This window comes from Rattus norvegicus, chromosome 13 (genome assembly GCF_021556685.1).
Source record: "Rattus norvegicus strain SHRSP/BbbUtx chromosome 13, alternate assembly SHRSP_T2T, whole genome shotgun sequence".
Taxonomy (NCBI): domain Eukaryota; kingdom Metazoa; phylum Chordata; class Mammalia; order Rodentia; family Muridae; genus Rattus; species Rattus norvegicus.
The window spans coordinates 45,650,057-45,794,235 of NC_141546.1; the positions used below are offsets into that span (position 1 = coordinate 45,650,057).

The window sequence follows — 144,179 nt, forward strand, 5'->3', positions numbered from 1 at the left end:
TCAAAATGAGCTTTAATATTTGGGGAGTAGCTGTTAGACTACTCCAGAAAAGAATGTTTGAAGCTAATTTTAAGCTTCTAAGGATATGTTAATTGGCTAAGTACCTCACCCTACCAGAGGACTTAGGTCTTTGTTATGCACATTGGAGATAAAGCTTCAGCTGTGTTAATACAGCATTGTAGACTAGAGTCATGGAAGTATTTTAAAAAGAAACCTGGTGAAACATATCTTATTCCAAACAACAGTTAATTGGATATTACAAAATACTGATATTTGGCCTATTACATATACAAGTTTTTCAGGCAAAATTGATAATTTTACTCTTTGCATGCTTTTGTACTTCCTGTATATTTGTGCATACAACCCATAGGAAATGCGCTTAGTGTATTTATAGGTGGTTCATCTAATGAGAAGGCTACATATATGATTGGATCACTTGTTTATTCTCTTGAGTTTCTATTGCTTCAACACAGATTATTAAATTCCGTAGTTTAGCCACTGTTTTTAAATCAAGCTTTCAACTCACATACTGATAGCCAATGTGTGGCTTGTGGTTTACAATTGATTTCAATTACTTAATGCTTTATTAGAGACAGGTTTTCTACTTAAAATCAATGAGTGATTTCAGTGTAAATGTCTGACAACTCACTGTCCTTTCAGTGCTCTGGCTCAGACAACTAAACAAAACCATAGACCCAGCTCTTTGAAAATGGTAATGGATAACACACCCTCATGAAAAGAGGAAGACTCCATTTGCTTACTTTCAACTCCCAGCCTCACCCTGCCAGCTCAGGGATTTCTAGTAAGACTGAATCTGGACAATATTTACAAGATTTGACATTTCTAATTAATGCTTATGTTTAGGTAAATAAAGTTTGTGAGGTGCTAGAGAAATGGCTTAGTGGTTAAGAGCACTAAGTACTGTTCCTTTATAGGACATTTAAGAACTCAAACTGGATTGCCTGGGCTCTTTAGCAAGGGAGGACAATGATACCAGACAGATTATAGGCCTTACATAGGAACAATTAGTCAAAAAATCTCATTCTTTATATATCCAAAACAATAATGCTGGAGACAATAATTTAGTATACAAGTCAATTTATAAATACAAGTGCTCAGTGTCCTCAATTTAATCCTCGAGGACTTACCTTAATAAATAATATCCTTACTATATCTTAATAAATAAATAGGGGGAGTTATCCCTGTATGCTAAATAATGCTCCTTTTATTTCAATTTTAAAATTTGGATGCCAAAGTTTATGGCACCCTACAACTAGGCATACTTCTGCCTAGGTAAAATAGAAAGATCCACATATTGACATGATCCTGTCCAGATATTTTATATGGGGAAGAGGGAATGTTTGTGTTTTTTCTACAGGATGCTACAAGAGTGTGCCAGCTACCTGAGTGGTTGCTGAGACTTGCTGATCCTGGTTGCATGAAGATTCAGCTTTAGTGGTTCAGGTCCCTGGAGTCATTCCTCTGCCCTGAGAGGAAGATGAAAGATTCCCCTTCATCCTTTGTCATCACAGAGATTTCGCCGTTGCTGCAGTCAGTGTTACCGCTGCATGTGTCCCGTCCCACTATGGCCCGCTCTCTGACCCTCTGTGCACTGCTGCTTTCTGGAGAAGACTGGACTCCAGCCATTGCTGCCCCCCTCATTCCCTGGTGACTCTTGCTGCCTTAACTGGTCATTTTACAGACTGTAGCTTCACAGGAATGCCACCTGCTAAAGCTGCTGTGGACTGGGGAACTCTGCCCTGGTTGTACAGATCTCAGAAATGGTTCCATTGCCTGCTGGTTGTTCCAGAGATCCTGAACTGTCCTGGAAAAGACCTTGACACTTTCACTGCTATTGTAGCAGCCATTACTGCTGCAGACATTGTGTCTGCAGTGTCTGGAGTTATCCTCCCCCAATCTATTGTTAGACAAACACAGTGGGTGAACTTTCTGGAGTAGTTGCTAACAATGGGAAATTCTAAATTCTATTATAGGAGCGGCTTGACTACGGCCCTTGGTGGTAACAGCTGAGGTGAACCAGATGAGGTGCCCGCTACTTATTGGGAGTGGCTCTGTTTGGTGCAGCCCTATGCTGTGGATTACTGTTCATGCTATGGTTGGTTTGCAAACTCAGATCTCAACAGAAATGTGACAAGGCCGTTTTCACTCAAGCACTTGTGGCCATTGTACAAGTGGCCTCCCCTGGAATTTGGTTATCTATGCTCAGGAATTAGTCGGTATCTGAGTTCTCTGCTCTTGCACCCCATGGATCTGTGGATCCATTGCACTGGGATGAGAGAGACTCTCTCTCGGTATCTGAGTTCTCTGCTCTTGCACCCCATGGATCTGTGGATCCATTGCACCGGGATGAGAGAGACTCAATGATCCTTTGATCAGCCCTTCCACATCACTGAGGTTTCCTCATTGCACGCGATAGGGTGATCATGATTTGTTATAAAATAAATGATTTGTGATAAAATATAAATAAATAGGGGGAGATGTAAAGGGCCGCTTTAACATTCGCCACCACAAGATGGCGCTGGCTTCCACTGCGCCCCACGTGGAAGGCCAGGATAGCCTCCGCCATTACAAGATGGCGCTGGCCTCCGCTGCGTCAGCCGACTTCCTTTCAGGAAGTTAACTGTGTGCGCATGTGCAAGAGTGCCTTCGTGCCAGGTCTTTGCCCACTCCGGGGCGTGCCTAATGAGATCATGGGTAAGCGACCAATCAGGTGTGGATGTGCCGCACTAGGGTGTATATAAGCCGCGCCATGCGGGCACGCGGGACTCTCTCTTTAAGATTTAATAAAAGTTTGGCTGCCGCAAGGATTCGTATGTCCCCGCGTGCTTTCTTGCTGGCGAGGTCGCGCATGGGACACCCACCCATTAATAACTCTCATGACTAGACACAGCATAGAGAACTTTAGAGACAGGAGAAAAACTGGCTGCCTTACTACTGAAACAGGTATGGTGGTGTCAGTCAGAAAGAGGGGAGACTGGGCGTCGTCTCTGGAGAAGTTCCTATAGATGAGGGAATGTGTTAAGTCAGATGGGTGAGCACAGCAGGAGTGTGTAGAGTGATACAGCTGAGGCGCCTGTTGTCCCTTGGCGTGTGCTGCCCATGGCCTGAACGGTTCATAGCCTATGCTGCCCATGGCCTATGCCATCCATGGCCTATGTTTCCCATGATCTGGGACATCCTCGCCTGCACATGTCTGAGGCCTCTACTTTGGGAAACACTGCCTTAAGTTAATGACTCCCAGACTCAGGTACTGAGTCGATGGGAATCTTCAGAAATCTCTGGAAGGACCAATGGGAAGACATCCAGCCAGTGATCTTCCTAGGCTTGCTGTGTGGAGGAATAGAATCTTAAGTGTCTCCTTTTCCCCACTTTCCCTTGGCTGAAATAGAGCGGGCCACCAAGAGGTCTGAATGCTGACAGCTGGGTCTCTGCTTCCCACACCTTTGTTGCAGACTCTCATTATTCCAGTTGAGGGAGGTGGCATGGCCAGTGCCCAGGGCCAGGCAGAACAGGGCTGGGGACAGGTACTCCTGTGTGCTGGTCCTGGGGAAGAGTGTAAATTTGCTTCTTGCCACCTGCGCCTGTCATTGGCTCTTTGGAGAAGTGGGGCCAGAACAAAACTCAATGGTAGAGAACACTTCAGCCTTTTAAGTCTTTGACTCCCAAAGATTTAAAACTTCCCCCAAACCCTGAGGTTAGAGGGAGTTGGGGGTTCTGTGATACACTGTCCTACTGTCTAGGGGACCCTGTAGCTCAGTGACTGACTTCAACACACACCTCCACCTCTGTCTTCTTCTTTTTTTTTTTTTTTTGGTTCTTTTTTTCGGAGCTGGGGACCAAACCCAGGGCCTTGCGCTTCCTAGGCAAGCACTCTACCACTGAGCTAAATCCCCAACCCCCCACCTCTGTCTTCTGCTTGGTCTATCCTGCCTTCTGCCTGCCTTCAGTGGGGCGTAGAAACCCGTCTACTCCTTGGGTTTAACTGCCACACTTTTCAGCTCGTGGAGATCAGCTCCACTCTATTCTTAACCCTAAAGTCTACATTCAACCCAGCACCCACAGCAGTTATGTAAAATGCTAAGTCAGGGATCTGTTCAAAACTCTCCAAAGTTACCCTCAATAGTCAAAACCCATGTGTGATGTCTTCCACAGGCTGCAAGAAAACCCCTTGCTTTTCTTAGACCATGCCAAGTCCACCTAGCTCCTCCTACCCGAATCACACCGCTCACTATCCGTGGTCCCACATTCAGTCCCTTTAAGTCAAGAGTCAGTGAGGTCCTCTATGGCCACCCCATACAAAATACCCAACAACTCCCGCAAAGCTTTCTTTTCTTTTCTAAAAAAGATTTATTTATTTATTATGTATAAGTACACTGTAGCTGTCTTCAGACACACCAGAAGAGGGCATCAGATCTCATTACAGATGGTTGTGAGGCACCATGTGGTTGCTGGGATTTGAACTCAGGACCTCTGGAAGAGCAGTCAGTGCTCTTAACCACTGAGCCATCTCTACACACACACACACACACACACACACACACACACACACACACACACACACCCCCGGCTTTCTTTATCTGAGGTATGCCAACATTTGGCCTTCAGGGTATTCTCTATGATGGTAATGCTTTTTAGGTTTACTGCTACATTCTAACAGCCAAGAAAATAAAGACAGTTAATACAAGTTTTGAATGAAGGAATGTGGGAGTTAACCAACTGCAAGGGGTGCCTCGTGGGAGCTGAGACCACTCGTGACTGATGACATAAGCCCACCTCTCACTACCGACACCTGCCCCTCTCTCGGAGGCTCTGTAGGTCCCTCAGTAAAAGACACTTCCCTTGCTCCTGCACCCCACACACCTCTCCAGACACCAGTCATCTTATCCAGTAAATCTGTTGGGCAGATATTCAGGGTAGTGAGCCATTCACAGATCACAGACCTGGGTGGCTTGTGAACGAATCCCCATGTGCTATCAGTTCTTGGCCAGGCAAAATAGTTGGGCTCTGAGTAATATGATTCCCCCCAACTTTCACACACACACACACACACACACACACACACACACACACACACACACCTCAGCTCTTGCCTCAGGGGAGCAAGAATAGGAGACATTTATTTATGAGAGACTTAGTAGATGCCATTCATACTCATTGCCTCATTTAGTCCTCACAAATAAACATGGGATAGGAAAAGAACCACCCCCATTTATAGTAAACAAACCAGTTTTCAGGGATTTAAAGTACTCATGGTCATAGCCACAGTGTATTTGTGTCTCTCTCTGACTCTGACTCGAGTTCAACTATGAGATGTTCTGGCCATTCACTCCCAAATACTACCATCCTCACTAAGGGCAGCCAGAAGGCCACACAATGAGAATACAGGTGAGAGGCACCGTGAAGAAGCTTGACAGGGTCAGGGCCTCTGAAGGCTGTGGGGCAGCTAGCCACAGGCAGCAGGTGAATATGCCCATGATCAAGAGAAGGAGAAAATTATTCATTACTGTGAAAAAGCTGGATGAAGACACCTAACCACCCCCATTTTAGCTATTGTCTGCTTCTAGATTCTCAGAGTCAGACGTAATCATGCGACCTTTGACTGCACCGAAACTCATCGAAACTCATAGCCTGAGAAAAGAACTGAAGCAAGGATTTAAGTCCATTTTTTAATTTTTTTTAAATTTAATTTTTTAAAGCTTGCTTCCCCTTGCACTTAGGCCTTTCATGTTTCTTCCCCCAGAAAATAGGACTGTATGATCCCACTCTTCGTATAGATAGCACCCATCTGTCCTGGTATAGATATGAAATGCTCCCCTCAAGGCTCACACTCTGAAGAAGTAGCCCCCGGATAGTGGTGTTATAATAAGATAATTGGATCATGAGAACCCTGACCTTATCAATGGTGTAATCCTCCCATGAGTTCATAGCTGAATAGGCTTAGTTAGAGGAAGTAGGTCACTGGGAGCATGACTTTAAGGGGTATATATCTTGCTCCAGACATCTCCCAATCTCCCATCTCCTCTAGCTCCCCCCTCATTCTCTCTCTCTCTCTCTCTCTCTCTCTCTCTCTCTCTCTCTCTCTCTCTCTCCTTCCTAAACACTCTGAGGTAAGTAGTTTTCTTCATGATGTTTCTACCTTGTTGTGGCCTAAAAGTAATGGAACCAACCAACCACTGATTTAACCTTCTGAGACAAAATAATCCCTCCTTCCTCTAAGTGGTTCTCTTCAGGAATTTTGTCACCGTGACCAAAACTGAACTAACATCCCCAGGGAGAAGGCTCTTCAGCAAAGACAGCTGCAGGCATATTAGATCATAAGGTAATACAGGTTGTGGGTCCAAGCTTCAGAGATCACAGCGTCTTGGGGGCACCGAAGCCAGGTGAAATCAAAGGTCTCAAGGTGTACCTCGGGAGAACCCCACCAGAGCTCCAGGGGTCCTTTCAGAGGATGTACAAACTCAAAGCATTCCCATATGAGTACCATGATACCTGCTACCTTCTCAGAGTTCTTCCAAACACACAGTCGAGTTTTCAAAGGCTCCATTGGGGGTGGGGGTTTCACAGGATACTGAATGCAGGAGCAGATCTGAAAACCCAGTGCTTTTCTACAAAGTTGGGAATCAATAGTAACATTTCCAAGAACAGCAAAGAAGACATCTTACCAAAAGCTTCATCTTTTGGGAAATATAATTATTTTTCATAGAGCATGCTGTTGGAACTTTTCTAATGCTTTGATTCAATTGGGAATCTGCTTATCCAAATGCTAAAGGTCCTCGTCTCCAGTTGGTTTTTGATTGATCGATAAAGATGCCAATGGCTATTGGCCAGGCATGGGGTGGGACCCTTAGAGTTGCAAGGGTAAGGATGCAGAGAGGAACAAGAGAGAATTACCATGACTCAGGGAAGAAGGATGGGACTCAGGAACAGCAGGAAATAAAACCAACCAACCATGTGAGACTTCCGGTTAGTGGCCACTGTCCACTTCCCTGATTGGGCTTGGGGTAGCAGGGGAATGTTTAGGAGTGCCTAGCCTTTGAGGTAGCCGAGGCATTTTAAAAATAAGCTAGTGTGTGTGTGTGTGTGTGTGTGTGTGTGTGTGTGTGGTTGTGTGTGTGTGTGTGGTTGTGTGTGTGGTTGTGTGTGTGTATGTGTGTGTGTTTGTGTGTGTGTGTTTGTGTGTGTGTGGTTGTGTGGTTGTGTGTGTGGTTGTGTGTGTGGTTGTGTGTTTGTGTGTGTGTATGTGTGTGTGTGGTTGTGTGTGTGTGTGTGTGTGTGTGTGTGTGTGGTTGTGTGTGTCTTTCACTTGAGGACTCAAAGATAGCTCCTGGGCAGGCACATGCGTGCGATTCCCCGGGAGCACAAAGCGATGTAGCAAACTCAGCATGCTGTGATGTAATCTTTTTAATGCTATTCATAAAATAGAGCAAATACTTAAATCTCTGTCTTTATTTTGAATACACTCAATATAAGTAGATACAACCTACAAAACCATAGTTCTTTAGGTTTCCTGATGGCTTTAAAGAGTGTACAGGGCTCCAGAGACAAAGTTGGTGAACTGCTGACTTAAGGATTCATGCCATCTCTTTGTTTTGCCGACTGTGAGGTCCTTTGAAGAATACCAGGCAGAAACAAAAGGAAATAGGGGAGGCTCCTCTGACAGCACTTCGTGTCCAGGGTAGTCATCTCCTGGAAGCGAGCACTCTGACAGGGTGCTTGCCTGGCAGTGCAACAGCAATACACACAGGCTCTACCATGGGGAGGGAGGATGCAGTACAGAGGGGTAATAAGGGCCTGAGGTGGAGGAGCCTAAGTCATTTGCTGGCCCATGCTGCTCACAACTGTCTCCTTGGACTGAGGGACGGGGCTCCAGAAATTCTTCCTGCCTAGCTGCTGAAAGACCGATGGGAATGTTTGACCCCTGTGACTATTAATCTTGATTGTCAACTTGATTAGCCTGAGAGCACCTAGGGGCCTGGTAAAGCGTACCTCAGAGTATGTCTGTGAGAGCATTTTCGGAGAAGACTGAGTGGGGAGGACACACTAAAGGGCAACAGCATTTGAAAGCTGGATTAAATGTCTACAGCAGGGATAAAAAGCAAGCAAACCAAAAAAAAAAAAATGCTCAAAACTGGACCATGAGAACCAAGTGGAGGGGGGACTGCACCTTTGAGGGCTGCCTGCAACCAACCAAGTAGATTAACAAATTAATTCTAAAATCAAAGAAAATATCCAATTCAACAAAATTTGTTTTAGTGTACACTGTGTCTCTAGCAGCGTGAAACAGACTGTGTGACTAAGAGAAAGTGGCCATGATACCAATAGCTGTCCTACAGCCACTCTTTCCCCAGTCTGCTGGGGCGACCGTGTGGGGGGACATCTCTATTGGCCTTAGTAGATATGGAAAAAGATTAAAAGTTAATGTTGAAAGGTTGTGCTGTGTGAGAAGTTATTTCTGTGTCTGTAAAATGAGCCAATTCATCCAGTTTAACATATGTTATTTTATATATTATACACACACACACACTCACACACATACACTCACACACACACTTACACACACACATACACATACACAATCACACACATTCACACACTCACATATACTCACACATGCACTCACACACACATACCACATACACACACTCACACACACATACCACACACACACATATACTCACACTCACACATACACTCACACACACATACCACATACACACACACTCACACACACATACCACACACACACTTGCACACACACTCACACACATACCACACACACTTGCACACACACACACTCACACACACATACCACACACACACTTGCACACACACACATACACACTCACACACATTCACACACTTGCATACACACTCACACATATACTCACACTCACACACACATACCACATACACACACACTCACACACACATACCACGGGGGGGGGGGAGAGAGAGAGAGAGAGAGAGAGAGAGAGAGAGAGAGAGAGAGAGAGAGAGAGGTTTTTTGGGAAGCTGCTTTTGGGTGAGCTAGTTCACTGGTCTTAAGGAAGGAGGCCAGGGAATTCACCATGGGAAGGGAGGGGGGAGGGAAAAGAGAAAGAAAGCCATGTGCAGAGAGAAGTGAGGAAAAGAGAAAGAAAACAAAATGTCTGGATTATATAGCAAAGAGCCTGTGGGGGAAGGGCAGCCCAGCCTCTGGGCTGAAAAGTTTTGGTTTTTTTTTTTATTTTTTATTTATTTATTTTTTTATTAACTTGAGTATTTCTTATATACATTCGAGTGTTATTCCCTTTCCCGGTTTCCGGGCAAACATCCCCCTCCCCCCTCCCCTTCCTTATGGGTGTTCCCCTCCCCACCCTCCCCCCATTGCCGCCCTCCCTGAAAAGTTTAAGGTTGGGGTAGGGTGTGCCAGGTAGGGTTTGAGGGATGCTGGGAGAACAGTGGTGGCCAGGTCTGCTTTGATATGTAAAATGCACTCCTTTCTGTTCCTGGGTAAGAAACCAAGCATTGTAAAGGAGGGACTATTGGATCGGAGAGGAGAAATGAGCCACCATTTCTTCTCTTCTCAAACAGGGTTCTATACAAAGCCCAGGCTGGCCTTGAACTGACAATCCTCCTCCTTCTGTCTTCCAAAGAGTGGAGCTGTTGTTTCCAACCGGGACAACATGAGGAGGTACTTGCCTTTGTGCTGATGTGGTCGCCCTTGGCCTGTTCCAGGTAAGAGGGTTCCAGGCACACAGCCATGCTAACAAGACACAGTCCTTTCTCCTTCAGTGAGCATCTGAAATCACTGTCACCTAGGATAAGAAAAAAAGGGACAGAGCCTGGGAAGAGCTAGGGTGACCAGAACAAGTCCCAAAGTAGATTTCAAGGGTGGCCTGAGATCTTGTCCAGCCTGACTTATCTCTTCAGTACCTAGTCAGTGCCTGGGATGTAGTGGGTCCTTCATAAATGCTGGATGAGTGAGTGAAGGGGGGCACTGTCACCTGCGACACTGTCACCTTTCTTTCCTCAGGTTGGCTGCAGAGCTGCTGCTACAGGATTCAGAGCAGGGCAGAGGTGTTCAGTTAGGCCTTCTCAGCTCTGTGAGACGAAACACCTCAACGTTTCTGGGGCTTGAACATCTTTCTGGTAGTTACCCAAAAATTTCACTTCTCCAAATACATCTGTGTCTCTTGAGGTTTATCACGGAGCCCATTTATTGACCGAAGCTGCCTTAAACATGGCTTTGACATGTTCAATTCTCATGGTAGCTCATTTGCAAACAGCCAGGCTGACATCCTTGTGGACTCCTGCATAAGTCCACAGTGACCATGTGAAACTGGCACCTGGTCACAGCTGGCTCAAAACAAAACAAAACAAAACAATCTTGTATTTATGTAAATAATGTCCTCTACTGACTCTGCCCATCCTTTATTTGATTATTTATTGTTTAAGGAGACAAGGTCTCATGTACCCCAGGCTAGCCTCAAGCCAGTATGTAGCTGAGGCTGGCCCCGAATTCCTGATATGTCTGTATCCACCACTCACATGGGGGAACTGGAGACATGTACCACCAAGCCTAGTTTCCTTTAGTTGACTTTAAAGTCTGTTTCCTGTTTGTCTCAGAGAGCAGGCGCACTTCCTCTAAGTGCCAAAAACCTGTATGGCCACTACACAGGTCGTTTGTTCCTCAGAACTGCAGATGCCCTGTGTGACTCCAGAAGCGGTTAGAAGGATCAGGCGTGGCTATCTCCATTTGCAGCTGAGGTGGCCAAGAGATAAGAGTTGCTTAAGGCCATAGTTAGCAAACAACAAAACGGGTTTCCACACAGAGATCGGTCTCTGAGCCTGACCATCCACTTACTGCAGGAGAACGAAATTCTTGACATTTTGGTTTATCTGGTAGCTTCAAAGGTAAGCGGTTTATAATCTTACTACAAACTTCTCTGGTAATTGACAATTTGATGGTTTAGTTAACAAAAACTCCGTGTGTTGTGATAATTTTCTGACAGGTAAAAACGGACATTTTCTAAGAAGGCTGCCATTCGCTTGTTTTGCAATTGAAGCAGAGTGAGTTTGCTACAGCAGAGGGACTTTGCATTGGATTTTGAAGTTTGTTGCGTTTCTGAAACACGGTCTTACTGTGTAGGTCAAGCTAGCCTTGAACTCCCTTCAGGTCTCTCACCTAGTTCTGGGATTGCAGGCCTAGACCACCATGCCCTCCACTCTTCATTTAAATGGTTTTTAAAATCCCCTACTATTGTTTGTGCACTGATGGAATTTGAGGTTTTGTAATAGAAGTCGTGTTGTCCGAGCGGCGCCTTCCAGTTCCCGGTTTAACTGTGTGTGATTTTATTATGTCACGTCTCCCTGTCACCAGTGGTCGTGTGGTCCACATCTGCATGTTATTTCTAAGTTAGAGTGCACTGTGTGTGAACTGTTAACTGTGTCACAGCGGTTAATAATGCATTGCTAAAGGAAATTTCTTCAGGACAAAAATAGCTGCTGGTCCAGGTGTGAAGTTACACAGCTTTGAGTCCAGCACTTGGGAGGCAGAGGCAGATGGATCTCTGTGAGTTCAAAACCAGCCTGGTCTACATAGTGAGTTCCAGGCTAATCAGAACACACAGTGAGGCACTATCTAAAAAAAAAAAAAAACATACTGGCAAAATTTCATAGCTTATTACCCATTTCTATTATAAACTCCAGAGGGCACTGGAGGGATGGTTCTATGGTAAACATTGGCCGCTCTTGTAGAGAACCTGAGTTTAATTCCCACCATCCACATGGCAGCTCAAATTACCTGTATCTCAAGCTCCAGGGGATCCCAGACCCTCTGCTAGCCTCCCTGACACCAGGCACATGCATAGTACACAGACACACATGCAGGCAAGACACCAATGCACATAAAAACAAAATCATTTTTTAAATTAAAAATAAATAAATTATAATATAAACTATTATAATTATATACATGTATTATATATTATATGCACATATATTATATAATTTGTATATAATATAATGTGTTCTATTTCTTTACATATAATATATTTTATATTAATTGTGTGGTAAATAATATATTATATTTTATATTATATTTATATATTTTATATACTATATACATTAGGTTAACATGTTGTTTCTTTCAAGACATTTAAAAGGAAAAAATGTTAAACTCAAAATAGAAAATGAAAAATCTGTCTGGAGAAAAATGTGAAATAAAATTACTTGAATTACTGATTCAACGAAGGGACCGAGAAAGACTGCAGAGTAAATATGGCATCTGGAAGCTGCTGACGTGGGTGTGTCCTAGAAACAGGAGCAGAAAGTGAATTCACCTCTGGGTTTCATTCTCGACAGTCACTGAGACTTTCAACAAAAGCTAGACTGTGCTCAGTCACTTTGTAGAAATACCCGTCATGCGCGTGCCCTTGGTGAGACGTTCCCTCAAGGAAGAAGTTTTTGCTCTATGAATAATACAGGTTAAAAGTCTTGGGAAACAGAATAAGCAAACAATTTTTCCAGACAGTATGGTAACAAATCACATAGAAACTGTTTCTTATGAGTCTTCAAAGAAGCCTACACTCTTACCGTCTCCTCGACAACAACAATGTAAAATTAATCAGCTGAGAACTAGAAAGAATGCAAAGATAAAGAGAATTTAGCATCTGTTTTTCCCCCCAGTAAACAAGAAGAAAATAAAATAAAACGTCAATGGTTTCAAATTTCAGATGTGACTTTGAAATACCTATTCCCTAATAACCACATTCTACATGATAAGGAAAATTGGCATGTTGCCGTTATACACACAGACATAAATCTCTTGGTGGACAAGACAATATCTGTCGTCCCAAAGAGTATCTCAGAAAGTCTGGAGCCAGGCTTGCTGGCACAAGCCTGTAGTTCCAGCCGTGAAGGAACCTGAGGTAGGAGGATGTGAAGTCCAAGGCAGACCCAGGTTATAGAATGAGTTGAGGGTCCATTAGAGCAACTTTGCAGAGGCCCTGTCTCAAAATGAGTTAAGTTTGGTTGAGAACGCCAGTAAGAGATTATTTCTCAATGGAATCTGGTGGAGAGTAAAGGAGCAGGACACATAGTCTTCAAATATGTGCTTGCATGAAGGTGCACAAACCCCACACACACCCAAATAAGTAATTAAATGAGTGAATAAAGGGGAGGCTGTGGAGAAAGACAACCAATGCCAACCTCCAGTCTGTACGCACAAACATACCAGCATGTGCACACATACACATGCACGGGCGCACTCATGTACGCATGCACCCACACAGAACTAAGGACTGTCAGTCATTTCTGCCTGCAGAACAGCATGCTGGGTACGGCTCTATCGCTATTGTTGCCGCCAGCATGTACTGACCTGGGTAGTATCAGTCAGCAGTGGGAAATGCACTTCTGACATCTGAAATCCAAAAGCTGCCTATCTGTGTTGACAGCAGGGGTTTCCATAGAAATAAGATGTTGGAAAAAGCAAACATCGAAACTGCCTTGGGACATTTTCCTTTCCCGTGGCAATGATTTGATGGCTAAAGTTGGCTCACAACAAATGGCTATATCCAGAGATAGACATTTTCTGTTATTTCGGAGTTTGAGGGTCTCGTCTATGCTTCACCTGGAACCGACCCGCATTTACTATGCTTCTCGTTGCACCAACACGAGGCAGGATGCAAATGTGCGCCACTGAGCTTTCATTCGGGCGTGTCCCCAAGTGTTCCTTCTCTCCTCCCATAGAGACACCTTCCATGTGGCGACGTGGAGTGGGGAGGGGATAAAAACGAATGATTGGCTGTGGGTGGTGATTTGCACGGTCTTCTTTATTTTTCTACTGTACTTTTGCTTTGACTAAGACAGAGCCCCACTAGGGAACTCAGGCTAACCCCAAGCTTCCTGTTCTCCCGCCATAGCGTCCAGAGCGCTAGGGTTATAAGCACCCACCATCTCACCCAGAACATCTTTTTTGGCGGGGGTGGAGGGGCAGGGAATCTCTGTAATGAATATATCTTGAACTAGAAGAGAAACAGAAGAGAAACAGGAAGAGTAAGAAGGCAGGAAGCCATAGAGGGAGTTCCTGCCACACCCCCAGGGTTGCTGGGCCTCTCAGAGGCTAAGGATGAGGGGGATCTGCTCTGGAACAGAAACGGACTGAGGAGGACAGGGCCACGGGCCTGAGCTGAGAACTCTGAGAGAGCTGAAGCTGTGCCTCGTAAAGGATTCTTCTGACAATAAAATACAGCCATTAAATTCCTTTCCGCCTTGAGAATACCTCCCCTTTGTGGCTACAAAATTCACTTATCTTACAGCTCTGACCTTTTCTAGTAACGTCTGCTGTCTTGTAGATTGCTAAAGTGGCTTTGCAAAACAAAAAAAAAAAAAAAAAACAAAAAACAAAAAAAAAAAAAACTACTCTGATACGTGGTGAGCAGGGGTTAGACCATCTCTACTTTCCCAGAATTCTATTTATACAATGCCACTTTCATCCAGATCACGCAGCAACTGAGGCTCCTCAGAGTCACTTTGCCCTTAGCTCCCTTTGAAATTTAAATCTAAAAGCACTGTGCGTTTTGTGTAAGAGGGAAAGACATCTTTGGTGGCTTGGGGAGGATCTGCCACTAAAAGCGACTTCAAGTCCTAGGTCCTCCAGTGCTCCTCCACCCAAAGTCTGACCTACCTTCTCCATTTTTCTTTATCATTTCCTACTGGTGTCAACCTTTATGAAGAGACCAGTGGATCACTTAGAGAAGGCTGGGCCAGGATCTATGCTCCACTGCCCACCCAAGCCTCCTGCACTTCCTGCACGGCAGTGAAACTGAGCCTGCTCCTGCAACTGTCTACTCCCTGACCTACACTTTCAGCTCCCACTGTCTTCATCGCAGATACGACAGCCAGGGCATCCTTGTCATCCTGCTCCTCGAGGGTCTCAGTCAGGCGCCGCGTTGCCTGTAGGAGAGGACCTCTAAATGTGTTCATTCTTCTGACTACAGGACAGTGGGAGGGGGCGGAACCTTTCTCCTGTGCTGTCAGGAAGGCAGCTGGCAGCTTCGGGAGCCACCAAGAAGCCCCTAGGGAAGTACAAGTCAGCAAAGGCCGACTTGGCACATCAGCATTTATTAAGTGCTTACTGTATGCACCCTGCTTTGAAAGACTCTAGTTTGAGATGGTGATTCACATAAACTTCTCTTGGCAATTTCCAAAAAGGCTGGTGCTCCCGGGACTCTCTTGACATCCAGATTGCGGACATTTTTGTCCTTGTTTACCCAGGCATGTGTTTCTATGACTCACAGTGTCTGGGAAGTTGGAAGCTACCCAAAATAAGCATGAGCAAAATAAAAACACCTTTGATTTTGTCATATTGACCCAAACTGTTACCTTTGAGGTTATATTTTTTAATTGAGATTTATTTATTTTAGAGAGAGGGAGAGTTATGTATATGTATGCATGTGTATATATGTGTATGTATGTACTCCACATGTGTGCCCGGTGCCTGTGAAGGTCAGAAGGGGGTACTGATCCCCTGGGACTGGAGTTACAGGCAGTTGGCCGATGTAGGTGCTGAGGACTGAGCCTGTGTCCTCTGAGCTCTCAGCTGCTTTGTCCTCATAAAACAATTCCCTCTTATTTTCGGCTGTACAGTGCTAGTCAAGGCTCTAGACCACCTTTGGAGAAGCAGCAACAGCAGGTAGGCACCGGCTACTAAAAGAAACACTAAGAGACAGGTTTTCAGGGGTTGGGGATTTAGCTCAGTGGTAGAGCGCTTGCCTAGCAAGCGCAAGGCCCTGGGTTCGGTCCCCAGCTCCGGAAAAAAAGACAAAGAGAGAGAGAGAGAGAGAGAGAGAGAGAGAGAGAGAGAGGTTTTCAGAGCTCTGTAAACAGTGATTCTGTCCCTTTTCCCACCCCACCTCAGAATCCCAGAACCAAAGGTCAAAGGGAGAAACAGACAAGATGTGTTCCCTGGCCTGCTTTAATGTTCATTACTTAATTTCTTTTTATTTGTTCATTTACTGATTTTTGAAACATGATTTCTCAACATAGCCCTGGCTGTCCCAGAATTCACATGTAGACCAGGTACATTAAACAAACAAACAAACAAACAACAACAAGAAGAAACCTTCAAGCCCAAAAGATTAGTAGTGACTGAATCTGTAGCTTGGCCTAATTGAGCAAAATCATCTTTATTTGAAATAAAACTCATTGAGAAGAAATAATGACTTTGGAGTATTTAATTTCCAGAGAGCTGGAACAAGAAATTGTAATGCATTTGGAAAATGTATCTGTATGGACCTTCTTATAGTCACCAGCAGATACTTAAATATGAGTATGGCTGGCAGTCAGGAGTATGGTAATCTGCCTTTGAGTCAGCTGCGCCCTAGAAATCCCCCACTGGACTTGGTGCACTCTGAAACAGGCTATCAGAGCCATGAAGAAGGCCCCGAGGACCACCCAACATGGTTGTCCCTTTAATGAAGCAGCTTCCCGGCAGGTTCAGTAAGCAGGCTGACCCTGTACCAGGCTTCCCAGCAGATACCTGGGCTCTCGAGTAGTTCGACTTGTCAAGTTGTCAAAAAAACAGATCACCCCAGCAAGAATCCATCTGGAAGCCACCTCTCGGGTGAACAGCTATCAGAAATATCCCCTAATCCTTGAAAATGAACTTGAGGTTTTCTGCCCGCCATGTAACACAGACCATGCTGTCTAGAATGTAGTGCCAAGTACATTCTAGAAAACTAGGGACATGAAGAAACAGCAGTTTTCAGGCTTGGGTTTCTGGTTTTCTTTCTGGGTGCTGGGGATTGAACCTAGGGCGTTGGGCACGCTTAGTAAGCACTCAACCACTGAGCTGTAGGCCTAACCCCCTTTCCCACTTTTCATTTGGATACATAGTCTAATTAGCTCACTGATCTTTCTATATTCCTGTCATGGCCTCTCAAGTAGGGACTATCAGCTTGCAACACCAGGTTGTTGCTATTTATAACATGTATTTATTGTGTGCATGCGTGCATGTGTATGTGGGGGGGGGGTTGTAGTACACACCCATGCCGCAGCGCTTATGTGGAAGTCAGAGGGTAATTTGAGGGAATCCGTTCCCTCCTGGGTCCTGGGAACTGAACTCGGGTCCTCAGGCCAGGCAGCAATAACTTTCTCCCTCACAGGCCCTACCACATTGCTTTTTGCTGCTGTTTAACAAATTCTTATTGAGGAAAAACTTCCTCTAATTCTAGTGGTAAAGAATTAGGGACCAAACTCCCAAGATAACCAAATGTGACTGCCCTTCCAGCAGTAGGGCCACAAATTGTAAAGGTTTTCTTGGTCTTTCAGAGGTGGGATGCAGGTCTAGAAGGTGAGCCAGTGCTCTCAGACCCCAACTGGCTGCTTCCCACACTATCTCAAAGTCTGAGACACTTTGAGGATCTCCTTCCCATTCCAGATGCAGGCACAGCAGGATGTACCAAAGGGGGAGGGGCAGTGCAGACTCAAAAAAAAAAAAAAAAAAAAAAAAAAAGAAAAAGAAAAAGAAAAAAGAAAGAAAAATAAAAAGGAAATGGAGCCATATGTTTGTGTTTGGGCCCTCTACCTCTAACAGTGGAGTGGCTATTGGAGTTTTCTGAACCTCAGTTTCTTCATGTGGAAAAGTAGAGGAAACAATGCCTTGGAAATATATTGATCTTAGCATTGCACAGGCACATCTGGTAGCCCAGATGTCCTATCAAAGATACCCACCCCCAAGTCCTGGAATTACAGGGGCTGGCAAGGTGGCTCAGCACTTAAAGGGAATTGCTGCCAAGTCTGATCGATGACTTGTGTTTGATTATTGGTACCCAGATAATGGAAGGAGAAACTCCCTCAAGCTGTCAGACCTCTACAAGCATGCTAAGGCATATATGCACACACACACACGCGCACACACACACACACACACACACACACAAATGAATGAATGAATGAATGAATGAATGACTGGATGGATGGATGAGTTTTAAAGAAAATACCAGTGAGCCATCTAGGTGAGCAAGTGAGTACTCCAGGTTACTGTTAGAGCCTTCCTTTATGGGGTGAAGGAGGAGGAGTCTGGTTACTAAGGAGTGTGCCATAGATAATTTTGATTGACAGCTTCCATTACATAAAGCCTTCGAGCATTGTGCACGTCTGCTAAGGCGTGGAGGCTTTTCCACAAGGGAGTTTGTTGAATCTAATCAGATGCATGTCTCGGCATCTTGGAACAGACATCATTTTAATTGCTCTTTTGACTGTGATTTCCTCCTATAGACGGCCCTCCCTCCCTGTTTGAGACAGGGTCTCGCTATGTAACTCTGGCTGGCCTGGAACTTGCTATGTAGACCAGACTAGCCTCCTCTTCACAGGTCCTCATGTCTCTGCTTGTCTCATGCTGTGCCCCTCCATGTCCTGCACACACTTCCTCTTTTATAGCTGAAGAATCTGAAACTCAAAAAAAAAATATCGACGGTATCACGAACCATTTGGTAGGACTCAAACCCTGCTTTGTGTGCATTCAAGCGCATAAGTCACTATGCAAGAAGCAGGGCACGCATATGCGTGCTGGAGAGTGGAGCAGCATCTGGGCAGGAAACCTCCACGGTGCCTGCGCCCTCTGCTGGCGACGCCGCTCAATTTCTGGTGTAAAAACCGACTTCCCGGAATACAATTGGTGGCAGTTGTAGAAATAACTCAAACTGACTGAGTTCTGGGGAGGCCAGAGTCTTCTGATTCCCAGTTGCATGAAAATGGGAGTCTTTAAAGAAAAAAAAAACCAAAGGAACAAAGGCGTGTCAAGTGCCAAGTTCTCTGTTTCTGCATTAGACAGATGAAGGAACAGACATTTTATTTTTTCTTAATTCAGTCAGAGAGGTGTGCAGGTGTCATTTTTGCACCCTACAAGAGGTACGGTAGTGAATCTTCCTGAGCGGCTGATCGAAGGCAAGGCAGAAAATAGCTTTTAAGACATATAACAAAGAGGTACACAGTGAGTAACCTTGGGTAATGGTGAAACCACGTCTCAAAGAACAGCACATTTTTTTTAAAATATAAATTCGAACATTTGTTACCACATCAGGCCCCTACACACACCTTTTATTCCAAGCCTACAAATCGTCTGTTGTGGCAGAGATGAATCTCCCCCTCTTTCTTTAGCTTCCCTATCTTCCTCTTTCAGAAGGAGGTTCTAGAACGTAAGACCCCCTAGAAGAGTGGTTCTCAACCTCCCTAATGCTGTGACCCCTTAAAATAGTTCCTCATGTTGCGGTGACCTCCGACCACAAAATTCTTTTTATTGTTGCTTTGTAATTGTAATTTTCTACTATTAGGAATCATAATGTGCTATAGATTGTAATATAAATATAGACATGCAGGATCCCTTGTAAATAGCTCCTAAAGGGGTCTCAATAGACGCACAGGTTGAGAATCCCTACTACGACCCCTTCAGTACAGTGCCATGGTTAGGAGCATCAGCTTTAAAGTTGGGCAGACCTGGGTTTGGGTTCGAGTTACAGCCCTGCATAGGAATCACCCTGTGTCTCCGCCACCTCATATGTGAAATGGCTTTAAATGTCCTCGAAGGACTGGTGCAAGACCTCATCTTCAGTCCTTCAGCATAGCGTCTAAGGCACAGCTATGCCCTCCCCACTGTTTCTCGTTCTCGTCATTCAACGCAACCTCTTCAGTTTAGACATGAGGTTCTGAGAGAAATGACTTTATGGCCAGGCGGTCAGTTAAGGCAAAACCAAGGGGATCCTTGGCCAGTCTCCCTCTGCCTTGCCACTTGTGGCACAGTGGATTTTCCTTTATCCCTTGGCTTTGAGCAGAAAGAGGTTGAGACATTTTCTAAATTCCTTGTCAGGGTCATTTTGAGCTGATGCCATTGCCAGAGACAGACGGAATCTCCTGGTATAGCTCCCTGGGATCAGGAGCTGGCTGGCATCCAGAGTATCCTTAGACCAGCTGACTCCCACGTAGCACTGCGCAGCTGTCCCCTGTCATTACTTTATCCTCTGCAATCTGAAACCTTAAAAACGAGAAGCTAATTAGGTATTGTCACCACCAACAGCTTCCCCACGTTCTGGGAACTGTCAAACCCCTGCATGCAGCCAGCCTGGAGAACCCTCTTCTCGGGGTTCCTTTGCCCGTGCTGAGAGACGGGATGGCTGCCTACATAGTGTCCTCTGCCCCATGCCAACGTCTAATGTTCTCTCTGATTTTCCCAGAGGTCACACACACATAACCACCCATAAGTCTAGGGCTCACACTCTCCATAACAATGGTCCACAGTAGTTTTCCATTTCAGACTGGGAGGATCCACTGAGCCAGGTGAGGGGCTGTTCCTGTTTCCAGAAAGGACAGAGCCCATCAGCTCTGACGAAAGTCCCCACAGTTCTGCTCTCAATCTTTCTCAGACTTTCCCAAACTCAGCAGACCCTATTAACAGACAGGCAAACTTCCTCAGGGTCAAGTAACTCATAGTTACCCAGAACTCATTTAAACATGATCCAACCTAACCTATACATTTGCTAAACAGATGGGGAGAGGTCCGAGATAGAGAAAGAGAAGGCTCAGGTATGCTGGCATCAATAGCTCGGTCTAGCAATTAAGGGACTTGGGTCTCCCTAACTCAGCCCTAATGACCTGTGCCATTGGTGATCACTTAATCTCTCTCCGATCGGGTTCCCATCCGCTGTGCAAGTGGGTTGGTCTTGAGGACCTAGAAGAAATCTTCCAGCACAAGGTTTCCTCAGTGACAATGCCCCTGGGATGTGTTAAAGTGTTTTCAGTATATCCACACTCCTTCTTTTGTGCACTTAACCTTCCTAAAAACCCAGACGTTGTTGCTGAGATGTCTGATCAGGCAACTGTGGGCAATCACGACAGAGCTTGGTTCTGGACGAGTGACCGGAACTCCCGGCCCCGCTGCAGCATGCTGCTCTTCCGGAGCAGGCAGACCCCTCACCCTGTGGGCAGTCAGAGGATGGGCTCCCAGGAAACGTAAACGCTAGGGAGGTATGGTGACTTTGAGGACAAGGGAAAGCTGGCTTTGTGTTTTCCTCCACTTTTGGGTGTCTCTACAATATTTTGGATCTCACGAAGGGTTTGGCCTGGCTTCAGACTGAATTTTGCCTTCTCCTAGGCATCAGAGATAAAAATGCAAGGTGCTGGCAGTTTGCCATAACACTAGCTGGCATGGACAGAGGTAACCGGAACCCAGGTACCTCATTATTTTATAAGCAGCGCTCCCTGGGGGTACTGGCCTTTCAGACCCAGCTCAGAGGCCATTGACTGGAGTCCAGTTAAACTTTTCCCTCTGTCACCCTCTACCTCTCTTAAGTCAGGAACGTTGAGGAAAGGACACCCACAGGATGGGGTTGATGGTAAGAAAACTTGACTTCCCAATCTCCAGGATCATGAGAAAATAAATATTGCTTAAGCCACTGACTTGTGGCACGTTGTTCTGGTGGCCCTGGTATACCAGCACAGGCTCGCTCCAGACCTGGTCCTCCTTTATGCCTCTTCACTCCCTTCTGTACGAACCCCAGAGCCAGACTCAATATGTCTGGAATCAAGAACACTTGCCCCACCAATCTGTAGCCAGACTGTCCCATTTCAGGACCTTTGGGGAGCACTGACTTGCTCTGAGTAGGACAAATTTGCTTTGGGAGCCTCTGGAGGAATGAAGGGAGGATAAGCAATATGGGGACAAAAGCCTGGCTAAGGCTTTGAGCTATAATCCTGCTAAGCATATGTCATTTTACTTCTGCCCTTCTGGAATCTTCAACTTGAACCTTCATAGTGGTGGTTCAACAGGGTGGGACCCTCGTCCACTTTTGCTCCTTTAGACAATAAACATGGGGTTTCTTAAAACCAATGTTGCATATCTGAAGACCTAGGGAGAGCCAGTAACTGCAACACCCCTCATTTTCAGAGAGCACACACACACACACACACACACACACACACACACACACACACACAAGTTTGCCCTTAGCTCCCCAAGCACAAGAAAGGGACACAGGGGCAGACAAGGGACGTCCTATTACACATAGTGTTTACTCTGGGCATGGCTATTGACTCCAGACCTTATCATTGGGTCCTCAGACTGGGCAGGGCAGGTCTGGGCACCAGGAAGAGCTGGTGCTCCTGCCCTGTGCACAAGAAGAAAGAAAGGTGGAAGGGAGATCGAAGCAGAGTGAGAGAGAAGCTGCCACTCACACCACAATGAAACCTCTCTTCGTGCTGCTGCTGCTGCTGCTGCTCCTGGACCTGGCACAGGCCCAAGGGGTGCTGCACAGGTAAGGCCCTGTCTCCAGCACTGAGTTCAAATGAGGCATCCCCGAACCCCAGCTCAGGGCTGCCCGGGGGAGGAAAGCTAATGAGGAAACGAAAGGAAGAAACTGGGATTTCATGGGAATTCCTAGAGAAGATTCCCCAGGCCTCTGTTGTTCAAAGGTGTGTTTCCATAGCTGGGACTTTTAACTCCAAGCTTTTAAATACATTCCCGACGGAGCCTGAGCACTGTAATCAACAGGGTCCTTCCATCCTTTTAGTTCAGCCCTATATGGGGTCAGATCAAACTACAGACTGTGTCCTACCTCTTATTCCCTAGAAAATCTCAAAGGACCAATGCCCAGGAGGGAGAGCCTTTCCTACTCAAATTCTGAGTCTGCAGGACAGAGCCATTTGCAACTTCAGGCCACACCTGGTCTCGAAGGTCCCCTCCTGGGCCTTGCTGTAGTCAGGCTCTTAACTAATGCACAGGTACAGAGGCAGTGGGAGAAGAGATGCCCCTTTACATCCTGATTTTTCTCCAGGGTGCCCCTCAGAAGACATCAGTCCCTCCGGAAGAAACTACGGGCCCAAGGCCAGCTCTCAGACTTCTGGAGATCTCATAACTTGGACATGATCGAATTCAGCGAGTCCTGTAATGTGGATAAGGGTATCAATGAGCCCCTCATCAACTACCTGGATGTAAGATTTCTTGGGTTGAAGCCTGGGGACACTGGGTGTAGGGAGGAAGGCTGGGGCCTTCAGCGGGAACCAGTGGTGCATTGGTGACATCATGATCGGGCATGTATTTCTTTGCGTGGAGGGTTCAGATAGACAATCCCCCAGTCTATGTCTACTCTGTAAATCAGGCTTCAACATGACCCAGTGTGCAGGACTTTCTTCAAGAGGAAAGAGATAAACATAACATGCGTTCCAAAAACAAAGGCCCTTACCATGTGCCCAGTTGGGCATTTTACGAATGGGCAAAGGCATGCTTGATTTGTCACATCCCCAGGTCCCAGGTGGCATTATGAGAATCAGGATAACGAGAGAAGAATGGAACCAAGTTTCCCAGGCTATCTTGTTTCCTTCCTGGTGGTCCTTGCTCTGTTCCTTCCGTCATTTGTCCCCAGGCTTGCCTCTTCTAGGCTCTGTAGATTGGAGCCTGTGGTACTCCATGTTCTAGTGCCCTTCTCCTCCGTTCCGCCCACACTCTCTCTCCCCTCCCTACAGATGGAATACTTTGGCACCATCTCCATCGGCTCCCCATCGCAGAACTTCACCGTCATCTTTGACACGGGCTCATCCAACCTCTGGGTCCCTTCTGTGTACTGCACCAGCCCAGCATGCAGTAAGTGGGCTGGCAATGGCGAGAGCCACTTCATGGAGGCTAAGATCGTTCCTTGTGTCGCGGAGAGACTCGGGTTCCCTCCACTTGTCCTCCCTGCCGTACCGGCTCCCCCTTCCTATCTCTGTTTGGTGTGCCTGGGCCAGGGACAGACATGAAAGGCAACTACCAATCAAGATAACAACCTTTGTGCTCGTCAGAACTGATGGAGAGAAAATTACCCATTAGGAAGAGAAGTCTTTGACTTGGTGACTCACTTCCTTTGGAGCACCCAAAGGAACATGGGGGAAAGTTCCTTAGGCCTGTACCTGAACAGATAGGTAGATTGAATTCTAAGGAAAACTGTGCACCTGCTTCAGGGAGGCCCTGATGCACTGGCTGGCTCCCCTGGAGGTGTGGCTGGGGGACACAGTGTCGTGGGTGTGTCCATTCAGCCAGAGATAATGTAGGGGCTACATAGAGGTTAGAAACAGAAGCCCTAAACAGAGAAAGCTTGTTCTGTGTGGGACACATCTCAAGGACAGAAGCTCTTTGAAAGTCTGACACTAGACATTGTTAAGGTCAGGCGAGGAGTAGGAGTGATTTTCTAGAGTAGTAATTGAAACTCAGTGTGGCTCGAGCCCACACTGATGGCTGAGGCTGCCGCTGGCGCCTGGTGGACGGTGCTTATCTTGTGTCTATGAAGTCACCATGAATAACCAAGTTTGCCCAGGGACAAATATTTGGTCCCTGGTTGGGACACACCTGTGGCTAGGGAACACAGCAGCTCAGTAGTAAAAGGCCATGATATGCCTGTCCAGGAAGTCCGGTCTTCCACCTCATTGGGGAGCCGAGGGGGGTCACTCCATCTCTCTGGGACAGAGGTGGAAGACTGGAGCAGCATTCTTTCTTTCCAGAGGCACACCCGGTGTTCCACCCATCGCAGTCCAGCACCTACATGGAGGTAGGGAATCACTTCTCCATCCAGTATGGTACTGGGAGCCTGACAGGAATCATTGGAGCTGACCAAGTCTCTGTGAGTACAGTCCCCACATCTTGCCCCAGAACTAAGCACAGGGGTAGCAGGATGTGAACCAGAGGCCTCAGGGGCACCATTTCAGCTTTGCCTTGGGAAGAGGTAGACAAGGCCATTTCTAGGGCAAAGGATAAATCCTACCTGAGATGGCACAGTGGCCAGTGTATGCTGAACCCTAGAGAGCAGTGTGGGACTTCCTTCATGAACCAAGGGTCGGTCAGGGCATAACGCCTGGTGTTAGGGCTGGATCAGCAAACCCTGGGCACTGAGGGGATAAGAGCAGGCTGCCATCTTGAAAGCAAAAAAGAAGTGCAAGCCAGGAGACAGGCTGGGGCTCCATTAGTGAAGTGGGAAGGCAGGAGGCAGGAATCCAACACAGGGAAGAAGCCAGGTGTCAATACCCCAAGGTCTAGGCAAGCTCCTTGAACTTCTCATGACCAGAGGTCTTGAAGGTCCCTGATTTGTAGGAATCAGAGATCCAGGGGAGTCCTGGTCCTGCCTGGATACTTTATGCAAGTGTATAGGGAGAAATAGAGACTGGCCCAGCGGGATATGCGTTATTTTACTTCTAGCATGCTCGGAAGGCCAGTAGAGCTCAGTCTCCATCAACATCCCTTCAAAACTTTGAACATGGGATACATTACTAACTGGAAAAGGGCCGCTAACAGAAAACCTCTTTTCCTCTCTGTCCCCCTCCTCCCATTAAACCTGGTGCAAGTCTTTCTGTGTCCTTATGAAATGTGTGGGATCTGAGGACTGCAGTGAGCTGGTCGTCAAATAATATAGAGCAAGGAGGACATATTAATGGCCTTAATTAGTCTCTTTAGCATAATAGGTCTCCTTAAAATACATTTAAGTGGGCTACATAGATGGCTCCATGCTTAAGAGCACAGACTGCTCTTCCAGAAGATCTCAGTTCAGTTCTCAGTACCCACTGACAGCTCACAAATGTCTGTAACTCCAGATCCAGGGGACCCAACACTCTCACCCAGACACACATGCAGGCAAAACACCAATATCCATACAAGAAAAATAAATCACTGAAACCAATTCTTTTTTAAAATTTAAGTAAAGCCAGATATGGTGGCTTGAAAGACAGCTGCGGATGAATCCCTGAGTTCAAGGCCAGCCTGGCCTACATAGAGAGTTTCAGGCCAGCTAAGGGCTACACAGTGAGATCCTGTCTCAAAATTAAAAAAGAAAAAACTTCAGTAACATCTTCTTATCAGAGAAATGCTTTTTATGTAAAATTATATAAAACAGAGCTTTCTGTTGAAATTATACATGCATATGTAAATATATTATATGTATATGTTACAGTATAAATAACCACTTGGAAGGCTGCATTTCAAACTGACACTTGTAGTGAGTCTGGAAAGCAGGGAAGGGGCTGAGATCCACAGGAGGTGGGCTATGGCACGCAGCTTGTTGCCTCTCTGCTAGCTCCCTTGAGTGGAGCAGGGAGCAGCCAAGCCCATAGCAACTACAGCTACAGCGGCCTCTCTTTCGGGACTTCTGGCTCTGGGTCCAGGTGTCCATCTGCCTCTGTGGCAGGATCAGCTTCTGCTGTAACACATGCCTTCTCTGAGTATAGAGGCTTGGGCAGTGAGAGGACAGAGAGGTGCCAGGCCATCTCCTCAGGTTGCAGTCGGTATCTTTCCCACTTGGCACGTATCTTCCCTCTGCTGCCTCATCTGTAGGCATCAGGCTGCAACCCTAGGTTAGAAACCGCATCCTAAGTGCACTCCCAACTGGCATCTGCAACTGTAAAAGGCCAAATACCATATATATATATAAAACATGTAAGTACACAGATTAATGTAGTTAATGCAGCCTGGAATGGAGATATCAGAAAAACCAGGGATCAAAGCCACTGTTCTGAGTGGCAAACACTAAGAAACAAGCCACTAATAAACAGGCACAAACCAAACCCAAAGGGAAGGGAGGGAAAGAAATAATGAGAAGGACAGGACATCAGTATAATATGAAATCCACACTATAAACAAAATCAACAATGGCACAAATTAACTGTTTGCAAAGAGCGACCAAATTGGTAACCCGCTGGCATGACTAATCCAGAAAAAACACAACAACCTTGTCAACCTCAAAACAAGATTCCAAAAACTGCTTTATATTGATATGCTTGCAATCATTTTAAACTGATGAATATCAAAACTGATATAATAAAATAGAAACCATTAATAATCTAGTATCTATTTTAAATGGTGATTCTGCTATTAAAACAAAACAAAACAAAAAAACCCTTCCCACACGGAAAACCCTAGACCCATCTTTCAGAGAATCGATAGAGTTCCTTCATAACTCATCTAATGAAACTAGAACAACTTTAATAATAAAATGTTAAAAGACTCTTATAAGCACTGGGATTTGCCAGACACAGAGGCACAGGCCTTTAATCCCTGCACTCAAGAGGCAGAGGCAGGAGGATCTCGGTGAGTGTCAGGCCAATCTGGTCAACATAGAGTATTAGGACAGCCAAGATTGAGACAGTGAGACCTGTCTCCATCAATCCGTCAACCAGCACAGTGAGCAGAGTATTTGCCTAACATACACAAAGCCCAGCATTGGATTCCCAGAGCCACAGAAACTGGACAAGGTGACACACATGTATAATCCCAGCACCCAGGAGGCAGAGGCAAGAGGATCAGAAGTTTAAGACTTCCTCCATTAGGGGAAGCCCTTGGTCCTGCTAAGACTGAACCCCCAGTGAACTAGACTGTTGGGGGGAGGGCGGCAATGGGGGGGTGGGGAGGGGAACACCCATAAGGAAGGGGAGGGGGGAGGGGGATGTTTGCCCGGAAACCGGGAAAGGGAATAACACTCGAAATGTATATAAGAAATACTCAAGTTAATAAAAAAAAAAAAAAGACTTCCTCCATTGCATAGTAAGCTCTGGGCTACAGTAGATTCTATGGAAATATATACATGTGCCAAAATTCCATTATTGATAATCAAACATTAGAAACAAACCAGCTATCCACCCACAGTATAAGGCAGTGTTTCTCAGCCTGTGGGTAGCAACCCTTTTGGGTCAAGTTGTAACAATGAAAATATAACCTATATATAATCTGTATTTACATTACAACCCATAACAGTAGCAAAATTAGTTACAAAGTAGCAATGAAAATGCTGTCACGGCTGGGGGTCACCACAACATGAGAAACTGTATTAAAGGGTGGTCCTGGCATTAGGAAGGTTGAGAACCACTGACATAGACAAAACCAATGTGGCTTGAGAGATGAGTCACTCTTGAGGAGAGATACAAAGACCGGCGGGGTATATGAAAGGACTGCTGGGGCTTTGGAATGTCCTGTCTTATTTCAGGAGGGTTACATGGAAATGTGGATTGTTATTAAAAATAGACACTGGTGCTTTCTGCGCTACATTATATTTCCATTTTTAAAGTCACATGAAGAAATTCCGTGAGTGGGATTACAGTCAAAATCTGTTGCCTATTTCCCAAAGAAACTGAGAAAGGAAGAATTGGCTTCCTCCAGAATGGAGACCCCCAGCAATCTGAGACCCTCGTTCTATTAACCTTTGTGCAATTCTCTCTCCAGGTGGAAGGGTTGACTGTGGAAGGCCAGCAATTTGGAGAAAGTGTCAAGGAGCCTGGTCAGACCTTTGTGAATGCGGAGTTTGACGGGATTCTGGGCCTGGGATACCCCTCATTGGCTGTTGGAGGAGTGACCCCAGTGTTTGATAACATGATGGCCCAGAACCTTGTGGCTCTGCCTATGTTTTCTGTCTACTTGAGCAGGTGAGGCCAGTCAAGTCAGTCCCCTAGGTCTGATCAGTGAATGAGTGCACTGTGTTTCCAGTGGCCCTTTCTTGACAACTTGCCTTTCTGTCTGTGTAGTGACCCACAAGGTGGCTCAGGCAGTGAACTGACTTTCGGAGGCTATGACCCCTCTCATTTCTCTGGGAGCCTCAATTGGATCCCAGTCACCAAGCAAGGCTACTGGCAGATTGCCCTGGATGGGTGAGTATCCTCTATGTAGTAGCTACGGTTGAATGGAAGAACAGTCACAACTCGAATTGGATTAACTGGGTGATACTGCAGGACACTAGAGCTGCAGATGCTGGGACCTCACATCTGGACTGGAGATGGGGAGGACACAAGGAGAGCCTTCCTTCTGTGTACATTTAGCCGGCCTCCCTCTTACTCACAACCAGCTACCCTGTGTTCACACAGCCTTAAGTAATTGCACAAGGCAAGGGCTGAGTGACACAGAAAAGGTACGGGTGATTTGGACTCAAAGCCTGTGTGGAAGATGAGGTGTGGTCCCAAATCACCACCACACAAAGTGGATGTGGTCAGTGTTCCGAAAGCCACCAGTGTGGCCAGCCAAACAGAGCAAGATTTCTCTGTCTGGAGACTGCTCGCAAGTTTGTTGAGGAATTGGCTCTGAAACTGAGCCTTGACGTGCATGCGAGGGTGTGGGGCAGATGGGGAAGTAGAATTGTGCACCTGATAGATATATGGCCAGCCCTGAGCTAGGTACGGTGGGAGCTTAGGGAGAACAATCTAGTTTCTGTTCCTAAGATGTTCTGGATAAAAAGTGAAACAGCTCCAGCTCTCAGTGGCTCCTTATTCTTTTCAGACGGGAAATTTACCTATTTATGCTCATGACATCGCTTTAAGGAATCTCAGTTCGTTTGCTTGGTTTTATGAGGTAGGACCTTTCCATGTAGCCCCAGCTGACCTAGAATGCTCAGGATCCTGTCAGCCTCCTGCATGCAGAGGTTACAGGTGTCCTAGGCCATGCCCAGCAGACATCTGCATTTCTGAATGAAAACAGAGTACATGTGCATACACACGCACACACACACACATGCATGCATGCATGAACACATACACACATGCATGCATGAATGCACACACATGCATGCACACGTGCATGCACGAACACATACATACACATGCACATGTGCGCACACGCACACATGTATGTACTTATGTCTAGTCAAGAAGTAAATGTTTTCCTACCATATATCTCAGTCAAAAAGCAAGTTAGGTCAGGTATAATGGCTCAGCCTTTAATTCTAGCACCCATGAGGATTGTTATGGATTTGAGATAGTCTAGACTAGATGAAACTGTCTTAAAAAGAAGCAAGTTGGCTAGGCCTGGTGGTGCACGCCTTTAATCCCAGGACCTGGGAGATAAAGGCAGGTGGATCTCTTTGAATTCAGGGCCAGTCTACATAGTGAGTTCCAGGACCACCAAGGCTTTGCAGAGAGGCCCTATCTCAAACAAACAAACAAACGAACAGATATGCTAGTTGAAATATGCTACCACTCCAAAGAGGATAGCATTACGGTGTCCTAATATGAAGGTCCCATAGAAAGCAGGAATGGCCAAGGATTGTGCTAACCGTGGGACCATGGGTTCTTTGTCCTCAGAATCCAGGTGGGAGACACTGTGATGTTCTGCTCTGAGGGCTGCCAGGCCATAGTGGACACAGGGACCTCCCTCATCACTGGCCCCCCCAAGAAGATCAAACAGCTTCAAGAGGCCATTGGGGCCACACCCATGGATGGAGAAGTGAGTGTCCACCTAGGGCGGGGGATGGCAGAGGAGCAGCAGAGTCTGTCCTTGTCTGGGGAGAGAGCCGGGTCTGAGGTGATCCTTCTCTGTTTTAGTACGCGGTGGATTGTGCCACTCTCAACATGATGCCAAACGTCACCTTCCTCATCAACGGGGTTTCATACACCCTCAGCCCAACTGCCTACATCCTGCCGGTAAGGGCTGTTTCCTTATTCTGTGAGTCCCAGTACCCTCGCCACGCACCTGCCACTTCCCCCTTCAAAGTCATCTACATGGAGATGGCTACCACTCCTCCAAGCCCCCTCCCAGCTAGTCCAGAGGATGCCAATGTAGTGTTCTCTCTGACAGAGATGGAGCTGCCTGTGGTAGAAACTCTTGGACTTCTAGTTTCCAGTTCTGCCACGAAGCAGCACCTACTCTGATACAAGACACTTAAGGGGATTTCTGATATTGCCACAAGGAATTTATCAACAAACACATTAATCCTCCCCATTACCAGTGTGCAGCTGGAGATCTTATTATCCTATTATACATAGGAGGATGCTAAGATCCTCAGAGTTAAATAAATGATTCAGATCTGACTGCGGGGGTGGGGGTGGGGGTTGGAGAGAGAGCTCAGCAGTTAAGAGCGCTTGGCTGCTCTTCCAGGGGAACCACAGTTGAGTTTGTGAGCCGCGTGTGTGGCTCACAAACCACATGTAACTCCAGCTCCAGGAAATCAAATGTCCTCTTCTGACCTCTGTGGGACACACTCGTGCATGGGCACAGATACACACTGCACACATATACATAAAAGTTTTTAAAGAGGGACTCTAAAAAGATAATGAGCTGCTTGGAGGAGGGGCCATCATTCAAATTAACTTTCCTCCTCAGGGTGAAACTTGTCTTTTATTGCAATAATTCCCAAGTTGAGGCAGAGACAGAAGTCTGGACATTTTGGGAACCTCAGGTCACTTCACATCCCCTGGGGCCTAGGTTTTGATGTTGTGCTCCTTTGACAGCACACTTTAATGTGTTGATCTTTAAGTAGAGTCCCCATAACATCAGGAACTGTGTCAGTGTCAAGATCCCAAGGAAGAGGGAGACTTTCACCTTATCCTCCCAAAGTCACCAGATATAAACAGACATCCAAACAAACAAGCATTTGCATAGCTTCATGGTAAACCACATAAGCTCTTGAGATACTCTGGAACAGCCTCTGTAGACACCATCCGGAGAACACACCACATGTTGAAACTGAGCCCTGCTCTCCAGTCTCAGTCCCCTTGCCATGAGACTAAGGGTTTCTTTGGACCCTGGGACTAAAATCACTAAGTCATAGTAGATAGAATGCATTTCTATGGCAGTGACTTTCCAGGACTTGACATCATCTACCAGCTGGGCCTCCTCTGGATGCTGAGGGATGCCTAGCTCCTATACTCTCCTACTTCTATCCAACAACAGGCTCCGTTTGTAACCTTCCCCACCTGCCAGATTTCAATCAGGGCATCTCAGCACGTAAAGGATGCTGGAATACCTTTGGATTTTATCCCAGCCCTCTCACAAGGCTGTGATTTTTCCCACTCAGCAACTTTGAGTGTCAGGTGGTTGCTGGGAAGACCACACCTGCTTCATAGAACTCAAATCTTTGCTAAACCGAGAAATACGATGGGGAGACAGGAGTGAGGGTGCATGTCTACAGTCCCAGCACAGCAGAGGCAGGAGAGAGTTCTAGACAACGGAGGTTACATAATGTCTCAAAAAAATGGGGGAGTTTAGAACCCCTTCATAGAGCAATGGATGTGTGCTTGCCTTGTGTCTCAGAGAGCCCACTCAAATGCTTCTTCCCCAGAAGAAGGAAGAGGTAATAGCTAGCCATTGACAGAGCAGATATCAAGTTGAGTTCTGCTCGAAACTAAGCCAGATTGAGTTTAAACCAATGCACTGTTAATGCCAAGCCTCCTGCAATAAGGTTCTGTTTCCACGTTTCCAGTTCTAAACTGATGGTAGAGTGTGGTTGTAAAAAAATACAGTTCTCAAATGGTAGAACACAGCAATGAAGGGAGCAAACACACCCTGCACTGAGCAAGTTGGAATATGGACAGGAAATGAGAGAAAGAGCCACCAAGCACAACGCTGGCACTCACCAACCATCCAAGACCATTGCAGTCAGCGCCACCATTCAGCAAAGCCCCCAGGACAAATCCATCATTCCCTGTCTGCTACTAAGTGCTTCTTTTGGCCCCTAGGACTTGGTGGATGGAATGCAGTTCTGCGGCAGTGGCTTTCAAGGACTTGACATTCAACCTCCGGCTGGACCCCTCTGGATCCTGGGGGATGTCTTCATCCGAAAGTTTTACTCAGTCTTTGATCGTGGAAATAACCAAGTGGGATTGGCCCCCGCAGTCCCTTAAAGAGGGCTGTATGCCTTCATGTGGATATCTGATTTAACCTTTGTAACTATCAAAACTGTCATTTCCCATGGGATGTAGCTATTCCAAACAGAGTAATCAGACCAAACAAAGCATGAGAGCCCACCCAGCCTCCCAGTCGCTGTACATGGACACACGCACCACCTCTACCATCACCATGATGAAAGTTCTGTCTATAGTCTTCATTGCTTATTGTTGACTTCCTGTTATGAAAATCTCTAAACATAGACACTAGACATAATGGTGTGATAAATAGCCACGCAGCTATGCCTCACGTCACAACCCATCCATGTGTGGCTCAGCCCCTCTATTTTCCATCCCTCTGGTTTTATGCCTCTAGATTTGTAAGCAAATTCTAAGTACCATGCCGTTCTATCTAATGTCTAATAGTCTTAAAAATCAGAATTTAAATATGTCTCACTCTCTCATAAATGTGGACCTGTTTTTACAGTTGGTTTATCTGTATCAGGATTCAAACCAGATCTATAACTGGACAAAAAAAAATCATAAACTGAATTGATTTGAAATGTCTCTTAAGTCTCTTTTCTCCTATAGAATGTCCCGTATTCAGAAATTTGTTATTCCTCATATTCACAGTCTTGCTAATTGGAACAAGGCATGGTGGTACTTCTTCAACCCATAATCTCAGCCCATAATCAAGGCCTGCAATCTCAGCACTCAGGAAGCTGAGGCAGGAGGACCACTTTAAGTTCAAGGCTTCACAGCAAGCTCCAGGCTAGCCAGGACCATACGGCAAGATTTGATCTCATAAAAAGAACAAGAAAGAATTTGAGTGGGGAGTAGAAATTGGGAGGTACCACTTGACATGGAGGTCAGCATCCATCCTTCCTTGGAAACGCTGGTTAGATCTGGGGGCCTTGATTCATGAGATTTAGAGAATCTCGATGGCATTGGTTACTTCTGTTGTATCCCATTAGGAGACGGATACTGCTGGGTATCTCTCCCCGGGTCATGTTAAGCTGGATGGGTGAGTTTAAGGCTGTCAGCCTTCACCATCTAATATAAAAGTCTCTGTCAGCAGCCACTGTGGCCACACTGAACCCCTATTGATAGTGAGGGTTTCCCAGTTCTGGAGGGTTTTTTTTCCCATAAGAATAACCTGCCTTCATCCTCCTTCGGTTCCATGTGAAATATACCTCATATACAAAACGGATGTCTACCTGAGGGCTTCCCTCCCACTTCCCTCACCAGGCGTCAGAAGTAATGAGCAGGTACCATGGAAAGGGGATGATGTAAACCTCTGCTCTGACAGTACAGTTGCTTTCGATGCTCGGTTTTCAACGACCCTTTAAGTTATTTCCTGTGAATTTTTCCATCCCATCTTATACACTTCCACCCTGCTAGGTAACCTCAGCCATTGTCCCAAAGAGTTCTCTGTGGCATGCCTATACCTTTCACTATAGATGAAAATACTTGGTAGACTACCAGGCGTGGAGAGGGATGGGGAGCTGCCCACAGTCTGTCCTGGGGGTTCCCATGGAGAAGCTGGGCTAGAGCCCAGCTTCACTCCTCAGGTAGCACTTGCTTTCCTCTTCCTCCCTTTCCTCTTCGATTCTTTTTTTTTTTTTTTTTGGTTCTTTTTTTCGGAGCTGGGGACCGAACCCAGGGCCTTGTGCTTCCTAGGTAAGAGCTCTACCACTGAGCTAAATCCCCAGCCCCCTCTTCGATTCTTTTAAGATAGAATCTACACTATTTTTTTAAAGATTTTTATTTATTTATTTATATTATGTATATGACTACACTGTCGCTGCTTCAGACACACCAGAAGAGGGCATCAGATCCTATTACAGATGGTTGTGAGCCATCATGTGGTTGCTGGGAATTGAACTCAGGACCTCTGGAAGAGCAGTCAGTGCTCTTAACCACTGAGCCATCTCTCCAGCCCCCAGAATCTACACTTTTGTTCTTATAAAATATAGAATTATTATGGAATTAACTCAAAGTAGTTGATAAGATCTGGTTTGTTTGTTTGTTTTTTTTTTTAACTAAAAAGAGGGCCAGTAGGATGACTCAATGACTAAAGACACTCGTTCCCAAGCCTGAGGACCTGAGTTCAATTCCTGGAACCCACATGGTAGAAGGAGAGAACTTCTCCTTCTCCTTCAAGTTGTCCTCTAATATTCATATTGTTTTTCTGTGACTGCACACACACACACACACACACACACACACACACACAATTACATAGTTATTGGCATGCGATGTTTTTATTTCTACATACAAGCAATCATGGTCTACATATTCTCTAAATTGCTGATTTCCTTTGGAAATATGGAAGCTGAAGCAGGAAGTTAGTGAGTTCAAGGCCAGCATGCACTGCACATCAAGACAAGATGCTGTCTAAACAGACAAAGTGGAGGAAATCCTGGGGAGTTCTTCACACTACAAATAGTTCTGTCTTCCAACACCTCTCTGCTGTCCATATACCCCATCTTCTCGAGAGTTCATTTCATTCTTTGAGATTTTGTTCAATCTAAATCAAATAAGTATTTGGTTTATGCCAGCTACTATGTGAGTCTCTAAGGCCTGCAAGGTCTCTAGTACTGACCACTCTGTCACTTACAGGCAGGAGAAATGGAGGACACACCCAAGGCTGAGGTAGATAGTTAACCTGAGTGCACACTTGGATTCCGCTCTTTGTTACAGGCATGACATCCCTTTTTTGTTTTGTCCTCTTAGATTTTGTTCATCTGCCTTATCAACTCATTGCCTTTGTGGTTTACTCGGAACAGCTTGCTGTTCTAAACAGACTACACAAGCATGGGAGTAGACAGGTTAATAATGTGAGTTGTGAGCTGGACAAGCTGAGACTAGATTCCCACTATCAGCACCACGCCTGTTTGCTGGTGAGATGGGCATGGTAATAGGAAGTGCTTCATGAGGTCACGTGAGGACTACATGCCTGGCTATTTTGAAGGAGAATGACTCCCATAGGCTCAAATATTTGAGTACTTGGTCCCCAGTTGGTGCAACTGTTTGGGAAGGATTGAGAGGTGTGGCTTTGTTGGAAGAGGTGTGTCAACAGGGGTGGATTTTGAGGTTTCTTTTTTTTTTTTTTTTTCAGAGCCGGGAACTGAACCCAGGGCCTTGCGCTTGCTAGGCAAACGCTCTACCACTGAGCTAAATCCCCAACCCCTGATTTTGAGGTTTCAAGTGCCCATGCTCTCTTCCTAGTCCTAGTTAGTGCTCTCTCTCTCTCTCTCTCTCTCTCTCTCTCTCTCTCTCTCTCTCTCTCTCTCTCTCTCTGCTCTCAGTGACTACTCCTCCACCACACCTGCCTACTGGCCATGTTCCCCACCATGACGGTCATGGATTCTAACACTCTGAAACTCTAAGCTCCCAGTAAACTCTCTCTTCCATTAAGTTCCTTAGTCACAGTGCTTTGTCACAACAATAGAAGAGTAACTAAGACAGTGTCCACTCAGCATGTAGAAGCAGTTAGCTGGCTTGTAGGCCCTCATACATCAAGTAAAACATAGAGGCCCTTGAGACTAAAGGCTTTATAAAGTACCCCAGGAACCAAGTTGGGGGGGTCAGTTTGGGAACAGCATCCCTGTCAGGTCCTCTCCTTGGGGTTATTTCTAGGCAAGAGTTCTCTGGAGTATGCTGACCTTGGGCTGCATGTTCAGCCACCTGAGAAGAGAGGAAGTCCGAGGATAGATACAATGCATGAGCCACACCACTGTAGCAAATCAAAAATGGCGACTCTGTCTTCACACCGGTCCCACTAGCTCTGTCACAAAAGTGTTGCTACCACCTGGCCCTTTGTCCGTTTTCCCCAGGGTGTTTTCAAGAACATCCTAACTGATGTTCTGATCCCACCACTGCCCCAGCACACACATCACACCAGTGCCTGACTGAGAAATGTTTCTGAAGTCACTAAAAACTCACCCTTCCCTAGTTCCCACTTCCTTATAGTTCCTCCCTGAAGACCAAAAAGACATTCGAGCTGGGATGGTTTTCATGATCACTGGGACCTTACGTCAGTTTAAACTCCTCCCCTTCATGCACGTGAGTCACCCGAACCTGTTGAACCCTCCCCATACCCTCCCTTGCACACTCTGTTCTCAGAAATCCTTCCACCCTTTCCACCAGAGGACTGGGTCGCTCCCCAGAGTGGCCTCATCTTGATGGGCCACAGGGGAAGTGATGTCCCACACCTGCAATCCCAAGATTCGGAAGGTAGGGAGGCAGGTGGTTCAAGACCAGCCTGAGTTACATAGAAGCACACCACTACCACTCCCCCTCTCTAAACAAACAAAACCTGGTTGGAACTTTACAAAGCAGAGCATGCACAGCCAAGGCATCATCTGCCTGAACTGAGTGCTTCTCCGGTGTCAGCTCTCTTCTGTGATCGGAGGTGCAGAGAGTAACAGCCCTGCCTACTCCTGGGTCATTTCTGGTTAACCAAACCTGTATGTTTCCTCCATTCATCCAACACACATGCAGCCCCCCAGACCTTTGAACTCCAGTTCAAATTCCTTCTTCTTCCCCTTTGAACCCCATCCCTAAGAACACCATCTTCTTCCTCTGAATCCCTTATGTCTTTACTTAGTCAACACTAGGATTCGTTAGCTTCACAAACCCCCAAGAGTCTGACTATTCAGACAACCGAATGAATGCAGTAGGTGGGTCAGGCCATTCTGTGGCTGTTCATCCAGCGCGGCATGATGGAAGAAGGAAAGGGAAGCTGCTGACTTCTGACTCACGTGGGCGGAGGAAGCGGGGGCTGGAGTCTGATAGCTAGTGTCTTAGTTTCCCCAAGAAACACTGGAAACAGTTCTGCAAACACTACCTAAAAGAGCAAGTTTCAGTGCCCTGTTCAGATGCTATAAAAACCAGCAGCAGACGGGGCACTTCCCATACCCCAAGGGTCCTCATCATCAGCAGGCCTTGTGACAATCTTCTACAAGTCCACGTGCCATCACATGTCTATCGTATATGCCCAGCCATCACCTCACAGTTGAGAGGTCATTTCCTCTGAGATAAAACCTTCCATCTTGGAGAGATACTAAGGGGGCGAGACAGTCCATTCTGCTCTTTTTAAGCTCAGGAAGTAAATAACTCAAAGGTATCAGAAAGTTCCTGAAACTGACCAGGTATACATGACACCCCACCCCACCCCACCCTAGACTGCTTAGAAGGGGCAGAGACCAGCCAAGCTTCCCGGAAGAGTCTCTCTCCAACATGTTGTACAGTGTGCTCCAGGCTCCCAACGTTTGCGAGCCGTCTCCTGTGCTGGAGTAGGCTTGGATGGTGCAGGTGTCTTGGGGTCATTTCCGCTCCTGTGGTAAGTATCCCCTCACTTATATACCTGTAAGTAACCCCAGTAAGACTCACCGGGTTACCATGTTGGACTTGGCTGATCTCCTCACTTTGCTCCCTAGCGGAGTAGACATGTGCTCACATCTCTCCAGTAACGGTCACACAACACACAGACACACAACTACACAGGCAAGTTCATTTAAAAGCCCATCTCAGGGGGAAAAGGTCAAATAATATGGGAGAAGCTTTTCCCAAACCGGGTCAGCTCTGCTTAGCTTATGAGATTGGGAGCATTCAGGGTGGCATAGGCTGGAGGGAGCTTCTAAAGGGCAATAGTCCAGGAACCAAGTAGCTTCTATAAGCCAGGAATTATCAGCACACTGCCTTGGCTTCCTGAGCAACCAAAATACCTCACTTGGGTAAATAGGCTCTAGAATTCCTCAGCTTTTCTATGTAGAATTCAGTGTGGAAATCATTAAGTGCCTTCTTCCAAAAGTGTTTGCTAGTTGGTAGAAGGAAATAAGGTTCGATTTCTGTTCCACCCAAAACCCTTTGGTAGGGCCAATGCCAGCAGCACAACTGGCCAAGTGTGGGATCCAAGGCTACCCTCTCTGCTTTCCAAATGCAGGGCTCTATGGCTGGTTTAGATACATGGTGGCTTGAACGTCCCATCAGAGGGAGCTGCTGGAGCCAGGAAGAACTTTCTGACAGGACAATAATCAAACAAAGGAATGTGTCTACTAGGAGACAAAGTCCTAACTTGTGAGAATGTGGAGTGCACTAGATACACCTCAAGGGTCCCCCCTGAGATCTGGGGAATCGTGTCTAAACTCACTCCATCTGCCTTACATCTGCCAATTACACCCAAAGCGTGTTCTGCAACAGTGAAACGATATGCCCAAACTAACTGTGTGCTAACAGCATCTTAAATTACCATAGCCTTCTAAGTGTTTCAGGTTGGGGCAACAACCTAACCAGAGGCACCCACGGTGAGATTGTGGGGTGCCAGGATATATGCCTTCCCTCTTACAAGCCTGATACGGTATGGTGTGTGTACGTGGTAGGGTGTGGTGTGCGTAGGTTTTGTGGTGTGAATGTGTGCTGTGTATATCCTATGTGACTGGAATGGAGTGTGTGTGTGTGTGTGTGTGTGTGTGTGTGTGTGTGTGTGTGTGGTAGGATGTGGTGTATGTATGTGGTGTGGTGTGGTATATGCATATGCTGTGTGGCGTGCATATTCTATGTGAGTGGAGTGTGTGTGTGTGTGTGTGTGTGTTAGGATGTGGTGTGTGTATGTAGTGTGGTATGGTGTGGTATATGCATGTGCTGTGTGGCATGCATATGCTATGTGAGTGGAGTCGAGGGTTTGGGTGGTACAGAATGGGCGTGCTGAGGGAATGGGGCATTTTAGTGTATGTATAAGAGTGTGGCACAAGGGATGTAGGAGTGTGCGTACAAAGTATAAGTGTGTTGTGCACGTAGAGTGTGGCAGGGTGTAGGATGTAAATTTATGTGTATTTTCTCTGTGTGAGAAGGAGGGTGAGGGCAAGGCCTAAACTAGAACGTCTTCCAGCTTCGCCGGTTTACTGGTGGCTGGAGCAGATCTGCTCCACAGCTGTTTGGGAAACAACAAAGGGCTCCTTTACTGGGACCCCCCAGGGACAGAGGCAGATGTCCCTTCAAGCCCATAAATTAGACGTGACACCTCTCAGGCCCTGTGTCCAAAAGTTCTCCACCTCAAACCTGCCATTCCCCTTCTCCCGGGATCAGAGTCCTTAAGAATTGAATATTCCTGGAGCCTTGAATCCAAACAGCTCTGAAACCTCGCTTTCCCAGTGCACTCCGCCCCCTCCACCCACACAGCTGAGGTCACCCTGGCCCAGCCTCTTTTGCAACTTTCCCAAGTCTGTGCACAGAAACAGAGGAGGAAAACTCAGAGGGAAGTGGCCTCTCACCAAAACCGTTTACGTTCTCAATACTGGCCAGATTGAAACTGCCACTCAGGGAAGAGAGGCCCAGACCCAGAACTCCCACCTGTGTGAGGTGAGTGCCGTACAGCCAGTGGCTGTGAGGGGCCAGGCAGCCTATCTGTCCTTGCATGTGCCCATCTGTGCCGGAACTGTTTGTGTGTGGTGAAGAGAGGTCGAAATAGGGTGCAGAAACGAGGCTAAGAATCTGGCAGGTGCAGGGTTTTAACCCAGTACAAAGACCCTTGCACTGCAGAAAGTTCCTGGGTGTGGTAGAGAAAAGACTTCCCTGTCAATCACAGGGAGCTGGGGCCCAGCTTGGGAACCTGCAAGGGCAGCAAAACCAGACAAGACAGGCAGCTCAAAGGAGTCTGGCTGTCATTATGCCTCTAGACCTGCAGGGCCTGAAAGAAACCAGAGTCTTCCAAGAGGGCTAGGTCCTATGTATGGCATCTGGCAGCTCCTTGGCACATGGTGCCCTCTGGGATGAAGATTTGGGAGCTATCATCAGAGAAAGATGAGCTCCCAAAACGGGAAAATAGCCCTCTTGTTCTAATCCATGAGAATTTCTCCCAGTGAAGAGCAGTCGGAGATGAACTAGGATACTAACCTAGTTTGTTGTTGCTCAGTGTGTGTGTGTGTGTGTGTGTGTGTGTGTGTGTGTGTGTGTGTGTGTATGTGTGTGTGTGTCTGTGTGTGTGTCTGTGTCTGGTCTGTGTGTGTGTGTCTGGGTGTGTGTGTGTCTCTGTGTCTGTGTGTCTGGGTGTGTGTCTGGGTGTGTGTGTGTGTGTGTGTGTGTGTGTGTCTGGGTGTGTGTGTGTCTGTGTGTGTGTGTGTGTGCCTCTGTGTCTGTGTGTTTGGGTATGTGTGTGTGTGTGTGTGTGTGTGTGTGTGTGCCTCTGTGTCTGTGTGTTTGGGTATGTGTCTGGGTGTGTCTGTGTGTCTGTGTGTGTGTATGTTTGTGTGTGTGTCTGTGTCTGTGTGTGTTTGTCTATGTGTGTGTGTCTGGGTGTGTGTGTGTCTGAGTGTGTGTCTGTGTCTGTGTGTGTTTGTCTGTGTGTGTGTGTGTCTGGGTGTGTGTGTGTGTCTGAGTGTGTGTCTGTGTCTGTGTGTGTGTGTCTATGTCTGTGTATGTGACTGTGTCTGTGTGTGTGTGTCTGTGTGTGTGTGTGTCTGTGTGTGTGTGTGTGTGTTGTGTTATGTTTTCTGTGAATGAAAGGCATGCATACTTACCACGGCATATTTGTGGAGATCGGAGGATAGCTCCGTTGAGTTGATTTTCTCCTTCTACCCTTACATGGGTTCTGGCAAGTACCTTTCCTTGCTGAGCCATCTCGCTGGCCTACCAAGTAGTTTCGACTGCAGAATCTCTGGACTTATAATGGCATTTTATAAAATGCAAGCATTCTATAATTGGTAGGCATTGCTTATTGATAAAAAGAATTGTTCTGGGCTTATCGATCAGTCCCCCACTACAAAGATCTTATGCAGATAGTAGTTTGTGAGTATCCTTAGACATACTGTGCTTCTGCATAGCAGGTGTGCACTACATGGGTGTCTAGATACCTGGATGGGCGAATGAATGGATACATGCATAGAGAGGACACATGGATGGATATGTCACTCTTCAGAAAAGCTTCTGTATCTGCAGCATCAGTCACCATGCTTTGGGGACAGGTGTACAGAGAGATAAGAGGTGCTGTCTAGGGTACGGGTAGTCTACTTGGGGAAGCAGGAAAAACATCTCCCCAAAGAGCTTAAAGAATGAGAACCGGGAGCTCTGAGAGCAGCGTTGTGGGTGTGCTTTGTGGAGGAAGCAGGTTTAGACCTGCAAGGATGGCTGGGTGATGCAGACTGTCACGTGACAACTGGCAGGCAACAAAGCCTCCTGTGCCCCGAGAACACATCAAACAGAAAGCCTTATGCTCAGCCTGTGAGTTCACTGTTAGAATGAATAAAGTTCGGGGTGCAAAGGGGAGACGAGAAACCGTGGAGCAAGACTAGAAGCAGAGGAAAGACCGGACAGAGAAACTGGGACTGCTGCAAAACTCTCAGCTGCCCCTGTTCACTGGTCTCCCTGGCAACTTGCGTAGGACCTCATCCAGGACAAGTAAGGCAAGAGACTATGCTGGGTCTTGGCTGGAGCCAGTGGAATAGGGACGTGGGAAGGTAAAAGCTGAGATCCTCAAGGGTTCTTGTAGACTCGCCACAGGTCCAGGAGCTCTGCAGCAACACAGTCCTCCTTGCTTTGTAGAGAAGCAACGGGTGGGTCCCAGCTCTGGCTTGGAAGCGCTGTGGGGGTGGAGCTAGAGAAGAGGTGGTCCTGCCTGGAGTCCTGCTCTGTGTGGGCTGGGCTGGCTGGGCAGGTCCAGCATTCCGAGCCTGCTACTCACTGTTAAGTAACAGTGAAGATGACTCAGCCTTGTGGATAGGAAGATGCCTTGCTTCCCTCTTTGAAGCTCTGAGTCAGCCAGTGAAAAGAGGCCAAAAAGGACGTTGTAGCTACACCCAGCCAGGGGTGGAGGACATGGGAGGGAACCTCAGCTACTATCTGAAACCCTGGAGTAGGAGTCAAGAGAGCCCAGCTGTTGTCTGCTCCCAAACCAACTCCTCTGAACCAGACACTGGGCCAGCTCAGGTCACTCCCCGAATGGGAGATCAAGGCTATGTTTAGGTGTCAGATTCATCAAATGTTTGTCCTTTTTGGGTTCAGGGTATGGAAGTCTTTGGTGACTGCACATTTCCAAGGCACATCTGGAAAAGGCATCAGGACAGTGGAAGGGGTAGAGAAGTTATTAGGATCAGAAGAGGCAAGTAAAATCCAAGGGAAAGACCTCAGCCCCACCCCTAACACTCCCTCCCCTAGCATCTGGTGTTGCAGAGGAATTGAGCATTTGGGGGGGGGTGGCCCCTAGGAGAAACCTGACCCCAGGTGAGAGGAGCAAGCATTGAGGACATATCTGGCAAGTCCAGAGCTTGGATTGAGTGATACTGAGGTCCTGCAAGCACTATGCACCCTCGACATTGGTAGCTTAACAGCAGCCCTAGTGGATATGCTTACATCATCAAAAAGGGCAAGCACGTGCTTACATCATCAAAAAGGGCAGGCACTGCAAATCAGATCCCCGAGATCTGTTATCTGGATCTTTCCCAACGTCAAGATCTTATTATGCTATCATAAATATGACACATATGTCCCCTGTGCAGAGGAAGCCACAGCCCTAGGTGATGTCCATTTTATCCAGGAGGGAACAGAGACTTCAAAAATAGTAATACTCACAGCTCAAGGTCACAGATGGGTAGATTAGGGAAGAGAGAGGGTTCTGACCCCACCAGTCACAGTCATTGTCTGGCATGAGGCAGCCTCTCTCTCCCCAAAGTCACGGTGATTCATCCAAATAGGAAATCACACTCAGATGACTCTGGGAAAGCCATGAGGTCACATATGCTTTGCAAAGAGAGGTTAAGTCAGGGTAACACTGGGGGGAAAAAGAGGGGAGAGGTAGGTCTATTCTTTGATATTTTTAAATTACAGAAACTAAGATTGCAGAATTAATTTTTGAAATATATACCCTTAAGATGCAATGGAAACTCTCAGCCTCTCTTTTGCCTTTCCTCATCTCTTCCTAGATGGCATGTTTCTATCTGTGTTTCTGTCTGTCTGTCTCCAGGATACACATATGTAGGATTAGGCTCAGAGACGCACTCGACTCACTGATGCTTGGGATCAATCACATCCTGTCAAATGCTTAGATTCGGGGGCAGGGTCTAACTTAAATGATCAGCGTGTGTTTGTATGTCCTCACCTGACCCTTTTTAAAATGGCCTTGTGTTTCAGAATATCTATGGATTGATTGGCATGTGTGTAGAACGTCTGGCATTAAAAGAGGCTATGAATTTGAGAGGGGGTATGGCAAGGTCGGAACATGGGAAGGGTTGGAGGGGAGATACAGGGGTAGGGGAAATGGTATAAATATAGTACACATATTTGAAAGTTTTAACTAATTTAATTTTCAAAAAGAAAGTGTGCTATTGGTGGAGATTCAGGGAGAGCAAATATGTGCTCTGAGGGGGCCTCAAAGGGTCAAGCTATGTTAGTTTCATTAATCTTTACTTGATAGGCATAGTCTCTCAGCACAGTGGCACACTTTTATGGTCCTAGATACTTGGGCATCTGAGGCATGGAATTGCTGATTTGAAGTCAGCCTGGGCAATGACATGAGACTACACCTCAAAAAGGTGTGAAAGTGCGGCTCTGTGACAGAGTGTTTGCCTAGCAGGCTCCAGGCTTCAATCACCTTTCTAATATAAAACAAACTGCCAGGTTGGAGAGATGGCTCAGTGGTTAAGAGCACTGACTGCTCTTCCAGAGGTCCTGAGTTCAATCCCCAGCAACCACATGGTGGCTCACAACCATCTCTAATGAGAGCTGATGCCCTCTTCTGGTGTGTCTGAATACAGCAACACTATACTCAGACCAAAAAAATAAGTAAATCTTTTTTAAAAAACTGCTTAGTGTATTAGTACCTCATTTGCGCTTGTTACATGTCTCATGGTTATGACAACATGCCTGACTAACACATTTAAGGAAATGGGGGCTTATTTAGACTCCCCTTTTGAGAAAGCAAACCATCGTGACTGGGAAAAGCATGGTAGCAGGAGCACGGGGCCGCTCCTTGCACTGCGTCTGCAGCCAGGAAGCAGAGAGGAGCACTGGTGCTCAGTTTGCAATTCAGCCTGGGATCCTAGGCCATGGAACGGTGTGTCCATGCTTAGGGTGTATTTTCCTGCCTCAGTTACCTCAGTCAGAAACTCACTCCCAGATGTGCACAGAGGTTTGTCTCCCAGGTGATGCTGGATCCTGTCAAACAGGAGATCAGTATCAGCCATCAATGCAGTCTATAGAACTAGGCCTGGATCTAAATCTCAGCTCCAACCCATGCTCTCCCACTACAGGTTGTGTGTTGTTAGGGATCCCTAAATTAGCTCCTGGAAACCTCTAGTTCTTAGTAAAACAGAGATAATAATAGTGCCAACCTCATAAATATTTTGTGTGCACTAAAATAACTAACACTCTAAAACCTTAACGCTCATAAGAAACCTCAATTTGTGCCAGTAAATATATCAAAACAATGCATCAAGCACAATAGCACACTAATTCGATTAACGCACGCATGTGCTATTAATTTGCATGTCTTCAAAACTCTCAGCAGAGTATCTGACCAATAAATGTCGGCATAGTCCATTTCCTCCACCTCCACATTAGATGTGTCCACTAAGTGCAAGTCCTCACACACAGCAACCCCAGGTCCCTCGCTCTAATAGAACCTCTTCATCCCTCTGGCTGCCTTTTCCCAATCCACCTAAGGCTTTGTTGAACACACCAATCTGGTACACAGACACCAGGACTCCAAACTCTGGTGATCAGAAGGCACCAGGACACAGAGGAGCTTTCAGTGGCCTCCATCCTAGCTCATACGTTTACTATAGCGTGGTGTTGCGTGAGTTATGAGTGGCTCTCCCGACCCCCAACACACACACACACACACACACACACACACACACACACACACACTCACACACACACCTTGTGTCGGTAAGGACGGAGGCCTTGTTCAAGTTAGGCCAGCACTGCAGTAGGACTGAGCGATCACCCATTGGGATAACTGTTCTCTGAGCCCTGTTTGCACTCACCTCAGAGCTATGGTGAGAGCAGTGTGCTGCACATAGTGTGGTGCAACCCACACAGGCGCTCAACTGCTGCTGTCTCATCTTCTGCCTCCATTTGGAAACTCTAAGGCCTTCTAAGACGTTGTGGGGGGTCTTTTAAGTTAAATTGACACACTGTACCAAAGTGTTTGGAAACAGTGTTTTGTTGCTCTGGGGTTGGGGGAGGCTTCCAAAGAGATAACTGACGCCCCTTTCAGAGACTTCTCAGCCACTTCTTGATTGCTTGCCTTTGTGAGCAGCAACATTGTTGCAGTATATCAGCCCAGGTTAGTATCTTTAGTTCCCGGCCTCCACATCCCTGGGAGATGGAGAATTTTTGCTAAGTACCTAGAATAATGGATGGATGGATGGATGGACGGAATGTAATAGTCATAGTCGACCTCAATCTCGCTTCCTCTCCTGAAGCAAATCAATCACCCTTTGCATTCTCTCTCCCCAGAATTTTATTTCATTCTCTCCTAGGAAATATCACCACACCACATGCCTCACTTCTTCAGGCCCGCCATGTTGTCAGCATCATTTTCTAGTGTTACTCAGTCCCTGTTCCTTTTTTCCTGGTGTTTCCTAGGGAAAGTCCTTTGCTTTTCATCTTAGATGATCTCAGTGCCAAGTCCAGGGCTTTCTCATATTCTATTCACAGGAAATGGGTGCATTTGTTTATGTTCAGCAGTACATACATTAATTAATTGGATTTAGCTATTTTACAATGTATACATTTTTTATTTCATGGGATCTGTACATATGGTGCCCGGCCAGCAATCACAAAGCCCCCAACGTTGAAAAATAATAGTGCAATTGTGATATTAGTTGATGCTTAGATGATCTTGCACATGTAATTTAGCAACAACTTTTCACTCAGATCATAGAGCATGAACATTTCCCCCCCACATATAATAAAATGCCCAAATACTCTGCTCCATTGACTAGTAAGAGATTCATCATCCATCGTGTGTCCTCGCCTAAGTACCTCATCACTGCTGGGTATTAATAAGCAATACTGGAATGACAGTCTTAAAAATAAAAGTCTTTGCTCTGCACAACAGTGCAGGTATGAGGAAACCATGGTGAGGTCCTGGCTCTGGCTGCCACCAAGGGGCATGTCTGGGTCCATGGCCCTGCTGCAGCTGGAGTCTGTGTTGATGTCTGTGGCCCAAGTTGCCATCAAAGTCCAAGGGGTGTCGATGGTCTGGGCTGTCACAAGAGACCATCTTTGGGCCATGCTGTTGTGGGGAGGGGCATGCTAATCTGAGTCACATGCACTGCCACCTGAGGCCATGGGACATCTGGGGCCAGGCCTCTGGCAGGTGCCATGTCTCAGTCCATGGTCCTACAGTAGCCAGGCTCTGTGTTGATGTCCCATGCCATGCAGATGTCTCTGGTCTAGACTACTGCCTGAGGCACCATGCTGAGCTGGCCTCGCTCCTCACCTAGGCAGCACAGCAGAGCTGATCCTGACATCAGGGGAGCTGGTTACCAACCTCAAAGTCATGAGAGTGGAAGAGCTGGGTCCACGCCTGGCTTCAGTACTCAGGAGAGCAGGCCTTGCACCTTACTTGAGCAGTACTGTAGCGCTGACTCTGGTCAAAGGTGTGCAGGTGAGCTACACCAAGAGCATGAGCATGGGAAAGCTGACCCTGCCCCACAGTGACTCTGGTATTGGGTGAACTAGTTGGAACAGGACTGGAAAGCTTGTCCTAGTGGTTCTGGCACAGAAGAGTTGGCAGGCTGACCAACTTAGCTACCTTTCAGGTCCAGATCAAGGGCTTTGAGTTTGGCCAACCCCAAAATCTGCCCCATGATCTGCTGGAGCATGTGAGAGGGCCAGTCCTGCAGATCCAAAGCTGCAGGATCTCCATGAGACAGGGCAACTACAGGATATCCGAGAGGAGTCCATGTGAGGATCAAATATAGACAGCACAGCAGAAACCAGAGGCCTCGGAATAGACCAAGGACTCACTGCAATGAATATTTGCAAGTAAAAATGTGTGGACAAATGGGTATACCGTGGGACACACAGTAACATACCGCATCTTCCTTGACACCATTTTCTTTTTTATTCCATCCCATTTTCCTTTTCTTTTGCAGGGTAGGTTGCAAGGACGGAGGGTGGATACAAAGGGATGGGGGAGATGAATGGAATTGGGGTGCATGGTGTAAAATTCACGAAGACTCAATAAAATGGTGGAAAGGGAAAAAGAAGTATTTGCTCAAGTTTCTGGTGATTTCTGTAGAAAAATCGCTAGAAGTAGAGGTCAGAGCTATTTTGAGGCTCGCCACACAGACTGCCAAGTAGCTTTCCAGTAATGTGTACCAATTCCATCCCCTTCCAGCTGCAGCAAAGAGCCTATGGTTGGCAAGTGCCGCACGCTTTGGCTGGGGGAGGGGTTCTTGTCCATCCAAAGCCTCCAGGCAGTCGTGACAATGAATCCCTTGTCCTGCCCAGCCCATCCCCTCTCCCGACGCTGGCCTCCATTCCTGGTTCTAGGCTGTGTTGTGTGAGGTCTCTGTTCAGATCTGTCCTGTCCTTTGGTACTCTGGGCTACCTCCCGGAGCAGGACTGGAAGAACTGAAGGGTGAGTGAGCTGCCCGGCTTGGAGCCTTGGCAAGGGAAAGTAGAGGGAGGAGGGAGGGGTGTACAGGGAGCTGAGTCATGTGTGCTTCAGGACCTTAGCAAGATCCTGGCAAAGCAGAGGAAGACAGAGCTCACGGGATGCTGGATGCTATTGCTAGGGTATAGTAGTGGAAGACACTTGAGGGAAGGCTGCAGTGACCGAGTATGGGAGGCTTAGTTTCTGTGACAATGGCTACGAGCACCGGCCAGTGTGAACATGACTTCTGTTTCCCCACAGGCCCTCATGAATCCCCGAAAGAAAGTGGACTTGAAACTTATCATTGTTGGTGCACTTGGGTAAGCCAAGCCTGGCTGCTGGGTGTTTGCTGGAGAAGAGCCTCACCTGCGAGTGTTAAGACTGTGCTCTCACCTCCAAGGGACCCTGTCTGAGTCAGAGTGACCACAGAATTGCATCTTATTACTCCAAGGAAGGGAGCTTAGCTGAAAGTAGCCAGCAACAAGTTCTTGGTTTGGGTCCAGCTCTGAATTAACTGGCTATGTAGCCCCTCCTCATCTCTGGATCCTTCTACATCTTACTGCACCCTACAAAAACCTACACACTGTTGTGGGATGCCTAACCTTATCCCAAACTGCTCATTTTGGTTGGTTTCTATTTTAGAAACTATTTCATCCTTTGCTCCCCCAAAGGGTGGTCTCTAGACTATCCATACTAGAAATTCAGAATTTGGGCAATTCTCTGAGCAGTCTAACCCCAACCTAAGGTATGCACTGTTGTTCTTCTATGTCTATTCCTACCCTGAGTCACTCATGTATCAAAGCCCTTTCTTTCTTAAGCTCAGAGAGAGAGAGAGAGAGAGAGAGAGAGAGAGAGAGAGAGAGAGAGAACAAGACTTCAGTTCAGGGGGTGGTAATGTCCTGAGAATGGGATAGAATGGGATAGGAGTGTGTGTGTGTGTGTGTGTGTTTATAGGTATGAGTTTACACATGTGTGGAATTTTTTTCCTCAGTGTGGGAAAGACCTCTCTCCTTCATCAATATGTACACAAGACATTTTTTGAGGAATACCAGACCACACTGGGGGCCAGCATCCTCTCCAAAATTATCATACTGGATGACACAACTTTGAAGCTGCAGGTGAGCAGTGCCCTCTGTCTCTTTACTACACACATGCCTGAAAATCCCATGCTGTGTTGGGTCTCATGTACACAGCAACATATACTAGAAGCTCAGAGGATCTGGAAAGAGATAAGCAAAGTACATGGGATAACCTGAGCTAACCCTAGTCTCTTCACTGGGGCATAGACACACCTACTTGTTTATTTACTATAGCAGAAGTAAACAGTATAACAAGATCAGGTGACCTACAAAGCCAAAAACATAGTTACTGTTGGGAGCTGGGCTAATAACCCCTACCCTGATAAACTAGAGGAAAAGTGAGAGCTAAGGGCTGTGGTAGAGTTGGGGGAGGAGGAAGGGGTAAGAGTGCAGTGCCTGGGTGTGGAAGGACACTTACACTAGGATTTTCCCCATCCAGAAATGAGGGCTTTCGCATGATACAACCTTGCTGGGCTTCCCTTCAGCCACTCACCAGAGCCCCAATGGGGCGCTGCTCTTCCCCTCCAGATCTGGGACACAGGTGGTCAAGAGCGGTTCCGCTCAATGGTATCAACATTCTACAAAGGTTCCGATGGCTGTATCCTGGCATTTGATGTTACTGATCCAGAGTCCTTTGAAGCCCTGGATATCTGGAGGGATGATGTCCTGGCAAAGATCGTCCCTATGGAGCAGTCATATCCCATGGTGGTGCTGGGCAACAAAATCGATCTGGAAGATAGGAAGGTACTGTTCATTCATTCATTCATTCATTCACTCACTCACTCACTCAACAAACTGTACGAAACAGCTGCATATCCCAATATCCCATGCTGTGTTGGGTCTCATGTACGATGCTGACAGAGTTCTTGCCTCAAGAAATCTACAGTCTAATAGTGACAATTATGGTACAATGTGGCAAAAGCAATGACAGTTATAAATTTTGGAGATTTGGAGATCACAGGGAAAGGCCATCTAAGTCCAGAAGTGGGTTCTAGGCTATAGAAGCATTATGACTCCATTGGGAGCCAGAGAGTTAAAACCTCAGAGGAGCCAAGAGTCAGATCTTGGTGGAATTTGATTTCATCTTCGAACAGTATTTCTGCCTGAAGTTACACAGGGATCTAAAGGTATCAATTCTTGGATACGTTTGCTAGGCAACTAATCATTTTTCACTAAGTTATACATACCCATGATAGCCAATGAGGCCTTTGACAACTGGTCTACCCCATGACTACAGTGATCCACCTGTATAGGTCATAGCCATCACAGGGCTGTTGAGTGGAAAGTTCTTTAACCTTTACTTGCAAACAGAAAAGGAATAGTGATTGTCTTGACTTGTAATGCATGACACAAAAGTATTTTGTGCTGATCAAAGCCCAAAGAGTACCTAAAGGAGCTGTTAGATCATCATTCCTCATGGAAAACCATGATGGGAGTCATCGTACCAGAACTCTGTTTTCACAATCCTTCAAACAGAAAACCTCAGGAGAATTGACCCAAAACTTAGTACCATGAAGTATGGAGCAGACAGGAGGAGGGAGGGAGACAGAAGGGGTGCTTCCAGGTGTCCCCACCTGCAGAGAAGCAAGATCCCTGTTCAGAGAGGACATGTTTAGTCTGGGTGTCCAGAATCTGAGAAGCTTGGAGGACAACCTCAAGCAGCTAGGGAACCTACAAGTTTGGGGATACCTAAGAACAAAACCTCAGGGGAGAAGTGTGGGCTGAGAACAAGTCTTCAGCTCCGTGTGGCCAGCTCAAGTCAGACACTCAGTGTTAGTCAGACATCCTGTCTTAGACAGTAATCCAAGTCTCTGTTTCTTTCCTCACAGGGCCAGCTTCGTTATTAGCTTTACAAGTCCACACTCCCCATCTGCTTAGGTCAGATAGGAGCTTTGGGGTATAGTCCTGTCTGGAGTGAAGTAGGAAGCAGGAAGAAGGAGAAGTGGTCAGGGAGCGGGACAGTTCTTGTTTTGTGGGTCTCCCTTGGTGCAGCTTTCTTCATGTTCTTGGGCCTGGCACATGTGGTAAGGTTCCTCTTTTGGGAGCCATGCCTTCGGGTCTCTCAGACTCTCTAAGTAACATTTCAGTGTGCTTTACAGTATACACTGCTTTCTTCCTTAGCTCCAATCAGTCCTCTTAGGAGCTCCAACCTTGCTGCTCCTCTATGGAACATACTCATGCCTTCTGATCATGTTCTAAGGAGCCAGTTCTCTCTCCACCTCATGATCTTTCACCATGGAACCCTGAGGTATATGCAGACCCTAGCCTTTCATGTCTACCAAGCTCTAGAGGCCATCTGTTAGCAACCAACCTCAAGGCCCTCTTCCAGCTGACTCCTATGGGAGGCAGAAATAGTTACAGCACAGATTTCTCCAAGGAGTCTTACCCAATCCTTCCTTCTTAGCCTTCTGTGTTCATGCTGTGGGCATTGGTGTTATCTAAGCAACTCTTCATCATGAGCCGTTGGAAATACACATGGTCTTATGGCCACCCCACTGCACACCTGAAGTCTATCAGATTACAATACTGAGATCCAACATCCATTTTAACATCTCCTTTCATATACCTGTATGTCAAGATGAGGGTGTTCAAGAGAAGGAGGCCAGAGCTTTCTCAGTGAAGTAAGAGGTGCCACTGTCCAGTGGTGACAAAGTCAAAAAGGAGGCTTAAGAATCCTGGCAAAGGTTGGCTACTTAGAATCTCTCTAGCTGTTATAGATTCCAAATGAGTACAACTTAGGGTCGGATTCTGATTACTTGGGTAATTGAATCCAAACACCAGAGGATGAGATTGTGGAGGACAATGACAAGAGGTGACATAACACAGAGGGCTTAGCTGAAGGGAGGAGGCTGGGAGCTTAGGTAGCATCTGTGGAATGTGTTTCAACAGTGCTGCTGGAGTAAATGCTAGTACATGCAGGGACCTGGGACTGAAACCTTTCCAAGTTGGAGGATCAAAGGGTAGGAGGGCTCTGAGGAAACCTGGAGGAAATGGGGCGGGGCAGTTATTAGAGCATCAGTTACTGGAGAGCAGTGTAGGATGGGTGTGCAGAATTTGGAAAGAGAGGAAAACTGTGGTGGAAGAGAGGAAGGCCTGTTTTGTGTTTGGATCTGCTTCTGTGAAGAAGAAGAAGATGGAAAAGCGGAGAGGTTGATAGCAGAAAAAAAAGTTCTGGCTACTCTGAGTAGTGGCAGTCGTGTGCTGATGGAGAAGGGAGGCAGACTGCAAGTGTTCAATAAATAACGGATGCCTGGCTGGGTGTAGAGTAGGTCATGGCTCATAGGATAGGTTTGAGCCAAGCCCCAGGGGTTGAGTTTTGCTTTAGACAAGAATAAGGGACTGGAAGAAGCAACAAGGTACCAGGCAAGCCAAACCCCTCCATCATCTGTGGGAATGACCACAGTGGAGATGGTAAACTGGAGATGGAGACCCAGGGAAAAGCCATGGCCATCAAATGGGGCGGATAAAAGATGGTTTGGATAAAGGAAGTTTGGAGGGAGGTGGCCTAGTAGGAACCAGATGTACTGAACAATAATGAAATGAGTTCAGGGAAGTAAGGAGGAAGAAGTGGAAAGAGAGACTTAACACAACATGGATATTGTTAAAGCCAAAACTGAGCGGGGAAGTTCCTGCACTCAGCTCTCTTCACTCTGGTGCTGAGCTAGCAAAGAGTTTGTCAACCCCTGTTTGGGATGAGGAAAATGAAGACTAGTCAAATGACAGTATCTAGGAAGCCTGCAGTCATGGACACAGAGCCGAGGGGTGGGCAAAATCCCATTCAGAACCCTGGCTGAATCAGCCACCCATGGTCCACCATGCTCCCTGCATGCCCTGGGTCCACTCCAACCTCTTCTATGCCATGGCAACCGGAAGATGTGTTCCCTTAGACTATTTGAGAATAAGGGAAATGTTGTAATTGTATCCTCCTTAATACCACTAAAGGACAGGCCTGGAAAAGACAGTAGTGTTTCCTATTTATCAAAGGAATATATGTATTTAAAAATACACTGCTAGATTAGGAGAGGAGGAAATTCTGGACCCCAGTAGTGGTCACTCAAGAGCAGGCATGTACGTCATGCTCTGAATTGTATGTGTAAATGAAACTACAATGTTAGCTCTTATGTGGTGTACATTTTGCTGTGAGAAATACACGCATACATATGCCAACATATGTCTACAGCCAGAACGATTTTAAAGAAATTACTGGCTCACCTTTGTTTAAAAACCCCTCCTGCAGAAGCCAATAGTGGGGGAAACTTAGCTCATGAGAAAGGGGCTGTTAACATTTCAGCCGCAAGGGATTTACTCTTGGGAGTGTGAATGCTTTGCTCCACAATCAGGGGGGTGAGTTCTGACCTACAACCAACTGGGATCAGAATGGCGTCTTCTAAAATAGTCTCTGTTGTTCTTGGAGATTCGCTAAGTAGTTTCAGATAAGCCAATTCTTTGAAAGCTTTACTCATTTCTATTTTATGTATATGGAATATTTTGCTTAGATGCATGTAAGGGCACCACGTGTATGCAGAAGAGGCATCGGATGCCCTGGAACTGGAGTTATAGTCAGTCACTGAGCTGCCCTGTGGGTGCTGGGAACCAAACCCAGGTCTTCCGCAAGAGGAACTGCTGAACCATCTCTCTGGCCCCCAGACGTGCTAATTTTAAATCTATACAGCAATATTTTCAATATATGTAAGACAGAAAAGCATCACAATTAATATTATGCAAACTGGAGTCAGCATGATGGTTCAGCAGTAAAGACACTTGCCCAGGGCCTGACGCCTGGAATTTCATGCCTGGGACACATTGATGGGAAAAGAGCATTAACTCCTACAACTTGTCTCTGATGTCCGTGTGTGTGTGTGTGTGTGTGTGTGTGTGTGTGTGTGTACGATTTTAAAGAAATTACTGGCTCACCTTTGTTTACACACACGTACACACAATGTAAAATGAATAAATAAATGTAAACAAATGTTTAGAATGTAGCCTAGCCTTTGTCAAAATGGGCAGAACCAAAATGTGACCAAAAGTAACACTATGTCTCAAGGTACCACATCTTAGATTTACTTTCAAAGTCCTCTGAGCTTAAGTTATAAATAACTATTATGCTATAAAGAACTATTACTCTTAACATAAAAGATAAGATGATCTTCAAAGTCATCAACTCACAGGTGCCATTGGCAGAGAAAACTAAAAGTGCTGTCTGATGGCTTCTCTCCTAGACAGCCCTCTCTAGGGGCAGGGGCTGGGGACCCAGAAAGAAGTGGCTTGGTGCACAGTCTCAACCGATGCCCTCGAGATTCTGTTCAGTCATTTTTGAGACCAATCAGCAGGGTGGCAGATAAGATAAATGCAGGTCTCACCAGGCAGACGCCAAGGTCACTGTCTACTGCAAGGGAAGGGACAGCAGAGCTGTGTCTGTGTCTGTAGTTATGGCCATGGCCATGTCTGTGTCTGTGTCTGTGGCCGTGGCCGTGGCCATGGCCGTGTCTGTGTCTGTGTCTGTGGCCGTGTCTGTGTCTGTGTCTGTGTCTGTGTCTGTGGCTGTGGCTGTGTCTGTGTCTGTGTCTGTGGCCGTGTCCGTGTCCGTGGCTGTGGCTGTGTCTGTGGCTGTGGCTGTGTCTGTGTCTGTGGCCGTGGCCGTGTCTGTGGCCGTGGCCATGGCCATGGCCGTGTCTGTGGCTGTGGCTGCAGCTGAGGGCATGTTTTCCACGCTCTCTCAGTGATCAGTCAGCCTTTGACACAGTCTGGGGCTGATATTAAAAGTGTCCCCTGCAGACTGCAGCCTAGAGAAAGGGTTAACTTTACACTCACTTCACTGCTGACAGTAACCGATGAGTGCTACATAACTTAGATGCAGTTAGATAGTCAGGGTCTGGGGAGGTGGGAGCTAGAGTGGACTGGACATAAGGAAGTGCACGTCTAGACTTTGCCCTCAAAGACTTTAAAAGATTCATAGCGCCTTGAGTACCCAGGATGCTGGCGGTGTTAACATCTAATGACTATTTAAAGATGCCATCCAGGCGTAAGGTATTAATATCCAGTGATTATTTACCTGTCACTACTACAGACATCTCAAGTGTCCCGCTAAACCAGCCGTTCTCAACCTGTGGGTCGCGACCATCGGAAAACATGTATTTCTGATGCTCTTAGGAACTGAGACACTGATCGGTGGCAAAATTGCAGTTATGAGGTAGCAGTAAGATTGAATTTATGGTTGGAGGTTCCTTCGACCATTCGAAATGTGTGTTTTCAGATGATCATAACCCACAGGTTCAGAACCACTGCTCTAAACAGTCAAGGATTTACCCTCAGGTTGAAGAGTCTTCGTGGCTTACCAGTTACAGGAGGAAGCATTCCTCGTCAACACTGGGGTCCCTCTTCCCAAAGGAAGGAGAAAACCTTAGGCATCAGAGGCCAACACTGAGGCCTAGACATTCTTGCTCAGCTGAGCACAGTCTTTAAGTCGCAAGCCTCACAATGGCAGCGTGGTGCTGGTGGACAATGGAGGCACTGTGGAAAGAAGACATGAGCTAGTGGGCATTCCTGTCAGTGCTGAGACCAGGAGAGCAAGAACCAGAGACAGTGGACGGCAATGGGACTCTCCATCTCAGTCAGACGGGTGTTCCCAGAACCTGCAAGCAATGAGGAGACAGTGTGACGAAGGGTGGCCTTTGGTCTCCCCAACCTGCCCCGTGTTCTAGGAAAGGGGGCAAATGATCCTTTCTCCCTCCCGGAGAAACAGCTTGATTCTCTTAAATACATTTAAATAACCTTTAAAGTACCAGCCACAGCATATATAAGCTACATGGTAATCTCCCCCTCAAAATAACTAATGAGAAATCACACTCTGGTGTGGGTCACCCTCTCAGAGTAATTCAGAACATACCCAGTAGCCACAAACTGCATCCAGTTGTTGGCACTTGGGAGTAACGCCGTCTCTCAGCTGGCTCACATATACAGGCTGAGAAGTCAAAGGTCCCGAGCCCAAGCTGAAGGGACCTACAGTCTCACAGGGTGACAGCAAAGAACAAGATTCTTACATAGAGTCCTTCAGCAGCAATTCAGATGCCAGGGGAATGTGTAGCCGGGCCTGTATCCATGCTCTCCCTTTCCTGAGCTGTGCAATCCAGGGCATGTTTCTGAACCTCTCTGAGCCTCAGTATTCCTGCCTATAAAGTTGAGCCAATAGCTTCCATCTCATAGTATGTGTCTGGCAGGGATGCTGTTAGGTGAGTTGACATGTGATAAAGTGCCTAATATAGAGTCTGACCACTGGCTAACCTTCTCACTGTTCAGGGCTCTATCCTGTTTCCTCTATTCGGGGACTAGAGCCCTCCTGCATGGATCTGCTCAGGCAGCATGGAGGCAGAGAGGAAGCTCTCTGTTCCCACCCTGCCTGTTCTATGTCTGATGGGGTCATCTCCTTTAGAGGGACTGAAGGAGGAGCCAGTGTTGAGAGGAAGCTTTTAGCCAGATCTTAGGAAGCCAGCGAGTTAAGTAGGATCTAATTCTGCCAGGTCCATGTCCAAATCCTGCCCTGGCTGTGTATCCTGGGAAAAAGTAATTCTCCAGGACAGTGCTTCTCAACCTTCCTAATGCTGCAACTCTCTAAATACAGTTCCTCATGTTGGAGTGACCCCCCCATCATAAAATTATTTTCATTGCTACTTCATAACTATAATTTTGCTACTGTCGTGAATCATAATGTAAATATCTAATTTTCCAATGATTATAGGTGGCCTCTATGAAATGGTCATTCAACTACAAAGGGTCACGACCCACAGGTTGAGAACCACCACTCCAGGAGGCCCTCATCTATAAAATAACACTAGCAACACCCACCTCACAGATTCATGTTAAGAACTGAAGAAAAAAAATAGGGCTGGAGAAGATGGCTCAGAGGTTAAGAGCACTGGCTGCTCTTCCAGAGGTCCTGAGTTCAATTCCCAACAACTCCACGGTGGCTCACAACCATCTGTAATGAGATCTGGTGCCCTCTTCTGGCCTGCAGGGATGTATATGCAGACATACATGCTGTATACATAATAAGTAAATAAGTTGTTTTTAAAATCCGAAAAGATAAAATATGAAGCTACAGACACAGGAAAGGCCCTCAGTCATCAAGAGAGGCAGCGGCCATGTGGTATGATCATGGAGCTGGGGAGATGGTAGGAAGCAAGGGCGATGGTAACAAGAAATGGAAGAGAATGGGATGAGGGGTGCTCAAAACCTGAGGGTGGCCTCACTTCCTGACAAACCACTCTTAGTCCCACAAAAGAGAGATTTACTCCCTTGGGCGCTGACCCCTTTTTAATCCTTTCTTCTTAAAATGCATATGCTGTGTAGGGCTCAGGCATATGTGCATGTGTGCATGTGTGCATGTGTGCATGTTGAGGAAGGAGTATGTGCCTACGGATGTGCAGAGGCCAAGGTGGCCATCAGCTGTCCTTCTCTATCATGAATGTCCTTATTCCCTTGAGACAGAGTCTGTCATTGCACCCAAAGGTTGCCATGTCTGTGAGGCTGACTGGCCAGTGACCTCTCAGGATCCGCCTGTCTCTGGCCCACAGCACTGGGCCTCTCTGGTCATACCCGGGTGTTGGGGATTTGAACTCAGGCCCTCATACTTGGGCAGTGAATGCTCTTACCCACTGAGCTATCTTCCTAGTGCTATGTCCGTCCTTGGCCTAATCTCCCTCTGAGGCCTCACCGCCTTTACTCAGCACCATCACCGTGCGGAGCAGTTTCAACATGAGTTCTGGAGGGAACAACCCACAATGAAGCCACAGCTGCAGCAAAGACAGTGGCCATGGTAACAGCCATGCAGAAACGGTGATCCTTTCTCTCCCTCAGGTGCCCCAGGAGGTGGCCCGTGAATGGTGTAAAGAGAAGGACATGCCATACTTTGAAGTTAGTGCGAAGAATGACATCAATGTGGTGCAGGCCTTTGAGGTTCTGGCCAGCCGGGCTCTGTTGAGGGTGAGTGATGCAGTAGTGGAACCAGTCAGAACTGCCCTAGGCGGGATCCTCAGGATCTTCCAAAGGAGAAAATGCGGGCGTAGATAAGGGCATGGAGAGGATAGGAGTTCTCATTGTCTTCATTATTCGGTAGTTGAATGGGCTTAGCAATTCTGGTGCCACAGAAGCCAGAGGTGTAAGTACCTGGGAGTAAGCGCTTAGTTGGTTTTGCAGTCTGGCCAGCTACCACAGTCCCTTGTTACTGATTGATGCTGGTCGTAGGTGCTGCAGTAGAGAGAGGCGCTCACCAAGATGCTAAGCCTTCATTTTTCTGAAGGAGCAGAAGGGTACAGCCTCTTGAAGAAGGCTGTCACCCAGCCAGCTCACTCCAGTTACTTTATTCAAATATTATACAAGGTTAATTGGGGCTGGGAAAGGTTCCAACTATCAACGTTGCCTTGCCCTTGCTGCCTGTGTGAGCAGACAACCCACATGGATCTCGGTCCCTTTTGACCATAGCTGGCCATAATCAAAAGTAAGAACTCCAGGTTTGCCAGCAGTGTCTTAGGATCAAGATTAGTGCATCTGTAAGCACCAAGTGCAGACCTTGTAGACAGAGAACATTTTTTCAAGGGTCAAATAGTCTCATAACAACTTCTCAGCCTCTACTGATTGGCCCAAACATAGCAAAGGCTTGGCTGAAACATTTCACTCAAAGCCAGACACAAATGTCTTACTATACACATCACTCCATCTTCCCGCATTTTTTGTTTTAAGCAGATCTGCAAGGGATAACAATTATTGTTGGAGAATGATGGAGTTACACAGTAAACGTGGCCTTTGTCTATCTAGTTGTCTATCATTCTATGCAAATAAATACACTTCAAAGCCAATAAAGTTGTCACCACAAAGAGAATTATAAAAATCACGAGAGCAAGAAACTTAGCAAAATGATTCATGGGATGAAATGAAGTTACACCATCCACAAGACATACTATGATGTTCGTCCCTGCTCTAGTAGGCAGCTTCTTTGAAAAATGCTTCTACGGTTTCTTGCTGCAAATCCTAGATCATTTGAGAAGAATTAGGACGACCTAACAAATGCATTTTAACCTTCTCCCAGTCATACTTGCTGTCATTGACCCTTTCAATGTCACTTGATCCCTTAATAGTTCTAATTGACCTCCAGTGAGTATTTCAGCTCGTCTCAATACTCCTCTGTCATCAACTGTTTCCCTGTCTATCTTGTTATCGAGTCCAAAGTTCATAAGAATGCATACACCAGTCTTTAACAACTTCAGCAGTTCGAACTGCTTTATGAGGGGAACTCTAGCTGTGACAGCTAATGCGACGATTCCTAGGACCTCGGTGATTATCCTTCCACCATCCTCTGAGTCCTTAATATTCTTTCAGCAAGCTTCCACACGAGTGTCACCACAGGTGAGTCTTGCCATGGTCTTGACGGTCTCACTGGCTTGCTGGTCTTGCTCTGAGAATATATTCACCTTCAAACGCAAAGACATACTAGCGTCGACACAGTTATGAAGGGTACAGCATGTGCATGTGAGGCTATAATCATTAGGGTACTTTTATAATCATTAAGGTCTTTTCAGTAACACCTTGTGGAGTGTCTAAGAGCTTCCGTCCTGTGCCTCACACTGGAGATTCTAATTCAGTGGAGATTTCAGAAGTGATCTCTAGGCCAGTCCTCACGGCGGGATAGAAGTCTCTTGGGACCAAGCATTCGTTTAGTCGAGTGGAATCCACAGCCTATAGGAGTTGCTGACAGCCTCTCATCAGACAGATGAATAGATCCAGGTGCTTCAATATGATGGCTTTAAAAGCTTGTGTAGAGCGCAGCATGTGTGCCCAACATTGTCCAGGCAGCAAAGGTAACCACCGTCAGAGCAGTGATTTGAAATGGAGAAAACGAACAAGGGTGCTTAAGAGACTAGAGGCATCCTGTAGGTGGAAATGGGTGCCCTCACCGTGGGTGACCTACTGACTTGCATGACCCATGCTGTCCTGAAGAGAATGCCTCAAGACCCTGTCGGTAAAGACAGGCAGCCTTTGCCTCCAGCAGCTGCACAGGGGCTAAGTTAAGAGTTTTCTCAGTTCACGTGGCCCAGCCTGGACCTCAGGTCAGCCTTCAGCCCTCACTGCTTCCTGTGAAGGAACAGCAGAGAGTAGCAAGGGCTGTAAGCATGGCTTTGCCACACAGTCAGGAACGCTGGCTCCTAACATGCAGGTGAGCGTGCCTGTACCATTAGCCAAGACAGCTTATCACAACTTACCAGGATTGTGTGGTACAATTATGGCTAAACAGTCGGTTGCATGGAATCTTCCACAGCCCACTGCCAGTGTGTATATGTGGTTATCATACGTCCCTCCCAATTTGGGAGTTAAAGCACAACCTTCCTACTGTTACATTTTAATCACGTGAGGCCATTAGCAGGTGGCAATTGTCTGCTTGTTCCTGTTAAAATCCTTTCTCTGCAAATAAAAGGAGCTTGGTGACCTCATCACAGTTCCTGATCCTCGTACAGGAAACTGAACTGAGGCCCGGACGTCACAGGCACGGTGGCTGCAGACAGATGGATCTCGATAAAGTCCTGTCCTGGTAGCTTCAGATGCATACCTGTCAAAACATTCGACTGATCCGTGCCTCAGTTTCCCTACCTATAAAATGAAAACAATCCCATCCCATAAACACATCCTGAGCTGCCATGAGAGGGCTCATGATAGGGTCTCATTGCAGTCAGGCTCAGGGGTGTGGAAGTCAAGCCTTAGCTCTTCCTCCCTGCCCCATGATCCCAAGAATAAGACTCAGACTCAAAATATATTTACAGATACCTTGGCCATACCTAGGCTCTTCTCTGACTAGATATAACTTAACGTTTCCGATTTATTCTAGCCTACATTCTGCCCCATGTGCTCAGGTTCCACCCGTCCATCTCTTCACATCTTCCCAGCGAATCTTCCGCCTGGCTCTATCCCAGAATCCTTTTTGCTTCCCAGATGTCCCACCTCTATTTCCTGCTTAAGCCATAGGCCATCGGCTTTTTAATTGACAGGTGTTGCATCCACACAACACACAAGATATTCTCTCTCCACAGGAATGTGACACCTGAGGGCAACAGAGTGAAGCCGGAGACTGTAGTGAAGGTGGGGTGACTCGGAGGCAGCTGGAGGCAAGGGGAACAAGGCGGCCATGTTTCAGAGGCAGCGTGTTTAGAAAGTGTTTGCAGGTAGATTCGGCAGGTCTTTGGAGATGTGGGGAAGAAGGAAAGAAGGGCAGAGATCCGTGGCCCGGGCTTCAATTCATTGGGGCTCGTGCAAGAAGTCAGCTATGAGTTTAGTTTACGAGAGAAGAAGATGCGGTGTTGAAGAGGATGAGGTCAGCGGACAATAGGGGTGGTAAAGCCAGCAAGGCTTCTGAGGCTATGGCGGGTCACAGGAGGTGAGACTCAACACTGAAGAGCCAGGGCTTCCAGCAGGTGGCGCTGGGGTGTCCATCGTGCTCAGGTGCCCAGGACACTGGTGCCCAATAGGGCACATCTTTCAGCAGTGTATATGCACTTAGAATTAGAAATTTCCCACCAACATGTTATAGGATGGAATGTAAAATCCACATGGATTTTAATAAACATCTTTACATGTTTGCAAACATATTTTGGCATTCCCTCCAACGATCTGGCCCTTCTTTTTATTTCTTCTTCTTCTTCTTCTTCTTCTTCTTCTTCTTCTTCTTCTTCTTCTTCTTCTTCTTCTTCTTCTTCTTCTTCTTCTTCTCCTCCTCCTCCTCCTCCTCCTCCTCCTCCTCCTCCTCCTTCTCCTCCTCCTCCTCCTTCTTCTTTTTCTCCTTCTCCTCCTCCTCCTCCTCCTCCTCCTCCTCCTCCTCCTCCTCCTTCTTCTTTTTCTCCTTCTCCTCCTCCTCCTCCTCCTTCTTCTTTTTCTCCTTCTCCTCCTCCTCCTACCCTCTCCTTCTTCTCCTCCTCCTCCTCTTCTTCTTCTCCTCCACTTCTTTTTCTCCTCCTCCTCTTCCTCCTCCTCCTCTTCCTCTTCTTCTTGTCTTCTTCCTGTTGTTGTTATTATTGTTGTTGTTACTTATTAAATCTTTTTACAGTCCAATCATTATCCCCCTCCAGGTCTGGCCTCTGACTGTTCCTCATCCCATTCCTCCCCCCTCCAGCCCCACCCCTGTCTCCAAGAGGCTGTCACCACCCCACACCCCCACCTCACCAAACTGAGGTTAGGTGCATCTTCTCTCAATGAGGCCAGACCAGCAGTCCTCTTCTGTATATGTGTTGGGGGTCTCAGAGCAACTCATGTATGCTGCCTGAGACCTGGCCCTTCTCAGAGGGGTCGTGTGCTCCTTCACACCAATCCTGGAGCTCAGAGGAGGTAAACAGAGAGTTGCCATTGCAGGAAGGAGGGAACCTTGGGCTGCGGGGAGGTGGGGAGGGTTGTGCTCTGCAGAAGCCTGCTTCTACCTCTATTCACTGTGTGTGACTTTACACAACTCATGTATCCTTTCTTAGCTGACCAGCATCAACAATGTCTTATGAGATTTTTTTTTGTGAGTATTTTACATAACACTGTACAGAGAAGGCATTTAATTAAAGATGGCTGCTGTGGACAGAAACCGTGCATAGGGGTTTTCAGGAGGCGAGCAGAATGCCGCAGAGTGGTTGGGCTCACCGGGTGACAAAGTGACACCAGTGAACAAGGACATCAAACTGGGATATGGGGACATTCCTGGAGCTCCCGTGAGGGCAGACTTCTACCTCACACAACCCCAAGCACGGGTTCTTCCTATTTAAATACGCATCCTAATTTAAAATTCTAATAATTCAAATGCACTTGCTAAGAAATGGTCAGTGCCCATCACATGAGGTAACTAAGGGCAGCTGATGCTTTGCTGGCCCTGAGACCCTATAAGAGGGGTCTGAGAAATGCTTTGGGAAGGAAGATTGCCCCTTGGGTGTCTTCGGGGACCACTATTATTGAAGTGCAGCAGGGCAGGCCTGATAACCTGATAACAATTTCTGAGGTCACATTCATGGTTACATTTGGCTGACAATTACCAGCTAGGAGCCTGACCTGCACCTAGGTGCTGTGGAGAAAATAAAAGTCAGAGGCATGGCCCTGTCCCTGGAGTAGCCATGGAAAGGTGACTTGAGACAGGCTTCCGTGTACAGTTCCGTCTAGCACGCAGGAGGTCTGTATTCGAACCAGTGTCGCCCAGCCTTGAGCGCACGGAGTTGGTGTACTCTCGCCCTCACACGCCCTCCTACATACAGCACCGGCTGCAGATGGAGCACCGCACTGTAGCCACAGCAGGGAAGAACCTGGTACCTTTAAGAAGAAACCTTTCCGGGTAGAGAGATGGCTCAGTGGTTTACAGCACTCTCTGCTCTTCTAGAGGACCCGTGTTTGATTCCTAGTGCCCATGTCAGGCCAGTCACAAGCATCTGCAGTGCTAGGTCCAGGGGATCTGACACCCCCTGACCTCTGACCTCTGACCTCTGACCTCTTTGAGAACCATTACTCCTATGCACACACCCACAGGTAAACTCACACCGTTACACATAATATAAACTCAGAAGCAGCAGCAGCTACCTGTCTGTCTGTGGGACCCATGACCTTATCACCTGTAACCCTAATACCCAGGCAGAGGCAGGGAGATTGAGATTCCCAATGATGGGGGGATCCTAACTTCTAAAAAAAGAAACAAAAAAGGAAGTTCATTTCCTTGAAGAACTCCCGGCCTTTCCTGAAGCCAAGGGATAGAGGCTCTTAGGAAGGGAGTCTGGTGGGCACCCAGGGGCTTGTTAGATGGTGAGGGCCGACCCTGGCTGTTTGTAGTAACAGGAGCTTGGATCGTTTGGTGGAGGGGAAGAAAGTTGGCTTGGAGATGCTGAACTGGTAAGGCAAGTCTCCCTACACCTGGTGGGGACAGAGTGACAGCTGGGCTCCCCCAGACGCCCAGCAAGAAGAGCAGGGAAGGCCTGGGACACAGAGAACGTTGTGGGTATTGAAATGTTTGTGGGACAAGTATCTACCAAGGATGAGAGGTTACCTGTCATCTCTGCCCGAGCCCATGTATCACCTCAGTTGTCCCTTCTGGGGAATGGGAAGCTATGAGACCTGGCTGAAAGTCAGGCCCAAGCTCCTAAAATCCTTCCTCTGAAATACTCTGGACTCCTGGGAAGAGGCAGGGCAGAGAGGGAAAGGGAGAGAAGGTAGGAAGGCAAGGGTTTCCCATCTGGTTCTCAGTGTCCCAACAATATCACAGAAAGAAGACAGAATGCCCAGTGACCCGGCCCACTGACTGTCAGGGCTCTCTAGACCTCAGGCTGTAAATACTGACTCCTGTCTCCTCCCCAGTACCAAGGCATCGCCGAGAATCACCTTGCAGACTCCATCAAGCTCTCTCCGGGCCAACCGAGGAGCAAATGCTGCTGATCCTGGACCCCCTCCTTCCAGACTCCTGATGCTCAATCCCTCAAGCCCGTAGTCAGCGAGGAGACTGAGCCACTGCAGCAGGAGAGACTGTCGCAAGGCAAACCCTGGCTCCAGAGAAATCATGGGAGTCTTGATGACTCAAGCTTTTCTTTCTCCTCTCCTCCAACACAATCCTGCGCGTCTCTGGAGACAAGCCTCTCCCTTGAGCACTGAGGAGCTTTGGATGGAAATGCACCTCTGACTCCCTCAGCAGCCAGGACACGGACCGCTCCTGACAGGCAGAAGCCTACAGGCCTGAGACTTCCCACGGCTTCTTCCAAGGAGAGCTGAGGGAGCAAGATAAAACCAGTTGTTCCTGCTTCCTGGGTGTTCAAACGGCTTCCATAACTGACCAGGCCTCAGTGTGCCCTCTGCCAAATGAGAGCTCCCCAGGTTCCCCATATCCCAATGTGAGTTGAGGACCATAAACTCCATTTAAATCTCACTCACTGGTGTGGCCACACACGTTTACTCCTTCGGCAAGCATTTTGTTGCCTTCTACGTATGGTGCGTTGATGTCTGGAAACACACAAAACAGGCAGGAGTCCTGGCCTCCCAGAGGCACACCTGGAGACAGAGGGACAGACAGCAGGCCACCAGCAGGACAGAGGACAGCAATGAGGTGCTATTTTAAACAAAGGGGCCAAGCAGGCTTCCCTGTGATGTGACAGTTGGGCTGACAGTTACAGTGCAAGCTACAGGAGTCAGGAGAGGGAGCAGCAAGGCCAAGGCCCTGAGGCATTAGACAGCTACTTTCCATGTGAAAGCTCTTTCCCTGAGGACTCAAAGCTGCTGCCAGTGATATCCTGTTCCCAGAAGGTGCATTGAGCATTTGATGACTGGCCACTAGGGGGCAGAAGTGTCCTCAACTTCCAGGCCAGGGAGTCTGGGGATACTTGAAAAGCTGGTGTTTCTGTCAAGAAAATGGCTGAAACATGTCCCCAGGCTGTAGGAATGTCAGACCTGGGCTAGTTGGGTAAAAAAACAAACAAACAAACAAACAAAAAACAAAACAAAACAAAACAAAACAAAAAAAAAACCTTCAGGATACTTGATTCAGGGAACAAATCAAAATCAGTAACAGATCCCAGAGCAAGCTACGTAGAGAGATATGGATTCTGTGTCCTGTACATTTCAAAGCTAGAACCTGGTTTTTTTTTTCTTCTGGCTTCACACAGCACAGATAGGTTGGCCCATTCTAAAAATGGTAGACGGGATGAACTTTCAGGATCTACAATGGTCAGGTTCATACCTCATGCCTACCAGACATTCCTGTCTCCACAGAAGTCTTCTTTTCTGAGTTCCGAGCAGATCAGAGGTATTCATCTCTAGGAAGCAACTGACCCCAAAGATTTCACTGAGAGGCAGGTGGTCAGGGGGCACCAAGCGGAGGTCCTGGGGTCCCTGTCTGTCCCCACCTAGCTCTGAAGGATAAAGCAACTCCCCATGGGCAGTGGTCACAGGAACAGTGAGCCCTGTGTCCCTCAGAGATGAATGATTTGTTCCTGTCATACACAGGTGTGGCTCTCCTGGAAGTCAGACGGTGGAGGGATGTGTGGTATGGGGGAGGGGGGAGGGGGGAGAGTTCAGCACCACAATGAACACAAGAACCATATTTAAAGGTACACAACAAATAGTGTTTCCTGTTTTTAATCCTTTGTGGGACAATAGTCCCCCTTGGTCTGTGATGCCAGTCTCAGTTACCCGTGGGTCAACTGTGGACCAAAAATATTAAGTAGCAAATCCCAGAAATAAATAACTTATAACTTTCAACGTGTGTGTCACTTGAAGTAGTGTGGTGAGCTCCTAAGCCATCCTACCAGGCCAGTCACTCCTCCCCCTCTATGCGGGGCATCTAACCCGGCAGTTACTTTGTAGCCGTCTCAGATGTATCAACCGCCATCATTCCAAATGCCTCTATTAATAGCAACCTAAAGTTATGCCACAGTGCCCTTGTCACTATCTCATTGCCCAGATATGCCATCAGCCCATGTTGTCACAAGAGGATAAGGCTGAGAACAGTACAGTAGTTTTGAAATATGCATTTATACCCTTTTATTGCTTGTACAGACTCATAGTCATCTATCATCATATTACTGTCCATCTCGTGCTGTACCTAATTTATTCACAGAACTTGGTCATAGGCTTGTGGATAGGAGGTAGCATAGTACCTGGGAGGGGATTAGTACTATGTGACTTCAGGCATCAACTGGGGGAGGGGGATGTCCAGGAGTGTTTCCTTGGATAAGGAGAGACTGAGGTGCTTGCATTTTAATTTAACAAAACGTATCAGCATATTCTGACATGTCAACAGTGTCGCAGGTAATAAAAGCTGCATCATTTCCAGGACCATGTAATGAAATGAGATTGTTCGAAAATTAAGATTTCAAGACAGCAACAACAGCATCCGACATTAGAGGCGAGCCCTCCTGAGGACGCATCTCCTCACGAGGTGCTCTTGAGAAAGCAATGAGCTCTCAGCTAGATGGAGCTCTGGCCTCGCCCTGCTGGATATGCTGCAGCTTGAAGGAAAGGCTCTGTACAGACTAAATATTCCAAATGGGAGCAGGGACCCGTGGGCCTGGAGACTCACAAATATCCTGTTATAACAGGGAGATGTGCTGGTCGATCCGCAGGGCTGAGTGAACTGAGTTGACAATAAGGGTCCCGGTCAGCCATTGCAGCCCGACTACGACCCTGAGTCGGACACTGGCCCATGCCAGCAGGCACAGGAACTTCAGCCCACCATAGCAGCTCCCACTGGAGGCCCAAGTTGGGGGTGGTGGCATCATATCCTAAGCCCTCCTCATAGCCATCGTTTCAAGAAAAAGACCTGTGTCAACAGGATCTGTTGATCCTGCTCTCCACAGCCTGTTCAAGGGGAGCACCCTGGGCTGCTGCTCAAGGGTAAGAACTCAGCCCAGGACTCCTGTGGCAATGTATCCTTGAGGCCTGGGTAAAAATCAAAGCCAAATCTTATCACCAAACAAACCAGGCTTGGACGCTAGGCCCTGCCCGCCCTCTATTTCCAGGGACTTGGGAAAATGCCCGTTTCTCCTGCTGTTTGCTCCCACACAACGGAGCCTTCCTACTGCGCCCAGTTGGTGGGCCATCTATCCCTCAGCCTCGAACAGCTTCTCAGACTCTGCTTGCAGTCCCACCCCAGCCTCTGGCACCCAAAAGCAGCCTTGTGTGTAGCCAAAGTCTGGCGGAGGCCTGCAGCCTCCCTACTCTCTCACATCACAGTAACCAGCATCAGCTCTGCTGGGACAGGAGAGCCAGAAGGGGACTTCTGTGGCTTTAATGTACCCCTCCCCACGCCGCGCTCGCGCGCTCCTGCAACCCCTCCCACTCCACCCCCACTCCCTCGCTCCCCACCCCCCTACCCCCCACCCCCCACCCCCCACCCCCACCCGTTCAGAGCAATGTGGAGGAGCCATTGGCTCTCTGGAAGGAGTAGCACTTAGTACTGCTTGCTCTGCTTCCTCTCCTGGAAGGCAGGGCCTGCTTTTATTTTTGTTTTGATCTGTGAGGGTCTGACGGTTTTGTCTTGTGTCGTAGTTATTGATCCGCAGCCTTGAACTTGATATTCTTCTGCCTCAGGCTCCCAATCGCTAGGGTGGACACGTTGGGAGTCACCAACCGAAACCCTCCCCTTAGCCCTCAGCTTTATAGACTGCTGGACAGTAGGGGATAAATGAATATGAGTGGGAGACAATGGACTACTACACATCTAGTTTTTTTAAGTATCTACATAAATGGATTCTATTAAGACCAAAACCTCATCGCCTTTTCTCGCCATTTCTGTTCTTTTGAGAATGCCATGTGCCCATTTTTGATGAAATCCAAGTCTCTGGCTTCCCACACCTTCCCCATGTCCCAGCCCTACCTTTCCCTCGTAACTTAATGTGTTCTCCCTTTAAACCCCCTTGAGTCTATCTAGGGCTGCCTGTATATGTCTGAGTACAGACGCATCTACTGGAGCCTGGGCAACCTCTCTGGATGCTGCATCCCTGGAGAAAACCGACTCCTCCTCTCCCCACAGCTGACTGCCAACAGGACATCAGGTCCCATTACAGAGGGTTGTGAGCCACTATGTGGTTGCTGGGAATTGAACTCAGGACTTCTGAAAAGGCAGCCAGTGCTCTTAACCACTGGGCCATCTCTCCCGGCCCTACACAGCTATTCTTAATCCAGGGTGTACTGGAGTTCAGTGACAGGATCATGTATATAATTCCTTATCTAGTCTACCATAGAAAGTTTGCATAACAGCTTCTACATAAAGAGAATTTAGGAGGATAGGTGAGAAATTAGAAAAAGTGGGCTACCTTTCAGGGAAGACTCTGGGCAAGTAGGATCAAGTCTTTCCAGAGTATAATCCTTCGTTTTGAACTTCTAGGTCTTTGAATGTATTACTCAACCAAAAATTATAAGGAAGGAAAATAACAATTGTTAGAAGGAAGGGAGGGGAAGGAGAGGAGGAAAAAGTAGAGAGCCATGTGATCAGGATGCACCAGGACTTCGCCACGCCCTTGATGCCAAGGCTGAGGGACTGAATTCTAATTTGAGAGAGGGGACAAGCATGAATCTCTCCAGGCCCACGTGCTGTGGCACAAACACCAAGCTTCCATCGAGGCAGGAGCACCACAGTCATCCTCGGCTCTCCTGAGTCAGAGTCCCCTAAAGGTCAGTCAATAACAGCTTTTCCAGCCTCAGAGGCTCAGCTCTGAGATAGACTATCAGGAGTGTGCCGCACTCTGTGAATTACCATGTAAATGCACACTTAGCTATCTCCCAAGGTTAAGTCTCAGGACTTTCTGGTCAGTCAAAACCTTGGAGCCCCCTTTAACTAGGCCCAAAGTAGTCCTTCGGAAGAATTTCCTTCAGTTTTGTTTGGTTTTCTTTTGAAAGGTTTGTTTATTTTCCATGGGTGAGTGCCTGGTGCCCATGGAGTTCAGGAGAGGGAGTCAGATCGCCTGGAACCATACTTGCATGGTTGTAAGCCACCACATGGGTGCTGGGAACTGAATCTTGGTCTTCCGCAAGAGCCACAAGTACTCTTAACCGCTGAGCCATCTCTCCGGCTGCCTGCACCCTTCAGTTTGAAATGGAAACAGGCACAACTACTTTTTGTTTATATTAAACAAGATAGGCCCAAAGGCACAGCAATCACACCCAGGACACATATACTCCTGCCGGGTTCATCAAAGGACAGGATCGGAATTTTTCTGTGTGGCATTGTTTGTAATAGAAAAAGAAAGAAAGGAAAAATAAAACTGGAAATAACCTAGATAACCTTCTGAAGAAAAGCAGGTTACATAAAATGTGAGGCACTCCACAGCAGAATTCCACTCTGTGGGTATGAGTGGGTGCGGCAACCTTCAGAGGCAGAGGAAGAAGACACATTGTAGAACACTGCAGTCAAGTCCAGGTCAAGAAAAACTAAATGGGATTTTCTTACTTATGGATCAAAAACATAAATGACAATGCAAAAACCTAAATATAAAATCTAGGCAGCAGTGGACCCAAAATGTCAGAGGGGATCAGGAGAAGGGAGGGGATGAACAAGGTAACTGGAGAGGCAGGGGAGACGGCTAGGCTGAGTGGGAATGCTGTGGCCCTCCAGCTGGTGGTGAGGTCATTTTATCATGAAACATTGTATCTGAGGTGGGTGTTAGCAAATAGCCCTTTTCATGACTCAAATATTCCAGTTTCAAAACCTACACCGCACCCAGATCATAGGTGTCACACAGGCCTGTGTGTGGCATGCCTAGCATATAGTAGGCGCCCAAAACATGGTTGTGAGAAGCAGTTATGGGAGCATTTAGTTTAGTTTAGTTTTGTTGAGACAGAGTCTCTCTGTGTAGCTCTGCCTGTCCTGGAACTTTCTACATAGACCAGGCTGTCCTCAAACTCACAGAGATCGGCCTGGCTCTGTCCCTCAAATGCTGGGATTAAAGACATACACCCCTACACTCCTGTTTTGGGGGGCACTGGTTTTAAGTCTATTCGTGAGGAATAATACATTGTGTTTAGTATGTAAGGTGCTAGCTATTTGGGTTTGATTACAGAAATTAACATTTTCTAATGAAAAATAAATAAATGTTTGTGGCTTCAGCCATAGCCTGGGATCTCCACTGCCAGAAAGAGCATGATAAATGAATAGATGAATGAATGAATGATTGAAGGCTAAATGAATGAATAGATGGATGGATGAAGAAGGATGAACAAATGAATGAATGAGTAGATGGATGATGGATGGATGGATGGATGGATGGATGGATGAAGGCTGAATGGATGAACAAATGGATGGATGAAGAAGGCTGAATGAATGAATAGATGAATGAATGAATGATTGAAGGCTAAATGAATGAATGGATGGATGAATAGATGAATGAATGAATGAATGAGTAGATGGATGGATGAATGAAGGCTGAATGGATGAACAAATAGATGGATGGATGAAGAAGGCTGAATGAATGAATAGATGAATGAATAGATGAATGAATGAATGCTGAATGAATGGATAGATGGATGGATGAAGAAGGCTAAATGGATGAATGCTGAATGAATGAATGTGTGCATGCATGCATGCATGCATGAATGAATGAATGAATGAATGAGCAAAACAAATGAACATCTTTATGGATTCTTTTCTTATCTTCACACCTGGATAGTTCTGAGATTTTAATCCTCTGGTGAGCAATGAAACCAGAGCATGATTCATACTCACAGCTTCTCAGAATCTCAGACCACAAACCAGAGAATCCCAGCCCCGAGAGGATACAGCTTCCCTCTTCCAAACTAGACCACAGACCCCATTATGAGAATTTCTCCTTGCCTCACCTCTCCCTGGGACTTCTGGCACAGTCCTGGGTCCACAACTGTTGCTCTCGAAAACAGCTCTTTCTGGAAAGGAGAGGCCACCAGTTGGCTGCAGGGAACTCCAGGTGGACCTGCTATGCTTCCTCGTGCTAAATCTCCAGGAACCTTGGTCTCGCTTACATTCATAGTCCATGATCAGGGGAAATTTAGTGGAGTTGCAAATCTAGAAAAGGCTAACAAATACATCCTATTTCAGAGTAGATATGAGCAGGGACTTACCTACGGAGTCATGAGCAAAGCAGCCACTTGCTAAATCACAACTGTGTGACCTTGAATAGGCTCTTTCTTCCCAGTTTCAGTTTTCCGCTCTGAAGGAGTGATGACTACTGCTTGCTGATTTCACAAGGCTCTATAAAGATCACACACACACACACACACACACACACACACACACAAACACATACACATACACATATTGAACATGCTGGTGATTGAGAAGCCATGAGCTTTTGTACCATGGTTATGGAAAAAGAACCCCAGGTCTGGGATTAAGGAGGTAATTTGGGAATCAAATGCGCTCTGAGGTTTGTGCACCAGGTGCTGTTGTGAGCAGGCCTCACAAGTGCCATGAACTAGGCGTATCATACTTCTGACAAGCAGGTGAGGGAAGTGGGGCACAGAGAAGCTATGTAACTTCCTGCAGTTGCACAGCTGGTGTATAGCAGGGCTGAACCCCTCCCTGGCTCACCAACTAATCAGCCTCGGAATTGAGAGACTCAAAGCCCAGCTGTGTAGCACTCTGCTTTTCTCTCCTAACTTCATGTGGTTGTTTTTTTTGTTTTTTTTTTTTACATAGACTAACAGAAGGTTTAGCACATAAGAGCTGGAGCAGGAAGCATGCACAAGGCAGAATGCCCTGGAGCTAGTGTTCCAGAAACCATGCAGGGCCCCACAGGGTTACGTGCTAGGAGTCAGGCAGAACAATGGAGAAGCGTTACCCTGCACCAGGTCCTCAGCCTCAGCTCTCCTATCATAAAAAGGAAGCAGCTCAGAGACCTGCCCTGCTGACCTCAACTGCTTGGGAAGTGGTGAAGTGAGCTGGGTGTGAGAGATCTACAGACTGTAAAGTCCAGTGGTTAGAGTCCAGAACTCACTGGCCTCACTACTTTGTACTCGCTACATTTGGTAGTATAAACCCACTGTGATTTGTTCATGGCTTGCAGATGTCTGTGTCATTCAGTAACCTGGCTCTCTGGGGCAGAACAGATCCTGGTACAGTTTACTTAGGAAGAACCATGTGCTTATTACATCATGACGACCATTTGATGAGCTCCTGCTACTGCCAGACACTGGCAGACACCAAGAAGGTGCTGGGATTAATTGTCAATATGGAAGATATTATTCTTCCTGTCAAGGGAGGAACAGAGGCTGAGAGAGGTGCAAAACTTGCCTGTGACTGTCCATCAGTGAATGGCAGGGCCACCACTCGAACTCTCTGACTCCACAATCTATGATCTGCTGCCTGTCCCAGTTCATTCACACTTTTCCATTCATTCAACAAGTCTTCCTCCCTAGATGCATGCTGAAAATTACAGCACTGGAAGGGTGGGGCAGGGGATCATAATTTCAAGGCTTGCCTGGGTTAAAAATAACAAGACATTGTCTCAAAAAGGACTTGGGGTGGGGGAGGGCAGTCCTAGAGAGATGACCCAGCAGCAGTTAAGTGTACTTACTGATCTTCCAGAGGACCCAAGTTCAATTCCCAGCACCCACATTGGATAGTTCACAATTGTTTACAACTCCAACTCCAGAAGATCCAACACCTCTGGCCTTCACAGGCACCTGAACTCACATTGACATACCCACCCGAAGATGTGCACACATGCATATAACTAAAAATAATAAAAATAAATGATTTAAAGTGTAATATATATCTATCTTTATCATCTGCTATGCTCTAATATTCTGTGACAGAAACCGTCTCTGTCTATATGGAACACAGAGTAGATAGGTCACCACATAAAGAAGACAGGGGACCTAGGCTGGGAGCTAAAGGGGGATTCTGGGAGCAGGGAGTATCATTGTAAATCCCTCGCAAGGTGAGGAGACACTGGCCTTCACAAATCCCTGGAGAGAGCAAACAGGAGCAAAGGAACTGAGGTATAAAGTTGTTACGCAGGCTCCAGACAGGGGAGAGGAGCCTTGAGGATAGGAACAGAAGGAAGAAAGACAAGGCCAGCTGAGAAGTGATGTCCTAGCTAGGGTTTTTATTGCTGCAACGAAACACCATGACCAGAAAGGCAAGTTGTGGAGAAAAGGATGTATGTGGCTTATACTTCCGTATTGATGTTCAACACTGAAGGAAGTCAGAACAGGGAGGAACCTAGAGGCAGGGGCTGGTGCAGAGGCCATGGAGGGATGTTACTTACTGGCTTGCTTCCCCTGGCTTGCTCAGCTTGCTTTCTATAGAACCCAAGACCATCAGGCTAAGGACGGCACCACACACAATGGGCTGGGCCCTCGGAGGTTACTCAGTAATTAAGAAGATATTATTGCAGCTGAATCTTATGAAGGCATTTTTCTCAAACGAGGCTCCTTCCTCTCTAACGACTCCAGCTTGTGTCAAGTTGACATAAAACCAGACAGTGCAGGTGAAAAGGAAGGCGGCACCCATAACACAAAGGACCTGACACACTGGGGAAGAAATCTATCCAGACAATAGAGAAAGGTAGCTTAAGACACATTTTAGGAGGAGAGTATTGCTTTGGTAGGGTGTTAACATTAATAATGGTTAAAATAGTAGAGAAGCTTACAAATAATAGCTATGACACCTAACGCCAACCCTAACCGAAACCCTAAACCATACCGTAATAAGCCTAACCCTAACCCTAACCCTAACCCTAACCCCAACCCTAACCCTGATCCTAACCCTAACCCTAACCCTAACCCTGACCCTAACCCTAACCCTAACCCTAATCCTAACCCTGACCCTGACCCTGACCCTAACCCTAACCCTAACCCTAACCCTAGCCCTAACCCTAACCCTACCTAACCCTAACCCTGACCCTAACCCTGAGATGGAAGGAGGACTTTGAGATGCTCTTACGAAGCCAGAGGAGGCAAAGATGGTGAGGCTGGAACAAGCCCTTCAGCAGGCAGGGACCTTCTAGCAGGTGTTCCCTTTCAGCTGAAAGCAGACTCATTTATCTTCCATACAATGATCATTGGCTCTAAATAGGAAAAAAAAAAAAAAAAAACAGATCCATTTCCAGTCCTTTCCTACGAAAGGGACCAGAGCTTTTTCCACCCCTCTACCCCGGGAGAGAGTCCTTGTCTACTGCCAGGACAGGGGTCTTGTGGACTGGTTTGGAGCGCTCTCATAAAGCCAGCTGCTTCTCCCTGAAGCTGGGCTCTGGATCTAAGACAGAGAACAATCTCTACCCCAGTGCAGCCTTACGGTTGAGCTCTTACGGTTCTTGCTGGGTGGCTGCCTCTGGGAAGAGGAATGTGTTCTGAGAACATCCCCCATGCCTCAGGGTTCTTGGGCCATCCCAGAACTGGAGGGAATTCGTGGGACTGCTCAGGGCCACAGACAGCTATCCTGCCCTTCTCCAGCTCAGACATCTACACTCATTCTCATCCTCTCCCTTTTCCTTCATCATGTCTCTACTGCCCTCTTTTCCTACAGATGGGGAGACACATGACATCTCAGGAAGCTAGGGGTGAATCAGAAGGAGTCTGACAGGGTGGTACATCCCTATAACCTCAGCACTCGGGAGGCATCGTGAGTTCAAAGCCAGCCCAAGATAAGACTTTGCCTTATAACAAACATACACTAAAAAATTTAAATCCAAAGAAAGTTAGCAACAAAGAGGAAGTTATAGGAAGGAGCACATTGAATCGGGAAGTTTCTACAAACCAGAATAATCCTCCCCAAGCAAATGATACCATATTACACAAATTTATGTAAACCATCTACAGTTTTCTCTTTATTTGCAACCCCCAAATTTTGAACACCAAAGAGAATCTAGAAATGAGGCAATTCTAGCAGGATCCCCAGAGCTAATGTGAAGAAAAGCTTGAGGAGTGGAGATCTCTACTCTTCCTATGGTCTAGTCCACTCCCACTGTTACCCACACTTGGAAAGGATCTAGGGAAATCCCTCTACCAGCTACCTCCAGCAAAAACTCCATCCTGGTGACTGAACCGAACATTTTCGTGTCAGTGAGATGAGCAGCCACATTTGAAGGAAAGAACTAAGAATAGACACAATCTCTTTATGCTAATAGCCTACAAGCACAGCTGTTCTCCATTTTCTTGGTCCCCAGATCTGAAGGAGATCAGGAAAGAGAAAGAACTGGAGGGAGGTAGAAGGGAGAAAGGCCCAGGAGGCCTAGCTGACCTTCATTCTCATTTGCATATCCAGACACAAGTGACCCAAGCAAGGGGGAGCTGATAAGACAATTCAGATTTCACAGGGAGAGCTGCTGGTCCAGACGGAGCCCAGGGGGCGTAGGGGTGCAGGAAATGCTGCCTGCATCTCTGGGCTGAGACAGGTGCTATCCCTTTTCGATGACCCCTACCTCCCAGGGAGCGCCTTCACTGCCTCTCTCAGTGGAGGGTTTGTGTCCCTTCTGCACCATTATTTCCCACAATTGCTGGCACACAGCAACACCCCCAGCACCCTCCAGGCTCTTGAATCCCTTTCGATAAGGAGGATTAGCTCCTCTTTGGTGAGCTCACAATGGTCCTCCACATCCTTTGTTGACTCTGTTTGCATCAAATATTGAAGCTCTCTCCTGAAACTCATTACAGGCCACCAGGACAAAGGCTTCCCATGCTCTCCAGGACAGATCCAGTGCCAGGATGTTCCTCACGGCTTCACCTGCCACCTCTTCTCCAGTTACCACCCAAGGGAATGAGCCACAGAGATGACAGGGCAATGGGCAGAGCAGCTGCAATGGCGCCCATACCCAGGGCTGCCTACCAGAGAGGAAATGGGAACTGAGGCCTGTGGGGACGAGCCCGGATCACAAGGGCTTAGACCACAAAGAGGATCAAAGGTGAGAGGCTGGGGTGGACTGAGCACACAGAAGCAGAGTGCTCAGTTACTTCGTCATCACCCCCAATGGCCACTGGGAACATCCCTATCACATAACCTCAGCCTGCTTTGCAGGGACCCCTTTATGCATGGTCTCAAGCCTAGACCTCACCTCAGAATCTCCTGGAGGGACATCCTTGTCTCCAAAATGTAAGTGTCTTTCAGTCTTCATAGCTATTGTTGCAACTGTCACACAGTTCCTGCTTCCTGCCCCTGGACAATGCCCCAGCCTTCAAGCTCTTGTGTGTAGTTCAGTACTATGTCTACACAGCTAGTATAGATCCTTAACATAGCAGAAAAACAAGGCTTAACTGATAAGTGAGAACATGAGCAAGTGAGTGAATGAGTGAGTGAATGAGTAAGTGAGTGAATGAGTAAGTGAATGAGTGAATGAGTGAGTAAGTGAATGAGTGAATGAATGAGTAAATGAGTGAGTGAATGAGTGAATGAGTGAGTGAATGAGTGAATGAGTGAGTGAATGAGTATAAGTGAATGAGTGAATGAGTGAGTGAATGAGTGAATGAGTGAGTGAGAAATGACTGAATGACTGAATGAGTGACTGAATAAGTAAATGACTAAATGACTGAATGAGTAAGTGAATGACTGAATGAGTAAGTGAATGAATGAGTTAATGAGTGAGTGAATGACTGAATGAGTGAATGAGTTAATGACTGAGTAAGTGAATGACTGAATGACTAAATGACTAAATTAATTAATGAATGAGTAAATGAATGAGTTAATGAGTGAGTGAGTGAGTGAGTGAGTGAGTGAGTGAGTGGATGACCCACCTCTTCCAACATTAGTTGTGCCTCATTCCTGGGTCCTGAGAATCCTGACTCCACAGCCACTGGGTCATACATGGCCCCAGGAGAAGGACCTGGCCTCCCATAGGCACCTTAGTTGATGGACACAATAGTGCCCCAAACATTCCCCAACTACACGACCCTGTGTGAGTCTCAGAACCAACTCAAGTCTCCATTCTTTCATGTGGCAAAAGTGGCACTGGAAAGACAGCGTGAACGGATGCTCTGAGGGGCAAAGGAGGACTGCGGATGGGGGTGAGCAGAGGGCACAGCATGGCGTCTGGGAGAGCAGCAGATGAGAAGAAACAACCGCTTTTATAGGCACTGTATGAGACAGAACATGGGAACCAGTCTCCAGGATCCTGAGCAGGAAGCTTGATGGGCTGAGGGTCACTGTCAGGACATCCAGCCCTGCCTACAACTGTCACTTTCCCAACTACTAAAAGGAAGGACTTTGCCAGGCTGTGGCTAAGTGTGACACAGAGATAACAATGTTGTGGCTTCACAGGCTAGAAGCTCAAAGAAGAACATTTAGCACCCAGCCTCTCCCCTGCTGTCTGCTGCCACACTTCGGAGAGCCACGGGTCATCTACCCATCTTGAAGAAGGAGAACCCAGTGACTCGAGAACTTATCTGAGGTTACCTGTGACTCAGGAACCCTTGAACGTACACCTGACAGACCCCAGCTTCTATTCTTAGTCACTTGTGACTGAGTTTGAGTCATTCTTTCATCACCTCATGCATACAATTCCAGGCCACTCTACAAGGTGACAACAGACGCCCTTCCTGTGGTCCTCCTGAAGGCTGAAGGTGCTGGGATACACACACACACACACACACACACACACACACACACACACACACACACACACAGAGAGAGAGAGAGAGAGAGAGAGAGAGACAGAGAGACAGAGAGACAGAGAGACAGAGAGAGACAGAGAGAGACAGAGAGATGGAGAGAGACAGAGAGACAGAGAGATGGAGAGAGAATTATGGTTCAATGTGCTGAGAAATGGTCCTCACAGTCTCCTTCTTCACAGGAGCCTGAGCTAAGTGTGTGAGAGGTCAGAGTCCCAGTGGGGACCAAGGCGACCATAGAAGCCACAGGGCTAAAGGGAAACACCTCACAGATCTGGCCAATTGGACCAGAACACCTGTTGTAAGTTGGGAGCTTTCCCTAACAAGACCGTCAACGCTCCAGTGACATTTGGGTTGTTCAGCTTGGCCCCATGACAGGCCTGTGAGTCATGTGGGAGGCTCCTGGGGAAGTGTGGTAATGCACTAGAAAGTTGGCAGCCAGTCACCTTTCTAGATGTGTGAGTATGGACCATGGAGGCAATTGGCACACACAGGGACCTCACAGAGGAAGGGAACTCCATAGAAGGGCTGCCCAACCTGCTAGACACTGCCTTCTACTCCCATCCAATCCCCAACACACCTTTCCTTCCTCTCGCAACTCCTCTTGGGGCCCAAGCCAGACTTGGGCAAAGAGCTGTGCCTGCACGTGCCAACCAGATAGCTACCCCTGGGTAGGGACAAGGAGGCTGGCCAAGCAGGCAGGATATGACCTTCTGCATGCCCCTCAGCACATGAAGAAAGGATCCAATGTCCCCTGTTCGTGGTTCTCATGTGGAGCGCCTCCTCCCTTTCAGCCATCCTTCAGTCTTCAATTATTTGGTCTGGTCTAATAAGCCTCCCTAAGTTCTTGAATGGTAATAAAATGCCCCTTCATACTTTTTTGGAGTTAATAACCCTAAAAAGAGGATCTTCCCTTACTTCCTCACTCTCGTTTGGCCCACATCCAGGTTCTTCCTCAGGTTTCCTCTTCGGACATGAACCTTGCCTTCCTGGTTGGCTTGCGCTAGGAGAGAGCACTTGAGAACAGGGGGTGGGAAACACAGCAGGCCCAGAGGTGAGAAGGCAGTGTTCTGCTCCAAGGGCGTTCAGCCAGGGAAATGCCTTCCTGCCTGGGTTTCTGTTCATTCAACCAGTCTTATCTCACCGCCACCAACCCAGACTCCTTCCTGGCATCCAAGAAAACCAGTGTCATGATCTCATGCGGTGGCTGGAGACCTTGATGGTTCCTAAGAACTCTGAGGAGCTGATTACAGTGCGGATTCCTAAGCTCTACACTCCGTGCTGATTGCATGATGCTCTGGTGAGATCTACCTGGCTCATTTTAACCAAGCCCCCACAGAAGCCTGGAGATGATCCTGGGCTAGGAAGCCAAAGGGAGAGCTAGGCCACCGGTAACAAACAGAGGTAGGAATCGTGTGGAGCCAAGACTTTGGCAATGGCCATCAGAGAAAAGTGAAAGCTGTTGGGTACCAGACCTGGGACAATCAGCTGAGGGCCTATTTTACATACTAAAGTGGACCTGACCTCTACGTTCTCCCAGTATCCCTCAGTTCCTACCTGTTACAGGGCCTGGATGGCATAACCTGCCCTCCACCCTAAACTTTCAAGCCCAGGAAGCTGAGCTTCCTCTCCCCACAGAGGCTCTTCAATAAATAACCCAGACATTTTGGCTCCCCCCACACACCTTCTCACTCTGTGCATGCGATTTTCCTCTTTCCCTGTCTCTTCATGGCTACTTCCCTGACACCTTCCTGTGTGGTCGGTGAAATCACTGGTTGCTGCTCCCAGTAAACCTGCCTTTATACTTTAATTTGGCTTGAAATCAGGTCATTTTTGCTGGCAGATATAATTTATCAAAAGCCTTTTCCACATCCTCAACCCAGGGCCCAGGGAAGCAATAGGTAGGGGAGAAAGGGCAGAATAGACTCAGAGAAGACACAGCCTGACTAATCTGGCCAGCTTCTGCAGTGACAGAGGGTTCACTAAATCCTGACACCAAAGACTAGATGTCTCATTCATAAAGACATCTGATTGCAGGATGACACAGGGCAAAGGCAAGGTAATGGCTGATTTTCACCCTGAGATAGGACCTTTAGTAACCCTTAGAGCTTCCCTGTATCCCACAAGCTCTGCGTCCCAGTATCTCAGTAAGCCCCAGGGCCCCCCATCACCTTCAGTACCCCTTAGGCTTAGGCTGAGCAGCAACACTACTCCAAACCATCGGCCCTACCATACAGATGTCTAGATTCAGACAGCCTCTACAGGAACTTGTGCCAGCATATCCCCACCTCAGGGCAGCTCTGAGGTAGGCAACCTGTGTCCAGAAGCCTAGCTGTACTGCTAACCCACCTCATCCATAAAATGGATTCCTACCTCCTCGTGGGGTCTAAGTGAAACTACTAGCCACTGACTTCCAGATAAACATATCTCTAATCATTCTTCCTCCTGAGCGGTGTCCAAGTGACCTACACTCTCTACTGAGTGTACCTGGGGATTATAGAAATGAATAGCCCTGGGGCTGTGGCTCCCGCTGGGATCTCTCTTACCACTTATCCACTAATCTGTGCTCTAATGAGAAGTCAGATACAAAAACAAGGAATTGATTTCTTGTTGCATGAGATGTTATACTAAGGCTAGGCAGGAGCTTGGGGAGTCAGGGAGAGGTACTGGGTCAAGGCAGTGGCTGGGAGCTAGAAGCAGAAGGTGTGCATCATCATTCAGGAGGCTGTGTGGAAACAGAAAAGAGAAGATTCCGGGTAGCAAGTAGACCCTAAGTGCAAAGGTGTCAAAATCAAAAGCATGGTTCATACAGCTGTTTGGGCATCCTTAGAGGAGGATCTAGAAGTGTTCCACCCAGCAGCTAAGGCTAGCTATCTCAGAGAAGTAGTATAAGGGAGACTTTGGATTTTTTTTTTACTAGTACATTGCCATTTTGTTTGAATGTTTCTAGTGAGCAAGAATTAGTTTCAGAATAAAAAATATATAATTATAAGAGAAAGAGTATTATGTGTCTTCTGGAACTCTGAAACATTGGGGCATAAAATCAGGGAGAAGCATACGATGTGTAGTGAAGGAGAAAAGGTGGGGAGCTATCACAGTCCCAGGTCTACAGAAGTAACAACCAACTATATAGACCAGGCAGAGTCAGGCTGCTCATTCCTTTCATGGGAGAATAACTTCAGTTCAGCTGATGCTGCGCCATGATGCTCATCCGCCATGATGCTCATCCGCCATGATGCTCATCCGCCATGATGCTCATCCGCCATGATGCTCATCCGCCATGATGCTCATCCGCCATGATGCTCATCCGCCATGATGCTCATCCGCCATGATGCTCATCCGCCATGATGCTCATCTATGATCTACCATGATGCTTCCCCACAGCTCCAGGGACTAAGCTTTGGAAATCTTTCCATAGTAAGACTAAGAGTCCGGTCCTTCCAGCCCCCTGGGAAGCTCCAGGCTCGTTGGAGAGGGGTTTTTTTCTTTCTGACTTTCTCAGTCTCTCGCTCTGCCTGGATCTGAGCTAGACTGAAGGAGAATTAAAGACCTGAGCTCTGAGAACAAGATCACTGGCAAAAGAGAAAAAAGTAAGCCTGGAGACTGAAAGTGTCCTTGACTTTTCAAATTAGTTTTGTATAGACTCCAGTAGCTTTTCTGTAGAAACTCCTTTATTTGTCCTCTGTCACAGAATAAGGAAATAGTTAGTAAGCTATAACTCAGGTGTGTCACTCAAATGTGAACACATGTACAGTTTTTTTTCCTCTGTTCAGAGTGACCTTAAGACATAGATGTAATTTAAAAAAATCTACAATGTCCCCAATACAGACCAACCTCCCTCCACCTTTCACTGGGGTTGGAATTTATTCTGGGGTTAGGGGTTAGGTCTTGTTCAACCTTCCCCCACCTCTCATACACACACACACACACACACACACACACACACACACACACACACACACACACACACACACACACATCCCACAGAGATGTCCTGGTCAGACTAAGTATAGCTCGGCATTTTAATGAGGTTTGTTGATGGAGTGCCTAGCTTCCTCTGTGAAAGGATGGGTCAAAATGGCATTATTGTTTATATTGCTTTACACAGGCTTAGTAAGGGAACAGCCCAAGAGCAGACTGAGTTAGGAATGGCATACAGCAACAATACCTTCTCCTCTAATTAGGAACTACAGAGTAAAAAATGGGGTGGGGTGGTGGAGAAGGAAAGGGAGAAGCCACCTGTTCAAAGCTTGGTTTGGGCCTGAGACTGGGTTCCTATAAGAAGCCAGTCCCCAACGTGGCTTTATTTCTTAATTAGATATAGATCACCCCCACCCAACCTGTTCTGCTTTCTAAAGCCTCTGTCAACCAGGGGTAGCACAGGACACAGGGACATGGTTTGCACAATGACACCACTGGTCAAGATGCTGGGTCTCAGTCACAGGCAGAACAACTAAGAGACAACAGGAGGTTTCCAAGGTTAGATTCTGAAACTATTAATGTGAAAAGTCACACCTGCCAATCAACAGCTGGCCACTACTGGGAAACACAAATGCATAGTGGGGAGAAGAGGGCAGAGACAACATGAGTAAGATGAGACAGGGTTTTGCTGTCCCTGAGTCATCTGACAAGCTGTCAGAAAAGAATGACAAGACTCTTGTGTAATGAATTTGGACTCCCAAGAACACAGCCCAGGGATCTGCACGCTTATTTTTAAATCTTCTAGATGGTTCTCAAGTGGAACGAAGTTGTAGAAAACTAATTGTTCCAATGAGGATTACTCTGGATGAAGAAACCGGATGAGGGCGGCAGGGTATGGGAATCCCAGGTTTGGAAAGAGAAGGGCCGAGTGCAGGCAGTTCTGAGCCCATTTGTGGTGGTCTCTGATGCTGATGGGTGGCCAAGAAAAACCTAGATTCCTTCACTCTGAGTAGTTTCTAAAGCAAGCTTTGCACAGCTCAGTGGTCTCTCCAGGAGCAGGGCACCCTGTCATGAGAGACCCGTCAGAAACAGAGACAGCTGTGTCTTTCCACAGCGTCAGAATTTGCTGAATGATAATAAATTCCCTTGATGTCCATCTCCTTGGCTTTAATTTACCAAGCCTCCTAACCATGCTTGGTACTTAACAGCTGCTGAAACCACAGGTTCTTTTATTCCAATCTTAGTGACTAATATCAGCTCTCAGATCATACGTTACAGCTCACACTGGGTTCATGCATGGGTGAGAGGGTGGTTCAGAAAGGGTTAAAGCACAGCAGGTCTAAAGTGGTCTTACTGAAAGCAGGATGGAGAGCTGGAGAGCTGAGCAGGAGCAGAGGGGGTCAGAGCAATGGTGGAACACAGCCCAGCCACAGAGCTCTGCAGGAGTGGATCACAAAGCACTAGGTTGCTTTGGGGCAACCAAGTCCAGATTAATGGCACTTGGCGGATGACTTAAGTGGACCTTATCAAGCAAGACTATCTGTTATCATGTGGGGCTGCAGCTCCAGAAACAGAGGCAGGGTTTCTATCTGTCAATCACTGGGATCATGATACATGCACCAGAGGGTCTGATGGCCAGCAGGTGGGTACTGTTGCATCATGGTTAGATACCCCTCCAATTCCATGTTGGTTGGTATGTCCCATGTACCTGATGGCCTCGGCCTAGCTTCCTGGCATAGCTGTGATGCATTCATGTACTCATGAGCTCCTGACTTAACTTGATAAGTTGTCAGGTGGGAATATTTTATTTAAGTAAATACATTATTATCAGTCTGGGCCTTGTGACCTATGAAGGACTGATAGTGACTATTTACTTGGCATAAACAAAATCTAGAGTCACTCTGCCTTGACATACGCACTCAGAATGAAGCAAACGACTATTTTATAAAATGAAGTCATGCAGGGCAGGGCCTGGCCCGAAACCTTAGGTTATTGTAGGGTGGCTCGCAGCAGCACCCAATCTAATGGCCAGACTCTCTCCTACCCACCCACTCTGACAGGAGTAGCCCACTCTTTCCATCAGGGATGTGCTAAGAGCAATATTCTAGGCCTCTCAAGCCATTTCTCACTTTCTGTCAGCAACTAAAAGGTCTAGGAGAAGCTATGCCCCTCAGCATATTCCAAATAACACCAGCCCAGAAAATAGTGCCCCCTAGAGATTGGAAAGGGGGAGAGAATGGGAGGGCAGAGGGAGCAAAAGAGGCAAAAGAGGGTAGTAGAGATGGAGAAGCCATTGGGAATGGGAGAGGGGAGAGGAGTGGGCAGAAGGGAAAGAGGGAGGAGGGGGAGGCCAGGGGAGGTGGCTTACCAAAGAGAAACCTGGGTGTGTGTGGAGAAGATACTTCTGGCGTAGGCCTTCTTGAGTAATATTCAATGATGATGATGATGGGAGTGGCTCCTTGAATTGGCGGCCCTCCCCTCTCCCCTTTCCCAGCCCTTGTTATGTGGAGTAGGAAGGTTTTTCTAGTAGCTTCCTTTGGGTCTTCCAATACATCCACTTTTGCGTTTTCTTACTTGGTTGCTTACTATTCCAACGTGACCACTCTGTGATTGTCACCTCCCAGGTCACCTCCACAGCATCAGAGCCTTTGGTACTTCTAGGGTTTGAATCTGAAGGGGAACCTATGACATCTCTTAAAGAAGCCTGTGTCCCCTGAGAGTGACGAACTGAGCCTTGGGATCTGTGGGGACTGTTCACTCTCCCTCTCCTGAGGGGTCCATCAGTGAAATCTCTCTCTCAGGGTGAATCAACCAGCAGGGAGATAAAGACAGAAGGAGTCAATTCCTACAGAGGAACACCTTGGGGGAGGCCTCCAATTACAGGGTAACTTATCAGTTGTCCAGTGTAAATGGCTGCTTATCAGATCTCCATGCTTCTGTCTGGGAGGCAAGAGAGCTCAAGCCCTAAGTATTTGGAATTAAAAGAATCCTGGGGTTGAGGTGGGGGTGCAGGTGTCCAAAGAGGACTTTTACCAGCAGAACGTGAAAGCTGGGAACTGAAAATGTGGCCCGCCTCATAGATATCTCTATACCCAACCCAGTTGACCTTGAGTGGATCAAGGACAAGCCAGTGAGCACACAGGCACTGGCCACAGCCTTTCCTTATGTAATGGAGAGTGTATTGGGGGATCTAGTGTTTGGTGGTTAAGAATAATGTCTGGGTTAGAGAGGTAGCTCAGTAGTGCAACCCCGAGTTCCCTCCTTAATTACAAAAACAAAACAAAACAAAACAAAACAAAAAAACAAAAGAACCTCCTGGATTATTAAAAAATTGAACAGAGAAAAATGACTTTACATAGCAACTTTTTTCTTAGACAGACCCCATATGCTGAGGGAAAGCCTTTGCAAAAGCACACATTGTAAGATTTTATTTGTGTCAATGAAGTTACATAACAGCCAAACTAGAATCAGAGAGAGGAAAAAAGTCTCACAACAGTTGTGATGTCAGACAGACAGGGAATTTATCAGACCTGGGCTCCCAGGGCTTCGTCCTCATATTCTGTGTGGGTTGATGGAAGCCTGATTTAGCCAAGGCTGGGTGTGCAACAGAATTGGGTATATATGGTCCTGCACAGCAGAATGGTGTGTTTCATTATGAATAAAATTTACCTTAAAACAGCTGTGAAAATTGCTGACCCCTGGAGTCAGTGATCTGGTGCTCACGAGTAAGCCTAGATGGAGATGAATGGTTGTACATTGCTTTGAAATTCATCCAGACATGAGGGCTGGTGGGCGGCCAGGGTGTGGGCAGTGGGGAGGCATATCTAAGAAATGCAAAACTGAGGCAAGATTCCAGATGACAGCCCGTGGCCCTGGTTACATAAATCTGGCAAGTTTTCTGTGTTTGTCTTCTAATAAAATGTGGAGAGGCAAAAATAACATCTCCTAAGATCGTCCCAGCCCCCAGGACTCTGAGGGTCCCTGCAGAGGAGGCAGGGGCTAGCTACCATGCTTTGTCTCCGAGGGCACCAGTGTGTCTGTCCCTGCCTCATCAGCCTTCCAGCAGCTCCTAGCCAGACCAGCCTTGCTCCACTCCAGATCAGGGTGTCTGCGTTGGTATCCTTTGTTTTCCCACTAGGCTTCAAGGCTTGGAGACCAGTGACTTCATCCCTCATTCATCCACTTGGAAAGTCCCCTGATTTCATTCCTACCCCCACTCCCAGAAAGAAAAGCAGCTCTCTCAAATTTTTAGAAGCTCTCACACATCCTTCCGAAGATCCACACTGTCTGATACGGTCTGGTATCCTCAGCCTGAGAAGCGTTTCTATCTCACCTAAATCCTACATGCTGCTTTTCTACAGATGTCAACGGGACCCGGGGCCTATGGTTATTAGCACATACATGTATTTGTGTCCGTGCACTGGGCTGTATCTAAGCAGTCAGTGGAGCAGAAAAATGAGGGGTCCTGGGGTCAACTAAGCTTTCCTCCGTGACAGCCCTTTGCCCTGCACTCCACCCAGTCACCTAGCATGGCCAGGCCACTGTAGGTAAAAGAGCACATATTCAGTCATCCAGTCAGCTTGGGCTGAGTGAGGACTTCTCTCAAAGGATGTATCCTTACCAAGTGTTTCTATCTGCGGGAGGCCTCCCAGGCACAGAGGAAACGGAGACCTTTTCTTAGGGCCAGCCTCATGTGTTGCTGTCTAGCCAGACAGTACACAGAAATCCAAGCCTGAGCATTCTCTGGTGTGGCTGACAGACCCTCTATATTTACACAGAAGAGATAGAGGTGACAGCCATATCACAGGACCAAGACCCACTCATAGGAGCTCTCTGTAATCTCTTAGGGCTTCACAACTACAAGGAGCTTTACTCCCAAACCCAGGGGCATGGCTGAAGCACTGGTATCTTGGCTATTTATTTGTTTTTGGTTTTTTGAGACGAAGTCCTCATTATATAACTCTGTCTGGCCAGGACCTCACTATGTAGCCCAGGCTGGCCTTGAATCACTCTGCGTCCCAAGGGCTGACATCAGAGATGCTGCCACACACAGCTTGCTGTATGTTTCTCTGCTTGAGATGCTACCTCAGGTAACCCGGGCTAGCCTCAGACTCACATAACCACGAACTTCTGATCCTCCAGCCTCAGCCTCCAGCACAGTGAGATTACAGGCATGTGTCACAACACCTGGCCACAGTGCAGTTTGTTTTCCAGTCTCCGTGAGTGACACCGCCTCCGCCATCACCTGCTCACTAGTCCCAGGAAGAGAATAAGAATGACCTTGGGGCCTTCAAGGTTCTTTCCTAATCCCAAGGACCCTCACTGCTTGTCCTGGAGACAGAAACCAGGCCAAGAAGAGAGCTGAGCCATCTGCCATCCTTACTCATCCTACATCTAAGAAGCCGCAAGGCGGAAGTCCTGAGGATGTGATACTCAGAGCTGGGACTCTCAGCTCATCTTGACTAAGAGCGGAGTCTAGTATGTCCAAATCAGAGGAAAGCAGGTGTCTGAGAAGAGACTCTCTATGGTCTCCCTCCCTCCCTCCCTCCCTCCCTCCCTCCCCCCTCTCCAGCTACCCTCTAGAGTTCTAACCACCCAGTGGAGAAAGTTATTGAGTTCCAAGAAGTAGTGGGACCTATTTCTTGGGTCTAAGTGAGAGGTGCGTGCTAGCGACCCAATTCCTGCCGCGAAGGGAACTTAGATGCAGTGGGTTCTAATACAGGAAAGAATTCCCCAACACACACCAAGAGGGTAAATTCAGGCTGGCAATGACCTTGACTTCAAGAGGCCTTTTTAGGCCCAGATTACATCCCATTTGCCAGGCCACTGATGGCAGGCATGATGGAGCCGGTAGTTAGGGAGAGACCACGGAAGAAGCAACACCCACAGCTTAAGCCCAGACACAGAAGTGGCTTGTCACCTCACTTGTGGGGACACTGTCATGTAGGGACATGAGGTTGGGCCTGGCATGTTACTTCTGATGATAATAGCGGGCAGTCTCCACCATAGAACCCACCATCCATGCTTCTGTTGCACACAATGTGGCTTCTGGCCATCACTTGCCCTGAGACGTCTGTTCCTCAAGGGCTTCACAGCATGGCAGAAAGGTAGAATTTTCCAAATGGCCTTGCTCTGTGGCTCATAACCAAAAATACTATTAAAACACATTTTGGATTTGGGGAGGGTTGGAGTGTAGCTTAGTGGTAGACACATCTTGGGTTCAACTCCAAATTCAGAGCAAAACAAGAATGAAGGAAAAAGACTGCAGAGAATCTCAAACCAAAACCCAGAACCCCAGCCCTAAGACACAGACTGGCAAGAAGAGGAGGTCCCTCCCACTCAGGGTGTGCCACAGCCCGTGGTCCTCTTTGGAACCCTTGGCCCTCCAAATCGAGTATCTGAATTAATTGTAATTCTAATTGCTCTGGGGTAAGACCCTAGTTGGCCTCAGTTAATGAAATTAGTAGGTGTTAAAACTTGCATCCAGAATGCCTGGAGAGCTCACATGTCAAAGACTTGGCCCATTGTTGGGAGTAAATGCTATGAGAACAGTGATTCTCAACCTGTGGGTCATAACCCCTGGGGGATTGTATGACTTATATTTACGTTGTGATCCATAAAAAATAGCAGAATTACGATTGTGAAGTAGCAGCAAAATAATTTCAAGGTTGAGCATCACCACAACACAAGGAACTGTATTAAAGGTCACAGCGTTAGGAAGGTTGAGAACCACTACATTAGAAAATGGTAATAATTGCTGGGGTGTAGCCTGCTTGGAAGAAGATGGTTCATTGGGGGAGCCCCTTTTTTTCCTCCCTTTGCTTCCTGGTAACTTTGTTGCTCCAGGCAGTGCCGACCAGGATTCTCTGCGTCCGACAGCCCCAAAGACAACAGAGCCAACTGCTGTACACTGAAACCTTTGGAACCGTGAGCTAAAAATAAATGGTGCTTCCTTTCAGTATCTGCTATCTTATCAGGGCCACAGAAGGCTGACTAACATGACAAAGCACCACGCCAACATGCTTAGTACATTTGGTCCAGGAAGGAAACTAAAGAAGCTTGTGGCCAACTCCTACGTGCAAGGAGTGAAGGGATGAGCCCAGGAGCTGTCTGACCATTAGCACCAAGTCCCTGATAGCACCTGGCCAGGTATCGGCTGAGGTCACCACCTAGGGAGAGAGGGTAGGCCAGCCAGAGCAAACGCACGGGCATTGTGGAGATATGGCTGAGCCCTCTTAGAAAACAGGGAAGGGATACTATTCCCTGATGACTGGAGAGAGGACTTCACACAAAGGGCAGTGTCCGTGAATGGGGCCATCTTGGGTGGAGGAAGTGATTACAGCCGTGTGCTTTTCGGGAATGACCGTGTTTAATCTTCCCTACATTCCTCTGAGGTAGGTGTTCTTGTTAACCACATTGTGCAGATGAGGAAATGGCTCAGAAATTCTCAGTAACTTGCTTAAACTGAGTGAGGTGGTACATACTTGGAATCTAATCCAGCGCTCAAGAGGCCAAAGCAGGAGAGCTATGAGTTTCAGGCTAGGCTGGACTACATTGAGAGACTGCCTCAAAAGCATTCGCAACAAAAGCCCATGGTGTGTTCCTTGGGGAAATGCAGGGCCAACCTTTTTTTAGTGCTCTGATGTCAGGGTAGGACAAGCTCAGCTCCCTGCCAAAGACAGAGGTGGCCTCACGTATGCCTAGGAGATGCGCTCTTGCCCTTGGCAAAGGCCCCAAACTTGTCACATCCCAGTCTGACATAAGCTCTGGCTGCTTCTCAGCTCTTTGCTCAGTGGAGCAGTCCAGATCCCGCCCACAAACTTGGCTCCCTGCCTGCACTCCGAAGATGTCTACGACTGGAATCCCAGCCAACCAATGTACCAGCAGGATGAGACAAGCTAGATGCTGTGAGCAGCGCTGGCCGGAGCCTGGCCATTCGGTGTGAACTGGCTCCAGCTCACGGGAGAGGACCCTCCTAGAGGACTCCTACAGCTGATCCCTCTGTCCTGTCTCTATTCACTGGAGGTGGATACATACCTGAAGCTTTGGACCCCAACAAGACACAACCAACCTTTGTCTCACTGACCCAGGGTCAAGAGGACCCAGAGAGGCAGGCACCTTTCCCAAAACCACCTCACTAGGGAACTCCATACATAACCCCTGGCTCCTAGAAAGCAAGTGAAGTTGAGGCTGGTCAGGGAGAGCCAGATAGCCTGAGGAACCCTGAGTTCATCCCAGCCTCCTCAGAATGGACTTGTCCTCCTCAAGGGCTGAGGACATTGCTGCCTCCACCCTAGCTTTTGTAAATGGTTTTAGGAAAAGTTCTGAACAGAGAAGGAGCCGGAATCTGAGTCCCCAGTGCCCTGACCTCAGAGGTAAGCAAACCAGAACAAGAGCAATGTGATGTTCACCTTGGTGGCAAGGCTGGCAAATCTGTGTTCTCTAAGCACAGTCCCCAGAGGAAACTCAGAGTAGGTGAGTGAGTTGGTTGTGGGGGAGGCACAGCTGAAAGATTTCTCACAAAGGCACCCTCATAGTGGGTGAGTACCACCCTGAAGAGTCTGGTTTCCTCCGGGCTATGGAGAAAGCACTATTCATCGAGAGGTCTAGGAGCCCATGCCAACCAAGAACGTAGCCAGTCTCACCAAGATCTGGGAAGACCACAGGTCACTAAGAACCGTGTGAAGGGAAGGAAGGGAGCAAAGAAGAGAGGGAGCCTGTGTGGCCTGTCCCCATTCTTTGTAAAGGTGTTCTCATTCAGTTTCCATGCACCACACACTCATGCACGGACACACACACACCCTGTCCACTTGGCACCTCCCAAAACAAGAGAAGGGAAAAGGACCAGGGCCAGGGTACCAGAGTGGGGGCTCTTGTGATGCTCATGTGGTTTTGTCCAGCTGCAGCAGCTCAGGGGAAGGGAAGCCCCTGGGAAGCCGCTTGACACATGGCTACACATCTGAAAGGTTATGAGGCAAGGCAAGCAGGAGTTTCATGCTCCTGGCTTTGTGGGACTGGGGGATGGCTCTGGGGCAGACTGCTGAGGGATGTCAAGAGGTGAAAAAGACACGCTGGTAGCCAGACAGTATGTGGTCACCTCAGAGCAGGGATCTGTACTCAAAGAAAAGGAATTTGCTTTTCCACAGCACCTCCTTCAGCCATGAGTCCCCTTTCACAGACGGCAAATGGAACTTCAAGGGGGCTAATGCTGCTCCTGAGGTCACATGACTAGTAAGCCCTAGAATCAGGACAGCATCCTGAAGTCAGCCTGCTGCCTCCTGGGGTCTGTCCTCAAGAAGTTATGGGAGGCCACACCATTTGGAAAAGCCACCATTTCCCCTTGATAGAGATCTGTGGTTACCATCACTGGGCCCCCGGGAGGACACTCAATAGTAAGTATCACTGGGTTTACCTTCTTTCCTAGAGGGTGCAGACTGGGAAAGGAAAGACAGACATACACAGTCTTCTCCCAACTGACCCCAAACCACAAACACTATGTTCCCATCTAATACCCATGCTACCCAAGCCAGATGTAGGACAGGACAAAGCCCCAGAACCCCAAAATAACTAATTTTGTGTTTCTTCAACTATTTCAATTTTCCCTGAACTGGAGGTTTGGGCTTCCTATATACTGCCCATTAAAGCATCCCCCATACCTAGTTACTAAGGTATAGGGCCCCAGAGTCAGAATTGCATTGAGGAAGCCTGTTTATTGTCATCAACAGCCTAGAACTTGTCCCCACTAGACCTGTCCGCAGGCCTGGTTTCAGCATTTCCAGTCTGGCTTAAGCTGCCTTGACCACTCCCATCTATACCACCAATTTCTGGTTCTGAGCAGGGTTACTCCCTCTTTCCCTTCATTTTATTTATCTACTTAGCATGTATGTGCACACACACACACACACACACACACACACACACACACACACACGTGTCAGTGGAAGGCTGTTCTTTCATTCCGCCATGTGGGTCCCAGGGATCAAACTCAGGTCATCAGGCTTGGCAGCAAGTGCCTTTACCAGCTCTGTGCTCTCTCGCCAGGCCTCCTCCTTCTAGAAGTTGCATGACTGTCCCCGTTAGAGCTTCTTCCCCCAAGTTTCCAAGCCCAATGGATGTGCTCCCTTCCCAAGAGTCAGTGGGAAGACCCAGGGTATCACCCTGGGAAAGTAAACTGGACTGAGTGGTGGGAACATGAGAAGTGGGAGGAAGGTTTTGTAGAAGAGCTTAGCCTGTGCTCCAAGATAGGTGAGACTCTGTGGGCCACCAACCAAGCTGCCTTCTCTCCCTCCTGATGACCTCAGGAAGGCTGCTGGCCTTCTCTATGGACTTGCTTTTCTCACCTATAAAATGAGGGAGCTGCATCAGACAAACCTAAGGCCTCTCCTCATCTCCCTCTGAATGGCTCTATGACAGCTTTGCGCTCCTCTTTGGGTGACAGACTCTAGGGTCTGTAGCCTATTCTGACCTTACTCTAGTCAGGTCCTGGCTTCCTAGTCCCCAGAACTGTCATGTAGGCTCTTCAAGCTTCTTCTGTCTGCTCCTGTCAGAGTCTTGACCTCTTAGGACTGGTTCTTGCTGGTCTCGGATCCCACATGTCTATCACAATACCTGTATCAGCTCAGGTTCCTTATGTGGGAAGACTAAACCCCAGTTAGCGAATGCTCACCTTACTCCCCTCCCCCACATCCTGACCAGACCTTGATGCCCCAGCTGGGATGCTAAGCCCCTAGGGAGAGATGTGAAGAGTTGACTTCCTATGTGCTCCTGGAGCTGGCAGCCTTAGGTATCAGATCCCCGATTTCAGGGCAAGGGTGAAGACTTTTCTGTCTTTGGCCTTGAGGTATTTGTTTAAGTCACTGGGCCACTCTGCTCAAAACATGATCCTGCCCACACCCTTGGCACAAGCTCCACACAGGCACCCATGCAAGAAGCCACAATGCTAGAGGCCCAAGGATAGACCGTCCGTGTAAGGAGATCTCGTGTCTGTCTCACGGGTCTAGCTTCCGCTTACTCATCTGAAAAATCACTGTTCCTTAGCAGGAACAGCTCAAGGATGAGGTGTGTCGAGAGGGTACTTAATGAGCACTATGCTTTATCTGCAGAACTCAGAAAATCCCCAGGCCCGTTTGATGTGAGCGTAGCGTGCGTGCGTGTGGGGGGGGGGGGGTGCAATGTGATATGCTTAAGAAAGAATTGCGGACATTGAGGAAGCTTGGGGTCAAACCTAAAGAGACAGACCCAAAGTATAACCCCCTCGGATTGATTCAGAAATCACAGAGGACTGGAAACCATCTGAAAGGCTCTCTAGAAATAGTGCTCCTAGGAGCATTGCCCATCCAACTTCCTAGAAGTGACCCACTGGGGCTTATATCTCAGCTTTCCTCTCCGTCTGTCCCAAGAGGTCTAGCAGGCTGGGTATTTTTATGACAGGAATTCTGTCTTAATTATCTTGTATTCAAAAGACAAGTCTCTAGTACCAGAGAAGGAAGGAAGGAACAAAGGAAGGAATGAAGAAACCAGTACAGATTCTAGCCCTAAGATAGGAATAAAACAGGAACTTTCGTCATGAAAACAGATGCTGAGCTAAGGAAACTCAAGGTTGAGGTGTTCTTGGTGAGGCGTTTCACTGCTTTCTCTTCCAAAGACTATTTCTTGTTCTTGGTACTTCTAGTTCAGTCCCATGTCTGTTTCTCTATAGTTTTATCTCTGCTCAGCCCTAAGTGTCCCATACCATATTCTTCTTTAAAAAGATTTATTTATTTATTATATATAAGTACACTGTAGCTGTCTTCAGACACACCAGAAGAGGGCATCAGATCCCATTACAGATGGTTGTGAGCCGCCATGTGGTTGGTAGGAATTGATCTCAGGACTCCTGGAAGAGTAGTTGGTGCTCTTAACCACTGAGCCATCTCTCCCGCTGCTCCCATAGCTTATTCTATCTAATATGTTCCAAAGACGCCCTTTCAGCCCTCAGGGCAGCTTGTCCTCTGGTACCACCTCTGACCCCCCACTTTTGGTCCAGCTTCCTTCTATCTCAGACTCAACATCAAAAGAGCCTCTGAGTTCAATTGTCCAATTAGGTAAAGCCTCCCTAACCAGAGTTTTTCTGAAACTGGAAAAGTTAAAGAGCCAAGGGGCTCCCAAGTCATTCTGGAGGCCCCAAGCTACCTGCATCCGGATCATCTTAGGGCTTGATCAAAAACCTGGCTGGTTGCATTAAAAAAGGTGGGTATGACTTCGCACAGACGATGCCAAATCTACTTCCCATCCCTTTCACAAAGATCTTTGTGAGCTGGGATAATTTATTTCAGTTTAACCAACTCCCATTTACTTGTTCAGACATGAGAGTAGCAAGTGGGTACCACATGGTTGGTTCTAGAATTAAATCAGTTAGCCTGTGTGAAAGTTGAATGGTACTATAGTAAGCCAGGCCAGGCACAGAGGGAACTCACTCAGATAATAAAGCTCACACTAGGCCGGTTGGTGGCCCAGAATATCCATAGGTCACTTAAAAGAGAAGAGACACTTCCAGAGATAACCCTGGTTGCCCCAGTCAACTGGGCAGCACATCTCTCCCCAAAAGAAGGACAGCCAAAAACTCCCTGATAGGCACAATGGCTCAACAAAGAGACCACTGTTTGATCTGAATGGCCACTGTCACTCCGTTATAGTAGGAGCCCTGATGACTCACCTGCTTTCTAGGAATTTCCTGGCCAAAATGCAGATCAGGACTCACTGCCCACTGCACTAGATAGCGCTGGACATGGACGGACAGATTCCTGTTCTTAGGCTTTGATTTGTTCAAAGACTCCCTCCCGTTACCACTCACCCATTTCAAAGACTCACAGTCTCCATGAGTACCAGAATGTAGGTAGGTGGTCAGAATGCAAAAGTAAACAAGCCCGTATCTGCCCACTGACATCCGTGCACATGGTAAGCAAGTTTAGAAGACTGATTTACCCAGCACATCATGACCACTGGCTGTGCTCCACATTATAACTCCAAGGCAGGAAATACTGCAGGAAGGAAACACGCTATCTGTGCAGGAGCATGGGAAGCCATTCCAATGGGAAGGGCTCCTAGACTCAGTGTTCACCCACGTGTCCTCCCCTCACCAGAATGGCAGGCATACTTGGGCCTCTTGCATCCAGGCTATACCTTGACACCTTGAGTGACCTTGGGCATTTCCTTAGTCCCCACAAGCAATACATCTACAAAGTATCCATTGGGCTGGGCTTACAGACAATTCATTCTTTCATTTATTCAACAGGTAATTGCTGAGCCCCTAACGTGTACCAAGCAACTTCATTTCACCTCCCCAGGGGTACCTCCAACACTGCTTTGCTGAAACACCCCTATATTGACTCCATCAAACTTCAGAGCTTCTGTTTTTATCTTAAAGAGATGGAAGGATGACTCAGGGCTAAGACGGTCTAACACATAATGCCTTGGGGGAAAAAGCCACCTGGAATCAGGGAGGGGCTCTCACTTGGTGGATTCCCACACTGCTTTCAGAGGTTTCCCACTGCACCTGTGCCCATGGGACCCAAGGCTCTGCCCCCAAAGGCATCTGGGAGGCCTAAGCACGGCCATTGGCTCTGCTACATTGGTTCCCAGAAGGAATGGTACAGAGAGTTGCTGGCTTCCAGAACACCTTTCCTAAATCCGCTGTAGGTCCAGTTTCTTAAGCTTCTTTACGATGGTGTTTCTGAGCCCCATGGCGTTTCTGATGGTTCTGAACACAGCATGCCCTGCACAGAGACAGATTTCACAATGATTTAAGGTGGGGGACAGAGCTGGAAACCCCGTCTCCACTTCAGCTACAAGTATTTCAAGGCCTTTGGGGCTTCTAGGCACCATCCATGCCCTTTCACAGGGTGCTCAGAGGTCCACTGTCCCCCATCTTTAGATCCCCAACCTTCAAAGCAAGAAGCCACAGAGCCCAACCCCTCAGGTAGCTTCAATGGTGTCCATTGTCCAGGAGGCTGTGTGGCTTGACCCCCAGCCCCATAAGTAGCAGGACAGCAGGCTCGGAGAAGAATCTGCCTGCTGCCCCTCCTCTGCTGACTACCTTGGGGGAGTCTGTGGGGTAGTGGCCCCGCTGAATGTGACCTATTGTCTTCTGGTGGATTTAGGAAGTGCCAAGCTCCCATCAAACAGCCCTGCTCCCCAGGTAAAACAAAAAAAGGGCTGTTCATTTGGGACCTTTCCCCCTTATCTCCTTTTCCTATCTCCTTAGGCTTAGCTCTGGTGTAGTGTTCAAAACCACTTCCCCTCCGAGCCAATCAGAAGCCGGGGCTCACCCTCGGCCCTGAGGTGAAGTTATTTATAAACGCCTCCCTGGATTATTTGAGCAGAGCCCTTTCACACACCTCAGGAACACCTCTCTGCTGCCCGCTGCCCAGACACACCTGCAGCCCTGCCCAGCCGGCTCTGCTCACCCAGAGGTAAGCTCCACCCAGCCCAACCCACCCAAGGGTTGGGGGTTATCCAGAGAAGGGTAGGCCCCAGGGGTACCTCCAGAAGAGAGATGACGACAGGGTGGGGGGGTTAAGAACCTGAGTACAAATGGGAAGGACATGAACCATGTGCAGCCCTCCAGTCCCTGCCCTATGTGGAGCCCACTGTAAAGACCTCTGCTGCTAGGGTGAGTTTCACTGGAAGAATACACAGAATGGACTCTGTGTTGGAGGAGCTCAGGGACGTCCAGTCAGGATCGGGCAAAACAAGGCCTTCCAGGAGAAGAAACCTGGACCTTCCCGTGCCACCTGGGTCTCTGAAGCAGCTACCTGCACTCTCCACTTCTTTTCAAGTCCTGGAAACAGAGAGCTCTCGATGCATCTCCAAGTGGCTGTGTCCCTGTCCTTCTGTCTCTAGACCCTTTTCTTCCCTCATTCATTTTCCCCAGTTCAGGGTACTCTGCATGAGCTCTGTGGACTCCTATTTGGTCCCTGTTGCTTCCATGAGGCTGAAAAAGGTAGCTGGAGAGGAAGATAAGGAGCAGAAGGCAAGGGAAGAACAGGCTCCATCCGGTGGGCGCCTAGAGCATCAGAAGGGTCTGGGCCAGTACGGTGGTGAGGAGGCAGGCTCGCAGGCGTCCAGATCCTGAACCACCAAGCCCACAGTTCTAAGAGGTCCCAGGGCATCCTTGGACAGTATCTTTACTTCTGGAAATTAGCCCAGAGGCTCTCCAGGCTTGGCCAGGCAAATCTTTTATCATCCCAACACCCATACTCAGTCGGGCTTAAGCATGTTCGGAGAGAGAGGCTGAAAGAGACCAACTTTAAGGATGTGCCCCTTAAAGTAGCAAAGCCGTCCCCACTCTGAAATGGGGCAAACTGGGAGAGGAATTTCTCCCTAAGTGTTTTTACTCAAAGATAATCCTCTCCCAGAGCCCCTGCAGCCCCTAGCAGGCTCTCAGGACCTAGCCAGAGCCTGCTTGGGCAACGTGAAGACCAGTACATACTGGTCCCTCCCTGGGGGTCTGTCCTGCCCTGAGTCTCACTCTGGGAAATCCTGAAGCAAAGCCTGAGCCTTTATCCCTTAGTACTCAGGGGCTTCTGGCAGAGTGACATATAATCTGTATTTAGTGAGAATGTCTCAAACTATACGAAATTACCTTAGAGGCGTGCTAAAGGAATGGAGACCAGCTAGAAATGAGGCAAATCATGGAGTGTGATGTGGTCGTGACCTGAAAGATATAATCCTCTAGGGGAGCTCAGACTTCACTCGGTGCTACCTGGGGTTTTGACTATATTCTTGAATTCACTGGTCTCTTCGGGAACTTCTAAGAATCTTATTCTGTGTCCTTCCAGGGACCTTGTGACCTTGTGCAGGTCTCACTGTTAGGCACTGTTCAGCATCTCACCTTACACCCTCTGCTGGAACTTAGTTCCAGTTCCTCTGTTCTCAACAGGGAAAGCAGCTGGGTGAGTGGGCCTGGAGATAAGGTATGGAGATTCGAGTGTCCCACCTAACCAGGAGTCCCCTTCAAAGGATGTAGTCTCAGAACAGCCAGAGAGTCAACATTTGCCTTGGGTACATTCTCCTTTACAGCAGAGAGGAGGACATCAGCCTGGGGCTAGAAGGGGACTACAGATTTGCAGCAGAAACACATGACAATTCAAAGCCAGAGCATTTCAAGGCACTTGATCTCCAGCCAGGACCCCAACCTTCTCTCCTGTCACCAGCTTATATCCCCACTCTTGCCAGACAGAGACTGCCTTTCTTGGGATACTTGAGGAAGGCAAGGGGCAAGCCCCTGGAGGCAAGGGGACCTCAAGGTGACCTTTCCTCTCCCTAGAACATAGCCATCAGACAGGAGAGTCCTGTGATCAGGAATCTGCCAGGCTAGGTCTCCTCCAGTGTCTGGCAAGGTGTGTCAAGGAATAACTTTGTGGCACCCTTCCCCCAGCCAGGGCTTAGGAGGAAGTTACTCTGAGCTACAATGACAGGGTCACCTCCAGATGTGACAGAAATCCAGGGGTAGGTGCTCACCTTTCTGTTCCCCAACGTCTCTCCTCCTACAAAAAGGACTCGCACATCTGGAGTGTGAGGGCCTGTGACTGGAGCATAGGAGTAAATAGGAAAGGGGAGGCCACGAGAAGGAGAGCTGCCTAAGCCAGCAGTGCTAGAAAGGGAATCTTCCAGACAGACGGTAATAAAATAATAATGGCATGGATTGATTGCTTCCCTGGGCCTGGCACCCCACTCTTCATTCCCTTGGGCATCACGATAAGCGCACCTAAACAAGCGTTCTAAAGGGATCCACGGATCTAGTTAGGCACAGGGAGGAGACCCAGTGAGCTTTCCTTCGAGGGGCTCATTTAAGGGGGCGATCATCTGTCACTTTCTCCCTTTCTCTGACTCCTCAGCTGTACAAGATCCCTAGATTCCTATAGCGCCAGGCTGACCTCATTCCTTCCTGGACTAGGTTAGGAATTGTCTGTGCAACCACATCTCTCTCTGTCTCTCCCTCTCCATCTCTCCCTCTCCCTCTGTCTCTCTCTGTCTCTCTGTCTCTCTTTCTCCCTCTCTCTATCTCTCTCTCCCTCTCTCTCTTTCTCTCCCTCTCCCTCTCTGTCTCTCTCTCCCTCTCTGTCTCTCTCCCTCTCTGTCTCTCTCTGTGTGTCTCTGAGTCTCTGTCTTTCTCTCTCTCCCTCTCCCTCTCCCTCTCTCTGTCTCTCTCTCCCTCTCCCTCTGTCTCTGTCTCTCTGTGTCTCTTGTCTCTGTGTCTGTTTTTATCTCTCTCCCTCTCCCTCTCTCTGTCTGTCTCTCTGTCTCCCTCTGTGTGTGTCTCTGTCTCTGTGTCTCTGTCTCTTTCTGTCTCTCTTTCTGTCTCTCTCTCCCTCTCCCTCTGTCTCTCTGTCTGTCTCTCTGTCTCTCTGTGTCTCTGTCTTTCTCTCTCTCTCCCTCTCTGTCTCTCTGTCTGTCTCTCTGTCTCTCTCTGTCTCTCTTTATGTCTCTATCTGTCTCTATCTCTCTCTCCCTCTCTCTCTGTGTCTCTCTCTCTCTATCTCTATCTCTATCTCCTTCTCTCCCTCACCCTCTCTCAAACCCCCTTAAGTCCTAAAGAGCCCACCTCTAGCTCTTCAGGAAGCCCTTCCTCTTTTCTCCACAATGAGAGTCACCTTTCTGTTCCTCAGTATTGTCACACGACACCTGAAGTCCATCCAAGTGGAGGGGCTAGCACTGTCATAGGGTGGGGCTCAATACACAATGATGGCTACAGAACACTTGACCCACCAGGGCTATGTGTTTAACTAGAGATCAACTCATCTCATCCCTGTACCTCTCTGCCTGTCTTGCTCCCTTTTTGTTGTTGTTATTTTAGAGTTTTAAATTTTATTTTATGTGTATGAGGGGTTTGCATGAATGTATGTATGTATGTACACCGTGTGTGTGTGTGTGTGTGTGTGTGTGTGTGTGTGTGTGTGTGTGTGTGTGTGTTGCTTACAGAGGGAGAAGAGGCTGTCAGATTCCCTGAAACTAGAGTTAGGGATGGGTGTAAGCCATCATTTGGATGCTGAGAATTGAGCCCCAGTCCTCTGCAACTGCTCTTAACCCTGAAGCCATCCCTCCAGCCTTCTGGTTCCTCTCTCACCTCCCCATATTGGAAGACTCTCTTAGTGCTCTGAGAACCCCTCAAGGTTGAGGTTTCCCCACCATGATAGCACACCCTTTCCCCTTATGCCACTGCTCCAATGCCTGAAGGGTTGGCTGAGATTAAAGGACCATCCCTGCTATGCCCACCTCTTCCTGAAAACAGAAAGTATGGGGAAGGTACCCCTTTTTCAGTAGCCAGAGATGCCCGTAAGCCTTCACTCGCAACTTGGTGTGCCACTGTGCTAGACAAGCTGAGGCCAGGGTTGGAGGGAGAACACAGGCAGAGTCCTCAAGAGAAGAAACAACACCCAGAGGTCTTGTCTAATCAGAGCTTATCAGAGAGTCAGTGTTAAAGACCCAATTCCCGCCATGAAGGGAACTCCACCGCAGTGGTCAGTATTGTCCTTGGGAGTCCAGTAGACCCTTCCTTCATAAGCATTAGAGTAGTTGTCAGAGGCCTAGTTCACATAGTCTTCGTGACTCAGTTTCTTCATTCACAAAATAAGAGGATTGGGCCAGCACAGCCAACAAGTCCCCTTCTAGCCAGAACTTCCTGACTTCAACCAGTTGTTGGCTTCTCCTTATTATAAACAGGTTTGTGAAAAAGCCCTGGTTCCTGCACCGCCCCGGTCCTGGAATAGGAGAGGAGCTGTACCGGAAAGCGGCAGGTTGGGGTTACCAAAAGCAGAGGGACTTTTCCCTCCTTTTAGCCTGTGTCACTGGGGACTCCCAGAGTTCAGGCTGCAAGGAAGCCTTGCCCAGAGAGACCATGCTGAGTCACCCATCTAGAACCTTCTAAAGGGCTCACACCCCTGCCCCTCTCCTCCCTCCCTTTCCTGGACAAGCAGCCAGGAATGACTGAAGCCAACCACCGTACCTAGGCCAGAGTAGCCATGCAGGAGAACTGAGGGGAAGAGGAGTCACCCGAGGCAGGGCTAGTGGGAAAGGTTTCTGAATGGGGGTGGGGGAGGAATTCAAGCAGGTCTCAAGGACAAGCAGCAATGAGTCAGAGCACCTGGGGTGAGGAGGAATTTTAGAGAGAGACCCAAGCCTGTTTGGGGTGAACGACCTGCCTGTATGGGGCAGACGGACCAGCCAACTGGATCATCTAACACAAGGCCAAAGAGAGGAGAGGAGCCTGGGCTTGGTCCTCCTGGAAGTGACAACCAGGGTTTCTGAGCAGGACTTGAGTGCCCTATGGGAGAGGAGAGCTGGTGGCCAAGAAATCAGTTCAGAATGTTGCTTGAGTGAAGTGAGACCTGGAGGGTGGGGGCAGGGCGAAGTCAGTGCACAGCCAGGGCGGAGGGGGCGGGGGAGACACAGGCGGAAGCAGCAATAGGATTGGTGAACAAACTAAATGTGGAGCCCAGGGGGTGGAGACAAGTGGGCAGGAAAGGAAGAGCAAACGGGAAAGTTAATAGGGGATCTGGAATAGTAGCATGGGATATCCCAGCCTAAGAGTATGCTAGTAGAACAGGTAGCCTTCAGCCCACCCCATCCTACTGGCTGGCACAGGAGCAAGATCTCCTCCCACTCTTCTAAGTGGCTCTGCTTGTCATCAGTCAGCTCATCTTGAAATATCTGGCCAGTTCTTTTGGTCCGTTCAGTGGCCTGGGACCCACTCCTCATACTGCAAGCATCCTAGCACTATGGGTTAGTCTCTGAGGCATCAGACTCCTCACCCACTGCTCCCAGTGAGCCTGCCAAGCAAGCCAGGTAGAAGCCAGCCCGCGGCAGACCCCAGGGAGGTTGGGAGGAAGATGAAACCATGCCGCTCCGTGGAGCATGAAGACTGGATGCTGGAGAATTATCTCCCATAAGGAAGAAAGCATCCTCCCATCTTAATAATAATCACTGGCATTGCCACCTGCTGGGAACCTAGGGAACCAGAGCGTCACACATGAGCTCACTTAATCCTCACAACAACTGTCGGGGCTGTTATTATCCCCACTTATGGAATGAAGAAACTGCACCTATGAACCCAGGTCACTCTGCCTCTAAAGCTCAGGCTGTTTTCTTGAAGCTACTTCGAGTTTCTCCCACTACAAGTCTCACATACCATGGCCCTTACTCATTTCTGCCCAGGTCTCCTCCAAAACTCTATTGGTTGATTGACTCAACAAGCATTTGCTAGGTACTAAATACCAGGCAAGGAGCTGGGCAGGAGCTCTGCAGGTAGGTTCATCCACCCATCCACCCTCTGGTAGGTACCATCCTGGGGTTTCACTAACAGTCCAACCTGCCGTTCCGAAGGAAGGCTTTCTCTGTCTGCAGACCAAAGGGTTGGCTATGCCAGTCCACTGCAACCCAACACAACGTCCTTAACCAAGACACTCAGGTTGTTGACTTTCTTTTCCTTTTGCTTTTTTTTTTTTTTTTCCTTCTTGGCTGTCACACTTATGTCCCTGTGAGGTAAGGAGCCCACCCCACTGTGTTGATGGAGGACCTGGCGGCTCAGAGATGCAATTACCACCCCTTCCTTCCATTTTTCCAACACAGCCAGAGCCAGTCTCAGGTCTCAGGATTTTTCAGCCCTTTCTAGCGTTCTCTTCCAAAAAGGCAAACACACTAACCCACTCCCTGAGGCCTTCACCTAGTAAGTCTGGCAGGGTAGGTCCCTCTGGGGTTGTACACCTTCAATTTTATCTTCAAAGCTTTTGTGCTTACAGCCACCCCAGGTCCCCTGAGGACCTCTCCAGTGGGGACCTCCCTCAAGCCATCACATCTACCTCCTCCCCTCAGGGCCTCCACACAGCTTTAACAATTCTCACAGGGAACTCCTCTGGGCCCCTAGGGACCTGGCACCGAGCTCTGCCCTGCTCAACTCCTGGAACATCAGTGAGGTTGCGCAAAGAGTGAGGAGGAGAGAAGCAGCCGTACACAAGGGTGGGGAAGAGGCTAGGCACAGGAAGCTGTGGGAGAGCGAGCCAAAGCCGACCATCCAGACTTCCCCAAGTGCATCATTGTCCTTCCCGGGGAAACCTGTTGGTGGAGTTGTAGGCAGACAGTCTTATCCAACAGAGGTCCTCCTGAGGTGACGTTGGCCATCCCCCTGCCTCTAGGCAGGCTGTTGTCCCATGCGTTCCAAGCTAACAGGCTGAATGATATGAACCCTTCTGGCAGGGAAATGGAAGCCTGGGGCAAGAAGCAGCCTGCAGAGCCATCCTGGGCTGAGGGAAATAAGATTATCGTATTGGAAACCAGCTGTGACTTTTGTCCTTGTACTCCCACCTTCTCTCTGCCTGGTGCTCAGCGGGAGTGACAGTGATGTCACAAGTGTGGAGTGCCAGCCACGTGCTGGGTGCCAAGCAAAACAGACAGGGCGAGTGTGTGTATCATCAGTGCCTGAGAAGGAAGGCCTCCGAAAGAAGTGAGTCTGGCGGAAAGACTTGACAGAGGAAGGGAGGCACCTTGCCGGATAGGGGCGGGAAGACTAGAATAAATCTCTGTTGCAGTGAGGACCAGAGAGAGAAGGCCCCAGCCGGCACTGAGAAGGGATGTGCCTCACCTATCCACACTCTGCTTCTCCCAAAGCTTGTCAATGTCCCAGACATGAGCCAGACCAGGCCCCGCTACGTGGTAGACAGAGCTGCGTACTCCCTCTCCCTCTTCGATGATGAGTTTGAGAAGAAGGACCGCGCCTACCCGGTGGGAGAGAAACTTCGCAACACCTTCAGGTAATATGGCCTCCTGGATCAGTCCCCAGAGGGTTAGGAAAGCCCTGAGGGAGGGGAGATTCTGAACCCTGGAGATTAGAGCCTGCAAGCTCATATACGTACTCTGAGACCCTTAGGGAGGATGGAGAGGGGAACAAGAACTACTAGCTGTTTCAGAGGGTTGTAGGGTGTTCCTGAAGTCCTCCCACACCTCTCTTGGGTCCTCAAAGGACCTGTAGATGGGTGTGCTGCAATGTGGAGTGGAGATGGGCATGTGACGCCCCTTTCCTTGTGTATCAAAGGGTACCTGAGCCACCATCTTCCCATGCCTCATCCCCTCTTGCATGGCCCTTCTATCTGGTTCAGAGAATTCCTAGAGGAGGCCCTAAATTCCTAGGCTGTACTGAAAGGGACCTCACCAGCCTTCAGGGTCTTCCCATTCTCAGGTCTCTGGACTCTGGTGGCGGGTTGTGCAACCCACCAGCCAAAGGAAGTGTCTGTACACAGTGGCCCACACTCATTCCTCAGAAGCCTGGGCCACCGGCTCCGTCCTCTCCCTCCCTTTCCCCCCCTCCAGACTTCTGGCAAACCTCACGTTCCCTCGCTCCCTTGGGGAAACAGCTGATTCAGTTACTTGGATTGAGGTCACCTCACCGGCAGTAGCTAAAGTGGAGCCACAGGTGGAACTGGTTGAGGCCGGGGGAATCACCCACTGAAGTCTTTACTAAAAATCCTAGTTTAGCCCTGCCTCTCCTGGGAGGCTCCACCTCTGCTCAGGGACACTCAAGAACTGTGCACCCAGTGTCTGAGCCTGTCCCCAAAACTACGCTCCCCAGACAGATGGGCTCAGCGCGACTTTCTGTCCTATGAGATAACATTTAGGTTGTCTGCCTGCTGGAGGGATGCAGGATCCTGACGTATTCCTGAAGATTGGGGATGATTAAAACTGTAGAGAGGCAGAAACTAACAGTTCCCATGACACTGGCACAAGAGCCTCGAACAGCGTCTTACACACGGACAGCGCTCTAATAAATACTGGTTGAATGAATGAATGAATGAATGCCTAGAGAGCTAATCCCTCCCTCCAACTCTGGCCTGACCCTCTGAGGCTTCTGTATCTCTTTCCAGCACCTCCTTCAGACTTCAGGTTGCTTTCCCTGACATATGGCAGAGGTACGATAAGGCTGGGCATGTGAGTTGTATCCCTTTCCCAGCCAACTGTCTACCGGTGAGTCCAGTTTTCTCTGCCACAAGCCAACCGGATGGAGTACCTGCAGGACTGTTACCTCCCAGCACAGGGCTTTCTGGATACATCAAGCTAGTCGCCACGTCTCGGCTGCAGGAAGCACCACGATCCACAGAAGAGGCTGAGCTGACAGGGCCTACCTCGGAAGCCATTCTACAGAATATTTAATCGGAATGGGGAGGAAAAAAAAATCTGCCTATACTTCCCAGGATACAAAGCATTGTCTGTGTTGGTTTCAGTCTTGGGTGACATCCAGGGCCCCGGTGTCAGGGAAACTACTGTTGAGCAATAGCAAAGAGAAAAGATCGGTGCGGGGCAGGGAAGGAAGCCTAATCAGACTGTGAGTCACCGGACGGACCCAGAACATTTGCCTTCCCTCACCTGGGAGAAGAAAGCAACCCCCACCCCAAGTCATCAATCCACTGCCTGTCACCCTTGGGTTTGTAAGCCCTTGTTCCGGCTACTCGTGCATTTCCATGAAAGGATCTCAGGGTGTTCCACAAACAGAGAAGAGATCGATACTCCTTACCCTGCTGGCCAAGGAACGGCTCTCCCATCTTTTCACTCTGATGCTTTGCCAGGGGTGACGCCCGTGCTAGACTCACCATAGGTAGAGGTTGGCCGAGTGCACCTCAGGGGGGCAACCGACTTTGCCTTTTTTAAAAGAAGTTTAAAGAGAAAAGGACGTGACACCTCAAGAAGGCTGAGCTACCATAAAATCAACAGTTTGCAGCCAAGCCTCGTGTAGATTCCCGCTTGGAGAGCCAACAGTGATGCCCACGGTGTGTTGCTGGGCTCTCCAGTTTAAAGCACAGCTCTCCCTCCTCAACATCCTGCAGTTCGGGATGTGCGCTCAGGATACCGGGTGAACCAAATGACAGGAATGTTAGTGTGCATAGCATGACACGCTCTCTCTGCAACCTGCCCTCTTCTCCTGCAGGTGCTCCTCAGCCAAGCTCAAAGCCATTGTGTTTGGACTGTTGCCTGTGCTCTCCTGGCTCCCCAAGTACAAGATCAAAGACTACATCATCCCTGACTTGCTGGGTGGACTCAGTGGGGGGTGCATCCAGGTGCCACAAGGTGAGAGTACCCTCAGCCAGGCCCAGCAGGCCACTCCTTCCTGTTCTACCCCCATCTCCCCTCCCCCCCCCCGCCCGATTCTGTGAACACCCCCACCCCTGTGAACCAGATGCTCTCCTGAGCTAAGCCTCACTCTCTCTTTGCCTCCCGCAGGCATGGCATTCGCGTTGCTGGCTAACCTTCCTGCCGTCAACGGTCTCTACTCCTCCTTCTTCCCCCTCCTAACCTACTTCTTCTTAGGGGGTATACACCAGATGGTGCCAGGTAAGGTCTCTCCCCTCTGGCAAGCGCAATGACTTGGACCCCAAAGACTCAGGGTGTGGTAAAGGAGGCTCAGTCCCCACTTTCTCTTGGAATTGATGTTAATCCAACCTGAGAGAATGGTTGCCGCATCCGTTCCAGGTCCTCCATGACCTTGGAGAAATCACTACGCCCCTGTGAGCTCGCAGCACAGCCCGATCTGTCTCCCTCTCAGGAAGGAGGGCAAAGTGCTATTGAACAAGATATACCATAGGCTATGCAGCCCAAACAGATTCGAGAAATGGCTGCTCTCTGCAGGCTGCTACGGGGGTATTTGGAGTTGTCTGGTGGCAAGTGAGATGGAGCAGTCTGGTTTCCGGTGCAGGCTCTGCTGAGCTTGCACTTGGAGTTGGCGTCCAGTGAGATAATGTTAACAAGGATGTATATGATCTGGGGAAGTGTCTGTGGCAGCTTAGAGATGACTGCTGGTAGAGAGTTGTGCTGGCAAGAGACCAATGTGGAGAGACATTCAAAAGGGCTGGCACGTGTTCCTGGGCTGGACCCCTTGATCGTTTCCATGGGCACGTTGCAAACTTCTGACTTTTGCTGGCCGGGTGGGGCACCACAGGTACCTTTGCCGTTATCAGCATCCTGGTGGGTAACATCTGTCTGCAGCTGGCCCCAGAGTCGAAATTCCAGATCTTCAACGCCACCACCAATGAGACCTATGTGGACACAGTGGCCATGGAGGCAGAAAGGCTGCATGTGTCTGCGACACTGGCCTGCTTGACTGCTGTCATCCAGGTGAGCCTCATAGCCACCCTACCAGTGACTGCACCTCAGAAGATGGCAGACCACCTTAACGATACCTCGAACCACACAGTGCGCAGTTAAAGCTGATTTAGAACCTAGCTGTCCTCCCTATCCTAGGACCAAAAAGGACTTTAAAAATAACTTAAAGTCTCCCCCACCCCCACACTCCCCAAACCTATCTAGAGCATAAAGTCTGCCTAGAACCTTTCAAATGCCCCTTAGAGAAACTCTGATATCTGCCAGCATCCCTCCTGCCCCTCCAGTCACCTCTGTCTCAATCCCAGCCCCAAGTGCACTGCATAAACTGCCCATCTAACCAGAACTACAAGGGGTTCCTCTGGTGTTGATGAAAAAAATGTAGCATGGCAGTGTGCAAGTCCACAGCCACTCCTGAGAGACCTGTCATTCGCTCATCACTCACCTAATGTTTCCTGGCGGCTTTGCTCTACCAGGAATTGAGCTAAACCCTAAGGATACAAAGATAAGTTTTAAAAAAAAGAAAAGAAAAGAAAAGAGGCCCAGCTCACAAGTGGCTCCAAGCGGGACAGAGGAAGTGACCTTGTCAATAGATAAATTTGTGTGCTATGGCAAGATAAGAGGCCCAGCAGAGCCAAGAACGAGTGGCTATGGGGACCTAGGAAAGTCCTCCAAAAGGAAGGAGCAGTTTCCCTGAGAGAGCAGGGATGAGCAGGAGTTTACCGGTGCCTAAATGAACAGGCACAAAGGCTGCACCGGGCAGAGGGGACAGCAACCAAGAGCACGGAGGCCCAAGACACTGCAGCCTGACCAGGAAGGGGACAGCAAGGAGTTTGGTGTGGGTCAAGGGCAGGGGATCAGAGGAACTTAGAAAGGCAGGCAGGGGCCCAGTAATAAAGTCAGCAGCTTCCCTTAGGAAGTAACTTGGCTCCTATCAGCTACAGAAACATGGTGGTGGGTAGGTAGACCTAAGTAAGACAGGGATTCTGCAGAGGCCCTGGCGGGAGGGACAGAGTGGTGGCTATGGAGAAGGAGATGGGAGTGGGAGGAAGAAACATTTTGCCAAGAGCACCAACTTGTGGTAAGCTGCGTGTGGGAGGAGAGACGGTGTGACTCCTAAGTTTTCGGTTGGGCAACAGGTGGCAGCGGAGGAGGACCACGTTTATTTTAAGATGAGGGAACTGAAGCCAACTTGGTGAAACGACAGAGAGACTATGTACTGACGGGACCTAGGTCTGGTGGCAGGCACCCAGGTCATAGTGAGTGGCAGGGAAAGGTTACAGACGCCTCTTTTCCCTAAGTCCCTACTGTCTCTGAGCTGCGTGAGACTCCAGGCTGGGCTGTGTGTCAGGCAAGCATTGGGACAGACGCCCCACCGTGGACTATCTGCTTCCTTCCTTCCAGATGGCCTTGGGCTTCATGCAGTTTGGCTTCGTTGCCATTTACCTCTCGGAATCCTTTATCCGGGGCTTCATGACAGCAGCTGGCCTGCAGATTCTCATCTCTGTGCTAAAATACATCTTTGGTCTGACCATCCCCTCCTACACGGGCCCCGGCTCCATTGTCTTTGTGAGTCTAGAAACACCCTCCAGAGAGGGGCAGGGTGGGAGCAGAGTTCACATCCTGATAGTTGGCTGGGCCATTGAGTAGAGAGGATCCCAATGGGTTCTCCATGTGGGAGAGGGGGCCTCCTGTACTCACTGGGGCTCTCTGTGGTCAATCCCTGCAGAAAAGGAGACCCCCATTCCAATGCCTGAGATGCCCTTTACCTGGGAAGCCCTTCTTTTTTAGTTTAAACTCTTGATAAGAAAGAGAAAATACATCATCATCTTCAAGACCCCAGCTCCCACATCAGTGGACCATAACCCCCTGTAACTGTAGCTCTAGGTGATCTGGCACTCTTCTGGCTTCCACAGACACCTGTATGCCATACACTTCACACACACACACACACACACACACACACACACACACACGTATGCGCACACACAGATAAATATAAGAAAGTATGCTATCTTAGCTTTCGCTCCTGGTGCACCCTGTGGGAGAGGGTAGTTGAAGATGGGATGGTATTCACAACCAGGGTTGTGTTCTGCCTTTGTGTGTCTCTAGCGGCATCTCTCCCCTGGGCCAGGCACCCAAGGGCAGGGCAGTATGGGAAGAAAGGATGAGAGCTTGTGATGCTCTCTCCCCTAGACCTTCATTGACATTTGCAAAAACCTCCCCCACACCAACATCGCCTCGCTCGTCTTTGCCCTGGTCAGCGGTGTCTTCCTGGTCCTGGTGAAGGAGCTCAATGCTCGGTACATGCACAAGATCCACTTCCCCATCCCTACAGAGATGATCGTGGTGAGCATCCTGCCTGCCTGGGGATGGGGTTTTGAGGCTCAGGATGGGGGGGGGGGGGCTGTGAGCAAAGGAGCCCTTGTCCATCCCTCCACCCACTCCGCTGACAGCCAGCGGGACCAGAAGTCGCACGTGAATGTGTTCTATGGCCACTGTGTGACCCCTGGGGTGGTCTTGTACGCACGCTCCCCTATGGAGGCAAGACAGTGGGATCTGGGAAAAGATTTAAGAAAGATCCCCGACCTAACCCCAACCAAGAGTCAGTATCCGTTCTCCGCTTTGGGGTTTACAGGTGGTAGTTGCAACAGCTATCTCTGGGAGCTGCAAGATGCCGAAAAAATATCACATGCAGATTGTGGGGGAGATCCGACACGGGTGAGTCCAGATCACTCGACAGTCAACCGCACCCTGATCTCCACCAGAGTCGGGGAGGAGATGGACAGCTCTAATGTTCACTAGAAACTACGTGGCCCCGACTCAGGAAAGCCACACGACCAGGCCATACTGAGCATTTTATGGAAAGTCGGTCTTCAGGGAGGTGACCTCCCCAGCCCCATAAGTTTCGTGTATTGAATACAGTCAAACAAGTCTCTCTCTGGTTCACCCATTGCTGGCTTTCCATTTTGCTCTAATGCACAGTCTTTATCCATGCAAAAAGGTAGCCACTAAGATCAACTAATTCTTTAAGCACCTATGTTGGACCCAGGAAGACCAGGGCAAAGCTCGCCCCGCAGAGCAGGAAGAGGGGAGGGAGGAGGCAAAATCTCACAGCACTAGAGGCCTATGGGCCTAAAAACTAGTGCGTACAAGGAGTTCAGAATCTGCGCACAATGAAGCCCTCCCAGCTGCCGGCTTATCAACCTGGAGAAGTTAAGGCTCTTAAGCCCTGGCTTCCTCTTTTAAAAAACAACAGCGATAGGGCCTGTGTGGAACAAGCCATACATGTAAGACCCTGGCATATGGAGGGAGTTCAGCTCCCCTCCTTCTCACACCCCTGGGCCCTGCCTCTTTTGGATCCTTGGCAGGTTTCCCATTCCAGTGGCACCAATGGTTTCGCAGTGGAAGGACATGGTGGGCACAGCCTTCTCCCTGGCAATAGTGGGCTATGTCATCAATCTGGCTATGGGCCGAACCCTGGCCAACAAGCATGGCTATGACGTCGATTCTAACCAGGTACCTCCAGCTGCCCCCGGCAGGGCTCAGGGGTGTGGGCCCCACAGAATCCTATTAATGACAGCTAAGGAGGCTGGGGGTATGGCTCAGTGGTCCTTGCCTAGCATATAGGAGGCTCTGGGTTACACCCCAGCTGTTGTTGTAATATTATAAAAAATTAAACTGTCTTTTACCCCCCCACACACACACACACTAGGTCTGGTACCACAGTGCCCCAAGGTATCTGGTAGACATCTTCATCTCAGTCAGCAAAGCCTCTCACCCACTTTGCTCCATCCCATATCACACTGCCGATGGCTTCTCTCTGAGCCTGGCAACAATCTCTCTACCCATCCAGTTCCCAGAAACATACATCTCAATTCCATGGGTGCTTACCACCCACCCAGCCACCACATATTCTCTTAAACTTAATTCGCCACAAGAAAGAACACACAACACACAACCTCTGATCCAACTGATAAGATATAATGGCCCACCTAGACACACAAAGTCCTGTACACATCCCTTAAGCACATTCATAATAACCTGTAAAGGTACAGAGTGGAATCTTAACATCCGCCTCCAAGTGCTCTCGGCAGCCTCTTCTCCCAGTCTCCTTCCACTCCAGTCTCCTCCTCTTCCCTCAAACTTTTCTCCTGCCCATCCTTCCTTCTCGTCCAATGACAGGCCTCGTTCTATCTTGTACCTGCCTTCACCTGTACATCCTACACCCAGTCTCTCACAAAGGGCAGAGGAAGATGTCTTGGGACCCCTTGTTGTGATGTGAAGCAGTAAGGGTTAGGGGACTAGACCTAAGAGATTGACGTCTTATTTTTAACTTTCTTTTCTTTTGTGTGTGGGGAGCCTTGGGGGAAAGCGGACATGTTCATGTGCATGCACATGTATATGCACATGTTATGCATTCATATACATATATGTGTGTGCTACCTATGGAGGCCAGAGGTTACCGTCTCAATCTTCCCATATCATTTCCCAACCTTTGAGCTGGGCAGACAGAGTCTCTCATTGAAACTAGAGCTCACTGACTGGCTACATTACCTAGCCCGTAAGCTCTGGGAATCCTCCCGTCTCTGCCTCCCTCAGCACTGGGGTTACACATTTTAATTTTTAAAATGGGAGCTGGGGGTTTGAACCCCAGGTCCTCATGCCCATGCAGCAAGCATTTTACCTGCTGAACCATCTCCCCAGCCCTGGGGCTCTCTAACCTTTCTGAGGGCTAGCGTGTGGTTCTACAGCATCATGGTCACTTCCTAACCACAGGCCCTTCTCACACAGGAGATGATTGCCCTGGGCTGTAGCAACTTCTTCGGCTCCTTTTTCAAGATCCATGTCATTTGCTGCGCTCTCTCTGTCACACTGGCTGTGGATGGGGCTGGAGGGAAGTCCCAGGTGAGCCTTGTCTCAGAGGCCTGGGGTAGGAGTTTTCCTGAGAGGTCCAGGTGCCGGGTATGCCATCCTTAACCAGTTAGCTTCCAATCCAGCTGGGAAACAGCCAAGTCACAAGACTCCCAAACCCACTCACTCTCAGCTCTTTCTCCCTGACTAGGTGGCAAGCTTGTGTGTGTCTCTGGTGGTGATGATCACCATGTTGGTCCTGGGATCCTATCTGTACCCTCTCCCCAAGGTAAGAGCCCAACTGAGAGCAGGAGGTAAGGGGATGGGGGAGGGGGGGGGGCAGTGACAGCCTGCAGCAAAATAATTTCTATGAGTGGGAGTAACACTTGGTTGGCCATCACTGTCACATTTGGTGTCTGTTACCCTACAAGGTAAATGATACAAACCTTATTCCCCCATTGTACAGGTGAGGGAGACTGAGGCTGGCTGGCTGACTTGTCAGTGAGACAGCTGCTGTGTAGGATTGATTTTACTGTATCTGACTAATGTCAACCTCCGGCTTTCTGGGAGTTTTATCCCCAGGCTGGAGAATAGAGGGCAAGGTTATCTGGTACTTCAGGATCCCCTCAGAGCCTCTCACAATGATGTTAAGGTATGAGCCATTCAGGGGTACAGGAAGAGGGGAAATGTAAAACTGGGCCCAGAATGAAGTATATGGCTCAAGAGGCTACATTCTCATTCCTGAGACTGAGGAGGAGTTTGGAGGAAAAGGCCTTGTCCTGCCTGACTCCAGGGTCAGACATGTGTAGGAAGGCCAGGATGAAGGGGATACCTCAAATGACACCAAGCAATGTTCTACTTCTCCAGGCTGTACTAGGTGCCCTGATCGCTGTCAACCTCAAGAACTCCCTGAAGCAACTCACTGACCCCTACTACCTCTGGAGGAAGAGTAAGCTGGACTGCGTAAGTGTGTGGTGCCCCTGCCTTCCTGTAACCTGCTCTGGCCTGACACAGAGCCCTTTTGTCTGCTGCTCCCTAGTCCCCAGGGCTTGAGAAACTGAGGAGAGAGACACTCTTGGTTCAACCACTCCCTGGCCCAGTAGCCGATAGCAAATTCCTTCACCTCCCTGAACCTCAGCCTCTGTACTTCCGAAGTAGACTCGTGCCCTCTCAACTTTGGGATGGCTTATGCAGAAGAAGGGCTCATACTAGCGAACTGCGTGTGGTGTGGGTCACACACATAATCAACGAAACTTAGTATCTATTACTTTTCTAATTTATGGTGCCCCCCCACCAATTACAGAAGATTTTTCTTCTGTGAAGGAGAAAGAAAAGCTTAGAACATTAATTAGAACATTAAGCAGAAGACCAGGATCCTGAGGCAGTTTCTAGGCTTCTTGAGGGTTCTACTTCCCCATCTGTATGTGGGATGAACTTGTGCTCTGAGTTGCACACTGGCTCCGAGGGTTAAGTGAATCACAATGGGAAAGCACCATGCTACGTAAACATCCTGCAAGTGTGACTTCACACTGCAGCTGTGCCTTCACAGGCAGTACCGATAAACGCTCCCGTATTGACAGTGCTGTCTCATGTCCACTTAAGCCCACCCACCACAGCCCAGACACGAGACTCACTAAGCCCGGTTGACGATGACAAAAATGAAGGCTCAGAATGGTTCAGTGAACACCACGGTCAGAGGCGGTGGAAGGAACAGGTGTCAGAGTCTAGCCGGAAACCTGATGCTGGGCTCCAGACTTCTGGGCTGTCCTGCTTCTAGAAGGCAGAGGCTTGCCTGCACCATATAGGGAAGGAAGTCTTTAAAGTCAGGAAATATGTGGTCCCTTTGGGGGATTCCCAGTGAGTAGGGGAGACAGGAAGAAACTAAATGTTCTAATTCCCAGCCCAACGATCTGCTTTTACCACATGGCACCCATCTCTTGGTTTTGGCCATAGTCCCTTGTAACCACACGATGTCATGTGACTTGATCTTCACTGAGCTTCTACAGAAACTCCCAACAGAGACTGACTCCTTTAACAGCAGTTCTCAACCTGTGGGTCCTGACCCCTGTTGGGAATTGAATAATCCTTTCACAGGGGTCACATATTAGATATCCCACATGTCAGATATTTACATTATGATATTACCATATGTATCATCACCATGCATTATACATCAGATGATATCGGTAAACAGATTACAGCTTTAAAGTAGCAAAACAATAGTTTTATGGCTGGGGGGTCACCACAACATATATTAAAGAGTTGCAGATTTGGAAGGGTGAGAACCTCAGCTTTAGAGCCATTCAGACCTCCCCCCAAGGCCCTTAGGGGAGAATGCATCCAACCGGGAGACCGGCTTTCTGTTCAGGAGCTGAGTTCTTACCAAAGCATGGACACCTCACTGTTAGACAGGAAGAGAGCTCGCATCCATAACACACTGCAAGGCTAGGACCAATGACTCTCTGACACCCCCGTTCTCCTGCAGAGTGGGGTTCATTTTCCCTTGTGTGGACCTGGCTACACAGTTCAGAGCCCAGCTTTGAACCTGGGTGTGCCCGAAGCAGGGGCACACTCTTCCTACTCCACTCATGCCCACACTTCTGTATTCTACAGAAATAGAAGGCTAGATTTCTATTTTTAAAACTAGACCAAGGAGTGGGGGTAGGGGAGGGGTGGAGCTCAACGGTAGGGTACTTGTCTAGTGCATGAGGCCCTGTATCCAATCCCTGGCTCCGGGGAGGAGGGGGGAGGTCATGAGCTGCACTTGTAAGAGAAACAGGCAAACAAACCAAAGCACCGGGACGTGACTCATTGCAAAGGTGAAGCAAGAACGGAAGAGATCTGAGTTGGGCAGGCTGACTAGGACCTTGGCTAATCCCAGAAGACTTCCTGAAAGAGGCAGTGTTTCTCCCCAGGCTGCCTTTGACTTCTCTCTCCTCACAGTGCGTCTGGGTGGTGAGCTTCCTCTCCTCCTTCTTCCTGAGCCTGCCCTATGGCGTTGCAGTGGGTGTGGCCTTCTCCATCCTGGTTGTGATCTTCCAGACCCAATTGTAAGTGACAGCCTCGTCCCTCCCAGGCACAGTATGGGGTTGCTAGAACAGACTGCGAGGACTCAGCATAGCACACTGTACTTTCTGCCCTCTGGGCCCAGCACAGGGACATGCTGCCAGACCTCAGAAGCACATAGCCCAGCCAGGCCAGTAGGCATAGACTAAGCTACCTAATTTCTGTACCCTGAAACCTCAGAGCTAACCAGCATGGTTTCAGAGGACTGGGGATGAGGAGGAGTAGACAAGGAAGAACGAGTGAGAGCCACTACCCCTCCAGAAACACTGTGAGATCCTCAGCCCAAATGGGAGCCCACCCTGGGGAACACTAGGTCAGAGATGGGCTCTGTGCTTTTCCTCCAAAGAAGCCATCGGCACAGGCGAGGTCACCACAGAGGAGGTTAGGGTGGTGTGGGAGAAACCTTGTCTTTCTTCTTGTAACTCAGAACCAAGGATTTACTGGCTTCTCACCTACATACTCTTCTTTCAGTGGGCCCCCCGAGTCCCAGTCTGGGGGCCACTTCAAGATACACCTAGTGATAGACTAGCCACAGACCACTAGGCACAGGTCCCCAAGGCAGACAGAATAACAAGCCGACATAAGATCAGGAATCCCGGCTGCTTTTCCCGTCCTCGTCCATCTTTGATCCTTACCCGCCTCCCTCCTCTTCTTCCTGTAGTCGAAATGGCTCCACGCTGGCCCAGGTCATGGACACAGACATCTATGTGAACCCCAAGACCTACAACAGGGTACGTAATCCAAGTTTAGACCCTCCCTCCTTCCTCTGTCCCCCTCCCCGAGACCTATCTGTGACCTGAGCTCAGTCTCCCTGTCACAGGTCCAGGAAATTGAGGGAGTTAAGATTGTCACTTACTGCTCCCCTCTCTACTTTGCCAACTCAGAGATCTTCAGGCAAAAAGTCATTGCCAAGGTAAGGCTCCATCCTTGATGACCAGATGGGCTGAAGAGAGAGTGACCGGAAGATGGAAGCAGGAAGGGGCTAGGAGCCAAGGGCAGGCCATCCCACAAAGGTACAGGTCAAGATTGCTGTTGGCCCTCTCCCCACAGACAGGTATGGACCCCCAGAAAGTATTACTCGCCAAGCAGAAATATCTCCGGAAGCAGGAGAAGAGGATGGCAGTGCCCACACAGCAGAGAAAGTCCCTCTTCATGAAAACCAAGGTGAACTGAGGCCTGGACCAGCTTCACGCCCATTCTTATCCTGACCCTGGCTCCCAGCCTGCAGCACCTTGAGAGGGAGGCAGGAAGTCTCTGGGAGCACTTACTGGGAGCACCTACTGGGAGCACTTATGGGAGCACTTACTGGGAGCATTTATGGGAGCACTTACTGGGAGCACTTTGGGAGCACCTACTGGGAGCGCTTACTGGGAGCGCTTTCTGGGAGCACCTGCTGGGAGCACTTGCTGGGAGCACTTAATAGGAGCATTTATGGGAGCACCTGCTGGGAGCACCTGCTGGGAGCACTTACTGGGAGCACTTACTAGGAGCATTTATGGGAGCACCGATGGTCACTTTCCAAGGGGAAGGCTGCCAGCTCCCAGGTAACCATTGCGCCCCATCTCCAGAGGTGAATTTCCTAGCCAAGGCTTCAGTCTCCTCTAGAAGGCTCTTCTCACTTGGGTTGGGAGAGACAAGCCTGCAGGCCTCCCAAAGGAAGGAACTTTAGGAGAAGCCTGTATTCACCATCAAGTTAAGATGTTGCCCTCCCTCTGCTTGGGGTTCAGTGCCACAGTCCTGACTGCCCCCCCCCTTCCACCCGCAGACGGTCTCTCTACAGGAACTCCAACAGGACTTTGAAAGCGCTGCCTCCACAGACCCCAACAACAACCAAGCTCCTGTGGCCGACGCTCACATATCCTACATCACCTTCAGTCCAGACTCCTCCGCAACTGCTGCATCCGAGCTGCCCACCTCCACTCAGTCCCCCAGGGAGGCTAGTGATGCTCTGGCCAGCGTGCCACCCTTCGTTACCTTCCACACTCTCATCCTTGACATGAGTGGAGTCAGCTTTGTGGACCTGATGGGCATCAAAGCTCTAGCCAAGGTGAGCCCCCATAGGGTGGGAGGAGGGTGTGTGGACTAACTGAGGGAGGTTCCACACCCTAGGGACTCCTTGTCCCGGTGCAAACAGGGTGGACACACTCTTCAGGGCAAGTTGAGAGCACCAATGCATTGGAGTGAGCTCTCTGAGCTTCAATCCACCCACCAAGACCATCCTGAGTTCTTGTTATCAGTCCCAGAACACACCTCGGGTCCTCTGAAGTGAGGCCAGTTTGGCCCTTGGTTCTGCTGCCCACGCTCACCAGTGAAGCCAGGAGAGAAGAAACCGTAATACCAGTGTGCTAGCACGTAGGCCAAACAGGCTGCCTGGGGATGCCGAGAATACAACCAATGCCAGGTTACAGCAAGCCTCAGAGAGGCCAAGATGGAGGCAACCCAGGAGAGCAGAGGGACACAAAGCATGGACCAGCTGACGTCACTGCCAGCCAGGGACAGTGAAGGCCCTTCCCTAGCGCTGAGCTCAGCTGACTTCTCTAGGCTGGACAGTGAGGTGGAGACCTTCAGTGGAAGCTTCCCTCGTTGAACCTTGGTTCTGAGCACTGAAAGCAGAGAGCTGGCCCTTAAATCAGGCCATGGTAACTTTAAGTGTCTGCCATGCTGACAAAGCCCCATTTCCGCCCCACTTTTCAGAGAGGCCCTGGGCCAACACTCCAGAGAGACCCAGGGTGCTCTCTGCCACTCATGCCTGTGGCTGCCAGAGCCCTCAGGATTGCTTGTCTGTTTGGCTTCCCCTCTGAAGTGTGTTTCGTGAGTCACTTTTAAGACCCACTCAGAACATTCCTTTCCTTTCTCTTCTCCCATTTCCTTCGCCACCCTTCCCCAACTCCTCTAGCTAAGCTCCACCTATGAGAAGATCGGAGTCCAGATCTTCCTGGTAAACATCCACGGTAAGAAAGTGGGGGCCGGGTGCGCATTTAGGGGACCAGCGGCTGGAAAGGGATACAGTGGGGACAGGAGAGTGAGCAAGATTCCTCTGGGTGGGGTATGTTCATGTAATTGAGAGTAGATAGAAGTATGGTCTGCTCACCCTAATTTGTGTGTATCCTGAGTCGAGCCAGCCAAGTCACTTTATCCATCTGGGGGTTCCTGTCCAGCCATGTAAATCGGGGGGGCTGACTGGTTGAACTTGGGATCCTTTCCAAATCAGAAGGTTCATGGATCTAGATAAACACAGAAAAGCCACACAGCCTATCTTCGCAGAGGCTTGTCTCCAAAGGGTGCTTTAAGCAGCCTTACTGATGGGCCTCAGAGCAAAGGACACTCATGGCATTTGCACATGTGCCAAGTGCACAAAGCACACACAAGGGAAATAGGAAGAGGATGCACACATTATCCGGACGCCACCCACCAGGGCTCTGCAAGGGCCACATAATGAGCCCTAACTGTTACCCCCATGACCACTCCCCAAAAACCATCTCCAGAATGTGATAAGAGCAAGGACTCGGCCACATGTTGGAGGAAAAAGGAAGTCTAAGCCTTGAGGGCTGGAATTGGCAGCCATGTCCACATGGACAGTGTTAACCTTTCCTTGACAAGCAACACCTCACATCCAACCACTTTCTTCTGCACTGGATTGAGAGCTCAGCATGTTCGTGCTCATACTGCCCTCTGCCGTCCAGAGCTGATACTGAGGGGCCAATTGTCAGCTTCCCCACCAGCCCCTCCCACCAACTCCAATCCACCTTTTCCTGTTACCTGCCTCCTTACAGCCCAGGTGTACAATGACATCAGCCAGGGAGGCATCTTTGAAGATGGGTGTGTACAGCGCAATCACGTGTTCCCCAGCATCCACGATGCAGTCCTCTTCGCCCAGGCAAATGCTAGAGAAGCCCCAGCCCACAACTTCCAAGGGGTAAGGTCTTCCACACCTAAAGACTCCTAGGTTCCAGCTCTCACAAACGGGGACACACAGACGTCAGAAAGACCTGGAGATGGTTTAAGTTCTAACATCAGTTCTGCCGTCTCATCCTTTTGAATCTCGGGTCCCTGTCTATGCAACGCCACTGTCAACCACTGCCTACCGCACTCGGCTTGTTTCTGTTCAGGATTAAGTGATAATTACGCATCTTACCTAAAGATTTAATTTTATTGGTTGCTACTTATGTATGCTGTCTCGCCAGCTACTGCCTTCACTCTTTTTGTAGTGGTGGTGGGTGCCCTGGCTTGGAAATTTCAAGCTAACATGAATGGAGAAGTTGAGTTTTGTCTCAGCCTCTCAGCATTTAATTTGCCAGCTCAGTGAGTGGGATAAGAGGAAGACACAAATAATTCTATCTAAAATTTCCAAAAGCTGAGGACCTAGCCCCCCTTCACCTGCAGGTACTGGAAGACTAGGGAGCTTTCTGGCTGTGAGCCTTGTCCACAGGGACTCTTAAGAGCCCTCGTTATTTGCCATCACACTGATAACACCCAATGATTACAGCTTAGATGCAATGAATGGTTTTGGTGTTTGCATCTATTTAATGTGTGTGTGTGTGTGTGTGTGTGTGTGTGTGTGTGTGTGTGTGTGTAGACAAACTCATCATGTCATCCATGCAGAGGCCAGAGGACAGTTTATCCATGTCCTTCTACCATGTGGGTCCTAGGGACCAAACTTAAATTCTTCAGTTTGGTGACAAGTGTCTTTACCCACCCAGCCATCTCTCTCGCCCTTGTTTTAATATTTGTTTAAATAATTTATATTGCATACATTCTCTATTTACCTATTATAAATCACACACACGATGTATACATACTCCTTACAACAGTACAGTGAAGAAGAAAACCAGCAAAAGGGGTTTGATTGTCCTGCCTTTCCAGAACTCCAAAGAAAAGGAATCCCAAAGTCAAGCAACCTGCACCTCCTTGCCTAGAATGCTCGCAGTGGGAACAGGCCCTGTGGGCATCCGCCTACAGCCGTGCTGTATCACGGGGCAGGCAGAGGAGGGCCAGACAACGGGGGAGGAGGAAACATGGGGTCCTCTGGAGCCTGCATCCTTCCCCGCTATGCACCTACTCATGGTCAGAGACCTGAGCTCATCCCACACCCACTTCCTTCCCTTCAGGCTCCAGGGGACACTGAGTTCTCCTTGTATGACTCAGAAGAAGATGGCTCCAGTTATTGGGACTTAGAACAGGTGAGTAGAGGGGCAAAAGGTGAGGGAGGAGAGGGAAGAGAGAAACCCCGCTTCTATCTAAAGGTGTTTGCTGGCTGCTGTCTCCTCCAGTTCAAAGCTGTAACCTTGGAGGTGGCAAGGTGACACCTGTATTTTAATAATGGATCTTGACTCTTCTCAGCATCAACACACACACACACACACACACACACACACACACACAGGGGTGGGGAGGGGAGGGTATCCTGTAGAATGAGGGACCCTCTAGACCAAGTCTTAAGGAATTGCTATCTTTTGGAGCGGGAGGGTTGTTTGTTTGTTTGTTTGCTTGCTTGCTTGCTTGCTTGCTTTGAGACAGGGTTTCTCTGTGTAGCCCTAGCTGTCCTGGAACTCAATTTGTAGACCATGCTGGCCTCCAACTCACAGAGATCCACCTGCTTCTGCTGAGAGTAAAGTCTCCTGCCACCGTGCCCGGCTAAGAATCCCTATCTATTCTTAACTCTGCGGTGTACCAAGCCTGTGATTGTAGATGCCTGCGTGACACCACTGAGCCTGTTGTTACTATCTGTAAAATAAGGGTCATTTTGATAAACCTGTCCCCCACGGGACTGGCAGGAGGCGCATTCATCGTCCATTAATTCATGAGGTATTTTTGGAACACCTACTGCTTGCCTGACACTGTTGTGGGTGGGGATACAGCAGTGAGCAAAGGCCCCTGTTCTTTAGAAACTATATGCTGGGAGACTTGGATGAAGCTTAGGGGAACATGGGAGTTATTATTGCAACTGGATAAGCATTTAAAGCTAGAAGCCATGCAATATGAGCTCTTACTGCTCTCGTGGGGCTTGTGAAATTTATCCCCATTCCAGTATCCCCAAATTAAAGAAAGCAGGTGACTACATTTAGAGAAATATGGCTTCAGGTCTATTAAAATAGTATCTTCCCTCTCTTTCCTGGTTTGAGTTCCATGGTCCTCTGAGTGCTGATAGTAAGAGAGACCTGAGAGCTAACAGGCTCATTTATGAGCCCTCTTAGAATCTCCAGCACATTAAGAAGAAGAATTAAATCCTAGATGGAATAGAAATACTACAGCTTCTCTAGTCTTGACACTGGTACTACTTAATTCTTCAAAAGTAGAGCTGACACTGGAGAAGAAAGTATCAAAGACCACATAGCATGGTCAGGAGGGAAACAATTCACAATTAGATGCTTCTAGCACTTTCTCCCATCACCTAGAACTAGTTCACGTCTGATGCTAGCCTGCTCACTTGCAAATACAGTCTCGGGGTGCTTCCTTCATTCTGGCCTGTGGTACGTATTCACCTCTTGGTTGTGGTCGCTCTAACTCCAGCAGATCTATCTCTCTCCCCTCACCTATCCTTCCTGTGTTCTCTGCAGGAGATGTTCGGGACCATGTTTCACACAGAGACCCTGACTGCCCTGTGAACGCCCATTTGATTCCCATACATTCTCCTGAGCGCCTGCCATCTGGGATTTCCAAGAGAGAAGAGTATGTCTGTCAAGAAACTAGAGCCTCTCTCAACTCTCTGTTCTCTCTCCCACCTTTCCCTCTCTCCCTGGGAGAGAGCCATCTCAGCCTCTGAAGCTGAATGAGGCCTGACAAGGATGAGACTCTGGTGAAGCCGTCTCATCTCCTCACTCTTCCCACTCAAACCTGGGCGGGCAATAAGCTCATTCCACCCATCTACACAAGCCACACCCATCTGCACAAGCCCCACCCATGGCAGCTGATGGACACCTTGACTTCCAGCCTTAAGAGTGAGCTAAGAACAGAATGATGAGAGCCACTGTGCTGAGCTGGGATGCAGGTCTGTGTCCTGATTGATTTGGCCTCAGAAGGTTTCAGGCTATCGTGGGTCACAGGGATGAGTGGGGTTAGAATGTTGAAACTTTGTCCCTCCTAGCTGTTAGCTTTGTGCCTCAAAGACACGGTACTGCCGACAATCCAGGAGTCTCTGTCTTTGTGCCCATTTCTCTCTCATTGCCCTAAGACTGCCCAGGCCTCCACTGCTGTCCACACTTCAGACTCTGGGTTGGGCAGTGAGTAGAACCCTCAAGATTACCAGCACTACCTCTCCAAGGACAGCCCACCAGGGGGCTGACTTCACCTTCTGAATCTTCCCCACCTGGAGGCTGCCCCATTCTGGGGAACAGATTGGCAGAATCCTTGGATACAACAGCAGCTATTCTGCACAAAATCTTCTAAGAAACCCTCTTTACTGGACACATGGAAGGAGTAATAGGTTGCTAATGTAAACTCCAGGCAAACTGGTGGGTCCTAGGCCCTGACTGTCCACCTGACCTCAGAGCCCATATTGCCTCCGCTTGGGAAATCTGCCATGTCCATTTTCACTTGGAAAGGGCTGGTCATTTGAACCCTCCCTTATCAGCCTGTACCCCAGAGCTGTGAACTCCTGAGGTACCAACTTCAAAGCCCTACTGGGTATAGATGTGAAAGACTATTCCCGACTGGATATCCCTCTACATGGAATTCTTAACAATCTCCTGACCCTTTTACTCTAGGAAAAGGGACAGTAGGAGTTAAATTCTCAGGTAAACGGAGAGATATTTAGAGATATCCTACTGTTAACTTAAAAGTAAATAGGTCTTCTCTCTCTCTCTCTCTCTCTCTCTCTCTCTCTCTCTCCACACACACACACACACACACACACACACACACACACACACACAAACACATATACATACACATACACACAACCTTATAAAAAGCTACCATGAAAGTACACAGAAAATCTGGCCTCTCCTCTTTGTTCTCCAAGTTTCTTCAATGCAATGACCCCTGTGCCAATGGGTTGGGCTGGCCCAACCCGGGGAAAATAACCCAATTATTAACTCCAGCCTGATCTTCGTTATGTGTCTGTGTGTTAGGTAAGCTGGTGAGCTGGTCTTCATAGAGTTAAAGCACAGGGCTCTGACAAGGAGCCAACACATTCTTGGCCACAGCTGCTCCTTCTCAGTGAATTCATTATGCCGTCTGGCTGCCAAGGGAGCCCAAAACTTGGAAGGAGGAAAGACAATGTTATCTGGGATTCACTGTGCCCTGCACTCAAAAGTGCCAAATTCCAGGAGGAAGAGAACCCCAGCCAATGACAATCTACCCTCCCCTACTCCACCTCTTCCAAAGTCCAGGAAGCAGAGAGAAGGTCACAGAGCCTCAGGACATTATAAATCCCCTTTAAACCAAGTATCTAGATCCCATTAACCTGCAGACCAGGCCTGGGACTGAAAGGAACTTCGGGCTCACAGTTTGGAGCTTGGGGGTGTGGATCTGCAACATGTCGAGTCTATACACACTCACAGAACCCAGGGTGAAGGTATGGTTAGAAATAGAGGGTGCAGGGGTGCCAAAAAGGGTGCTGAAGAAAACCTCTACAGTTGCAACTCTTGGGGAAGAACATAAACACCACACAAGACTCTGCCCTGGATATGTCTGAAGCAGGAAGGGAGGGTGTGAGGGAAGAGAGAAATCCAGATTTTCACCACCTGTGCATGTCCTTACAGACACTGTCCTATAACAGAGATTCCCTGGGAAGGCTGCAAACCTTACCTCTTGAGATATTTGTATAATTTATTTAAATGCCAGTCTCCTTTGTTTGTTTTGGTAATAAAGTGGTCTTGAAATGTGAATGTGTGTGTGTGTGATGAAGAGGTTTTGAGGAGTGCCAAGAAGATCCCTCCAGACAATGGGCTTTTGCTCTGTGTCACCCTGAGAGGAGACTGAGGTGTGAGGTTTCCTCATGAGTCTCCCAGCATGACTGCAGATATTTTTTTTCCTTGCAATGAATACATTTTGATGAGCCAGGCTAAGGGCAGATTGGAGAGAGAAGATTGAGCTGAGGGCCCACTTAGTCAGCCCCGCTTTGGAGAGTCAATTCTGAATGCCACTTTGGAGAGCCAATTCTGTGCTTCTGTAACTAGGAAGGAAGTTTAACAGTTTGGGGTAGTGGTGCACACCTATAATCCCAGAACTTGGGAGATAGAAGCAGGAGGATCAAGAGTTCTAGGCCATCCTTGGCTATATAAAGAATCTGACAGGAGACACTATCTCAAAACACAGAGGGGGTGGGGGGGAGAGTCAAACTCTCCTCATATCTTCTGCAGACCCTCCCATCAACTCTTCTACATCTGTGAAAGGTTTATTAGAAAATGTGGTGGTTTGAATACGCTTGGCCCAGGGAGTGGCACTAGGAAGTATGTCACTGTCAGTGTGGGCTTCGAGACCCTTCTCCTAGCCATGTGGGAGACAATCTCTTCCTGTTTGTCTTCAAAACAGGATGTAGAACTCTCGGCTCCTCCAGCACCATGCCTGCCTGGATACTGCCATGCTTCCCACCATGATGATAATGGTCTGAACCTCTGAACAAGTGTAAGCCAGCCCCAATTAAGTGTTGTCCCAATATAAGAGTTGCCTGGGTCATGGTGTCTCTTCATAGCAATAAAACCCTAACTAAGACAGAAGTTGGTACCAGGGAGCGAGGTTTTGGTGTGATAGGCCTGATCATGTTTTTGTTTAGGAATGTGGATTTGGGAACTTTGGGTTTGGAAAGCAGTGGAATGCTTTAAGTGAGGCTTAATGGGTCATCCTGGTAGGAATAAGGAAGACATGGGTGCGGGTGGTGATGTGAACTATGCAGACCTGGCCCAAGAGGTTTCAGTGGAGAAAAATTTCAGTACATAGTCTAGAGATTGTTTTTGTGATATCTTGGTCCAAAATGTGGCTGCTTTTTGCCCTTGTCTGAAGAGTCTACCTGAGGCAAAGGTAAAGAGATTTACATTAATTGCATTGACAAAGGAAGTCTCAAAAAACTCAGCAGAGACCTTGTTCTCTGGTTTAGTCTCATGAAAAACATTTTGATCAAGCATAGCAAGCTTAGAGAAGAAAGGTACAAAATGTATGGTTCAAGAATAAAGGGGCACCAAGAAGTAGAATGTAGTTGAATCCTATGTTCAAGGAGATAACAGATTAAGAAAGTGACCTTGGGGCAAGATCCCACCCTGATAAGCTTATTGTTTGTGTGTTTGCAGTTGAACAAGGAATAGTTATATCATGTTGTCAGGCATTCTTACCTGTTATTGTTTTCATTTGCACTTTTAATCTGGAATGAACTACAACCTAGAAATAGGGGGACACACTTGTGATCCAGATCTTGATGTTGATCTGGCTCTTGAGACATAGTGGCCATGAAAAGCTTTGGCCCAGGCATGGTAGTACATGCCTTTAATCCAAGGAGACAGAGGCAGATCTCTGAGTTTAAGGCCACACTGGTACAGAGCAAGTTAGGTCCAGGCATAGTGATACATGCCTTAAATCCCAGCATTCAGGAAACAAAGCCTGCAGATCTCGGAGTTCAAGATCAGCCTCGGTTACAGAGCAAGTTCCAAGACAGCCAAGCTTAGGCAATTAAGGAGCTGGAAAATAGGAAGCTGGTGATAATGTAATAGATCAAGGGGGCATGTTCCAGCCCCAGCAAGCAGCAGAACTTAGCAGCTTCGGACATGTGGCTCTGGATTTCCAGTCAAGAGTAGGAGGGACTACTGGGACAATTGACGCTTGTCAGCTAGAATAAAGAAATTAGGGATGAGTAAGAGAAGACCAGCATTACTGAGGTGAAATCTTCTGGGAAGTGTTTTCTGAGAGCACAAAGAAACTGTGTTCCAGAGATAGCCAAGGTTGTACCTCGTGCTGCAGCTAACTTGGTAATGTGTAAGCCGTGTGGTACTGGTTTTGAAGCCATGAAGTGAACGTGGAAAGCAGCTGAGGCTTGGTACTGTGAGAGGCCAGGGAAGGCCATTGGTGAAGGTACAGCCTCATTTAGAGTCGATGTTCTAGGACTGAAGGAGTCATGAAAAGAAGTTGAGGCTTAACAACATGAAGAGAGTCTATGAGAGGGTACTGGGGAAGCCTATTTACAGTGGAAGACCCCAGTATATTGGAAATGCCAATATCATGGGATGGTCACCAAGAACAGCAGCAGCAGTGGAGTGGAGTCAACCAGAACCTAGAGTGCTATAGGAGGCAGAAATGGAGAAGTGACACAAACCCTTAAGAGGAGCCCAGAGGATTGCGTGGGGATCCCAGATATTGGAACAAAAAGCTGTAAAGTTAAAGTTGCCTTAGAGGCCCCAAGATGTTCAAGACGCTAGAGCTATGGCATACCTGCTGAGGAAAGCCACAGGGAGTGGAACCAGCCCAAGAGAACAAAGTTTGTTGCTGCTGAATGCCAGACCTGCCAACAGCAGTCAGGTTGAAAGGAATTGGAAATCTGAAGAAAGCTTTGACATTAGACAAGAGATGCAGAGTTTAAAGTTTGCCCAGATGGATTTTGGTTAGGTTTGGTCCAGTAGTTTCTCACTATGCTGTTTTGGAATGATAATGTATATCTTGTGATGTTGAGGTATGCGGTCAGCTTTTTGATTTTGACTTTATAGAGGATTACAGTTAAGTGATTGAATGAATCTCAGAAGAGACTGAACTTTTAACATTGTTGAGACTGCTATAGAATATGGAGACTTTTAAAGTTGGACTAAATGTACTTTGTATTATGCTATGTTTAGGTATGGCCCCCACAGACTCATGTGTTTGAACAAGCCTCTGGGGCCAGGGAATGGAATGCGGTGGTTTGAATATGCTTGACCCAAGGGAGTGGCACTATTAGGAAGTGTAGCCCTGGAGGAGAAAGTGTGTCACTGTAGGGGTAGGCTTTGGGACGCTCCTCCTAATCACCTGGGAGACAACCTCCTCCTGTTTGCCTTCAGAACAAGATATAGCACTCTCGACTCCTCCAGCACCATGCCTGTCTGGACACTGCCATGCTTCCTGCCATGATGATAATGGACAGAACCTCTGAACCTGTAAGCCAGCTCCAATTAAATGTTGTCCTTATAAGAGTTGCCTGAGTCATGGTGTCTGTTTACAACAATAAAACCCTAGCTGACAGAGATCAATACTACCATTAGCCAGCAAAGCCTTCATGGAAAATTTGATCTAAACTTGCCTTTCCCTCCAAAATGTGAGCTATTACACAGGTAATAGAACTTGGCTCCAACAAGCTAGACTGTCTCTAAGAGGATCAGAAAAATCAGTATGGTAAGAAGACAGAAAGAGGATGAAGTGCAAAGGGACAAATGGACCATAGAGAAGACAAGGCAAAGAGACAAATAGTGATCAGAGCAGAGGCATGCAGGGAAGAGGAGACAGGGAAACAGAAATAAGGAGAAATGAATGAAAGGCTGGAGGCTGGTGAGTTCTTAATTGACATTTAACCATAAACTTAACCTGCTTTACTCTGCTGCTCAGGACCATGGGAATTTCAGGAAACTACCAACCATCTTCCTCCCCTTTTGAGTTTTGGATTTTCTTTTAGTGAACCCTTCATCTTAGTCCAATTCTCTTAAGAAGAAGAAAATCCAAGAATATTTTTCTTTCCTAATTTTCCACCATTCTATCAGAGACCAGAGCTGGTGCACAGGCTCTTTAAGAATGATCTCAGGAGGGCTGGAGAGATGGCTCAGCGGTTAAGAGCACCCGACTGCTCTTCCAGAGGTCCTGAGTTCAATTCCCAGCAACCACATGGTGGCTCACAACCATCTGTAAGGAGACCCGATGCCCTCTTCTGGTGTGTCTGAAGATAGCTACAGTGTACTTATATATAATAAATGAATAAATAAATCTTTAAAAAAAAAAAAAAAAGAATGATCTCAGGAAATAGCCAGGAGCAAGACCTGTAGTGGAGGGGAAAACAACGTAAGAATGAGTCATGGTACGGTCTACTGAGGACCACTGCTGTCCAGGAATTCCTGGAGCTGCCACTGGAAGCCGTCCTGAAGAAGCATTTACCTGTCATCCCATCTTGCATTAGTCATGTGTGAGTGGCTGCTGTACTTTCAGTAGGCAATGCCCCTCATAGGCTCATGTGTTTGAACGTGTCCCATTAGCAGCATTGTTCGGAGAGGTTACAAAGCATTTAGGAGATGGAGCCTTGCTAGAAAAAGGACATCACTGTGAGTGACTTGGGGGGCTTTATAGCCCCATCCCCCACCCTTTAGTTTCTGTTTTCTATGTAAGGGTGAAACTGTGATTGGCAATCTTCTAGTTCCTACTGCTGTGTCATGCCTTTCCTGCCATGGTGAACTCTATCCTTCTGGAACCGTAAGCCAAAAAAAAAAAAAAAGTCTTTCTGCTTCAACTCACATTTGACTGTGTGCTTCACCACAGCAACAGAAAATAACCAATGCAGTGCCTTGAAGCAATGAACTCCTCAATGCTACAGGCAGCATGGCTTTCCAGGGTGTCCCATGAAAAGACAAACACCAGGAAGGGGCTGGCAGGCAAGACCACTCTGAACTCTCAGTCTGCATAGGGCACACACAGGGGCATTTAAACCGAATGTAAATTTTTGTCTTTCCATCTTTAAAACCTATTTCTCAGGTGATACAGCTGTGCCATTAGGACATGGCCAGCACATCATACTCACCTGGAGTATTTTGAAGACTATGTCTCTTCTCCCACACTCATACTCTACAGGCAGGCCGCCAAAGCAACCCAACTATAGAAATCAGGTCCTAAGTGAGAACAGTAAGGTCTCCTGACTCTAATGTTTACTGCCTAACAATGATATAACATGATTTTATCCCACTGTTCAGGCTTCCTTAAATAATTTGTTTGTTTGTTTTTTTATTTCACGTGCATGTATGTCTATTCGAGGGTGTGAGTTACTGACAGTTTTGAGATACCATGTGAGCAAAACTGGACCCTCTGGAAAAGCAGCCAGTGCTCTTAACAACTGAGGCACCTCTCCAGCTGCAAAAAAACAAAATTAATACAAGAAATGCCACAACTTTGCTCTTGTTCGCTTGTTAACATTTTATTATCTCATTCTTTTTCACACTCTACAACACACATAACTTTTTCTGAACCATCTTAGGGGAAGGTCCCTGTGATAAGCAATCTTGGTTGTTAACTTGACATATCTGAAAAGAGGGATCTTGAATTTGATGACAATCAAGGCAATGTAATGAGAACCTTTAAAGGGTGGAAGAAGAATTACTGAACATAAAAAGGTCACTACATCATGATAAGAATTTCATTGCAAAGGGAGATGTAGGAGAAGAGTAGGAAGGCAGACCAACAAAATGGATCTGATGCCATCTTCTGGTCTCTGTGGGCACCAGGCTACTCAGTCACAAAAAAAAAAAAAAAGTTACTAAGTACAGAAATGCTTAACAAAGTAATGTTGATTTAATGGATATGTATGGAAACCTATATACCAGGCAACTGTCATGTTATAAACTGAAAATAAAAATCAACAAATCAAAGCATAATGAAAGACTTGAACCCACCTCATTCATTGTTGACTAATCACAGAGCCAAAAAAGTTTCCAAGTACAGAAAAGCTCAACAAGAAAGTCATGTTGATTTAATGTACATGTATGGAAACCTATGCACAACTGATAAAATTCACTTATCCTTTCTCATTTATACACATTATATTAATATTTCTAATTTGTATTTTATGTGTATTGCATATATTTCTGTGTGAGGGTGTTGAGTCCCCTAAATCTGGAATTAGAGACAGTGTCAGCTGCCCCGTGGATCCTGGGAGTTGAACCTGGATCCTCTCAAAGAACCACCTCAAAGCCATCTCTCCAGCCCCTAAATTAATATTTTTAGATTGACTGTATACTCTGTCCTAAAGCAAGTCTCAATAATTTTTGGTATACATTTTTTACCATAATGCACTGAAGCTGACTCAACTATAAAAGATAATGTGAACAACCCCCACAAATGGATATATTTCATTCTTAGCACTTCCGCGTATAATTTCTTAAAACTTTCATGTTTTTACTTTTTACTTCAAAGAAGCACTCGATGTGTTTGTGTTGTGTTGTATGAGAAGAATCAATGATGGTAACAAGATACCAGAACTACTAAGGCAAAAAACCTTTGCTTTGCTGGAATACTAGATGCTGGTCAGCTGGAGCTTGGAATTTAGCAGTGATTACAAAAAGGCCAGCATTGTTGAGGTGAAATCTTCTGGGAAATGTTTCCTGAAAGTCAGTCCCCAAAAGCTGTATTCCAGAGGTACCTCATGCTGGCAGCTGAACTTGGTAGCATTAGTCACCCAGGTAGTACTGGTTTTGAAGTCATGGAAGCACTTGAGGTTTGGCATGTGAGAAGCCAGTAGAGCCCGTTGGTGAAGGTGCAGACTCAGTGGCAGTTGATGGCCTAGGACTGAAGGAATCATGCAGAGACGTTGAGGGTTAGCCCCATCAAGAGCCTGTGAGAGGCCATTGGTGAAAGAGCAGCTCGGTTGCAGCAAGGTAACCCAGCAGTGTTTGAGAAGCCAGTACCATGAAGTAACCAGCAGTGGACTGGAGCCAGACGAAGCCTAGAAGACAAGCTGTGTGCACTGCAGAGGGCAGAGCTGGGAAAGTGACTCAAGCTCCTTGGATCATGAGTGAATCTCAGGTAATTGAACATTGAGTTATTTATACTGTGGGAGTTGGGTTTTGATTTGATTTGATTGTACCCTAATTTTTCCCTCTTGAAGTAAGAAAGTATTTGGTTTATTTTTTATTTTACTGAAGCCCACAATTAAAAGACTTTGGATTTTGATAGACATTTTAAAGAGACTAAATTTTTTTTAATGTGTTAGAATTTGTAAAGGCTTTAGAAGAAGAAGATTCCCAGCTCAAAGACCCAGAAAACATTTTAAACAAAAATCATAGAAGAAAATTTCCCTAACCTAAAGAAAGTGATACCTGTAAATGTACAAGAAGGTAACAATACAAATAGATTAAACCAGAAAAAGAAATCCTTGGCCACATAGTAATCAAAACACTAAATATACAGAACAAACAAAAAATATTAAAAGCTCCAAGGAGTAAAGGCCAAGTAACACATAATGGGAGACCCACCAGAATTATAGCCAATTTCTCAACAGAGACACTAAAAGCTAGAAGGGCCTGGACAGATGTCTTGTAGAGCCTAAGAGACCACAGATGTCATCCCAGACCACTATAACCAGCAAGACGTTCAATCACCATAGATGGAGAAACTAAGATATTCCACGACAAAACTAAATTTAAACAATATCTTTCCACTAACCCAGACCTACAGAGGATACTGGAAGGGAATCTCCAACACAATGAGGCTAACTACACTCAAGAAAACATAAAAAATAAATAATTTCATACCATTAAAACCAAAAGAACATGCACATGCGCGCGCACACACACACACACACACACACACACACATACACACACACACACTACCACCACTAAAATCAAAATGACAGTAATTAACAATCATTGATCATTAATATCTCTCAACATCAATGTTGATTCAATTCCCCAATAAAATAACACAGGCTAACAAAATGGATTCATAAACAGGATTTTATCATTTTGCTGTATACAAAAACACATCTCAGCAACAAAGATAGAAGTTAGCAGAGTAAAGAGTTTCCAAACAAACAAACCCAAGAAGCAAGATGAATTCTAATATCTAACAAAATATAGATTTTCAACCAAAAGTATTCAAAAGAGACAGGGAAGAAAAGGAAAAGTCGACCAAGAGGACTTCTCAATTCTGAATATCTATGTCCCAAATGCAAGGGCACCCACATTCATAAAAAAAAAATTACTAAAGCCTAAATCACATATTGAACCCCACCTATTAATAGTGGAGACTTCAACATTCCATTCACACCAACAGACAGGTCATCCAGACAAAAACTAAACAGAGAAATAATAAAACTAAGAGAAGTTATGACTCATATGGACCTAACACATTATCTATAAAACACTTCGCCCAAACGCAAAAGAATATACCTTCTTCTCAGCACTTCACAGAACCTTCTCCAGAACTAACCAGTCACAAAGCAGGCCTCAACAGATACTAGAAGATTGAAATAACTCCTTGCATCTTATCAGATCACCATGAATTAAGCTGGATTTCAGCTACAACAAAAACATCAGGAGCCTACAAACTCATGGAAACTGAGCAACTCTCTACTCAATGACTGCGTCAAAAAGAAGCAAAGAAAGAAATTAAAGCTATTCTAGAAGTCAATGAAAATGAAGGCACAACATACTCAAAAGTATGAGACACAATGAGAGCACTGCTAAGAGAAAAATTCAAAACACTAAGCGCCGTCATAAAGATACAGGAAAGATTTCATACAAGCAACTTAACAGCACACCTGAAAGTTCTAGAACAAAAAAGAAGCAAACACATCCAAGAGGAGTAGACAGCAGGGAATCCTCAAACTCAGGGCCAAAATCATTAAATTAGAAACAAAGAGAATAATTCAAAGAATCAATGGAACCAAGAGCTGGTTCATTGAGAAAATCAACAAGATAGACAACCCTTAGCCAAACAAAATGGCAGAGAAACAATATCCAAATGAACAAAATCAAAACTGAAAAAGGAAACATAACAATGGACACTGAGGAAATCCAAAGAATCATTAGGTTTTACTTCAAAAGCTTATACTCCACAAAATTGAAAAATCTAAATGAAATGTGGGTTTTTTATGGATTCCACTTATCAAAGTTAAATCAAGACCAGATAAACTGAAGAGTCCTATAACGCCTAAGAAAATAGAAGCCGTCATTAAAAGTCTCTCAACCAAAACAAGTCCAGGACCAGATGGTTTTAGCACAGAATTATACCAGACTTTCAAAGAAGAGTTAATACCAATACTCCTCAAACTACTCTACAAAATAGAAACAGAAGGAACATCACCAAACTTCATTCTATGTGGCCACAGTCACCCTGATACCTAAAGCACACAATAACTCAAGAAAGAAAGAAAATTTCAGGGCAATTTCCCTTATGAACATTGATAGAAAAATACTTGCAAGCCAAATCCAAGAACACATCAAAGACATTATCTATAATGATCAAGTAGGCTTCTTCCGAAGGACGCAGAGGTGGTTCAACATACAAAAATCCATCAACGTAATCCATCATATAAACAAACTGAAAGAAAAAAAACTACATGATCATTTCATTAGATGATGAAAAAGCCTTTGACAAAATCCAACACTCCCTCATGTTAAAAGTCTGGGAGAGATCAGGGATACAAGGCACATATCCAAACACAATAAAGGTAATACACAGCAAGCCAATAGCCAAAATCAAATTAAATGGAGAGAAACTTAAGGAAATTACACTAAAATCAGGAACAAGACAAGAAGCTGCCAACTCTCTCCCTAGCTCTTTTTTTTTTAAATTCATTTATTATATGTAAGTACACTGTAGCTGTCTTCAGACACACCAGAAGAGGGCATCGGATCTCTTTACAGATGGTTGTGAGCCACCATGTGGTTGCTGGGAATTGAACTCAGGACCTCTGGAAGAGTAGTCGGGTGCTCTTAACCTCTGAGCCATCTCTCCAGCCCCTCCCTAGCTCTTCAATATAGTACTTGAAGTTCTAGCTGGAGCAATAAGACAACTAAAGGAGATCTAGGGATACAAATTGGAAAGGAAGAAGACAAAGTATCACTATTTGCAGATGATACAGTATATATAAGTGACCCCCAAAATTCTACCAGGGAACTACAGATGATAAACACCTTCAGCAACATGGCTGGATACAAAATTAACTCAAAGGAATCAGTAGCCCTCCTTTATACAAATGATAAAGAGGCTGAGAAAGAAGTTAAGGGGATAACACCATTTACAATGGCCACGCATAATATAAAATACCTTAGTGTAACTCTAACCAAGCAAATGAAAGACCTGTATGACAAAAACTTCAAGCCTCTGAAGAAAGAAATGTAAAAGGATATCAGAAAATGAAAAGATCTCCTATGCTCATGGATCAGTAGGATTAACACGGTTAAAATGGCCAACTTACCAAAAGCAATCTACAAATTCAATGCAATTCCCATCAAAATTCCAACACAATCCTTTATGGACCTGGAAAGAACAATACTCAACTTCGTATGGAAAAACAAAAGAACCCAGGATAGCTAAAACGTGTACAATAAAAGAAGTTCTGGAGGTATTACCTCCATTCCTGACTTCAAGATGTACTATAGAGCAACAGTAATTAAAAAAAAATAATAATAAAACTGCATGGTATTGATATAGAAACAGACAGGTTGGGGCTGGAGAGATGGCTCAGTGGTTAAGAGCACTGACTGCTCTTCCAGAGGTCCTGAGTTCAAATCCCAGCAACCACATGGTAGTTCACAACCATCTGTAATGAGATCTGATGCCCTCTTCTGGTGTGTCTAAAGACAGCCACAGTGTACTCCTAAAAATAAAATAAACAAGTGAATTTTTAAAAAAGAATATCCTTTCAAAAAAAAAAAAAAGGAGAGAAAAGAAACATATTGATTGATGGAAGCAAAGTCCAGAAAATAAACCTGCGCCTACGGACACTTGATTTTTGACAAAGAAGCCAACACCATATAATGGATAGGGGAGAGCAACATCAACACATGATGCTGGTCTAACGGCATGTCTGAAGGTAGAAGAATAGATCCAGATTCATCCCCCTGTACAAAACTCAAGTCCAAATGCATCAAAGACCAACGTAGAACTGGATACACTAATCTAATAGAACAGAAGGTGGGGAATGGCCTTGAACTCAGTGGTACAGGAGAAAACTTCCTGAACAGGACATCGTTGGCTCGGGTACTAAGGTTCTCAGTTAATAAATGGAACCTCATGAAATTGAAAATAACCTATAGACTGGGAAAAGATCTTCACTAACCCTATATCTGACAGAGGGCTAATATCTAAACTATACAAAGAAAGTTAGACACCAATAACCTAACCTAATTAAAAGCTGGGGTATAGGGGCTGGGGATTTAGCTCAGTGGTAGAGCGCTTACCTAGGAAGCGCAAGGCCCTGGGTTCGGTCCCCAGCTCCGAAAAAAAGAACCAAAAAAAAAAAAAAAAAAGCTGGGGTATAGAGCTAAACAAAGAACTCTCAACAGAGGGATCTCTGGTGGCCGAGAAACAAAGAAATGTTCAACATCCTTAGTCATCAGGCAAATGGAAATCAAAACAACTCTGAGATTCCCCCTTACACCCATCTGAACGGTTAAGTTCAAAAACTCAAGGGACAGCTCATGCTGGTGAGGATGTGGAGCAAGGGGAACACTCCTCCATTGCTGGAAGGAGTTCAAACTTGTACAACCACTCTGGAAATCAATTTAGAGGTCTCTCAGAAAAGTGGGAATAGTTCTACCTCAAGACCCAGCTATGCCACTCCTGGGCATAAAGCCAAAAGACGCTCCACCATCCCACCAAGACACTTGGTCAACTATGTTCATAGCAGCTTTGTAATAGCCAGAAACTGGTAAAAAAAAAAAAAAAAATCTAGATGTCTCTCAACTGAAGAATGGATACAAAATAAATGTGGTTCATTTACACAATGGAATACTAGTCAACTATTTTTAAAAAGGACAGCATGAACTTTGCGGGCAAACAGATGGAATCAGGAAATATCCTGAGTGAGGTACCCAGACCCCAAGTACATGCATGGTATGTACTCACTTCTAAGTGGATAATAGGTATAAAGTAGAGGATAACTATTACAGTCTAATAGAACATAAAGTGGGAAACAGCCTTGAACTCCGTGGTACAGGAGAAAACTTCCTGAACAGAACACCAATGGTTCAGGCACTAAGTAAGGTTCACAGTTAATAAATGGAACCTCATGAAACTGAAAATCTCCTGTAAGAGATTTGATTTTGGTCTCCAAAACCAAAAGAAGCCAAATAACAAGGAGGGTCCAAGGGGGGATGCTTGAATCTTTCTCAGAAGGGAAATAGAATAGATATGGGAAGTAGATGGAAGGGGGGAACTGGGTGGGAAAAGGGAGGGGGAGGGGAGTGGATTGGGGCAGGGAAAGGGTGTTGGGAGAGCAGGGGAATCTCTAAAATGTGACAGAGACCTGGGGCAGGGGTAAGCCCAGGGTGTCTAGGGTGTGTGTGTTGCGGGGGAGGATACTCTGAGACTCATAGCAGTGGATCCTGAAGTGACCACCTCTGTGGAGTTCATGCAGGAGGAACAACAAGTTTAGAACTCATGGAATGCGGCCCACTTGTTAGCGCAATTACAACAACTGTTGCACCTCAGTTGAGACACTGCCCAGAGGTGTCCTGAGGACGTCGTGCCGTTTTGGAGTTCTGCTCTGCTTGCTGCCCTCACATCCCTCTTCATCTAAGAATCGTCTGAGAACTCTAAGGGGACTTCCAGTCCCTCACTGGACAGTATCTCTCTCTGGCACTAACAATAATAATGCTTGATCTTTCTCAAGCATTGCTGCTGGAGCAGATTAATGAGTCACTGTTCTAGGAAAGAACTTAGAGATGTGGATCGTCAGCTATGACCATCACCCTTAGAAAGCTTCTGGGAATATAAAAGTTAGTAAAGATGTTATTACTACAGGCTTTGATGTAGAAACTCTTAGGGAACAATTTGAAGTTCAAACAGACACACTTTCAATAGTTGAGCTAGGGACCTTCATGGTCAGGGAACAAGAACAATGGCAGCGCTGGCTGACGTGACTCTCACTGAGGCTGCACTGGTGATGAGTGATTTCTTACACCCATTTTCCCCCTCGGCTTCCTGGTAAGAATTGCTGATGAGAAGATATGCATTCTGAGGACTTAAAGTAGATAATGACTGATTTTTATGTAAAAATTTAGATTTGTGATTCTTGTAAGATTCTTTTAAGGTTTCTTTTAAAGACAGATAATAAAATAATCCTTTCTTTGTAACTGCGAATTGCTGCCTGCCAGTAAGAGAAACTGGCTGAGAAAACTATATTTCTTGTTTATACTTTGTTAATCTATAACAAGTTGCTTAGTTATGGATGTATATGGGTTCTTGGGAATAATTGGTTTTCTTTACCTGTACTACATAATGTTATTTCTTGTAAAGGTTTTGGGGAACAAAGTGTTTTTTTTTTCCTTTTTCTTTTTTTCGGAGCTGGGGACCAAACCCAGGGCCTTGAGTTTGCTAGGCAAGCGCTCTACCACTGAGCTAAATCCCCAACCCCCAAAGTGTTTTTTCATAGCTATTCACTAGAAGAAAGCTAAAACGTAATCACATTGATCACATTGTAATTTTATACTGCTTGAAAGATTTTGCTGGTATATATAAGCCATAGGAGGAGGAATAAAGTTGTTGGAACATTATTCCTTCCATCCATCAACTATGTTTATGTATGTATATATGTAAAGTTTGTGTGAGAGTATGTTAGAGCTTAGTTCCTTCCACCCTCCAAGTGTGTTATATATATGTGTGTGTGTAGATGTGTAGATGTGTAGATGTGTGTAAGTGTGTATGTGTGTATGTGTGTATATGTGTATGTGTGTATATGTGCATATATGTATATGTACATGTGTGTATGTATGTGTATGTATATGTGTATATGTATATATGCATGTGTGTATATGTATATGTGTATATGTGCATATGTATATATGTATATATATGTATATATGTATGTGTATATGTAAAGTTTGTGTGAAAGTGTCTTTGAACTTGGTTGCATATATGTGTGTATATGTGCATATATGTATATGTACATATGTGTATGTGTGTATGTGTGAAATGCTTGAAACCTGATTGCTGCAGTTTTGCTTCATCCATTCTATGTGTGAATATGTATATGTCTGTCTGTATGTATGTATATATTTGTATATATGAAGATATTGGAATCTACCTTTTGATTCATTTACTCTGTGTGTGTGTGTATATGTATGTATGAATTTTCTCTTTCTTTTTCTTTCTCATTGGCTCTAAGGAGTTCGGAGGATTTTTTGCTGGCCTTGGGGAGCGTCAGCTCCAATAAATTAGGCTTTATTCCCTCAAAGAAAAGTCTGCTGACTGGTTTCTCTATTCATTGGCTGCTATAAGCAGCAGCAGCCCCCATCAGTATCTGGACCAACCCCATCAGTGGCCCTAAGCACTCAGCCCCATTGTCGGCCTGACAGTCAGTTTACCTACCCCACAGATGCCAAAGTTGGTTGTTGACGTGCCTCCTGCAGCCAGACAGGACTCTCAATGGATGGATAAGGATAGCAATCCACCCACAAAATCTTGACCCAAAAATGTGTCCTGCCTACAAGATGTTCAGGGACAAAGGTGGAGCAGAGACTGGGGAATGACCAACCAATGACTGGTCTAAATTGAGGCCCATCCCATGGGCAAGAACCAATCTGACATTATTAATGCTACTCTGTTATGCTTGCAGACAGGAGGAACCTAGCATAACAGTCCTCTGAGAGGCTCCATCCAGCAGTCAATGGAAACAGATGCAGAGACCCACAGCCAAACAGTAGATGGAGCTCAGAGAGTCTTGTGGAAGAGATGGGGAAAGGACTGAGGGAGCCAAAAAGATAGGGACTCCACAGGAAGACCAACAGAGTTAACCATCCCAGACCTTCCCAGAGACTGAGCCACTAACCAAGGAGGGAGCACGGGATAGACCTAGGCCATACACACATATGTAGCAGAAGAGCAGCTTGGTCTTCATGGGGCTTCACTAACAACTGGAGCTGGGGCCGTTCCTGAATCTGTTGCCTGCCTGTGGATCCCATTCCCCTAACTGGTCTGCCTTGCCTGGCCTCAGTTGGAGAATGACCTGTTATACCAAGGAGTGGAGGGGAGACACCCAGAAGGGGGTCACTCTTCTCAAAGGACAAGGAGGGGGATAGAGGGAGTATTTGTGTGAGGGGGGACTGGGAGAATGATATTGGGATGTAATGTGAATTAATTAGTTTAAAAATAGAGTAAAATGCAATGATAGAGGGCATCCGGTTCCCGTGTAGGTTTGTTTCACTTGTCTGCATATGAATTATTGTACTTTCAGTAAAAAAAATTACAATTTTATATATCCTTTCTAAGAGAGATCAAAATAAAGCAGGCTTAGAAAAAGAGAAGAATGAAAAAACAAAGACAAACCTTAGAAGAAAAAAAACAGAAATTGTATAAATAAAAATGAGGAAGAAACTAAGATAACAGAGATACAAGAAAGGAGAAAAAATAATAATAGAGACAAACCTTAGAAGAAAAAATAGAAAAGTATGTTGTAGTTTCTATTTAATCTCAAATCTGAGTTTCTATCCTGCCTTTGATCATTCAGTTCCCAGATTTAAAAAAAAAAAAAAAAACCACACACTAGTTTTATATTTATAATAAGCCTAAATCAGCACTAGAGCTGGGCAGATATCTACCCTCTAAGCTATTAGAATCTCCTTCTCTATCAATAACCCTGAATGATAACTTGCCATGTTCAATGTGGGCTGTTCTTACTCCAATTGGCCAGTCTACATGGCCGGTTTTTATAACTCCTTACCCTATAGCATCTTCCTCTCTCTTTCTCTCGCTATTCTTCCTTCTGGTTCTCTTATGACCCCAAGCCCAGGATTTAAAAACTCTGCCTATCTCAGTTCTACCCAGTTATAGACTGTAGGCGTCTCTATTCCCCAATCAGGGATAGCCTGGGGCAAGTTACATGGTGTCCTGAGAGTCTGTGTGAATTCTCTCATCTCTGGGAGCAACCAGGCCTTGGGGATCAGTACTTAGCATTAAAATACCAAAGCTCAACAAAAGTATATAAATAAGAATGAAGATAGTAAGATGGTAGAGATACAAAACAAGGAACAAGAGGAAAATTAGATACAAAGATAGAGGCAGAGGAAAGAAGGCCAGAACCTACAGCGCCACATTGTAACAGGACTGCAAGAAGTCAGTCTATATCTGTTAAAAATCCTAAAACGATTTTCCCAGCCTTGTTAATGAAAATAGAAGGAGATATGAAAGAAATCCACGGGGTTATCAATACTTCAGATGGCAGCTTATAGAGACACAAGGCTGTAATGGCCTGTGGCTTACATTCACCCTATGTCAAACAGATACTTACTAACTTGGTCACACAAAATCATATAATTCCAAAACATTTGATGACGTTCATCTTAGGACCCAGTCCTCAATGACAATGGATAACATGGTGGAAAGATGAGGCTTCAGTCATGGAGCAACAAAATAGGACTAGAGGCATTGATGTTGTCAAGATCTGTTTGACAGCTGAAGATCCATATTCTGAATAGAGAATACAGATTACACTTGTTGATGCTGTCTTAGAACAATGTCAAACAATAACCTTAATGCTTGGGACAAAGTTGAATGACAGGGACAAGTTGAATCATTTACAAAGATAACCCAAGGTTCAAATGAATCTTTCACTGACTTTTTACAAATATTAACTACAGCTCTGATTAAAGCAATTAGATGCAATTGCTAGAGAAATTTTGGTTAAATTTTTAGCTTTTGAAAATGTTAATGCTGATTAAAAAAAAAAGGCTATTAGACTTTAAGAGCCAGATCCACACCTCTTTATAAATAGATTAAAACTACTGCGAATATAGAATCTAATGCTCACAATTCAGTTATGGTTGGACAAACAATTGCAGGAGATGTGAAAACACAAAATGCCCATTGCTGTGGCTGTGAAAGATCAGGTGATTCCCTAAAGAACTGTAGACAAACATTTCCTAAGGATAAATTCTTCTATAAAAATACTTCAGGGGGTTGGGGACTTAGCTCAGTGGTAGAGCGCTCGCCTAGCAAGCACAAGGCCCTGGGTTCGATCCCCAGCTCCGAAAAAAAGAAAAGAAAAGAAAAAAAATACTTCAGGGAGAAAGTTTGCTACGAAATGTAGATGTGCAAGAAACGTCAAAAGGCTCATAAAAGTTTTTTATATAGAAACTGCTGAACTTATTCAGGATGGTTCAGAATTAACTTTATTGTTTATTCAATTACAACAAGTGATCAGAACCAGACATCATCCATTATATAGAATACATATCAGAGCCCATATGGGTCTACCAGGCCCTCTAGCACAAAATAGTGATGAAGTTGACCAGCTATTGGTAGTAAATGTGCTAGAAGCTTCAGAATCTCATTTAAAAAAATCACGTTAACATGACCCACCAAAGAGGTTAAAGAAAGATTTTTCTACCACTTGGAAAACCAAGGAAATTATAAGAAAATGTTCTACCTATTCTTTGTATAACCAAACTCCATTACCAGCAAGATATAACCCAAGGGTACCCAAAGAAACAAAATTTGGCAAGTGGATATGCTTTCTTTTGCAGAGTTTGAAGAATTAATATATGCACACCGTACCATAGACACCCATTCATGATTTCAATGGACTCCTTCTTAAGTTCTGAGAAGGCTGGGACTGTAATCATACATTTATTAGAAGTTATGGCCATCGTGGGGATACCTGTGCAAATGAAGACTGACAATGACCCAGCATCTGTCTCCAATAAAATGAAATAATCTTTTGCATAACACAAGGCACATTATGGATATGTCGTACAATTCTACAGGACAAGCAGTTGTACTTGAAGAGATGCTTAACAAACTAAATGGTATAAAAGAAAACCCCAGAGAGAGATTCACTGGGGGAGAGACTTTGGTTTAGTTTCTTTTGGAAAAGAAAACGATGTGAATCCCTTTCAAATTGACAAAAAAAAAAAATCAGATTTGACATGGGGAGACCCTTGAATATCCTGACTGCAGACTTGAAAGAAACCAAGAAAAACAAAACAGGTAACATAAATTGTTGATCCCCCTACATGGGAACAGCTCTGAGACCGGCTCACACATGAAAATGTCTCCAGCCAGAACTTCAGCTAAACATAGCCAATAAATCTTGTTGGCTACAGAATCCTCAAGACTTTGCATGCCATCCTCTCAAATGGCACAGATAGAAAAGTATATTACAGGTTGGTTATACAATCTAAATTAACTTATGAAGGGTGACAGATGCCTTCCCTGCTCAAACAGAGAGCAGGGAATTATCTTTAACTGAATTGTGCACACTGCCCACTCCGCGCATGTTACTGTGAACATGTATGTTACCTGTGAGTACTTATATGTTTACAGGTACCGATGAAGGCAGTGTCAAGATTCACCCTCAGAGGTGCTGAGATGCTGAGTGGCTGAGACATATTTATTCCAGTTTCCTTCTTGATTCTACCTCAGACTGCCTCAACGCTGTTTCCTCAAAAATCTCCATCCAGGACAATTTCAAAATGGCTAGCTAGATCATCTAGCCTCACAGACTGTTTCAGTCAGAACTTAAGTTAAATCCTGAACAGGCTCAGCATAAAGAGACTAGACAACAAATGCTACAGCTAGCTTTCTTTTTTTTTTCTTTTTTTCGGAGCTGGGGACCAAACCCAGGGTCTTGCGCTTGCTAGGCAAGCGCTCTACCACCGAGCTAAATCCCCAACCCTACAGCTAGCTTTCTTATAAAGTACATTTTTTAAAGATTTATTTATTTTATTTATATAAGCACACTGTAGCTGTCTTCAGACACACCAGAAGAGGGCATCAGATCCCATTACAGATGGTTGTGAACCACCATGTGGTTGCTGGGATTTGAACTCAGGACCTCTGGAAGAGCAGTCAGTGCTCTTAACCGCTGAGCCATCTCTCCAGCCCTACAGCTAGCTTTCTTAATAACAAATATCCCAATTTTCTTGGGCCCCACAAAATAGAAAATGATGCTTCCAGCCGACAGGAAGCAATTTTAAGAGAGTGACAGCCCCATTCCCAAGAGATGGGATGAATGGGTTTTGGTCATTCAATGGATGATGGATCTTTGTTGTCATTTAATGGGGTTCGTGACAAGTTGTTATGGTCTTGGTCAGGGAGAAAACAAAATAAGGGAAGCTAGACTCAGTGATTTCTTTTTCTCTTTCCTATTCTCTCCTTTATCCTCTTTCCCTACTATCTAGTGTAACAGGGAAAGGAGGGGAAAGGGATAAAAGAAAAGGGGGGATATAAGAATAAAACAGAAATAATAGGACTAAAGTGTAGGTTATTTAATCTATTCTTAAACTATAGAGCTACAACTGGCCAAAAATGGTATATTGGTATACCTTTTTGTATACTGATACAAAATTAAGATTACATTTGGCTACAATGGTATAGATCTTTGTATACTGATACAAAGTTAAGGTTACATTTGGTTACAACATACTATGAAGCAACTCTTTTTAAATTAGTGTACCTATGCAATGCAATGTTAAAAATGCAATGTTAAATTCTAGTCCTTTTGAAATCTGCTATTACAAACTATTTAGCATAATATAATTTTATAGTCAGACAATCAAAATCATGGTCATATTCTATACTAGTCTAGTTTATAATAGAAATATTAGTTTCCAAAGTTAAACAGAGAGTAAATAGCTAAAAACAAACAATTCAGATATCCTATTGATAGATGGTCTTCAAAAACTTTTGAGATCTATAGAATATGGCATTTAAAGATGTTTTATTATTAAAGAATTTCTTTTGACCATGAGACAGGTCTGTCCCTGGCAGCATTCCCGTTTCACTGCAAGGTGGATGAACATCGATGAACCCCCTTATAAAATTTGCTTCGTATGTGCCAAGATGCCACTGGGCAAGAAACTACCCTTGCTTCAACTGCCGACAGTATGCTTTCCAAACTGGACAAACAAGATACAGGGAAGTCAACTGCTGAGCTCTGCCAATACGGGTAAGCAGTCCTTCATAATCCCTGCTTCATAGGAAAAAAAGTCTGTCAAATATTCCAAAGATGATGTTCCTACAACACAAAAAGATTGGGAGGATCGTCCTGGCAGGCAGTAAACTTTGTGTTCCTATAG

At 47.1% G+C, this 144,179-nt stretch overlaps 3 protein-coding genes and 1 long non-coding RNA gene across 13 annotated transcripts; 3 read left to right on the forward strand and 1 right to left on the reverse strand.

The window, feature by feature from the left end:
* The first annotated feature begins 10,695 nt into the window (after positions 1-10,695).
* Positions 10,696-33,155, forward strand: Ctse (cathepsin E). 3 transcript variants are annotated; one of them, NM_001429468.1, is given in 11 exon segments: positions 10,696-10,917; positions 11,016-11,073; positions 22,117-22,310; positions 22,830-22,986; positions 23,518-23,635; positions 24,529-24,647; positions 28,229-28,428; positions 28,528-28,650; positions 30,073-30,214; positions 30,313-30,411; positions 32,446-33,155. In NM_001429468.1, coding segments are annotated over 9 exon segments (1,197 nt in total). In that variant the 5' UTR covers positions 10,696-10,917; positions 11,016-11,073; positions 22,117-22,236; the 3' UTR covers positions 32,611-33,155.
* A 6,673-nt stretch (positions 33,156-39,828) lies between these two features.
* Rab7b (Rab7b, member RAS oncogene family) lies at positions 39,829-66,516 on the forward strand. Of its 7 annotated transcripts, none has more exon segments than NM_001109328.2 (6): positions 39,858-39,957; positions 48,461-48,519; positions 49,191-49,317; positions 49,807-50,022; positions 58,132-58,257; positions 64,627-66,516. In NM_001109328.2, coding segments are annotated over 5 exon segments (600 nt in total). In that variant the 5' UTR covers positions 39,858-39,957; positions 48,461-48,466; the 3' UTR covers positions 64,705-66,516.
* A 28,974-nt stretch (positions 66,517-95,490) lies between these two features.
* LOC103691878 (uncharacterized) lies at positions 95,491-104,554 on the reverse strand. The gene is made up of 2 exons (XR_015635474.1): positions 104,435-104,554; positions 95,491-96,005 (listed from the first exon to the last, which is right to left on the reverse strand). It is a non-coding gene; the product is annotated as an uncharacterized LOC103691878 (long non-coding RNA).
* On the forward strand, positions 96,608-124,118 carry Slc26a9 (solute carrier family 26 member 9). Of its 2 annotated transcripts, none has more exon segments than NM_001107172.1 (21): positions 96,608-96,701; positions 103,894-104,036; positions 106,202-106,341; positions 106,495-106,605; positions 107,210-107,385; positions 108,775-108,939; positions 109,567-109,719; positions 110,009-110,091; positions 110,742-110,889; positions 112,165-112,278; positions 112,436-112,513; positions 113,092-113,187; positions 115,168-115,274; positions 115,952-116,021; positions 116,111-116,203; positions 116,341-116,454; positions 117,056-117,337; positions 118,187-118,241; positions 119,064-119,206; positions 120,399-120,470; positions 121,848-122,990. In NM_001107172.1, coding segments are annotated over 20 exon segments (2,373 nt in total). In that variant the 5' UTR covers positions 96,608-96,701; positions 103,894-103,911; the 3' UTR covers positions 121,896-122,990.
* The last annotated feature ends 20,061 nt before the right edge of the window (positions 124,119-144,179 follow it).

Excerpts from the sequence above, each read along its gene's own strand:
- Rab7b (XM_087581449.1), top strand. The coding sequence starts at position 48,467 with ATGAATCCCCGAAAGAAAGTGGACTTGAAACTTATCATTGTTGGTGCA. Across the intron at positions 50,023-58,131 it reads TCGATCTGGAAGATAGGAAG|GTGCCCCAGGAGGTGGCCCG; the intron begins GTACTGTTCATT and ends TCTCTCCCTCAG. Across the intron at positions 58,258-64,626 it reads CCAGCCGGGCTCTGTTGAGG|TACCAAGGCATCGCCGAGAA; the intron begins GTGAGTGATGCA and ends TCTCCTCCCCAG.